Source organism: Diadema antillarum, unplaced genomic scaffold, assembly GCF_040938485.1.
Source record: "Diadema antillarum isolate AM-2024a unplaced genomic scaffold, OU_Dant_1.0 seq00001702_RagTag, whole genome shotgun sequence".
Classification (NCBI taxonomy): Eukaryota; Metazoa; Echinodermata; class Echinoidea; order Diadematoida; family Diadematidae; genus Diadema; species Diadema antillarum.
The window spans coordinates 238,419-340,680 of record NW_027272392.1 but is presented as its reverse complement, the minus strand read 5'-3'; the positions used below and the strand labels follow the sequence as shown (position 1 = coordinate 340,680).

The window sequence follows — 102,262 nt, the reverse complement described above, 5'->3', positions numbered from 1 at the left end:
TCATGTGCCTTGCAGCAGAGCTCGGGACAGGTGGTAGCCAGGTCCATTGTTCAGGGTCATTGTAAGTGCACACTCACATACACATCATTGGTTTCTGTGTAAAGTTCAAGTTTTGTATAGAGAGTGAAAATTCGATCACAATCTGGAACCTAACATTAAAAAAAAAAATAATGGATTCATGAAACTAATATAGGCTTTCATTTTCAAATTACCTCCAACTCAATTGTGCACTATTCAGCTATTACTCATATCAATGACACTTTTATCTGATACATAGTTTTTGAACTCACAGCATTGAGTCAGCAGCCAATGGATACTATACGCAATGCGACACGCCGCGTCTTGCGACAGATTTCGACCAATCACAGACCCGGAATTCCGGTGCGAACGCGAGGATAATCTTTTTAAACTCGACGCTAGACATGTCTCTGAATTTTGCTAGTTCCTGACCCGTATTGAAATGAAGATGAGAAAACTTGCCCTTATTGTGATACTATATACTTTAGCGGACATAGTCTTCACCATATTTTAGAGGGGCATGAAAGATTTCAGGTTAGTTTTTTGGCGTCAAACGTGAAGGAATATTTTTGAATACTATACCGAATTCGAGAGATATTTTGATATTCTATATTCTTCTTTTCCGTTTTATTTTGATCATGAGCATATTTGCTAATGTTTTCTCTTTCAGTCGATATTAAAAATGTCGAAAACTGACAAGAAATACTCGTTCTACACGGATTTATTCATGACCATGTATCTGCTCATTACGTATGCAAGCACCGCTCAGCCGTGCATACGACTTGAATAAATACGTGCGTTTTCGCTCGCGCTGCGGACTGACTGATTATCACAGAAGAACAAGAATAATAAAGGAGTTGTGATAATGATGCCACATTTCATGGAGAAGCTATGCATCCCCTCCCCCCCCCCCAAAAAAAATGAATACTGTAAACGTGGAAATTTTCGCGGTACATTAATTTTCGCGGATTTCGCGCTACGCTCGGCTAGCGCGAATTCAAAAACGCGCGAATATATCTTCACAATTTTCTACGCACATTTTGAACGGGATGAATTGTGTGCGCTTCATCGATGATACTGCTACGTAGTACAATGTACAGGCATGTTTACGCTACTAGTACTGTGCGAAGAGACGATACCCTAGATTGCTGTGTACTGTAGCATGCATGTGTGCACCGCACGCATCGATGCTACAGTCCCCCGTGACTACGGTACTAGAGTCACAGCTGTACTACGTATTTGAGTGCTTGTACTCGCAGTCGAGCCGCTCGCTAAGTCGCTTGCTATGTAGCAGAGGCTTTGGATGAAAGCAGTGAATGTGTACTACAGTAAAATAACCTGCTGCGGAGCGCGAATTTAAGAACCCGCGAATACGTTTTCGAGCCGCTCAGCGCGAAAAATTAATCGCGCGAAAATATTGACGTTTACAGTAAATAAATAAAATGGGGAGGGGTAGGATGGGTGCGAAAAGCACATTCTTGGTCTTTATCATTGACTATCACTTTCTTCTTTTGGTAGCATAGACATGGATAACTATTATCTACCATCTAGTCCATTCAAGACTTTTCTTTTCCCACAAGAAATAATTTCATTCTATCCACGACTAATTTACCCTGAGATCACTCATGCTGCAGTTCACACCAAACAGTGGTGCTTGCCATCATTTGCTGTAAGTTTAGCAATCAACGGAGCAAAGACACAGAAACTTTCACGGAACGGATCACTGCTTCCACTAATCACTTATTACCAAGTCTAATGCTGTTGGATAACATGTACTTTGAAATTCATCTGAGTATTCATTCTGGACCCTGTCACACTCAAACACGAAAATCAAATTTGAAAACTGAACACAACATTCAAATCCGACAGAGCTTATTACCATTTAAAGCACAGCATGTCAAAGACTCATGTACAATTCTTAAAGCTGATCTTTGATCGATACTATTTCAATTAATCAAGACCACAGTCTTTGAAACATGTTGAATAAACACGCAGTGAGATATTTCACTGTTTGATGAACAAGATAGGGGTAAAAAAGTATGTTAAATTTCAGTAATGTGCTCTGCATTAAGTGGTCTACATCAACTGGTCATTAGATCAGAGTGAGGCAAGATATAATTTGTTATCTAAATTGTATTATGGTGAACAAGCTGCTTCACGGCAGATTTGACATGCATTCACTTGTTGCCATATATCAATGCAATAAATATGGCTTTCTCTCACTTTGGTTACGTCTTTTTCTGGTTTGGCAAGTGTGTCCAGAATAACCAGCATAGCATCACATGCAATGATACATCTAGAGCAACTCTGGCTATTCGATTCATCATTAACTTGACAAGCAATAACGAAGAGTTGTAATTCTGCCACAGTTTACATCATGTCTCTGGAATGAAATTGTTAATAACATAAAATATTTTTCTCCATGGAGTGTTCCAAAGGACCTTAGTTGTGCAGCTTTACTATATTCTTATCTTGTAGGAGGACTTGTCTAATTAATTACAATTCTGGGGTTTGGGCTTTGTGTTCTTGTACTGATTTTGTATTTTAAAGACTCATGTTTTCTGCACACCTAGTGAGAAGCAAACAACTGCACATTGTTTACTCTATTAGTCTTCTGTTTCATCTAGGGAATGGGAACCTCATCATCTTATTGCCAAATATTGTGATCGAGTAAATCTTGCTTGGTGGCACAGAAAAAAAAAGAACAAAAAATGAAGGACATTTACATACTAGAAGAATCAATTATCTGACAACCATTCTTCATGACTTTTTACACAAGGATACCAGTACTCACTGGCATGCTTCGAGACTCTTTCCAATGTATTCTACCCTACAGTATTTTGACTTGAAACTCTTGCAACGTTTCATTTAAAGATTGATATTGTGGGGGGAAAAGTTGCATAAATGCTATTTTCTTCCCTCATCATTTAGCCATACCTTTGGGCCGTGTGTAAAGCAGAATCAGTAATGATGATGCAGAGCAGCAGCAGCTCCGATTGGTGCTAAACACCTTTCCCTTATCATCCCTTTGATTTGTCATGGACTTATCCCCTTCTTGCTTTAAGTGGTACGATCAGTATTATACATAATGGCCTGAGTTCACAAAGGTGGTACAATTGAAACCACGGTTTAAACCATGGACAAAGACCGTAGTTTTTTATGGGGCGCCAAGTGTTGCATGGCCTATTTTGTTACAAAATCAGTCATTTCGTCAACATTTCGTCTACGAAATGATCATTCGTTAACGAAACGGTCATTTTGTAATTTCGTTAACGAAATGGTCATTTCGTCTACGAAATGACTGATTTCATAATGAAATAGGTCATGCGTCACTTGGTGCCCTATAAAAAACTACGGTCTTTGTCCATGGTTTAAATGGTTTAAATGGTTTAAATCATGGTTTCAATAGTACCACCTTCGTGAATTCGGGCCACAAAGTTCACATTGTATGTAGTCAGTATACTGTTTTCACTTCATCTGGGTCAAGTCTGTGTACATGTGTTAAATCACAATCATATCCAAGTTTACAGCACAATATAGAAGAAAAAGAATCTAAAATACTTGGCAACAACTTGTGAATGCATATCAATGCACTGAGTAACCAGTTTGACATTCTGACACACTAAATTGGTGTCTGTTAAGCATCTTTACAAATATGATGAAATTCAAAGACGAAGTTCAATCATAACTTTCAGTTCTGTCGTATTTTATGAAGTGATTATAATACAATGCTAAAGTATCTTGTCATTATTTTCTTTACAAGAAAAAATAAAAACCTTTACAAATAAGCATCAAAGAAATATAAATTATCTTGAATGTTTGGTCATGATAAATACATGTACATTCAATACCAAGAACACACGAAAATGAATAGACTTATTGCATCAGTGGAGAGAAGCACAAATGTATTAGGCCTCCTAGACAAACAAAGACAAACGATCAAACAAAACAACAAAAGTTCCAAACACACACGATTCTACATGTATTTGAATAATTGGTCACTCCATAGGTGTTGATTATTAAACATGCTATAAATTGATTCGACCTGGCAGCACGATCCGCCATAACTGCAGTGTCCCACGTGCTTACATAAATGGTTGAATACGTGATAGATCAGTTAACACAGCCGGCTTGCGGAACATCGCAGTAATATCTATCATGCATTCATCATACGCGTGCATAACACGCGTGGGACACCGTCATAATGGGGGATCGTGCTGCCAGGTTGGACAGTGTATACCTGTAAGCAAAGATTCCTGACATTTTTTTTTTTTAATAAAATAATGTGACTTATCGGAAATTTTAAAGTAGAGCACAAATCAACTGATCAGCCAATCATAACCACATATTCTGTTGACCAGTCTCCCCCCCCCCCCCACCTTTTGTGTCCGATTAAAGCACATCACTTCATATCAGATGGTCCCAAATCATTTTGGCACTAGCACTTCTTTAAAACCACAGTCATTTTGAGAAACCAACTCTAAAACCGTTTATTTCCTCATTTATACAATTCCACATACAGACTTGTGGTCCCATACACTAACATCCACCATTAGATATGGGAGCCTTGAGCTGTATGGTGGCCTACAGGCAAATATTGATAAATAAATAAAACATAAATGCCAAAATGCAGCCGATTAATCCCGTTTTACAACGTGTTTACTGGATGAGTTGTGTTTGTTTTGGTGGTTGTTTTTTTTTGTCACAATGAACAAATGACTATCTAAACTCTGAATTTTGCATCATGTGTTGTTGGAAAAAGGAATCAGTAAGAAATCAAATATCTAACAACAAAAAAATAGTAATAATTGAAAAAAAAAAACACCATACAGACCTCCCAACCTTTCTGACTGAAAAATAAGGATGATTTGGCTCAAGAGTTGGAAAGAAAGAGCAGTTTCCACAGGAGTGTGTAGTAAAATTATCAAGAAAAACAGGAAGCTCCTATTGAATCATGAGCTGGGAATGGTCAAAATTCAGATTCTCTCCTCCAAATTCAGAATGGTCGGGAGGTCAGTATCGTATCTTGCAATTACCCACAATGCCTTAGAAATGTGTACTGCCATCTGCAATGATAAGAAAAAACAAACAATGACATGAATAATCTTTGCTGCTTATAATCACCTCAGTACCTGCTAGATAAAGCATCCCTTCTGAGAGAAAAAAAAAATGAAATACTTGAATGCCTTTACTAGGAAAACAGTTTGCATTGGTTTGAATGTTTTGTGCATTGGTGCTACTTCTGGAGAGGGAGTGCTACGTTTTCTCTCTGTTGCAACAGATCATATATATTACCCATCCGGCTTTACTCACATAGGCTCTGACATGTAATAGTAGTTGCAAAAAACACTATTTGATAATTCCAAAAAGTATCAAAAAGTTCATCATTTAAATCATAAGACATGTCATGAAAAAAAAAATGAAATTCTCGTTGACTCTCTTCCCATTTTATAGTTAGATCATATGCACACATGTGTAGAGGCACTTAAGTAATGGAACACACAAAAAAATAGCAAACACAAAAAGCACAACATTTGGTCTGTAATATCCACAATGACTGCTTCCTGTATGCGCTGAATATTTTGCAAGGTTTTCATTTTTGCGAATTTCGTGAGTCAGATGCTATTCGCGAATTTAAAGACACACGAAAATATTGAATCTGATCTTGATATGAATGTGACGTGCACATATACATTTCTCCGCTCAGTACTTTACTCCACGATCGCGAATTTAACCACTCGCCAAATCGTCAGGAAATCCCAATTCGCGAAAATTTAGACTCGCTAAATATATGGCGTATACGGTAATTTGCTGACAAATTTGTCTGTAAAGATGAGAGAAAGAGTGACTGATGCACAGAAAATGAAATCGATGAAAGCAAAATTTAATCAATGCTGCTTGTAGATTTTCTAATACTGCACATATCAATAAGATCAGGCAAAGTCTAGGCACACTACATAATCAAATTCTTTATTTCATGTTGGGGGGGGGGGGGTTGCTTCTAAATGTCATTTCGTTGAATTAGCAGCACATCTGTTGTAGACAGAATGAGTGAGTTTTCCAATGACGTATGGGGATCCAATGAATGCAAAAAAAGATCAGTGAAGCACTCATTGAAAGTTTGAGGGCAATTACATAATTACAGTCAAAAGTGATGATTGTTTGAAATTTCAGTAAAGTGCTATGTGCTCCCCTCTCTGGACCAGAGAACTCTATAGTTTGTGATGTCATAGCACAAGAATGATATAAACAGAGCACTAGAATAATACAAAGAAAATACAAAACGAGTCTCACAGAAAGTCCTATTAAGAGGATGCTGAAAGAGAACATGTCTAAGCTCCTCCAGAATGTACAGATGATCATAATTGCCTTATCATTTTTCAACAGGTTAAAGGAATGTTTGCTTTTCAACAAAAAGAAGATAATTTGTATCAAAGTCTGTTTCTTTTTTTAAAGATATCATTCTTCTACTGTGAAATGACAAACTGTTGTAAAAGTTACAATCTAGAGAGGGGAGTTGGTGGAATTAATCAACGCTTTAAGATTTCATAACTTATGAAAGGACAGTCTAATTTCACTCAAACTTTCACTGAGGTCTTTATTCATCTTCTTGCCTTTACTGAATCTGCATTTTATGAGCAGAAAAACTTCCCCTTTTGAAGTGCAGAGGTTTGCTCAATCTTCTAAAAACTGTGCATAAAGTTGATGACTTACACGTGACAGCAATCGCACTGCCGGGCAACATGACAGTTTTTGCAAACAAGATCGTTTGACGTGTCAATGTCAAACTCCGGCTTTGCTCATCTGAGCATCTAATGTCAGCAAGGTGACAGGCATTGTTCATGCTTACCATAAACATCTAACCACAATTCATCAAATCAACACCACTTTGTATTTACAACTGCAATTGAAACTTTTGGCAAAGCAATGCTATATTTTCAACACCAAGCACAACATCCAATTACACCCAAAAGAGTCGACAACAGAACATCGCAATACATTAGCTTGAATATCGATTCGTCGTACCAACAACTTGCTTGCTGCTTGCGTACTTTTTTGTTTGTTGGTGTTTCAGCTATAAATGACAAAGAGTTCCTGCTTACAGCATTGCATGATCACGTGGTGACATCAAAAGAAAGAAAAAAATCAAGACCACGCAGAGATGCACTGCTATCTCTCATCATCCTGATCCTTCCCTTCACTCGATGCCATGGCAGCCGCTTCCGATGCAGGTGGCTGCTCCAGTTGTCCTGGTTGCGTGGCCGTGGCCACGCCCTCTTCCCTAGACTCTCTGCCAGCAGTTTCGCCCGTGCCCAGCACCTCATCGACGGATGCTGTGGGTTGTTCAGACTGCTCAGGGGGACTGTTGGCTGAGTCTGAGCTGCCTGCCTCGCTACCACTGCTGGATGACCCAGATTCTCTGCGCTCTTGCCCCACTTTGGAAAAAAACAGGACAAAATATTTTGCTATATTTCATTCCATATTTTCATGATTCAAATGTCTTGAGATCTTTATTCCACAAATCATGAAAAAAAAAAGATATCTGTTTGACTATATTTCGTGAAACTTGCAAATGATGAATACTACTTCCTTCAATCCACCAGAATGTTACCATCCTTGTTTATTGTGAGCCCCCAGAATATGGTAGAGGTATGTCGATGACACCTTTGTCATCATAGATCAAGACAAATGAATTTACAACATACATCAATAGCATAGACCAGCATATACAGTTCACTGTACCTGTTTCCTTTACAACAACAGACCTATCCAGAAAATTGTCATCAAAGTTCATTCATTACTTGTTAAAGGAGACCTCCTGATGATTTTCAGATTTTTACATTTGAGCAACTATAAATTAGTTATACTGAGGACAGAGTTTCAGAATTTGTGATATCTGGGATGAAGAATAAGAATATTTTCAAAATGTAGAACAAATTGCAATGAACAAGGATGATGACATGGCAGAGTCACCATAAGAATGCATGAGTTGGGGCTCAAGGAACAGAACAAAAGAAGATGACATGCATAATACACAGGTGAACTCACAAGCAAGCGGTATTGTAATGGAATTACACTGCTACATTTCTGAAATATGTGAACCTCCTATGTCATCATCCTTGTTCAGAGTAATTTGTTTAAGGTTTTTCAAAGTATTGTTTCTCTGCTCAAGAACCACAATAAATTCCACAAATCTATACATGTACTACAAATGTACTACATGATGTGAAATTATGAAAATCGTCTGGAATGTCCCTTTGAGTATTGAGTACTGTCAAGAGACAAACAAACACACAAACAAAAGGTTGCAGAGACATAACTTCCTTGGTAGAGGTGATTAAAAAAAAAATCTATGGGTGTTCTGACCTGTTTTGGGACCCGGGGTGATTGCAGGTACCTCTGGCAGCTTGGGGGCGTTTGGCCGCACCTTCTTGGCTGGATTGAAGGTGCCGCAGTATGCACAGCGGAAGGCTGGATGAGGCAACAAAGACAACACATGATCTCTTGAAATGTTATGTCCCATTATTTGCCTGCTCTCCTTCGCTCAGTACTTTTTTTCTTTGATCTGCTGTGTTTGGCTTTTTGACTTTTACACAAAATTGCAAGAAGAATATCAATATGCCTACAAAGAGATTGTCTTAAACTTCACTGCTAGCAATGCATGCAATTTTGCATCTTATTCAGTGCATTTAAATCATACAGAGATGAAGATTGTCCATCATCTGGAATGAAATGAGGTTAAAAGCAGGTCAATGAGATAGGGGCTTGGGTGTGTGTGTGTGGGGGGGGGGGGGGGGAGGATGGAAACGTACCAAGATATTCAAACTCCTCCTTTAAGGCCATGCCGTTATGTGCGTAGCAGTGGCGGCAGATGAGAGCATAGCGGCTGCTGGGTCCGTCTCCCACCAGGTACCCCACCAGCTTGTCGAAGGTGCCCTGCTCCTGGGTAAGAATGGGTCTCACTGTGCCTGGTGACCCTGTCCATCAGAGTAGGTAGGAAAAGAAAATGGGTTTTAGCCATCACCTATGCAAAACCAATCAATTAGTGATGACTGCATCATCTTTAATCAAGCTTTTCTCTTCAACCAGGTAATATACGAAGATCTGCTTTATCATCTTATAGTATTCCTTAATCTACATGACTTGATACATATATGATCAAACTGACAGACTGTTTTCACACTTGAAGGACAGAACTCACTCAGCATGGCGGCCTGCGGTGTTTGAAGCATCGGCTGATGTCCTCGGCCTGTCATGGGCGTCTGTGGGGTGGCCCGAGGGGAACCCTGTCCGCGGCCACGCCCACGGGCACTCAGAGGTCTCTGGCGCAGAGCTGAGGGCAGCAGAAGAAGATGACAAAAAAGCGTCATAGGATGTATGACACATAACAAATTTTAATCAATAAAATCTGAGAAAGTTATGAAGTGACCAATGAATGTAACTTATGCATAATCATAACTAAATCTTTTTAATCATTCACATTTTTTTTTCAAGAAATGTGAGAAGGAATTCTAGTCTTACCATCTGAAAATGCACTTTACACACACACACACACACACACACATCCACACACACACACACACTCATAAAAACACACATCTAATTACTACAACAAAACAAGGAAAGATAGGTTGTACAATGTCATTACTGAAGAACCTACAAAGATTACGTCATAAACTTCAAGTATGGTTCAATTTTCCATTGTGATGAACATGCATTTTTCATCCACAGGCATGGATGCCAACCTTGAAAACACTATAGTGGGGCAGATATGTGAAAAAGATGCTCACATCTGGCGGAAAGTATGAAATTTTGCATATAGGGGTATTTTGAGGCGCTGATTTCAAAAATTGCCGAATCCAAGAGATCTGGCCACGGGGTCGGCCGCCATTTTGAATGCCAATATGGCCGCCGTCAAAGATCCCTATCTTCAGTTCTGAATGACATTAGCCATTGGAATTTGATATATAAAAGCATGGTGATATGATGACTTCAATAACAGACTTATTTGATTTGTCTGACAAGCTGCACGGCAGCCAATTTGAATTTTGATACATATTTGCCATGTTGGAGTGTTGAAAATCTCTATCTCGGGTTTGTAAATTAGGCTACCTGATTGAGCACGCGTTTGTAACTGATAGAGTGCGCGCTGCTGTATTTAAATTGTGACGTCAGTGTAAGGTGCATTATGCTTCCTTTTTGCTCCACTTTTTGACATGCCCGTGAATGTTAGTCGTGATATTTGTCTTCGTAGCCACATTGGAATTCAAAATAGCAGACATTGCGTTTGTCAGACACATCACATCAGTCAATATTTTAACTCAGTATGTTGAAATACTTGTTTACACCTAATTTCAGGGTCACTCACCACTTAGAAATCGAGATAGGGATTTTGAATATTTCGTCGAGGCGGCCATATTGGAATTCAAAATGGGGGCCATTCAATGTTTGTCAGACACTACAAATCAATCTGTCATCAAATTCAATGTGTCAAAACGCTCATGTGTACCAAATTTTGGTGCCACATGTCATTCAGAACTGAAGATAGGGATCTTTGAATTTGTTTTGTGATGGCGACCATATTGGAATTCAAAATGGCGGCCGACCCCGTGGTAAGATTTCTTGGATCCGGCAATATTTGAAATCACCACCCCAAAATACCCCTATATGCAAAATTTCATAATTTCTGCCGGATGTGAGCATTTCGACCAATTTTTGCTACATATCTGCCCTACTATTACTGCGGAATTCTGAAAGCTGAAAAGTTTTTTTTTTCCTATTTTTGGTAGAAAAACAGCATTTTGCCTTTATTGCAATAGACATGCGTAGTCACAGAATATGGAAAAATGGTATTTTTTCAGGAAACCAGCAGGATTTTTTTTGCTGGGGGTTGGGGGGGAAGGGAGTACTTGATATTGCAAAAAAACAACAACAACAACATTAGTCAGCATCTCTGCATAGTTTATCAAAACAAGAATAAAAACTTGCTCATGAACATGAATGAATATTCCACTGACACAGATATGGATATGAATGTACAGTATGTCATGCTATACTCTGAGTATCTGGCTTTGCTATTTGTCTGACTCAATCAATGCCGTGCACAAATGAGAACAAATGTTGCTGTTTTTACATTGTTATTTTGTATTTCACACCAAAATATGTGCCAGTGGCATGCGGGGATGGCATCACAGTTAACAGGCTAATTTCGCAGATTTCATCTACCATGACTGTATGCAAACACTAAAACACTGATGCCGACTTCAGACACATTTTCTTTCTATGTGGTACACATCAGAATGGCATACGACACATTGACAGATGTACAACATGTTTTCACACTGATTCATTTCTGTTGATAGACTTACAGTCCCAGCTGTGCATATATTTATTGATTACATACCACCTGTTTGTCTCTACTCTTTTGTCATTTCCTTTCTTTCTTTCTATCTCTTTCTCTCTGACACCATTGCACAATCAAAGATGAGAATGTTTTGTAATGATCCCTATTTCATGGCATCATAAGGGATAGAAATCCAACTCGGGTAATGTTTATAGGGTTTTTAATCTATACTTTAATTTTCATATAAACATGCTCATCAATCATACACTGTATGTTTTCAAGACTCAGTGTTGTAAGAGCATTTAAAGTAAAACTGTTTGTCCAATTACAAAGGGGTAATGATTTCATGGAAGGTTATAAGCTGGCTCCAGTATTGCATCATATTGATGTTATTTGCATTCTCAACATTCAGAACAGAAGGAAGTAAATCACTGTTAACAAATCAAATACAAATCTTGACCAATGAGTCCATGAATTGACCGTAAAAGCAATTTCATAATTGGTTAGAAATTGCATGTTGTGATTGATGCAGGTAATCATAGTTTACAGTTATGCTATAAGGGGTGGTCATGTCCCCTTTGTTGCTGGTGTCACATATCAGTCAATATTAGGTGGGTTTGGGATCTCTTACATGGGTGTGAGAGGAGGTATGAATGGTACTTTGAATCAAGTGTTACGGTGTTAATGCTTGTCCCATGAACAAAGTAGGGTGTAATGTGCCTGGTGTATATGATGTCAAACACATCTCTCTTGATGGAGACAGCTGACCTATGTCCAAGCCTAGGACCTGTCAGATTGGTTTATGTTGGGGTGTTAAGGGCACCGGGTGGTCAAAATTATGTTTAAAAGCCTATGACTTATGCAACATAGAGTGTAATGTCCTTGGTGTGTATGATATTACCAAGGAGCTTCTTGATATTACACACCATCCATCTAGTGTAGGCAACTGCCTTATGCCTAGATTTGGAATCTTACAGACAGGTATTTGAGTGGTTTTGGTGTCATCAAAGTTGGTTGCTATGTGTACAGTAAATGTCCATTATTTACACAAAACAGGGTGGTAATATTCCTGGTGTAGATGAAATAACACATTTCTCACCTGGTGTAGGTAACTGCCTCAGAGTAGGGCTAGGTGTACGTTGGATTGGTGTCGGTGGGGGCATGACAGCGCTGGGGTCAAACTTCTCCAGGATCTCTTTTGCCTTCTTGTAGCTCTCGTTTTCTTTGACATCTTCAAGCTGCACCAAGGTAAGAAGAAAGAGAAGTAGGAAATTACAAGATAGCTGACAATCCACCTCTGCTATAGTTCAAATTGAAAACACTCATTCCCTCTCAGTTTTAACAAGTTTTCGAAGTGCGACAAGAACGCTAAGCCTCCCAGGTTGGACAATGGAAACAGAAGACCATTTTTAGCCTAATTAGTGTCGAATTAGCACTACCGTCACATATCTTAAGTTCGCTCTTGTTCGTTGGGAAGGAGATAATAAAGCACTCACAGTAATCAATCTATCTGACAGTATATTATCATAGTTTGAATGATAAAACATAACACATTCTTAAAATCAGATTTCTTGAATCTGCATGTAGGTGAGAATCAATACATACCCATAATCACTAACTACTACAGCAATCAATGTGAGATATATTTGTTGCAGATCTGTAGAAAATTAGGAAGCCAGTGTTTCTTCCTCTCAAAACTTTACATGCTTCTAATGCCATCCATTTTTCTACATTTTTGATTGAAAATGCATTTTGTCCGTATGGCATTAAATGTATTTCTTTTTTTTTGGGGGGGGGGGGGGGCGGCAGCAAATGGATGATGTACAAGTGTTAACTTCAACAATCATAATAATAACGTAATTTAGAATTACTAATGTGCTTTTTTACACATCAATATTCCATTCTATTGCATCGAAATATGATTGATGATTTTATTCTCTAGACAAAGCAAATAGACATCAAAGGTTAATTTCAAGTGCTTTATTCAAGCAGACAGGCACATGAAAAGATAGGGGTATGGGGGCATAGTTGTAATTCCCACAACAAATATGTAATAATGGCATTGCAATACTGATAGGAACAATTTTCTACACTGTGAACGCACACAGCACTTCTCTTGTTTTGTCACTTAGACATGTAGGATGGCCCTTATCACTCATATGCTGAGAAAAATAGCACACTGTTGTGGACTAGTGATTTCATATTTCATCTCAAAGTATATTGTGACTTACATTTATAAATCACTGTCATTAGTCAAAGACATAACATCAAACAAAATACAGGATTTTCAGCACAGTTGCTACGGCATTACCTGTGTACCTTTTCCATGTGTACAAGAGGATATAAAAAGTCAGACATTTCAGAGGCAAGGAAAAGCAACAATTAGCATTTTTTTAAAATTAATGTACTGTTTCATGAGGGAACAGCCATAGAAAGAGGAGGAGCTACTGTCAAATTATAAGGGGGGGGGGGGAAAAGCTTTCAGAAATCAGAATCATCAACTCACCACATTCTTTTTCTGATTTCTTAACTCTTCAAGGGCAAGATCTTGAAAAGAAACAAAAGAACACACATCAAACATACAAACATACATACTTGCATATACATACAATTGTTGTTGCAGCATCTTTTCACTGATCATATCATAGCAGTGTTGTCATGCCTTTCTCTCAGTTCTTGTTTACTTGCCTTGACAATATGGACAATGTGTTACTACACTTATCAATTAATTTCTAGGTTATACATCAACTAGCGCAAAGAGTGTACATAGCTGTTTAGCATTTGTTATTTTCATATCATGCAAGGATACAATGTTAAAATTTTCTCTTTTCATTCAAGGAAGAAATAAGGGGTAAATCAGCCGATATTTGGTCAAACAACTTACTCTACAGACCTATCCAAGACCAAGAAATCTAAGGAGCTCTCAGCAGAGCAATACTGTCATTCACAACTAATTAATGTTTTCCAAAGGTATAACTATTACTATTGTTATAAGAAGAAAGAGTGGAACCAAGAGGTACTTCATGTAATTCATTCATTTCTTGTTAAATAACTTTCTCACCATTTCTGGCAATCCTCTTCACAAAGTACCAGTGTAGTGCTTTCCTCACAAACCAGATTCTGTGTAGGTGAGAAAATTCCATTAAACTCACACATTAATTAAAAAAACAACAACAACAGCAATGGAAGACTAATTTTGAACAGTGTTATGCATAATTCATGCTCTTTGCCACAGGCAAACCAATGGGGAAAATGACAAAAAATGCATTAGCCATGTCAACACAATTGCCTGACACTTCTATCACAATTGCACATGACAGTCTTGCCTTTGAGTACAATAGGGTTAAAAAAGTCTACTTGCATCAAAATAATGTTGTGGAGTAATTTCCTTCCATTACTTGTACATGAGCATAATCTCATCACTATGCATGTAGCACAAAATGATTCATCTTTGCTGATGAGCTGATGTCAAGTGTCAAATGTCACAACACTGCAATTCATGCACAACACCAAACATAAATGTCAGTGTGAATGCTAAATGATGCACAGCTATAGCTATGTTACAAAACACTAGGTTATGCACGTGTCAACCTTGTGAATCTTGCATCACGAATACGATCATGTGCCATTTCAATATCAGTGGAAAAGTGGTTGTCGATGTTTCCTGCTTTGCACTTGTTTGATAATATGTAAACATCCCAAACATCCCAGGTTATATTCAATTCAATTCAGTTCAATTCAATTCAATTCAATTCAATTCAATTCAATTCAATTCAATTCAATTCAATTCAATTCAATTCAATTCAATCCAATTCACTTATTTTTTTTAAATGTATTTCAATAAACTCATACAAGTAATATCCCATAAGTGTCTTTCTCTGTGATCGAAACCTGGAAATTGCAATGAGGATATGCCAAACTGGAGCATCTTTATCATATTCTGATCTATTCAACCAGTCTCGATGCATAACTACTTAGATTTCAATCTGTGTCAGAATTAGATTAGAAAGTCAATCTTTGGTCACTTGTCGACTGACTGCACTGTCTCGCAAACTTACAGGAAAGGAGAAAAAAGGAGTGGCAGAATCTGGACCAGTCTTTGCTGCCATGATGTAGCCTCATAGAGAAAGTAGAAGAAGAGCGCCATCACAAAGTAGCCAATGACCGAGTAGAGCATCAGTCGCCCCATGTAGTGTTTCTCCAGCTCGACATCCCGGCGTTTTAGTCTGACCAACCTCTCAATGTCCTTATCGATTCCCTCAAGGATCTCTACCGTGGTCTTGCGTTTCTGTGAGCAATGGAAAGATGCTTTGAGATTCACTGGTGGAACTAGAGATTGTAATTTGTCATCACTGACAAATTAAGGTGATCCGATTTTTTTTAATCAATGATTCAAGTCCTGATCGCAATAGGCATGACCATGACAGGTTTCATCTGTGTTCAGAGACATTGGCCGTGTGATGTTTGGATTCTCATTTAGAAAAGGTCGTCATATCTGCCATCTTTGGTACCAAATCTGTATACACTATAACGAAGATACAGCAACAAGTACATATGACCTTTGACCCCACTTTGCACAACCTAGATGGCATCTGAGCAAAAAATGGTTATTTTGTGAAATGATTCTTGTAACATGATCTTTGCGTGTGCAAAATATGGGAAAGATAAGACATGTATTCACCAAGATACAGGATGAAACATATGTGACCTTTGACCCTAATTTACATACCCAAGATATTGTCCGATCAAGTAGTTGTTATTTTATGAAATAATGTACAAGACATGAGCTAAACATGTGCAAAATATGGGGGTGATAGGGGCTGTTTTTCTTGAGTTATTGCAAAGAAAGTTGCAGAAACATAGAAATATCTCAATACATCGAAGATAAGCTTAATTTCAACCAAGTATTTTAACATGATCCCGACATCATATGAAAAAATAAAGGGCACGTAACGATAGCGCAAAGTCTAAGTTACAACATATTAAAATCTGAGAAAAATTCACCAAAGGGTAATTGAGCTAGTGCTCGATAAAGACAATCATGTCAATTTTAACATCTAGAAAAATTCCCTCCCATAGAGATAACACGTCATAACGAAGAAACAGAAAGAAGTACATATGACCTTTTGACCCCACTTTGCACAGACAAGATGGCATCTGAGCAAAGAGTGGTTATTTTTTGAAATGATTCTTGTAACATGATCTTTGCGTGTGTAAAATATGGGAGAGATAGGACATGTATTCACTTAAGGGCTTTTTACACTTGTGTTTCTTAACCCTGGACTTTCTCTGACCCAGGACTATCGTTAGTCCCGTACCAATTTTTTCAGCTTTTTACACTGGCCAATTAGTCCCGTACTATCTCTTGTCCGGGGCTAAGGAGAAAACTGACCTTTTTACACTCGTATTTCTTAGCCCCGGACTTTCCAAACCACATGAATATTCATAATTACGCTGTGTACTGTACACGTACACGCACGCACCGGCAGCACTTGATTGCCTCGTTTGTGATTGGTCAGTGAGGGTCGGACTTCGTCTCCGTCGCTTAGCCCAGGATTATTTTTTCGTTCTGTTTACACTCACTTGCTTGGCACCGCAATTGCGGTGCTAGCACCGCAATTGCGGTGCTAACCCCTGCTATTTTGCAGGGCCAGATAGTACCGTACTATCGGTGGGGCTAGCCCACTTTGGCAAAAACGAGTGTAAACAGAAAGTGGGCTAAGGATAGTCCCGTACCAACGGTGGGGCTAAGGCCCCCCCTTAGCCCCACCGATAGTCCGGGGCTAAGCAAAAATTTACAAGTGTAAAAAGCCCTTTAGATACAGGATGAACCATTTATGACCTTTGACCCTAATTTACATACCGAAGATTGTGTCCGATCAAGTAATTGTTATTTTATGAAATGATGTACGTAACATGAACTAAACATGTGCGAAATATTGGGTAGATAGGGCTTGTTTTTCTTGAGTTATTGCAAAGAAAGTTGCAAAAGGAAATTAATATGAAAATACATCGAAGATAAGCTTTAATTTCAACCAAGTTTTTGGACGTGATTCCGACACCGTATGAAAAAATGGAGGGCACATTCACGATAGCCCAAAGTCTCAGCTACAACATATCGAAATCTGGGAGAAATTCACCGAAGCATAAGTGAGCTAGTGCTCGAAAAAGATAGTCATGTCAATTTTCACTTCCAGAAAAACTGCTCTCCCATAGAGATAACACGTAAACTGGTCAAATTTTACAAGGATGCTTTCAATCCATTTTTACGAGGTGATGACGTCATCCAATCAAATTTTTGTAATTATAAATATGAAAGTACATTTAATAAGCTACAACATACTGAAAATTGGGTGAAAATTGGCAAAGGATAAGCGAGATACGCTCGAGTGAACTTGAAATTTGATGACGTCATTTTGAAAATTTACTTTTTTTACTTTATTAAGAAATTTGATATCTTTTAATCATTTTTTCAGTATCGCCAACCCATGAAATGATATGTACAACTCATCAGCTTTCAAAATATGTAAAGAAAATGGGAGGTCACCGTCCATCCTGACGAGTAAAATCGGATTTAAAATTGGCGGTTTTTTGGCATTGTTGCATTGTATATCGCCATTGACGCGCGCGCGGAATTTCAACTTTGACGGGCCCGTATGACGTCATATTGAGTCGGATTGACTCGAAACTTGGAAGAAATATTCCTTGACATTTCAGGCATATGATAAATGTGAAAAAACGGGAAATTTCTATTCCATATGACCTGTGCGTGCGTATATGTGCGCGCGCGTACGCGTCCGTCCAATTTTTTCAATTTTTCAAAAAATGCTTTAAATGGTCTGAAACGTGTGCAAAAAGATTTTGAGCTCGATTGGAGCATACAAATATTTCAACGCGCGTACGCGCACGTTTTAATAATAAATATGAATTTTGATAATATGAGTAAAATGTGCTTGACTTGAAATATATGTGACGTAAATTTCATTTAAAATGTCCATTCCATTAATGAGATATGAATGAAAATGTGTTTTCATATAATGACGTCATAGTGACGTCACGGTCGACTGATCACTATGATTTTACTTGCGCTGTCGTCTTTGCGACATAATACATATATGGTGTAAGTTTGACATTGAGAGGCAATGCACTTTCTGAGCTTACCTCTGCACAACTTTTGAGGAGAAATAAAGAAAGAAACAAAGAAAGAAGAAAGATTCAGTACAGATACAGAAGGTGATCCGAGAGGATACTCGGATCACCTAATAATGCACTCAAAAAGTAGGTACAAACAGCAGAGTTTATTACCTGCTGCAATCATCAAAATAGTCCAAGATTTTCTATATACCATAAAACATGATGTATGCACAGCATGAAATTTTCGTGAATTGGAGCCGATGGCCTCCTTTGTGGCATGAAATTTTCACGAATTACCACTGGCATTCAATGCATATAGTGTAGACAAGAACTTTGGTATGCATTTTGATTTCGTGAATCCTGGCTCTCAGGAAATTCGCAAAATTAAAATGCTCGCAGACATTCCTTTTTTTACAGTACATACCTTCTCTTACTCTCTTTATGTCACTGTCTACCTGTCTGTCTGTCTGTCTGTCTGTCTACCTGTGTGTGTGAGTGTGTCACTCTCTCTCGCTCTCTAGTCAGTTAGAATAGCTATCAGTGTACAGAGTTCTCATGATGAAATCCCATCATCCCTCCCCACACTCACACACACACACACACACACACACACACACACACACACACACCATATTTACCATAGTTGCATCATGAAACATGAGATGTGAATAGTGGGCACTTATTCTGCAATTTATGCATATCAAAATGTTATGATGTTGAGAAGTTGACCAAAGCACAGGACTATGTACATTGTACTGTATGCACAGACAGGAGTTCAACAACTTGGTGAAGTAGGTGTCCAGGTTTAGAAATAAGGAGAAAAAAAAATCAAGAGATTTCAAAGAAAATTGATGAGATACAGTCTGTCCTGACTACCACTACCATGTCATATGAAGTCCACAATTAAAATAACAACAGCCACTACACTGAGAAATGACAGTACCTGTGATAAACTATGCCATGTGTACCATTCCAGCTTGGCATCATCACACATGAACTGCTTTTCAGATTTGAGCAAGCAAGATAATATGAGTTATTCTTGTGCCCATCTGTATCGGGTGAAGTCAAAAGACACTTTGTTTAAAGGCATAAACTCTAGGTCTCTAGTCAAGATTTTTCTTTCTTTGTCTTCTCATTTCTCTTGATTGACCTCCTTTGCAAAGTAAATTGATTAAGTAAATACAATAAGCAACATTATTGTTATATTCAAACGAAGTAACATAGTGTACTGTGATACTAAGGCCAAGTAAAAAAAGAAAGTAGTTTCTTGTCTGGGTTTTTTGAGCAAGGCGATGAGGGAGGTCTTTACTATTTGATATCTTGCTATTTTTTTGAGGATTGTCAAAATGAAAGTAATATGTGTTTCTCGTCCGGTAATTCTGAGAAAGATAACGAGAGAGGGCTTTACTATTTTCTATATCCAATTTAGGAAATGAAATATCACTCTGGTAGCTGTGTTATGAGAGACCAGGTCCCAAGTGTATGTCTTGCCTGCACTCTGTGCATTTTCAAACAAATAGATATATGTACCATACTTGAAATGAAACTTCATGCATGCAGAAATACATTTGCTTTTTCTTTCCACTACAGATGTCGAAGGGAAAATGGCCATCTTAATACTGGTATTTAGTGTTGTAATGGCATTTCTGATACCAGTGTACTTGCAATTCTGATGTATTGTGCTATTAATGGAAACAGGTATAAAACATGTCTTTCAACAAATGTACGACTGAAATAAATTCCATGATATTCAAAACACTGCTTTATTTATCATTTGTGTTAGTGACTTTTTGTGTCCACACAGCTGGTATGTATCTGCATTTCTTCACAGTACAATTGTAGCACGTTCAACTGGAAACTGGCTTGTACAATAATTGCAGATGGATGTCAAAATGATACTAATATGGCATTATAGCATTAAACATTTAAAGATGTGTCTTCATGTTCTATCATCATTTGGATGACGAATGATTGTATACCAAAACTACATATGTTGTAAAACATGTACCTGTGAAGGTAAGTCACATTCTCCCTTCATTTCTTCCATGGCCATCATTACAGTTACAGTTACATTACACTTTTTTTTAACATAAAATATACACATTTATGCATCACTTGTTGAATCCAAACATCATCTCTGGAAATGCATAGCATTATTTTTGCCTTTCAACACAACACAAACTTACTGAGTTAGATCTTTTCTCATATGAAAACTTATTCGCTCAAGGATTTAAAATGCCGCAGACAGTACTGCCAATTGTCAACCCTGTGAAACGACCTCCTGGTTTTCTTTTTACTGAAAGACAGAATACGAACCAGTTGAATACTATATTCACTATTTAAAGTCGTTCGCTGTGCACACGTGCGCTTGAAATCGGTTTTCTCCATCACTCCACGATTTTTTTTTCCAGCTCCACAACGATGCTATATATGCTGGCTGGCTGGTCTCCTCTACTACAGTGAAACCCCGTTATAACGAGTTCAGTTATAACGAGGAACCGCTTATAGCGAGGTGATCGCGTCGGTCCCGTTTTCCTTTGCGTGTAATGGCAGAACGAATCGGTTATAACGTGTTCGGTTATAACAAGATTCCAGTTATAACGAGGACAATTTCGGTAAATCATGATAAAGAAAAACATAAGCAATTTGATCGGATATAACGAGGTTCCATTTCTTGACCAAATTGCCGCTTTCACACACGCGACAAATGAAACATTGGAAACCGCAATCTCGCTATCCACGTCTTTTCCCGTTTTGCAGAGAACCGTTCCTTCCATGTTTTCTTCTTAATCACGCGATAAGACATAGGAACACCTTCCGATGTTCCTACTAAATTATTAAACATAATCATTTCGATTTTCTTTTTCACGAGAAACGCGTGCGTGATATGAGGTCAGACCACAGTGCAACGAGAAAAAAAAATAGATAACGCATTCAAAAACATTTCATGTAGCGACAATAAAATTGTGACCAAAAATGGACAATTGGAATGTGTGTGCAACTCATCATTATATCCTTTCCAATTTTAGTTCTGACTTCCAGTTCTTTTGCTGGTTTTGAGCAAATATGAGTTTGGATGATTAAAGCCGAAATAATAAAATCATCGCCCCGATCCCGCCGGGTGACAGTAGCGTTAAAATAGTTGAGTAACGCATGTTAACCTATACTTAATCGGTGTTCAGAAAAAGAAGCAAACACATCTACTAGTTTGAATAGATCTGGATTTGTTCATTATCATTTAACAAATGATAATTTGAATATGAGTGTGTATGATCAAAGCAGAAATAATTAGTGAAATCATCGCGATCCTGCCAGGTGACAGTAGAGTAAAAATAGTTGAATAATGCATGTTAACCTACTTAATCGGTGCTCGGAAAAAGAAACAAACGCATGTATAGTTTGAGATCTGGATTTGTTCATTATCATTTAATGAATGATAATTTAAATATATATGAGTGTGTATGATTAAAGCCGAAATAATCAATGAAATCACAGCGATCTCGCCGGGTGACAGTAGCATAAAAATTGTTGAATAACGCATGTTAACCTACTTAATCGGTGCTCGGAAATAGAAACAAACGCATTCAACAGTTCAAGAACGGATGTACAAAACGCGAAGAGATTTTCGGAAGAAAATAAAGATCGCATTTTTAATCCCTTCGAGCGCAACGATCATACATTGTATAAAATTACAGCCAAATGATTCATGAAATTATCGAATTCCTGCTGGGCACCAACAGCGTAAAATACCTTGCAAGTTAGCGGTAAACAACGCACGTATGTTTCTCTGAAATCATCGCGATCTCGACAGGTGACAGTAGCGTTAAAAAAAAGTTGAAGGACGCATGTTAAGCTAAACAGAAAAAGAAACAAACCCATTTATTAGTTTGAATAGATCTGGTACAGATTTGCGTAAACAGGATGACAACCTCCCACATTCAATTCTGTCACATATTTTCAAGAACGGTCGTACAAAACGCGAAGAGATTTTCAGAAGAAAATAAAGAACGCATTTTTAATCCATTTGGGCGCAACGATCATACATTGTACCGAAGTGTGTACAAGATTACAGCCGAAATGATTTATGAAATCATCGCATTCCCGCTGGGCACCAACAGCGTAAAAATACCTAGCAAGTTACGGTAAACAAGGCCTGTATGTTACTCTATATATTTGCCCCCATATTTGTGCTGGTGTTTAGAAAAAGCTTAACAAACAAGAATAGCAATAAAGAATTAACTTATCATTTCAGCCTCTATTTCTTCGTCTAACTCACAAATATTCTCCCTTTATTCTCTCAATAATAACGCTCAATTCTTGTGCAATAACAATGCAAAGGAAGTTTCATTGATGGGTATATGACGTCATGCTTATGTTTTTCTTTGTTTTTGATGAGTATGGTTATAACGAGGTACCGGTTATAACGAGGTAATATCGCCGGTCCCACGGACCTCGTTATCACGGGGTTTGTGGTTACATTGTGCAATCAATCTAGCTGCACATGAAGCGGGCAACAGCACGAGAGAAATGTACAGAAGGTGCTCAACGTCCTGTCTGCATCACGACGTACCGAGTGCGCTGTACATCACAGCCCAGGCCCGCCCATCCAACTACAGTTCAACTGCTTTGTTGGTCATTCCTTCTTGCCGAGCTCCCAGTGTGAAATGCATGCGTTATTACATACGCACTACAGATGAAGCTACAGTAACTTACTGCTGTACTACAGCTATAAGTAGAGGACGCAAGGCGTAATTAGAAATAAGACATCACGATTGGTAGGTGAATTGTCGATTTTTTTTTTCGGCGGCCGAAAAAATAGTAAATATCAAAAAAGTCGATGAGGCAACTGAAAATCGATGCGGGCGGGGAGCGGGCTGGGAGGAGAATTATGAATTTCTTGGTATTTTCAGCGCCATTTTGAAAATAGTAAATAGTAAAAGAATCGATGCGGCGGCCAAAATCGATGCGCGCGAGGACGAGAAACTGGTTTCTTTTTTTACTTGGCCTAATAGAGGGAAAATTAGATAAAAATATAAATGTTCAGGATCAAGGGTGAGTGGATGCCCTGTCCTTAGACAGAAAGATCCGTCTGTCCGGAGGACTCTTTTGTATTTTGCCATTAACGCCGTCCTCCGTAGACAGACGGAAGGTTGTAGTACCCATTGCTGTGTGGATGTTCTTAACCACTGTCTCTATGGAAAATTGGGTGAGGTACCTCACCCTTCTCGACTGCGTCTAATTCACGGTCCTAGGTCGGCAAATTTAAGCTTGAATAGTTAAATCAACTATTCAAGAACAGACTACACTCACAAGATTAATGAATAATCCAATATTTCGGTCGAATTTTCAACGCAAAACACACATCAACCAGCCCGTCGCATCGTCACGTTCAAACTGCAGAAACATACAGTATGAATCTATTAGCCAATCACATGCGAGGTAGTTTCTACGTGTTTTTTTTACTTAATAAAGTACCTCGCATGTGATTGGTTTACAGATTCAAAATGGCGACTTACGGCTAGCGAACGGCAATGTTGCGATATGGATAAAATTTCTGCATTATAACCGCGTTACTGTGAGTATTTCGATTGCAAAATGTGAGAAATTAACCCCAAATATTGCTGCATAATGTGTCATATCATGTCAAACTTGTTTGAATGTAAAAAAGCTGCCTGTAATTTGGTTTATCGTAACGTTTTATCTGTGCGCTACTGCCACACAGTAGCTGGCATCATTGACTTCGGTCTGTATACGGAGGGGATCCGTGAAGCCAGACGCAGTCTCCGCGGAACATTCCCCGACGGACAGATACAGACCGATCTTTCGGTCAACCCTGTCCTATGATCTGGTGATGTAGGGCAATATCTGATATTTGTGGCAAGAGGTCAGGATTTCTTTCTCTGGTTTACAAAGGGGATGAAATCACTTTGATATCACCTCATCTACATTTGACTTTTTTGGAGAATTGTACATAATTTTTTTTTGTCAAATCAATGAAATTGTTAGTCATTAATAGACAAATCGATTAAATTTACTACAAGAAATCTTTCCGTTCTAATCTAGACTAGACCTAGAGAGGTTAAATATTACAGCATCTACATCTGCAGCCATCTGCAGCCATTTTTAAAGTTTCTCTTGATTTTCTGAGGTCAGACTCATAGCCAGAGTCATAAATTTGACTCCGAGATTTTTGTTACATTAATTAGATGATCTAAGTAAACGTCAATAAATTTAATTAGAGTCTAAATTACAGATCAAGAAGGAAAACTATGAAGCATGATAAGATTTTTAGAACCTAGTAAAATATGTTAGAGTACTTTAGCACGCCATAGGCCCTATACCTACGCCCATGACGGTATATTAATATTATTTAGTGTCTCTGTAGCCCGATCAGATGCCGTGTTCGTACAGCGACGACAGGGCTGAATGTGTACAGGTGTTAGAGTAGTTTAATAGTGTCTCTGCAGCTACCTGTATCGTAGCACTAGCAGCAGCTTAGCACACAATATTATCAGCATTTAACTAACACGTAAGTGAGTGTATGGGACTTGATACAGACGAAATTGCACCAAATTATTTTCGAACAATGAGCAAAAAATGGAGAAAAATAACTGACACTTAAAGTAAAACTATGCAGCAACTTACGCGAAACTTGTTAAGTATAGCACCCATTGTTGCAAAGCTTGAGTCTCAACTTGTACGACCATCAGAAAATGTGATGTTTACGTGCAGCCTCGACTCAATCTGACAACTTCCTGTACGTGTACAAGGCTCTTTTACAAGCGCAAGATTCGCTTCATCGCATATCGATCATACATGCAAGATTTTTATCCGCGCGGTCTACTAGTATTGATTTGTACTGTACTGTGTGTACCGTACCGCGGCATTTGAAGTTTAACCCAACAATACCATGAACCCGCTGGTACCGAAGTCTATCGTGTGAAAATTAATTTACAAAATGCACATTATAACTTTACTTATGGAATCTACTGTTTTCATGTGAAGCATTTGATTTGATCAGCATCAAGGAGCAAATATTCAAACTTAATTGACGGACCTCTACCAAACTCCAATCTAAGTTGATTTTGATTAACAAATTCCTCAGAAACATAAAAACAGTTGCATCAAAAATCAGACAAACTCGGGCAAAAAAACCTTCTAGAATATATAAGTTTCACACGTTTTCTCGGAACTGCTGATGACGGTCTCACAGTCCTAATTATAAGCAACGTGGATGAGAGGAAGAGGTGATGACATTGAGTCGCCTATTTGCTTCACAAATCTTTATTAATTGCCTTTACTATAACTACGTACATTCAAGAAGAAGAAATCATATTCCCTTAACACTGATTTACACAATATAGAGTTTGTTTGTTTGTTTGTTTGTTTGTTTGTTTGTTTGTTTGTTTGTTCGTTCGTTCGTTCCTGTGTTTATCCATTTATTTTGTTTCTTTTTCCATCTGAGAAGATGGCTGGATAGTCAATATTCAGCTGGACAGAGTTGATCTTCCATGGGACCCAGTTGTAACGATCTTATAGCAATAGTGATTTATGTATAAAGGGGAGGAGGTTTATGATTGGTCAGTTGTTGACAAGAAGAGATATTTTCCTGTCTGTAAGGACCATCGGGAAAATTATAGGTCGGTGGCATCTTTGCCGGTATCAAGGCCCTATGTGTATCCAGGACCAAGCACTGATTCACAAAAAACACATTTTACATGCAAAATTTTAAAATTCCGTAGCTGTTTAGAATGTGTTCTCCAAGTTTGGATGAAACTTTTACTGTTCTGTTTTATTGGACTTTACCTTTCTCTTTCTCTTTCTTCTTTAAAACAACAACAACAACAACAACAACAACAACAACAACAACAACTTTACCTTGACTTATTTTAAAGTCATCATGAAAACAGGGTGGATTCGAGTTTCTTCGATCACAACAATAGGATAAACATGACAATGAAGTAGAAACTTATCAGCTGGTACAAAAGATTGAATACTTCATTGTGTGTATAAAAATTTAGTGATTCTGTATCACAATATTACATCGGTAAATACGTCAATTGCAGGAGTCATATACGTGCAGGTTATACACCAAGGTCATGACAACCATTTCCCTACAGACTTTCACGATCTTATCAGTTGTCAGTTCATTTTTTTTTTTCGTTGCTGACTTCATCAAGGTTTGACTCATTCACTTTCCTGACAAAGCGTAAAATGGATACATTTACTATTTGCGTACTTATAGATAAATATACACTGCGCACTACATAGACGAAAGAGGGCACTGTTCTGTCAGCACTCTGTAATCTATTTAGTTTCAGGGAGCCATTATAAACTCGTTACATCAATAACCTCTTTGAAGGGAGTGTACTGTACGTATATGGAAGATATCGACATTATGAGATGTGCGACATGTGAAGAGTTGAATCACAAAATGACTTAACTGCATTCTTGTTGATGTTAAAAATTTGCGATTAAAGCTGCTAAAAAGACAATGAAAATTATAAGAAAATATTGGACATTCTTAATTATAAGTTTAAGAATATTCTTGTTATATAACGAGTGAGGTATCACAAAGGTTTTATTTTGCTCAGCTGATAATGGACATACTTTTAATGTGTAAATATGGCTCTTAACCTATTTTGCAACCAAATTCTTCATATTGACAATATTCACCCCCTCCCCCTCTCGAATATACTGTTTTTATGGATAATTATATATAATTATGATAATATAATTATAAACTGTATTTGTATAGCGCATATCACAAAAAAAAAAACAGATTAATGTCTCTATGTACATTGAGGGAACTAATAGAAATTGGGAAATTGGACATAAGAGAGAGAGAGAGAGGGGGGGGGGGAGAGGAGACAAAACAATCCGAAATGTGACAGAGCTGCGAAAGCAGTGTTAGGCCTAGTCCACGGATATGTTAAAAAGATGTGTTTTGGAATAACGCTTGAAATCATCTACCCGTTGTCAGTTTGCTTGAGATACATGGGTATTTTGTTCCATATACTCTGCTGCCAGTTGAAAAGATCTTGTACCGTAAAACCATGTTGATATTGTTGGGGTGTTCAACAGAAGTATTTGGACTGAGAGCGAAGATTTCTTGCTGGACGATATTTTGTTATCAGCTGTTGCAGGCAAGTAGGACCTCGTTTTTGCAAACACATAAATGCCATCTTGAAATCAGTCCGTTGCTTTACTGGTAGCCAATGTATAGTTGTCTTAAGATTGGACTTGTATACATGTTCATGGAGTCGAACACGAGTAACCAATCTAGCGGCAGAGTTTTGTATTCTCTGCAACTTTTGTATAGTTATATCTGATATCAATAGGGACTCCTAAATGAAAGTTTCTAAGAAGCTAAATCAAATAGGTGGTCTTGTGCATTTGCAGAATCGAATAGATTAACATGCTACAACCGTGGTACTTTCATACGGCGAATTTTGTACTTTCTTTCAGTGAATATTGGAGAGCAATGCTTGTAATTTTAATCGAGTATAATATTACATCACTTAGGCCTATCTCACGCCTCGGTGAGAGTAATGCACTTGAGAATACTTCACGACGCAAAGGATTTATTTTTTTTTTTTTTTTGCATGCTGTGGAATGATCTTGCAAATACCACTCCAGAAGATGCGCTATATAACAGCGAGAATGTTATTTCACTTTCACTCAGTGGGGAGACCAATGGAACATTCGACTACATAAGGGAACTCGATCTGTATACATCATCATCCGATGGAATACGTTGATGATGAGGAGTGCAACCTTTAAAGGGATGGTATATAAATTATTGGTGGAGATGAGAATTTGGCTTTTAACTTTTTGCGAGATACCAAGAAAACATTTATGATGTAGTACAGAGCATGCCATTTTAAGAGGAATTTGAGTCAAAGCCGATTACATTGTTTCTGATGAAAATAGGGTTTGGAATGACTGAAACATCCAAAAACAAAGTAAAACAAAGCGATCGTATGAATGAAGTGTGGGTCCCACACTTTATTAGAATGGCTCTTTTTTTGGGGGGGGGGGATATCTCAGCCATTTCAATTCCAATTTTCATCAAATAAACGTTGAATTCCCCATAGAATTTCATGCTCTTTCATATTTCGTAAGAGGTTTCTCATTATTTCACCAAAAAATGTTAGAAAACCTGAAATTAGGTCCCATAACCAAAACTGTACGATCCCTTTAACAGAGGCATGTGCCGAAACGTGCAAAAGAGCAAATTTCCCTTTCATCTCATCATGATTTCCCCCTGACACCCCGTCCTTTTTCCCCTCACCCCCGTCTCGTTTATTCTCTTGTCTTCAGGAAGAAAAGTGCTTTGGGGGTTTCGATGCTGTTTGTTTTTGGTTTGTTTGCTTCCATATTCCAGGAGGGACTCTATTTCTGCATTCTCAGTAAAAAATGATAAGTGATGTTTTACAAAATTTTGCAGCATTCAAAGTTTATGAAACAACTTTAATGTACAGGTACAGAAATGACAAACAATAACTCATAACAAATATAGACTTGAACTGATTTTGCATTATGAGAGGAAAATAGATCGATTGGTTGGGTTCACTTTTTTGTTTATTTGTTTGGGCTTTTTTCCCCCCTATAATTGTACATTACAGGGAGCCGATCCCGCATGCATCAAGATCATGCCCAACGAAAAATGACATGATATTGTGAACTATGCTATGCATGCCTTTTGCTACATCATGATAAGATATATTGTACTGTCAATATAGGCCTAAATCTACAATCATTTCAAACATACTACACATACTATTATGATATCATGAAATGCAAAGACTGCTTCGAGGTGCACGGTTAACTAATTCAGTGCTCATTTTCTCAATTGTGCTGTAAATGCTAGACAAAGTCGAGGGGCATGTTAGGCCTAGCTCGTGTTGTATGTTGAGAAATTTATCAAGAAATCTGTTGAGATCTTGGATCTCGTATATATTCCCTCTCCTTTGAATATGAGTCGAATTTTATTGTCTTCTATACCTCGATCGCTGGTATCAGCGCTTGCTTGCAAGCTTCCTTAAAAAGCTGACGTGTAATCTATGCGTGCATATTTTTTTGGCAATTAGTCTGAAAATTATGTCCGTTTATATTTATATATATAATTAGGTTCGTTTATATACCGCAGATAATCGTGACCTGTGTGCCTCGCGCATTGTGCACTCGCTGAATCATGTATTTCTGAGACAAGCATACCCAAGCAAGGAGGAATTTCCTTGGTACTAGGCAAAGCTTTGCCGAGTACCTTCTTGGGTATACCAAGGAGGTACTAGGCTTGCCTAGTACCTCCTTGGGTATACCACGCCATGCCAAGTCGCCGCTATGTGTGATAATGGTTGTTGTGTTCTGCGGTAAAAAGGGAGTCACGCTCATCCAGCCATGAAGGGAGACGTATAATACTGTTTTCAGAGTACTGAATACATAAATGTACTGTAGTCGCAGTCATGCTCATCCAGGTCAGGGATGTGAGCTCACCTGCTGCGCTCATCTAACCCCGTTGTGCTACCAGTGGAAGTAGGTAAACATACCGTACGCATGAGAGGAGTACTAGAGTAGTATCGTATACACTGGAATGTTTCGGAAATGCTGCTGCTGTTCTCATTTCACTGCACTATACTAGCAGGGAAGTGACGTTTTCCAGAACACTCAGAGAATCGGAGATAGACTGGCTGGTGATAATGTCAACGATGTGCATCTCGGAAGAATGAGTCGATGTCACGCTCCGTGGACTCATCTCATGGTTCGAATCTTTGACGAAAGGTAACAAGTATGTGATGCGACTTTTACATGACTTAGAGTAAGACTTTTCTTTGTAGGTTAAAATCGAGCGTGCGAAGATTTGCGACGTTGATGTATTAGGGAGTCAGTCAGGCGGTTAGGCCATTAGGGTATTGGGGGAATCGTCAGGGTTTCATAGCCTCGCTCCCGTCCCGCCGCGGGATCGCGGGAAGCACATCCAGGAGCTGGGAGCGAGCGTTTACTACCATCGCATCGGGTACTACTACCATTGCATTGCATTGCAGTGCTGAAGAGCAGTTTGGGTAATTTTAGGGTGGAAATATCGAAGGTGTTAATATCACTAGATTTAATGTCTCCCTTCTGGAGGCTCTGGCTTATAGGAGCTCTGGCCTGGGCAGGTATAAATAAGATATGATATAGAAGGTCTATTTATGTCAATATGCTATATTGTTATTAATAAAAAGCTTGAATTAATAGTATTGCCAAAAAGAATAACAAACTCCCCATGCATTTTCAGAATTGGAGATTTAACATATGAACACAGATATTGCTATCAACCATATGAAATCTATATTTATTGATTTTTTTTTTTCAATCCGGCTTTCACCAATAGTACTTATGAAGGAAAAGTTTTTCAGGTTTTAGTTTATACTCTCTTCATATAATTCTACTTTATGGGGTTATTTATGTTAGACCAAAAAAAGAGAGAAAAGATTGTCTTTTCATTGTTTTTCTTTTTTAATTTAAAGTGGGAATCCTGTACATGTATGTTAGATTAGAGTTGATAACATGCTGTTTTGTATCACCCATTAGTATTCTCATATACATATACTGTATATTTTTATTGTACTCATATACATATAGTTGCATGTAATGCGTAACGTAAGAGGCTGACTCCCGTTCAATATGGAGCGTTGATGTTTTTAATCTGGGGTTTCGAATGGGTTCCTGTGATTGGCCGTCGGCGGCCCCTTGTTCTTGCTTGTTGGGCGGCTGATTTTTCTGTGTCATACTGGGCCGGTGGGCATGATGGATTCTGTTTATGTAAAAATACATGTAAAATAGTGTACATGGGGGAGTGGTACGGGTGTGTCGTAGATTATGCAGTGTGCTTCTTTATAAATTTCTCACAATGCCTGCACTGCACATTCTCGTATAATACAATTACATGTATAAATGATTATAACAGAATCTGTCTCGGTGGTGGCAGGTGCGGGGCTGATTGGTCGGCCGCCCACCCGACTCGTTCTTGGGGTAGTTGGCGATGGGTTATAGGGTCCTCCCCGATCTCCTCTATTACTCTCTTACCATGTGATCAGGCTGCAGTCCAGTTGTTAGTATTTTATTTATGCTGCATGACAGTATTTGTATCTTCTGTACCTTGATATGCTGTTTTTATTCATTTATTTATCTATTTTTGTTGCTTGTAGTTGTACTACAATTCTGTGAATAAAACATACAAAAAAAGATGATACAGCCATATAGGATAAAGCATTTGTTCCTCAATGACCTCTGAACTTGAGTGACGTCCTGTATTGCCCCATTAGTAGGAGTAGGCCTATATGGGTGTGGGGTGGGACTTTATGCTTGTCTTACATCTGCACTCGTGGTCTAGATGTAGATTGGACCTTTCCATGAAATAAGTTTCCCAAATATAGAGTCATATATATATATATATATATATATATATATATTATATATATATTTATATATATGTGTGTGAATATAGCAATTTTAGTAGAGTACATCAGTGAAAGTTTGAGTAAAATTGGACAATCCATTCAAAAGTTATGAATTTTTAAAGTTTTACTTTCAGTAACTATAGAGAGGAAGCAGATTGTAAATTGTATGTTTTTTTCTTAAATTAAACAATGTCAGTGCACTATTATGTTTTGTGTAAATTTGACAACTTTAATGATAGTACAATTTGTAATGACACCATAAATACCCCCCTTACTTGGGGGAAACCTGTACAGTCAGGGATGATTGTGAATACATGGATGGTTTAACAAGGTTTTTGTGAATGCTCAAGGTTGGAATTAGGCCTACTGGAGGGTAAAGAGACCCTTTAAGTGATGTCCAGAAAGGGACTTTAATCTGCCTTAGAAGTTTGTGTGGTCTATGTTTGTGTTATGCAAACAATTGAGCAATGGTACCCTGTGGTCAGGTGAGTGGTTTTAAGGTTCCAAAGGTCTGACATATGAGAGAAAGCTATTGAATAAGCCTGACTGTATTGATTCCTCCCACACTTCCTGTAGGCCTGTAATGCGGAGGTCGGAATATCTCGTGACGATATTTACAGTGGGGTTGAAATAATGTCATTATTGTTCTACAACCTTATGGGAAATGTTCGCTAACAGCTATTTGGGCATGAATTTGTGAGAGCAGTAGCACTGAAAATTTATGGTGCAGGTGAGTTGCCACTCCAATATCTGTGTAGCTATAATATACATTTAATAGCAAGAGATTCTTTGTGTCATTAATGCATTTTTTAGGAATTTCTTATTCCTCTCGTTGTAGTGGTGGTGCAGAAAATGGTCGATCAATAAGTTCTGTAACTTTTTAGCTGATACTGGCTTGTCATCAACCAATGATTACAGCATCCATACAAGAAGCAAGAGAAATTACATAGGTTAGAAAACCATGATCCTATAGTTGAGTGATTATTTGATAAATGTGAATGAATTCCTTCACTTTTACGATTAGGTTGAACATGGGTGCAGAATACATGCTCTTTTTTTCAATGCCACCATTGAGTTTTGCTCACTTCAGTCTTCCAGATAGTTGCCCGCCCCTTATGCACCTTCTTTTCCACCTGCCTGAGGATCTGCACACAAAATGACGCACCGGAACTCTACGACTGTGTCGTACACGCCGCTCTACGACGAGAACGACAACTCAGAAGATGAGAAATCAGACGTCCCTGTCAGAGGTGAGATACAGAAACTTTTCCTAATTAGGATTATAGACTCCAGACCTCAAAGCCTGAATGAACCAACGTCATGACACCTCTAGGCTGGAATGCATTTTAATGAAATTGTGGGAAAAAATCCACAATTTTACATACATTTGGGTAAATCAGCCATGAATAAACTGATTTAGCAATGTATTCAAATTTCTGTATTATTTTCCTCTGAAGATCTTTAGAACCTGTACAAATTTAATTTACTTTGAACAGTTCATTAAATCCAGCCAGTGCATGTGTGTCACTGTGTATCAGAGCAATTACCCCCCCCCCCCCAAATACTTGTTAGTGATAAGGTCAGAGTAAAAATTTGGGTTAGGGTTAGGTTTAGGGTTAGGGGAAGGGTCTGGGGTAACTGCCCTGGGGGTAATTGCCCCAGACCCGCATCACTGTATATGCCATATATTTAGCAAGTCTATAAATTCTTTGCAAATCAGGACTTTCCCATCAGTTTCACGAGTGGTTATATATAAGTTCGCAATCATGGAATACAGTGATGAATGGAAAAATGTGTACACCTGCACGTTGCATTCACGTTGGGATCAGAGTGGATATGTTTGCACATTAATAGTACCAGACTCTTGAAAATTCGAGAAAATAAAACCTTCACGAAATATATGGCATATGCAGTGGTTGTTGATATGTCAGACTGGTCTCAGGCAAATTTTCTTGTTGTCGGAACAATCTTCATTGTAAAGGTATGCATACAATAGCAGGATACATGTTTGTAAAGTAGCCTATTGAGATGTGTAGAGACTGAAGTCATCTGCAAATTTTCCGACCTCTCATGCACTTATTTTGACAGTTGCTGTACCAGGTTACTATAAGCCATGTCAAAACGTATGGAATGTCGGAAATCTTGTACCGGTACTTGTACATATCATGTGCAGATTGATGACATGGCTGCATACAAAAATAACTGAGGTTGGATTTTATTTGATAGTCTTGTGGGGATGACTCGACAAAATGTAAAAGCCGTCATGCTCGATGGAGCATGAAGGAACTGATGAGACTCAACAGATAAGATGCAAATTAGGTCCCTTGTACTTAAAGGTCGAGACCTCTGGATGATTTTCAGACTTTCGCATTTGAATAAAGTTCTGTAAATTGGCCATACTGGGTACAGAGATTAAGAATTTATAGTGATTGGGATGAGGAATTAGAATGTTTTCAAAATTTATGACCAAGTCATAATGAACAAGGATGGTGATATGGTAGCTTCACCATATAGGCATGCATGAGTGGGGGCTCAAGGAAGCTGAACAAAAGAACAAAGCATGTAATAATTCTTCAAGAGTGAACATGTTAAACAAGCTGTATTGTGATGGCAATACATTTCTGAAATATGTATGTCTTCTTGTTTGTCATCATCCTTGTTCAGTGTAATTTGCAAGGGGTTTTCAGAGTACCGGTATTGAATTCTCATAAACTAGAACCACAATGAATTCCACAAATCTATGCATGGAGCTGTCAATTTATGTCCCACATGATGTGAAATTATGAAAATCATTTGGACTTCACCTATAAAGTCCCCTAGCTGCAGTGATCATCCCCATTGGCAATTAAGGCCCTTCATCCTTATACAAATTGTTCAGAGGGACGAAGATACCATCTGTACATTGTATCTTTCCCATTTTTCTTCGTGTGCTTGCAGGCATTATTTGCTCCCGCAACAGGCTTGTGAAAACATAATTGTTATAAATTATGCCATACAGTGCAATGTACAAGTATTGATGAATTTAGCACAGCTGGAAGGAGGAAATTTTGATTTGACTGGTCCAAAGGTTATCCACATACCAGCATATCTTGCCTTGCAAAAATTGTGCATTTTGAGTAAGACTGACAGTGGGTAGAAGGGTATCATGTTTACCGTTCCATCCTGCATGTTGCTGAGTCATTCTATGTCTGTGTCTAAATCCGTACCACAAATATAATATGCGCTCAACAGGTAATGCAGTTTGGTATGTTGGGCACAATACTATCTCAACCTTAACAAACATTAGCGTGACCCGTTGGATTTTATGGCAGTTGAAGCACTCAAACTCGAGTGTAATGAGATGTATATATCTCTCTGGCATTTGAGAGTCCATAAAAGGAATTATATTTTCTTAGACTCAAACTGATTTGATAATGTTTGTTTATTTGTTTGTGGGAGGGGGGGGGGGGGAGGGGGAGGGGGACAGGGTAAGGAAATTTACTGTTAAGTCATTACAAGAGCTCTGTAATTCAGGCAGGGTTTCATGCTTTTGTATACAGTTAACATACCCTTACAGGGTATAAAATTAGGTCAGTAGCACAGATGATTTTGCATGAGTACCCTTCATGTTACAGTTGATGGTATTGGTAGTATATTAGCCCATCCAGACGCCATGTGAAGTGTGACACTTGAGACAGCAACAGGGCTGTGTGTAGTTAATGGTAGCAATGAGACAGTGGATCATTATACAAATGATGCACAGGATAGAGTGTGTTAGTGTAGGCGTGGTGCACTCGAGGGTATTTACAATTGTGAAACATGCACGAGGCGAAGCCGAGTGCATGTTGCACTACATTGTAAATACCTGAGAGTGAGCTACGCCTCCACTAACGCCACGAAATAATCCTGTGCATCATTTGTTTTATAAAATGGGTCGAAAATTCGAAAACTAACATCATTTTTCAGCGTTTTTCACGTACCTTTGTGGGTCAAGACGTCCGAAGATGTTCGTCCCAAACATTTACGCACGTCGCACTCGCGGAAGTCCCGCACATAAAGTATAATGGGGGGTTGGGTTTCCGGACACTTAAGTTCCCGCATGAAAACTTACTTATTTTACATAGAATATGCACCCTTTACCTTAAAGACTTGATATAGACTCCTCATATAGGCCTACTAGACAACATACTCTGAAAGCGGCGTGAGAATTAACCTGCTAAATCGTTGGATTTGCTCTTCAAAGTGACTCCATGTACGCGTCCGGTCCCATAACGCTTGGTCTACTGTACTGTATAAAGTGTACGTATAGTAGAGTATACGTACATACGCCACACATGTTATGCCCAAGGGAAGACAGGCCGGCCGGCCAGCAGCCTGAACTAGAAGTTGTTTACAGGATTGACAGCGCGTATGCATGCAATTCATCAAAGGAGCCGCCGCGCGCACAGACGATCGGCAATCTACCATAGGATTACAGGCAGTGCAATTGTACTGAAGTAAAGGAAGGAGGTGTGTCTCATTTCAGCGCTTCCTATTGGCTACATTCTTGAACCCATTTTATAACATGAAATAACTAACATTGGTAGACTATGTACCCCAGTCTTTTTGATCAGATAAGCCCAAAATTTCTTTTATATGATTTCATGGTTTTTTTAAGTCAGTAAAAATGATGTTCAGATGATTGTTCAGATGATGTTCATGCTTATTATTCTGTTTTATTAGTGGAAAACCTTTTTCCACTAATAAATATTATTCATTTCTGGTTAGTTGTTCTGTTGGCGTTTGTTTATTAGATACTGTTTTGACATAATCAGCATACAGTTAATGCATACAGTTTACATCAGTTTACATCATACCTCCAAACATACACATGCACTTTCACACTCCATGCTTGCCAACATTTTCATTTGAGAAAGCAGTTGAATGCAGGATGCCTATGCGAGCAGTACTAGCTTGAATGCTAATGAAATCTTTCAAAAGCGGTAGTCTACCGCCAAATGCGGTAGAGTTGGCAAGTATGACACTCACATGAATAAACAATCATATGAGTATTTACTCACAAATGCATGTTGCCTGAACCTGCCAAATCAGTCTGTTAAAATATGAATTCTATTGATTCCATTATTTGTTTTCAAATATTTGTTGACAGTATTGTCTACATGTGTATGATTTCTGTGCAGCTACAGGTTTACTGACTGGAAATAAACAAGATGGCTTGCTCCTTATTTCCATCAAAAGTGGCCCTGGCATGTATCTGTTTTGTTATGTTTTGTTTCGTTTGGGGTTTTCTTCTTTTAACATTACACCTCATTCACACTGATAAGATAAGAGCACTCATCCGGAGATATTTATAAGAATATGGTTTTATCATGGAACTTTATCTATCTTCACCCTTTCTGGTTGTCTTAGCACTCATGTCTTCACACGGTATGAAATGGTGCAGGGTGTTCAGACGCAAACAATTTATACTAGAACGGTATAGCTATACGATGAATGTATGTGTCTGAACGCTGACTAACGAAACAACGTATAACCATTACAAAAAGTGCGGTGACATCCTCCATAGGAAACGAGCGTTTTTTAATGCACCACGCAGAGCGCACAATCAGGTATAGGACATTTACACGGACTCTCGACTTTACGAACTCACACCTCCCAGAAGATGTCTTTTTGCTTAAATGCACCTGGTTATTATGAAAACCTAGATTTCAAGCGTGTGCTCAACATACCTCATTAGTAGAGTTTTGTGAAAATTTTACATCGATACCTTTCGAGTTGAAAATTAGGTGTCATTTCTCACTCAAGCGCAATCAGCTCTACGACAACACGCAATTTTACATTGACGGCGCGGTGTGCGAACTGTGAGCCTGAAGGCCATTTTTGGAGGGTTATTTTACTGCCATACCTGTTGTATTTGTACAATGCACCTGCCAAGTAAGTTGCAGCAAATACTCACGTGTATTCATACTGAGTTTGGAGGAATTTCGTGAAACTTCGCCATCGGTACCTTGTCAATATTCATAAACGGTCAAAGCCATGTCAGTTTAGCCCCGAGTGAATAACCCACCAATATCTTCATACACTAAAGCAATTGCATGCTTCTCACTTGAATACGCTACGCTGATTGGCTAAATGTCATTGGCTTTACGAGGTCGCATCGGGTCAACGCTAGATCGTGACTTAGCGCGTATGCAAATTCATGATGTGACAATAGGTGCGTGTGTCTTTATTACTATTTAGATTTCATTAATACATTAGCTCAACGTAGCATTTGCGGCGCATGATTGCATCATGAATATGTATTATTCTTTAACGCTCAACGCACCGTGATTGGTGGTATGCAAATGACGGATCTACGTCATAGCTCATTATCTGTTTGTCGCCGTTCGCATGTAGACTTTTTGTAAAACGACGTATGATGAAATGACGGTCAGAGCATCGTTTCGAACTAGAGCTCAATAACAAATCAGCATTCCATCGTGTCCATTGTGCGTCTGATGGTATGGCGACCATAGAACGATATTACTGGGCAGGGCTTAATGAGAGTGTGTACGAAAGGTGGCCCCATAGCTGTCACTCATGACCATAACAGCATGCGCAGTGGAAAACTGCACATCTATACAACGTTTTTCAGAACGGTCGAGATAAGCGTTTTGAACGGTCTGTCGGTTATGTGATGATTCTTTATACGGTGTTTCTTTATCGAGTTTTATCCGAGCAGGGGGTAAGCGTCATCACAGAAATGCACCTCATGCACCCAGAGGCCCATTTCAGAAAGAAAGTTGCCATCGTTGTAAAGTTGGGATTAGTTGCAGTAACTGTGAGCACCAGCCAGGAAACAACCAATCAGCATTGAGCATTCAGGTTGTTGCTGTGGTAACTGCAATGAATTGCAACTCATGCCGATTAATAGTAAATGGCTTGATAAATAGGCTTCTGGTGACCTTCTCCAAGGGGTACAAAGGTGCACTTTGGGTGGAATACTCTATTATGGACCCAGTCATCTTTGCACCCTTGGCTTTGCAAAGGGCAAGTATGGCTCTTAATTGCTTTTAACTCTTGTGTGTGAATGGGTTCCCGAATTGATGGAATGGGTACACATTAAAGCTACCATTTATTGGGAGCAGTGATTAAATCAAAAAAAAAAAATGTTTGAATTATCATGTGTGATGCATATTTACTGTAAAACATATGATATATTCTCAGCATGACGTTTTCCCAAATTTCTACTGGCATTCAATGCATGTAGTGTAGACAAGAACTTTTGTGTGCATTTTAAGTTTGCGAATCTTGGCTCTTGCAAAATTAAAATGCTCGCGAACATTCCTCGTTTTACCGTACAGTAGTTCAGTTGTATCACAAAACACCCTACTGTACAAAATTTTGCAATAGAGCCACAAATATGGGGAGATATCACTAATTTTCTCAATGAACCGTCATGGTGACGGTGTATTCTAGAAACAATTTCTAATAGAACTGTCAAACTATAGCAATTATTCCTACAATTAATTTTTTAACTGCACCTCGCTGTAAATATGTGCACCGAGAGCCCATCTGTGCTCATCACAGTTTGATAGATGAGCGCGCACCACTCTGCAGTGTGATTAATCTTCAGACCCTGAAGGATATACCACATATGGAAGAAGAAGAGGAAGAAGAAGAAGAAGAATAAAAGTATTATTTGCATTTTGTGTATTTAACAACACTGAACATTGATAATACTGATTAACATTTTCTTGTTGGTTATTTTCTATCCCTAACTCACATTTTAGAACTATTTTGAGGCACTATCAAAGCTGTTTTTTTTTTTAAATCTTCAGATGTTAGCAGGATCCTTTAATCCTTTGCAGTTTTAACCAGATTTCAGAGTATACAAATCACATTGCACTCTAAATTACGTTGATCACACCCTTTCCATGGAGCCCTACAAGGAATCTAAACTTTTTGCTTTCTCACCATTGTGGATTTTAGTCTTTTCATAGTCTTATTGTATTAAGGGCTCATCAAATTGCTTTGATAAATTTAGGTCTGACAATAAGGTAGTCAAAAGAATGCCTCTTCCCCCCCCCCCCCACCGCCTTTTCAGTGTTGGTTGTTTCGCATTAATAGACACAGACGGCTTATCTTGAGATTGTTTTTTGTGATGTTGATTGAAAATCCTCGTAGCTGAAAGACGTGAGGTCTTATAATTATCTGTGGTCATTCTGCGTGCGTGTATTATTCACATGAGAGCAACAGCGTACCGTCCCTGGGATGACAAAAGTTTGCATCTCAAATTTTGGTGAAAATTATACCACTTTTTGTGATTAATTGTCAGATAATCTGTTAAGTAATGTCTTATCCAAATCTGTGCTGTCTTACCCCAAAAATGAAGCCACCATGGCACGTCATAGGAACTTTGCCTTTAGGCATTCCCACTTAAATCGTGATTTGGCTGCCATATTTTGCCCTCTCCGGAGTACCGTATTTGACATTTTTAGATACAAGGTTTTGTCTCTCCAACAGCACAATGAGGCCAACACACAAAAATATAGTCTTTTTGTGTGGGAACAATCAGCCTATATCTATAGTAAGTTGTGAAGAGAGATTTTTCTTCTCTACTTGTAAATGTAATTATATGTGCTTTATACAAAACTTACATAAAAAAACCTCTCTATACAGGCGCATTCAAACCTACCTGAAAAAAAGAAGAAGAATTGAACAGGTTGTTGTTGTTCTTGTTTTTGGTGTTTTTTTTTTTTTGCATGGAAATCTAGGAAACAGATTAATTTCAGTTTGTTAGTAAAGGGTCTTGTATCTCCACTTCTAGGCCATGGGGTGAAGCTGAAAAAGAGGCTTAGAAAATGGGTTTCGTTCCAGCAACACTGGCACTACTTTCTGAATGCGGAAATGTGATGTTTTGTACATCCTAAATATACTGTAAAAAGTTCTCCTCGAAATATCCTGTAGTTTTTGCGAAAATCCATATTTTATAAACTGCGACCAGCAGCCCAATACACATATCGTAATGGGGCTGTGAACTGTAGCATACAGGATCATGACGGAAGTTTTATTGCGGACAAATATCAACTTAAAATCGGGAAAAAATCTTCAATTTGAAGACTTATTGATAAATCTGAAGTATTGATAACAGAGTTCGTGCAAGGTTTGCTTCTGCAAATAGTTCCTTTCTGTTCAAATTGATGACTAAATGTGACTCGGTCGAGAGGAAACTGGGAGAACTACGCTGAATTGACGGTCAGCGCAGGCGCACACATCACTGCGCACAAATTTCGAATCCATTGACAGGATATTAAGCTGTCTGTGTGTGCATGCGCTGGCCGTCAATTCAGTGTAGTTCTCCCAGTTTCCTCTCGACCGAGTCACATTTAGTCATCAATTTGAACAGAAAGGAACTATTTGCAGAAGCAACCCTTGCACGAACTCTGTTATCAATACTTCAAATTTATTAATAAGTCTTCAAATTGAAGATTTTTTCCCGATTTTAAGTTGATATTTGTCCGCGATAAAACTTCCGTCATGATCCTGTATGCTACAGTTCACAGCCCCATGACGCTATGCGTATGGGGCTGCTGGCCGCAGTTATGCGTATGGGGCTGCTAGCCGCAGTATAGTTCCCATGGTGTTTCTAAGCTGAAATACATATACACATTTGTAAAGCACTGCTTTTAGCCATATACCTAGAAAAAAGTGAAGTTTTGGTTTAATAGTTGCATTATATCTCATGTTTCAGCTTTTCCTGATGCTGGCTATGCAAAGGAAGACAAGAGCAAAGTGGTTCGAGACCATAAGAGAGAGAGCACTGACTGACCGTCAGAGGTCAAGGCAAATGCCTTATATTCTGTTCAAAGACATGTTATTAATCAAATGACTAATCATTCAAGGCAAAAAAAAAGGAAAAAATTCAGTGCGTTTGTTTGTGTGTGTGTCCGCGTGCATGTGGGAGAATCTTCTTGTACACACACACACACACACACACACACACCCTCACATGCACACACACATACGCACACACATAGTTATGAAGATTCAATATACCCAAGTGTATTAAAATATTATTCTACATGCCTTGGCCATTTATCACATCAGCATCATAAAAAAGATGATCATAAACATGAACACACACAATGATATAATACATGTATTGATCAGTGCATTACACATACACAGGTGCATAAAAACGCTGACATATTATATACACTCACACGCACACATACAAACTCATTTACACACATGAGACATTACTATTAAACAGATCATATTGTTTATCAGTAAACATGTTTTTCTTTTCTTCTTCTTCTTCTTCTTAAGAAGCTTTAATATACTTAGATCACATAGCAATCACGTTGTTCATGAAATATCATACAGTACTTTAGAAAATTTAATCTTCATAAAATTTCTTGAAGTTTTCATTGCTATCATTAGGTTACAGCATGGTGGGACACTACCTCCTTTCATGTAAGATAGCTCAAAATGATAATCAGTCAAATTTTCTAGTTTTAATAAATTTCCTGGAACATTCCATGGTCCAAATATCCTTGAAAGGGTGTAAAAGTTTTGAAAAATGCCAATATATAAAATAAAGGCAAAATTATAGTTTACCCATTCATGAGTGAAAACTGTTGGATTCTGTATTGGAGGCAATGTGTACCTGAAAATCTTGGAGAGAATAAAACAGGTTTGACATTAAAAATTATGATAACATTGCAATTAACTTCCAATATCAGAGGATCTGTGCAAACCTGACTAAACTTATGCACAATTTTCATTTGGCTGGTGTGTATTAGTTTTAGCAAACTGATTTTGTACTCACACCTACATTGTACTGACCTTTCTACATGAACATTCTGTTTCAGTATTAATAATATTTACATATTCTTTTTCCCAGAGTGGGAGAAACAAATTTTAATTGTAGTCATTCAGTTTTATGAAAAAAACCACACTTAGGAAAACATCTTTGTTCTTAGAATTCAACCCTAATCAAATCATCATAGTGGGCAGAAATGTTTGCTGAAGGGCGAACAATCACATACTGAGGCAAGGAGTCAAAACATGTTGCATAAACATTGGCATTCAAAATACAGGAAGCAATCTGTATTACAAAGACATTTTATCATGCACAACTTTGGTAAGATGTCAATTCTTGAATATCAATCACATTGACCAAAGCACTGGTGCATATACAGTACATTCTGTTGTTTCTGAACTTTGCACTGAAGTTCTTTGTGTATGTGTGTGAATGTTTCAGTGGTGTATATATATTGCTCCATTATATCAAGGACAACTTATAGTAACATGACAATGTTTTCATGCTTCAATATCAATCATAATAACCTATTTCCCTTGGCAAGTAATGAGCAGGTTGACTCTGTTGCAAATGATGCATTTTACAGGCAACACAGCAGAACCTGAAGAGCTTCCAGAAGAAAATCTTGATCTTGATGTGAGCGTCTTAGGGGAGGAAACAGATGCTCCTGCTGAGGGACCAGGCTCCTCCTTCAGCTTTCGTTTCCTAGCGAGATTCAGGCGTTTGCTATCTATAAACCTCTTGTAGCACGTTTCATGGAATCCTATTCAATAAAATGGAGAAATGAACAGCAATGATTAGCCGTTGGATTTTGTTAGGGGGAAAAAAAGGCTAAACGCTAGAGGGAGGGGTTGAACATTACACTCAATATATCATTAAATGTACGGTAGACTATTGACTGCCAATATTTGAATCTTGTAATTACCAATAGGCCCTAGTACTATGCCAGGTAATCATTAACACCTCATGATCATTGTCATCATCAACTACTTCAACTTGTACTTGCAGTCCAATTACTGATTTTAAATTACATCTACAGCTTTCAGCACCTGATCACATGCAATATCAATTATCATAATTATGAATACAACTGCCTTATCATCATTAATACTAGTAATCCTTGGCCTTTCACTATCGCCACCACCCACTGCTTTATAGTTTGGCACAACATAATGGTAATCATATGTTTTAGGGAGTTTAATTGTTGAAATTATGTTCTTGTCATTGTTGGTTTTTTAGACCTATTTATATCAAATATTAATAAGTTACTGTAATGAGATGCTAAATGTGTGTTTTGAGGGGGGATTCGCCAATTTCGGGGTGAGAGAAACAGGATGGATTTTTAATATTAATACTCCATGGCCATGATTATGAAAATATAAATTTACATGCAGTTTAGACCTTTTTCAATCCAGTCCTGTGTGTCAAGATTTTTACAAAACAATATCACCGATCAGCCACATCAACCTAACCTGGGCTGTACATAGAACAACATGTAAAATTACATCTAGGCTACATTATAACGGCGCTATGCCATGCCAAGGTGAAATTCAAGATAATTTATCTAAAATGTAACAGACATGCTAATGGCTAAGCTACTGCATTAGCGCCCATTATAACATACACAAGCAACGTTCATAACATAGCTAACGTTGTACTTGTAGTCATCATGGTCATTAACATTACGCATATAACATGAGAGAGACTGCACTGCAGTGTCGACTGCTACGACTGTACGCACGTAAACTAACCTGTAAATTATCCTACGTAGGTTGCAGTCATCAGTCCCCCGAGCAGCTGAATCACTTCGTTCTGGTCTGCGATTTCACGGTCTCCCCCACTCAATTTGATCCACTCTTTGGCACACAAAATAGGTTTCGTCTATCTTAGGTTTGTCATGGCCGTGAAATTTTCAAACTTCATCGATGTTACATGCATAATAACGCATCTTAAAAGTTTCGGCAGAGCAGACGACGTAGACGCGTCGACAGGCTCACAGGGGGCGGCCATTTTGACTCGTAAACGATAATTCTCGATTCGGATTGGATAACATACATCACATGATCGTTCGCGAATGAATATCGTACACGGCAAAGTGTACATATTCAGCTCCTCAGTGACAAAAAAGTTCACTGTTTCCCCCTAAATTACCAAAATACTACAGGAGGGTTTGTGTCGAACTTTTTCCTGTAGCCTTTTTGGTTATTTGTTTACACGTAGCTGTGGAGAAATTTTAGTGCCGCAGTTGTCGGAACGAAACAAGCGAAAAAACCAGCTCACCCCATGGCCTATTCAGTATATTTCCAAAAATGCTTAAATTAACCATGAATGCTGTTTTGGGTCATATATGATGTGTGTGTCGTCATATACAGACTGAGAATTACACCATTGTCCAGTTGATTTACATTTTATTTCCCCAAATCAGCCAGTTAAGAAGAGTTTCTATGAATACCTGTTGATTGACAATAGTTACAGTCATGTACCTAGCACATTCTCAACCAGCAGGAAAGACACAAGCTAGGTGAGGTATTAATAGCTGTGGTCTGTTTTGGATGGCAGGATGCTTGGTCCTTGGGTGAACTTTGGAACTGAGTGTGTGTTTTTTTTTTCAAAACCAAGGGAGCACGACAGATACTTGACAAAGATAGTCACTGATATTGAAGGGTTTCAGACTTACAAAAGAACTTGTTGGTTGCTGAATGCATGTTTAGAAACAGGTCATCTGAGATGCTAATCGTGTTATTTTCAAATGTTAAGGTCTGGTGGAGAGGTGTTTGTAATCCAAAGGGTTTGACAATTAATTAGAGCTTAGCGTTACAATCTATTCACTTCCATCCCTATGCATGTATAGGATATTTGTGCTCAGGCTCTTACTTTTAAAGGGACTGTACAGGACTGGTTGAGGTAGGGATTCATGTTTTGAACATTCCTGAGTGAGATAATGAGAAACCTCGTATGAAATATGAAAGAGCATGTAATTTTGAGAAGGATTCAACGTTTATTTGATGAAAATTGGTTTTCAAATGGCTGAGATATCAAGAAAAGTGATAATAATAAAAAGCGACAGGCCACGCCTTTTATTAGGATCTCTTTGTTTTACCTTGTTTTTGGATATCTCAGCCATTTCAAAACCGATTTTCATCAAATAAACTTTTGATACCCCTTAGAATTGCATGCTCTTTGATATCTCATAGAGTGGTTTCTGAATATCTCGCAAAACGTTAAAAGCTAAATCCTCACCTCGACCAGAACTGTACACACCCTTTAAAAGCCTGGAAAGTACAGTTGTATCTCATTTGATAGACAGGCCGTTGAGATTGTGACTCAAGTGTCATATCGTCACTGGGGTGACAAGACCTTGTATCTCAAATTTTGGCGAAAATGATGTTTTTTTAATCAATTATCAAATAATCAATAAGTGATGTCCTGTCCAAATCCTCGCTGTCTTACCTAAAAAAATGAAGCCACCACGGCATGTCAAAGGAAAGGCTATCCCATTTGATATAATCCTTTGGCTGCCATGCTTTTTTACTCACATGAACATTTGACATTTTGTAGATACAAGGTCTTGTCGCCCCAGCGACGATATTGATTTTTGATTTGATTTATTTATTTCAACACGATAAAAAGCCTGCTCTCAGCTTTGAAGCTGCTTTTTAGCAAGGCCGTGCATAAGGATTTACAAAACTGAATAAAAAACAGAGGAACAGGAACAAGAATAGTAATTAAAAAAAAACTGGAAAAAAAAATATAACATAGATAGCATACAGTGAACAGAACTAAAATTGGAACAAATATGAATACAAGTATAAAATGACTTAGAGCGTGTTTCTACTGAGCGACGAAAATTCGAGGTGATGCCAGCCGATGTGTGGTGATACCGGCCGATGCCGGCCGATACCGGCCGATGCGTGGTGACACCTCGAATTTTTCCTCAGTAGAAACAGATCGGGTAGTGGCCGATGCCGGCTGATGCGAGGTGCTCCGTCGTCCATCTATTGAGGTGGTCGATGCGTGGTGATGCGAAGGACGATTCTCAGTAGAAAGACACTGGGTACCGAAATTTCTCCCCGCGCTTTTCAATCGGTTCATCGCACACACTCCTTCGACACATGTGTACAAAATATGTGTGTACACGCAGCGACCGTGTTCGCATCATGCTTTGTTTGTACCAACTCGCTTGTGTATGTGTTATCTTAGGCCCTATACGTTACGTAACATGTGAATTGTGGCATTCATCGTCTCTTGTTCGTGTGATTAACAGCCTAACTTATTGCATTACTAAGCCCTCATCACTTACTTGATTTTACACCGCGTTATTTCATTTTATATTGTCTCGAATCGCGAGAGTACCACATTAGTAAGTCGCAGCCTTGAGAAAATCTCAACTGGACCCTTGATCTCCAAAGATTTCTCATCAGTCAGTGGCAGTAGTTCGGGGTATATTGGATGGAAAGACGAAGAGAAATGGCTTATCAAAAAATAGCCGACACAGTTGTAGCAAAGCAGGCAGGGTTCGGATCGTATTAACAGGCAGTGCGCGCGGGACCCAAATCTGTGACTTAAAAATACCTGACTTCCGGAATCGCTGCATTTGCACATCACCTTTGCGTCACCTCGTATTTTATCGCTCAGTAGAAACAGCTCGAGTGGTCGTAAAATACGAGGTGCTGCGTTGGACAAAATTCGTGGCGATGCCAGGGATGTGAGGTGCTCTCAGTAGAAACACGCTCTTAGAGTACATTTCGATAACAACAAAATCAAACTGTGACGAAAATGATAATGCGTAATTAAAACAAACAAAAATAACACAAGGATTTGTTACAAATGAGTGGCAAGAAAAAATTAATGTAATATCTGGAAATTTACTTTCTGAATTGCTTGTGTAAAAATATGTAATGTTGTTCACAGTTCAGTGATCCAGGAGGGGACTCATTTCTGTTTAATGGCTGGTATGACTAGACATGATGGAAACTCAGTGGCGCCCCCTCTTTATTTCTTGTTAAAACAAGAAAAAGAATAAGAAAAAAATGGGGGCGCGTGCGCCTCCCCTTTATGGAATTTCTGGATACACCCCTGAAACTGGATTACAACTGAACATTTTTTTTTTAGTTTGAAATCCCTTTTGATCATATTATGTGTCATGTGAGCTGCTGCGTTTGATTCCTGCATTCATACAGATATGATTTTCACTTTCATGTGAATTCAAATGCTAGTAACCGCAAAATTCAAAGTGAAGTACCCCTCTGTGTTAAGTAAACTTTAAGATCAAAGTAATTGACTGATTGTGGTTTCATTAGTGCAGAAAGTCAAATAAGAAAGGAATATTGGAATATAGAAGTTACATAGTGTTTTCATTAAGCAGCAATGTTAATAAACATGAGCAGTTCTTCAATGTATTCATGTTTTCATTATAGTAGAGTTGGAGCTCATCTCTGTTGGAAATTCATCTGAAATTGGTGTTAGACTTTTCGATCTCAATACAAAATATTTACCTCCAAAATTGTCAGACGTCAATGCTACAGATATTCTATAGTACACATGTATTGACCCTCACATGATCAAGGAGATGATACACGCAGGTCATTCCGCTGATCAAGGCTGTAGGGTTGACAGCTGAAAAATTTGGAGGTTGATATCTTGTATTGAGATCAAAAGTTTTACACCAGTTGCAAATGGTTTCATAATGTTTTATCAATTACGTATCTCAAACTAATGTGTCATATTATGCTCCATGTTAAGTTTGTCTATTAACCCATTGAGGATGGGCTGATTTTGCTACATAACACACATTTCCCATAGACACCTGCCAGAGTATACTTGGGACTAGTCTTCAACAGGTTAAAACTTTCATAGAAATACTTGTATGATGATGACACTTCATGGAGAGACTTTTCTGATATCATTTTGTCACTTTAATTTTTTTGTGCCTTGAATTACACTGTAATTATGACTTTCCTCAGTGCAAAATGAGTGCAAGTCAGTTCAGTCACCTGACACCACTATCATATTACATATTATTATAGCTACTAACAGCTGTGACGACTGCTTTTACTACAATATCTTGTTATCACTACTGGTGCTACTACTGCTGCTTTGCCAGTAATCATTCTCAGAGATCTCACTCACATAATGGAAATAGCTCTGCCAACTTTCATTGGAAGTGTCAAAACTATCCTCTTTTTTTCATAATCTCGGACGAATGTCTAAAAATAATTTGTCCGCTATCTGCACATGCACAACAGTTGATGGTTTTTCTGTGTCTCTGTGTATTGCTGTGTGTGTATACAGCCTTTTGACAAGACCTTTGAATTACTGTAGTTTATATTCCATGCCACGCAAACCAGCATACTGGAAACTCCGCTTCAGTTGAAGCGTCAAAACTATCCTCCTTTTTTTATCTCGGGTGAATGTCTAAAAATCACTTGTCCACTAACTGCACATGTACTACAGGTGATTGGTTTTTCTGTGTGTCTGCGTATTGCTCTGTGTGTAGTCTCTTAACAAGACCTTCTGATTTATACTGTATATGGTTTATTTTACTTGCCATGCAAACCAGCATACTGGAAACTCAGCTTGAAGTGGGAAGGAAATATGAGGCAGTGGTGAATGCTCAACATTTAGTAAAAACTGGTGTTAAGTGGTCTGGGCTAAGCCTTGTGGTATCGCTTGATGTCATTAGTGGTGGCCTGACCTTGGGCCACTATAAATTGGTGTTGGGCCACCAATATCTTTTGGTGGCCTAATTGGGCAAATAAGATTCAAAATGGATACCAGGTAATTTGCTTTTATTTTGAGCCACTACATATCTTTTTCGGACCACCAAAATTTCAAGTCTAAAGATTTTAGTGGCCCAGTATCGAGACCTGTATTTATATATGCACAGACATAAAGGCCTTGTCAAAAAGGCTGCATAAATCCAAGCACACTCAATGGAAACTGCCTTTCATTCTAGCCAAATGATGCCTGCTGAGAAATTATCCAAAATATGGTCCTGTATTCCTGAAACATTGCAATTGATTGGGAGTCTGTGACAAAGGATACCCTTAATAGCATTTTAAATATGATTTTAGCCTTACAATTGACTACAAAGTCTGTTATAAAATGCAAATTGCAAGGGTCAGTAAGATATATTGAAGGTATCATGCAAGTGTTGATACAGTGCTAAGTAAATGCAACCCTCCCCTGTAAACTTTTGTGATGTTCTTTAATTTCTTCTATGCGACTGCATAAATGGTACCAAAATAGCACGCTCCTCTGAATAAAAGGGATGGTAGAAGTTTCCTTGTGGTGGGGATTCAGATTTTGACTTTTTCGCAAGATAATTAGAAACCATTTATATGAAATATTAAAGAACATACAATTTTAAGAGGAATTCAAAGTTAATTTGATGAAAATCGGTTTTTAAGTGACTGAGATATCCAAAATCAAAGTAAAACTAAGTGGTCCTAATAAAAGATAGGACTTCCCTTTTATCAGAGCATCTGTCTTTTACTTAGTTGTTGTGAGATGATTAGGAACCACTGATATGAAATACAATACCATTAAAGAGAAATTAAATTTTTTTAATGAAAATTGCTTTTAACATTTCATGTAAGTGGTTTCTAATTACGGTCAAAACATGAATCCTCATCTCAACTAAAATTACACCATCCCTTTAAAGCTGCCAGGGTGCACATGTTCACTGTTTTGCCCTAGTGCTCATTCTGGATCAGATGTAGATGATATTTCAGGTTTGTTGGGTTTCTTTGCTTTCTTTTTTGGTCTTCATTTTTGTTTTAAATGAAACCTTGAGGTTAATTTCTAAATTCCTCATGCTTAGTTGAGCATGAAAACACAAATCATCTTGAACATACCTGGTAATATTTCCTTAAATAGTAGTCAAAGGTTATCAGCATGACCATACCGTCAGGTGCCCGTGCATTGGCCGCTAACGCAATACAATTTGTATTGCGTTAGCGGCCAATGCACGGGCACCCGACGATACCGTAAATTGTTTTCGTTCATTGTTTTGAGTGCTTGACATGATTTCTTTGTTTCTTTTCTTTATCTCCCTTCACAGGAAGTACAAACACAAAAGAGCACTCCTACAGTGAAGCTGTGAATGCACTTGGTATGTAGCATCTTACAGTATTAAGGACAGATACGTTTATCTACTACCATTTTCTAAGTGTTACTCCTGATTGGCAATGGCTAATTTCCTCATATCATTACCATACAAGATATGATTAGTTGTATTAAGTTCTTAATCTTAAAGGGATGGTATAGTTTTGATTGAAATGGGGGATTCAAATATTAGCTTTTTGTGAGATAATTAGAAACCACTTATGAAATATTAAAGAGCATACAATATTCTAGGAGGTATTCAAAGTTTATTTGAGGAAAATTGGATTTGAAATGGTTGAGATGTCAAAAAACACACTAAAACATAGTGCTCCTAACAAAAGGTGGGTCCCACCTTTGATGAGGACCACTTCTTTTCTGGATATCTCAGCCATTTCAAGACCAATTTTCATCAAATAAAAACTTTGAATTCCTCTTAGAATTGTATGCTCTGCACTATTACATGAGAGGTTTCTCATTATCTCACACACACACACACACACACACACACACACACACACACACACAAATGGAAACCTGAAGCCCCATCTCAACCAAAACTGTACCATCCCTTTAAGCTTGACTTACTAGTAATATGTCAAGGGAAAAACACAATCATGTGTCATTTGAGATCTTAAAACATTTGATGACAAGACTGAGATTTGTGGGACGTAATATTATCAAAGTATATTTATTGTTGTGCCACGGACTCAAATTGCAGGCTACCCACAGTTTCATACTCATCTGTTACCTCTGACAGCTTTATGTTTGAAATTTGCCCCAAGTGGTAAATTTGGATGTGGAGGTTGATGAATAAGATTGTGCAGCATGGTGTTTGCACAGTGGTTTGTGTGGAATTTCTTTCTGAACTGTTTTAACCCTAACCAGGCCGGGGGGGGGGGGGGGGTCCTCCGAGGGCCCCCCCCCCCTCGACGTTCCGCGTGATGCATCGCTAACGCGAAAAGCTATTGCTGCGACGTTTCATGACTTTTTTCTTTCGAGTCTCCCGCATCTTTTGACACCAAATTTGCAATGCCCATGACGGCCCCCCCCCCCCCCAACACAAAATCATCGTTTGTATTTGTTTCAGTTTAAAAACGATAGTCATCAAACGAAATTCTAATTAAAAAAAATCATTAAAAAAGTGTGTGTGTTTGTGTGTGTGTGTGTGTGTGTGTGTGTGTGTGAGTGTGTGAGATGAGTTTTGCACAGACACTATCTCATGAATTGCCCATTATTTTGTTCTCTAGGTAGTGGACGTTTTCATGCAGTACTGCTCATCGTGTGTGGCTGGGCCAACATCAGTGACAGCGCAGAAATCCTCAGCGTATCCTTCCTTCTCCCACAGGCCTCCAAGACCATGGGCATCACCTCCTTTGAGAAAGGCCTCCTAACATCAGTGGTCTTCGTTGGTAAGGACAGGAGGAAGAGAGATGGGGGAGGAAGGGAAGAGGAACATGGAGTTGGGGAAGGGGGAGGGGAGGGGAGAGAGAGGGAATGGAGGCATGATAAAAAGGGAAAAGAGGGAGAAGGGGGTAGCACAGATGCTAACTGTTGTCTTTTTTTAGCAGTATTTTGTTTGTTTGTTTGTGGGGTGTTTTTTTTTTTTTTTGTGCCAAGAATAGTGCAGGTTTCATGGAAGATACTGTTTTCCCCAAATTGTATTACTACACATGGTCTATTGCAGGAGTGGTAAAAATACTGTTTTTTAACAAAAATACAGTCACCTTTTCAGCCCTCAAAATGCTGCAATGCTGAATGGGAAGATGGGGGTGGGGGGGGGAGGAGGAGAGAACAGAAAGATGATGGAGGGTGGTGAAGGGAGGAAGGATGGATGAGGAGAAAGAGGGAGGATTGGGGAGGGATGAGTTAAAGAAAGACTAAAAAGAAGAAAAATGAGAGGAGGGAGGGAATGGGGAGAGGAAGGGGAGGAGAAGGAGAAGAAGGAGAGAAGGGGAGGCGAGGTTGGCGGGAGAGAAGGGGGTAGCGGAATTAGGGAAGGGGGAATGATGGAGGAGGAGGAGGATTTAAGGATTAAAGTGATAACCAAGTTCTGGTAAGGGCTTGAGAACCTGTCTGGCACCATTTCATATTTGCAATATATCGAAAGAGTCTACAGAGAAACTTACCTGGCTGACGCGGTTTGCCGGAATGATGAGTCGTTCTGGAGTATTTTGAGAAAAATAATAAAAGTTGGAAAACCGACTTTTATTCCAGAAGGCTCCAGACTAACTCGGTCTCAGGGAAAACTCGACCCTATTTCAGACAATTTACACGCAGTTCGTGATCGCCGTATACTGTATGATACCAAACGAGGCCTAACTGAACAGACAGGAAAGTGCGTGCTAATCCTGTACAAAACAAATGGACAGCGCGCGGCCTCAAGCCTATATGCACATCACCTCAGTTGCTGAGACGCGCGGTCTTTGAAGTTTTTGTTGTTGTTTATCAAGCGTGTTTGATTGTTTTTAGAGGTGCTTGATAGGCGTACACTAAGTTTGCATGCGCGCCTAAGAGGTTTTTGATGCGCGCGTTGTTACAACTCGGACCATTACTGCGAGTAAGCAGCCAGAACGCGAAGCGCTACAATGTAGTTTATACAGGCCGCTCCCATAGTACAACACTGTACAATCCAGAGGGACAACCAAGACAACTCAGCCCGCCGTCAAAGCGAGGCCGAGTTATCCCCGAGTCCGAGTTTAGCCTGACCCTGTTCGGGTAAGTTCTGAGACTGAAATTTTTTGCTTAATATTTCGCATTTTCGTCGTTACCCATCGAATATCTTGTTATTACAGCGTTATTCCGCACATTTCCTAGGCATACGTTCACATTTGGGAGCAAAATTTGACAACTTTTACAGGCGTACGAGAACTATGTTTTGGCTTTAACCCTTTATGTGCCAAGGAGTCAAATGTGCACAAATCTCACATACAAACCTATGGACAGGAAAGTGATGTGGTATGCAGAGGGTTAAAGGGGCTGGAAAAAGGAAACTAGCAACCCACTGTATGTGAATCTGCCATCAGATACAAAAATACTATATTTATGAGAGAACGTGTGGAGATGGTGAATCAAATTAATACAGAGAAAAACTTATATCTGCATTGTTTGTTAAAGAGATAAACTGGTAAATATATGAAATGGTTAAAAATATGTAGATATAATATATGCTTGTATTGAACATTTTGGACTTGTATCCCAGGCATTTGACTTGATTTTATCTTCTCCTTTGTGCAGGAATGCTGGTGGGAGGGTTTGTCTGGGGTTCGCTGGCCGACGTCCAGGGGAGGCGACAGACCCTGGTGGTTTCCCTGGGATGCAATGCCATCTTTGGCCTCCTCTCAAGTCTCTGCCAAAATTTCTGGCTCTTCCTGGCCATGCGATTCATGAGTGGACTTGGGTGAGGATCATTAAGAAAATCAGCTTTAAAGGAAACCAATATCCAGAGAGAAATGTGGATTGAGTGAAAAGCAGGTGATATTAGTAGAACACATCAGTGAAAGTTTTAGGAAAATCGGACAATCGATGAAAAGTTATGAATTTTTAAAGTTTTGGTGTTGGAACCGCTGGATGAGGAGACTACTAGAGGTTATGACGTATGCGTGAACAACAATATAAAGAAAATATAAAGGGAATTTTTTAAAACTTCATTTTTTAATGAAAATTGCACATCCCATCAACGTGATACTGACGTATGTTAAGGGTAGCAATTATTCCTCCTGCTTTCTTAAAGCGGTTTGTCAAGTGCTCGTTCATTATGCTAGAAAAGTGAATTTTTGTGGAATTCCCTTTATATTTTCTTTGGTGTGTTTGTTTTTAGCTTAGCAAATGGAAATTTGTAGTAAACTTGATATACCGGTATGTGTGAGAAACAGCACTCTGTAGATTAAACATTTAGCTCCTCAATTCCTTATGTCATCACTTACATTTTCCCTTGAAAGGTTGTGCATATGTTGACAGCATTATATGAATATGTATTTATTTCTTTTCCTGATTTATATCATCTTATACTTCACAATTTTATCTCCATAGATACACCGTCAATATTTCTGAACCCATAGCAAATGTATTGTGAAATATACTAAGGTACTTCCTTGAGCGATTAGATGTTGACATTGCAAGAATGTTAAAGGAGGTCAAGGATTATCACAAAGATGTCATCATGTTGAATTGTCGAAAGAAAACTAGATGGATGATAATGATAGAAATGACAAGTAACTACCACTCCTACTACTTATGTGATGATAAGAATGATTGCAAAAATACCCAGTAATGTGGATATGAATATACATTACCGTCTTATGAAATTTTATCTTTTCGCTTTTGCTGTATTCTTTATTACCATTATCAGTATCATTATCCTCAACATCATCTTCATCATCATCACCACTACCAAAATCATCATCAACATCGTCAACAACATTAATATCTGATCATCATCAACAACAAGATTAATATCATTATCATCATTATCACCATTAACATCAACATCATCATCACTATCAACATCATTATCATCATCTACCTCATCATAATTTAATGAAAGTAATCATCCATTGTATCACTATACCCTTACAAAAATTGGAACTTGAGCAAGCGTGCACTAGCTTGTAACAAGCTTGCGGTCATGTTGATAAACTTATGAGCACAAGTTTTAGATTGCAATACTATTATGTGTCATGATGTTTATATAATTCACTTAACCTTGGTCTGTAACTTTCCCAGCGTCGGAGGTTCCATGCCCGTTATCTTCACCTACTTCAGCGAGTTTCAGATGGACAAGAACCGGGGCGCTATGGTGAGCGCTCTCTCCACCTTCTGGATGCTGGGCAACATCCTGACTGCTGCCCTCGCCTGGGCCGTCATACCCAGGGAGCACCTGGGCTACCATAACCCTCACGGCTTCAGCTACGAGAGCTGGCGGATCTTTGTGGCTCTCTGTTGCATCCCTGCCGCGACCTCAATGGTGACCTTCCTGTTTTTACCAAAGAGTCCAATGTACCTACTCGAGGTAATTAATTGGCTTTTATTTCTGTGAGCTTCATATAGGGACCCTACTTTCCTTCACTGTATTGCTTTCCTAATAAAGATGTGCTTGTTGATGAAGTTTATTGCTGTAAGTTGCAAAATCTATACCATAATATTAGATTCAATTCATTGTAAAAGAGGTTCAGGAATCAACAGATGCTGCCTAAAAGTTACTTCTTGTGATTTAGGCAAGTATTGCATAGATTAGAACAAAAAACCTAAACTGACATTGCTCTGTATCCTGACTCAATCTTCACGGGACTTCTTCCTCACTGGATATAAAGAATACAACTAGTTAAGTCCCAAATCATTCTAGTGTTATTAAACAATGAGATAATGTGACTGAGCCTTGAATGATATATGCACCACATTCCAGGAGACACCTAGCAATCAACTTCTTTTATGAATCTGTGATATCACTCTATGAAAGAAACCCTAACATACATACACCATATATTTTATGGGGTTTCTACAAGGTGTTACAAAAACATTTTCCACTTTTGATCCTTAACCCTAATCAGGCTGGGCTTTTTTGGCTATGCTATATCTGGGGGGGGGGATTCCGCCCCCCCTTCAGATCTCGCCGATGGAACGCGTGATCGCGCCGAAAATTGGCACACGCGACGCCCGCGACGTATACTATCAAAATGTATGGTTGCTTTCTCCGAAAAATTTTTCTTATATTTTATATTAATTAATTACTGTAATTTACGCATAAAATCAGTTTTGGGCTCTAGATCACTTATTAATCCTCTAATTAAGCTAATTTCTTTTTAAAAATGTTTCTTGTATCATTCTCCTGAGACATAGGATAAAAAAAAATCTGTATCGAAATTAATTTCTTATGTATTTGATTGTTTTTTAATTTCTTATGTATTTCCTTGTTTTTCTACCTTTTGTTTTTGTTTGTTTTTTGGCCAAAATTTGTCACAGACATTTTTCCAAGCTTTATTATGCTAAAATAAATTAATTTCGTCCATTCTAAGTCAAGATATGAATTTTTATGTGAATTAATTGAAAAAACACAATTTGCATTGGATTTGTACACAAAATCACGTTTTGGAGCAATTTTGGGGTTGACAAATTTTTTTTGAACGGGCGTCCCGTCAAAACGGTACGCGCGGGCGCAACAATTTTGGTCTCAAAAGTTGCGCGATACTTGAAAGAAAAAAGTCATGAAACATTGCAGCAGGAGCTTATCGCGCTGCGACGATATTGCGCGAAACGTCGAGGGGGGGGCGGATTCCGCCCCCCCCCCCCCCCCCAGCCTGATTAGGGTTAATAGTTCAAAAACTATGTATCGGATAACACTGACATTGATATGAGCAATAGCTGAATAGTGTACAATTTTGTCGGACGTAATTTAAAAATGAAAGTAGCGATCAGTTTCATAGAATTCAAGATTTATTTTTAAGTTAGGTTTCAGATTTTGCTCTATTTTCAGACCTCTGTACAAAACTTTAATTTTGCACAGGAGTCAATTGGTGTGTATAGGAGTGGGTGGTTAACATTCAGACAGTGGTCCTGAACAATGGCCAGGGTTTGATGCCCTATTTCATATTCGTGAGAAATTCCGCTATCACGGCTAGTCTTTATCAATCCTGAAATGTAGTGTGTGTGAGCACATGAAAACAGGTGCTTACTTTTTTCATGTGCATGCATTTTACCCTTTGCCATGAATTAAGACTAGCAGTGCCCAGGGCGATCCATCATGAATTATTGGTAAAAGCATTCATGTGCCTTGGAGCAAGAGACCAGAAACCTAGTCAGCAGAGCTCTGAAAAGGTGGTATTCGTGGTATTTATGTCTTTTGTTCAGGGTCATTGTAAGCACACACTCACATACATATCATTGGTTCCTATGTAAAGTTCAATTTTGTACAGCGGGTTAAAATTTGACCAAAATCTGGAACTTAACATTAAAACTAATCAACGAAAAGATTTGATGAAACAGATTCATGTTCTCGTATTTGAATCACCCCTAACTAAATTGTACACTATTCAGCTATTACTCATATCAATGGCAGCATCTGATGTATAATTTTTTAACTGTTAAGGATCAAAAGTGGGAAATGTTTTTTGTAACACCCAGTATATTTGTGAATTTTGCAAGTTGGTTGCTATTCACAAATTTAAGAACATGTGAAAAATATTAGCTCTGATCTTGATGTGAATGTGATGTGCACGTTAACATGTACAACTGTACTATTTTGAATACATTGTATATGAGTAATGTGTGTGATAATAATGTACTAGTACTACGCCATATTAATTGCGAATTAATTTATCACTTGCAAACTTGTTGGAAATTCCCGATTCGTGAAAAATTCAGAGACTCCAACTCTCCCGTTTTTGACGGGAGATCTCCCGCCGAAAATCCATTTTTGCAAAATCTCCCGTTCTCCCACTTGAGATTTAATTTCTCCCGCCCTGGCTCGTTGTCTCCCGTTGGTGAGGATTTCTCACTTATTTCTATCGTATGTTGAAAAAATAAGCCTTAGATAGCACCAGAGAACATCTAGAACCCTAGGAACTTCGCAGACATCAAGTTGGAGTCTCCCGTTTGCTAGGGGTTTCAGGCGGGAGAATCTCCAGATCAGAAGGTGCTTTGGGTTGGAGTCTCTGAAAATTATAGACTCACTATGGTGTGTACAGTATTTGCTAAGATGCACGCTTGATTTTCAAAGTGTACTTTACTTTATTGGTTTGCTTGACAGAAAGGGGAGAATAAGAAGGTGCTGGAGGTTTTGAGGAAGATTTACTGCTGGAATAACAGGGGAGTGTCACCGGAGGACTATCCAGTGAGTATGATTTCGAGATGAGATGCTCGATGTGTAGAAAAGAGGACTCTTGTTATCATTGAGGGAAGCACCAGGGTTGCTAGCGAAGAACTATCAAAGTCTCCCTGAACCCAAATATATATTTTCACTGAGAAATGCAGAAATATTAGTAGAACACATCGGTGAAGTCTGAGAAAAATCAGACAATATGTTCAAAGATGATAGATTTTCAAAGTTTCAGTATTGCTTTTTGCTGAATAAGAAGACTACAACAGTTTGTGATGTTAAAGGTGGACAATGATTTGAAGAAAATTTAAAGAGAATTCCACATACATTCATTTTTTTCTTTAATGAAAAGTACACATTCTGTCTACTTGTTACTGACATATGTTGAGAAGTGTTATTCCAAATGCCTTCTGAAAGAGGTAAGTCAAGTGCTCTTCCCTTATACTCTGAAAATAAAGATATGTTGAATTCCCTGTATATTTAGTTTTTATCATCTAATTGTGATATCATGAATTGCTATGGTCACTTTATTCAGCGATGGCAGTATCACAACTAAAAGAAGTTCATAACTTTTGAACGGATTGTCCGATTTCCTCCAAATTTCACTGATGTGTTCTACCAACATTTCTACATTCACTCAATCCACTTATGTATTTGTGTTTCATATTCCTTAAACTATTTTCTTCATGTCCGGGCAAGAGAATGTTTATATAACTTTATCTGATTTTGGGGTCTTTTTTGCCTACTTAGATGCATGTAAGGCACAATTATTTTCCTAATTACTGGTTGGAATCTCCTTGATTTTGAAGTGTAAATGTGGGCAGCTGTGCTAGGAAAGAGTCATTGACTTTGCATTATTACCTCTGCCAAGGAAGGAGGTTAGGTTTTCATCGACGATGGTTTGTTTGTCTGTTAGTTAGTGAGTTAGTTTGTTTGTTTGTTTGTTTTTCTGTGTGCAAAATAACTCAAAAAGTTGAGGACAGATTTGGATGAAACTCACAGGAAAAGTTGATAATGACACAATGAACAGATGATTAAATTTTGGTAATGATCCTTGAATTTATGGATTTTTGAAGGATTTTTATGTTTTTGCAGATAGGGTCCATGAACTTTGGAGTTCAAGCTAGCATATTTGAGGTTTGCATATGCACTCTAGAGCATGTGCTCTGCTGAGGGGAGGCGCTGTGCGGCTGGAAGCAGATGACATAAACAAAAGGCTTCTATATTGGGAAATTGGTCGATATTTAGCATGTGTGTATGGGTGGAAATTAGCTGCTTGGTGCAGGTCTGTGCTCTCAGAGTGCTTTTCTGGTTATTTTTTTGTTTTTTGTTATTTTGTCTTTGTTGGTTTGTTTGGGTTTTTTTTTTTGTCCTTGGCCAATTTCAGTAAACTTCAACCTTTTTGTAGACTTTTATTGTAGACTTTGCAGTTATCTTTTGACAAACTTTACAATCTCCAAAGACATTTACTTGTTCTAAGTTTGCCTTAGTTATATTGTCACGGGGTCTCTCTCCGGAACATAGTCGTATGTGGCGTAGTTATTAGGAGATTGTGAGTGTGATGTACTGGGTCGGAGAAGTGTGAGAAGACATGTATTGTTCCTTTGAGATTCCGTGATAGATGAGGTTGGTAGCGGGCCTCACGGACTGTGGAGTGGATGTTGAAGCATGACAGACTGCACTAAGACTCGAGATTCCGGTTCACAATGACTTTATTAAGGCGACATGACACTCGCCTGCTCCACATGACGTTCAATACATGTACACGGTATAACATTGCCATTCTTGTGATGTGCCGAAGTCTGACACTTATCCCAGAGTAATCTTATCCCAATCTCAATGTAATCTGCCTAACGGAGAGAAACCCTGCTCTATTTATAGTGGACATGACAGTGACCGTCAGTGTGGCTAGCTGTCAATCACGTTTACAAAGCAGACAGTCAAATTAAGCACACCAGACCCAGCGTAAACAAGAAACAAAGAACAAGAAGGGAGAGGAGGAGAGAGAGAGAGAGACTAGACGGGGAACAAAGAACAACATAGGAGAGGGGAAGAGAGAGAGGCTTGACGAGAACAAAGGACAACATAAGCGAGGGAGAGAGGGAGACGAGGCGAGAGACAAAGAACAACATAAGAGACAATAGACGAGCAAATTAAGACGAAGAGAAGAGAAGAAACAGAGAAGACGCTGAGCTGGCAGTGTACCTAGCTTACACAACAGAAACACACAGAGCATAATAATTACCTAGCTTACATAACAAAAACACAACATAGTACTGAACGCCATACTTAATCATATATCCTATATTATAATCGCGTAAGGATCGCCCCCATGCCTTCCCGTGCTTTATTTTGTGCGGCTATCTCCTCCGAAGCCGCCGGCTCCGGGCCCCCGAGACCGGTGCCGTCGGCAGCAAGAGGGTGTCTTCTATTTCCCGTTCGGGTTTCGTCCGTGCTCCTCCTCCGTGTCGACGTCGAGAGCGGTACAAAAAAACAAAGAAAAACAAAAGACAAACAACAACATCAGCGTGTGCGCGCTGAACTCCCGCTTCAGTGGCGAAAGCTCTATCATCGTTCTTGGACACACACACACGCACACGATGTATAACGGGTTATATACAGCTCGCGCCAGCTCGCAGGCTCAGGTCGCACACACAGAACTCTATACAATCTGTGGTAGCACAGTGGGCATTCTCTCGCTCGCCCAGCTGATCGTTCGCGGAGACATGATACACGCACTATACGGGCAATATATCGCCATGGAGGTAGGTTCTACCTCCATGATATCGCAGAGAGATATGTGTTATAATGTGTATGCATTGAGCCTGTCGCTGTGTTGCATTGCATATCATGATGCGTTCTCGGTACACAGGAAGCTACGAATGCCGTATTTTATTTCCAAAACTGCAGGATCCTCTGCAGTTCAGCTACGTCATTCAGTTTACTCTCAAGTCGGGTATCATTGTACTCAGACCGTTTACTGCAGTGATGTCGACGGCTGAATATCCACTTCAATTTTGTCCTTGCCGATCGTGCCTTTCCATATCAGATTACAGGCCTGCGCCTGTGTATGTATTGACGATGGTTATACGAAACACACTATCTGCGTGCACGTGATATGGGCTCTCATGGTAATACACGGCTCGGTCATACAAGGGCATTTTTTTGAAAACAGCGAATGCTGTTATTCTATTTTGCACAACTACAGGATACTATGCAGCTCAGGTACGTCATTTAGTTTGCTCTCACGTCGGGTATCATTGTAGTCAGAGTGTTTAGGACGACTAAATATCCATTTAAATGTCTATCCTTGCCGATCGTGCCCTTCCAGTTCAGATTACACGCGCCGCTGTCCATTCGTTTATTGCTGCTGTAAATATGAATATTTATAAGACACGTGCGGACGTAGAGGAAAACCTCGCTTTGCCGACCGCCTATTTTTTGAAGTTACAAGTGGAAATTAAATGGGTGGTTCTATAGTCCGTCAAACCAAGTTTTGGTGATAAAAAAAAAAAAGAGGGAGCAAATGAAGACAAAAATATTCTTCTTTTTCCCATAACGTGGGAAAAAGAAATATTAAAGAAAAAATACGAGGCTCTGAGACCCATGGATACCCACGGATGCCTACTTATCAAACCTATAATGACTATATCATCTCCCCTCCCAAAATAATATTTATTAAATGATGATACAATAATAGTGTTCATATAATAATGATAATAATGATAATGTACAGTCTGAAGCAGATAAACGGGCGAGGATATGTAAACATATTGTCGTTGTGTGGGTTTTTTTTTTTAAATGACGTGGTAAAATGAATATTATTCATGACACACGCCACTTTTCAGCTTTTTCATGAAGAGAAAAGATGTGTGTGCGTTGGGGCCAGATAGGGCTCATGTATTTCTTTTTTTTTTCCAACGGGCGTCGAGACTGAGGGCGAATGGCATTGGGAAGGGGAGATATGCAGGGCAAAATGTCAATGGCACCCCCCCCCCCCCCCCCCCCCCCCCCCGTGCTTCGATGATCTGTGATAACAACAAGCGGGGCGATTTTAAAGTCCCATTCCATGGACCGGCTCCTCAGCTCGGGTGTTAGGAGGGGATGGCCATGGGTAGAGGGGGTGCAAAAGAAGAAAGGAGAAAATAGTAAAGTTCTTTCTTTTTGACTACTAAAAACGCGGCGAAAATAATATGAATAAATTCAAAACAATACGAGGCCCTAAGACCCGTGGATTTTCACGGGTGCTGCTAGTGTACAAATATAAAACCGTTACAATATCATGAAACTTGCAAAAATTACCACATCATTCTGCATTTACAGTGTGCCATGTTGAGATTAGTTCAGGACTACCAATACGTACATGAGAGTAATGCATTCCAAATTTGGTTCTCAGCAATGAAATCAGTCATTAGTACAGTTGCTCTCAATGCGACCATCTCCAGTATGCTCCTGTAGACAACAGAACGAGGGGGGAGGGGGGAGGGGGGCAGATTAGGAGGACAGATGATACAGATGACAGCATTCTAACTATGGAAAATTCCATCGGGGCAGTTCCGGTCACTATTTTTGTGATATGACTCTTTATGGCATGACTGCTGCCATTTTGGTTGTGTACTGCTTTCCCAATACTCTTTGTGAATTGTATGTGAGAAGATGGTATACAAGAAAATTGTTTGCAGATAATAGTACGCAAGAAGAGGAGGGTTTGCTTGAAAGGACACTTACCCTGCCCCCAAATCCTCGCCCATTGTTGATGGAGCAAACAGTTTATTGGATTTGTCCTGGACACGTACTAGTATTCCCCACCCCTACATCAATAGGGTCGTATTCAGGATAAAAAAATGTCCACCAAATTGTCTAGTTTGTGGCCATTGTTTACTTGTCTGACACTCATTCTGATGTGGAGAACAAATGAGAAAGAGTATTTCCAACTTCAAAATGAATATTATATTTTAGATAGTTCAATTATCCCAGTGGGCAGAGGTATAAGCAGATATGGAGCAAAACATTTCACATCACCAGTGTTAACGTGGGGAATAGGGTCCCTCCATTTTATTGGAGGATGTGATATACTTCTGATAGACTGTGCTGAGATACCACGTGAAAATCAGTTTATATTGTTCACACTTTATCAAATCTCCCAACCATTCTGAATTTTGAGGAAAGAATCTGAAGTTTGACCATCCCCAGGTCTTGTTTCAATAGGAGTTTCCTCTTTTTCTTGATAATCTTATTACACACTACTATGGGAAGTCCTCTTTAATCTCATAATCCTGCCTTTGAGCCAAATTATCCCTATTTTTCAGTCAGAAAGGTTGTAATGTCTGCTTTGTAGTCAGCATAATATTGTATTCATACACCTTGTGTTTATTTTCTATATTCATTTATGTTCCGCAAAAAAAAAAAAAAAAAAAATGAATAATTTCACCGTGAAAAGTGCATTTCCTCTGATGTCTTTCTTACATCTCAGGTCCAACATGTGGTTCCAAACAATGCAGAGAGAAAGGGGCTCATCAGAGATGACATCGAGAGAGGCGGAGTCTTGGCAAAGGTGAAGTCCATCGCCCAGACCACCATAAAGCTCTTCAAGAGTCCACTGACCAGAGTGACCCTAGCCCTGCTTGCCATTTACCTCTGTCTTTCCTATGGGTAGGTGTAAAGAATTGTGCAAGTGCCAGCCTGACTTTTGGTCAATCAATCAGATCCTTAGTATTTTATTTACTTCGTATAAATTGTCATCTGATCTTTATTATTAAATTGGCACTTCTGTCTCCTGCCTGCATGATTATCTGATATCTGGAGAAAGGTTAGATGGAATTTCATCAAATCTGCCCAAGATGAGAAAGATATTGCAAAGAGTTTCCAATTTGAGAAAAATATGACGAGCTTCAATTTTCTATATTGTGTTGCCAATTTGAGTATCAGCTAAATGTTTAGCAGTTAGGAGGCTTTTCAATACTCTGCAACTGAAACAATGAAGGGCTCAAAAGAGAATTTTGTAGCACTGGAAATACACAGTAATATTTACCATCAATAGATATGGCACCAACAACAGAAATGAGGTTTATGAAATGTGATAAATTAAATATCATTCATTTTTGGTTGAATTTGGTGAATAGAGTAAACTCAAACAAATACTGGGAAGTATAGTAGAATATCTCCATCAAAATCATACAAAAAATAGGAACATTATGGGATTTCAGACTGGAAAATGATTTCACAAATTTGCGATATTAGTTACAATCTCATGCAAATATGTGATTTGTGAGATGATGACATTGTCACCTCACATATGAAATCATACATTTTCATAACTTTTGAATAAATATTAGAATTGATTTTGATAAAACCTCCATCTTCCTGTTCATTTGATTTTACTCTGATTGTAATTCTTATTAAAACCAACGTGAATATGGCACAAAATTGCACTTTAAGTCAATATAAATGTATTTTAGTATTGTATCATCAATACCTCCTTGATTTGTCTCTTGTTACAGAATGTGCTGGACACTAGTCATTTCCACATTTGATATTCTGCATGTGATGGTTGAATGTATTTTACCTTTTTTGTTTTACGGCTCCATCTACAAGCACATAATTGCTTCGTAAGAGTCCTGGAATGAATTTGTTTCTTTGTACTGACTTGTACATTGTTTATATTTTGCCATATAAATGAAATGAAATGAAATGAAATGAAAAAGCAAGATTTTAACCCTCCTCCCCCCCCCCAAAAAAAAGAAGAAAATTAACACTGTGATTATTCAGGATTTTTCTAATCAGTGCTCATCATGTACATGATCTTTACTAAGTGTCTGTAGTCTGCAGTATATGTTCATATTTTCAAATTCAACATATGTAGAAGAAAAGTTTATTTCACAGAGAAATATTGTATTCATGTTTAAACGATAGGCCTACCTATATGCTTGAAATTCAGAGATAGACATGCCTCTACAGCCTTCCAAACTTGCAAACTCCACACTACACATCGGTTAATGTCGTTTCTGCTTGTAAGTGATAAAAGGAATGATTTGTTTTCCTCCTTACTGTCACATTCTAGATACTACGGTCTGTGGATGTGGTTTCCAGAGCTATTCACGAGGGTCGAGAACGGTGGATCGGCGTGCGGCGATGTCAACGTGACACTGTCGAACGACACTGACAATCCTCATATATACGAGGACGGCTTCTACACCGCGCTGTCAAACCTTCCAGGAAACCTCCTGGCCATCATATTTATCGACCGACTCGGCCGGAAATTTATGCTAAGTAAGTTTGCGCCTGTGTGTATTTGGTTGTATGTGTTGGTTGGGATGTATGCCAAACATTCACTTTCAGATGTGAATGATGAGGTGCTACTTCTAGCATACCTTGTACCATTTTTCATGAACTAAATTTATTTCCCACATCGCCCTACATGTGCTAGTCTTTATATTTGCCAGCACTGTCTTCTATAAAGGTATTTTTTTTAAATCATGTGTTTACAAAATTGGTTTAATTAACAGCTCTTTCAAGTTCATTTTATTTCATCTCCATCAAATTAGGGAAACAATGAAATGTTCGCGTATACAAATAATGTCACGAAATCAATACAGCAATGTGATGAACATAATAACATGTAATAAAGACACAGGTGAATTAACACAGATTCAAATAAATGCTATATCATTATGGTAAACTCAGAAACAAAATTGTTGGTAGGGGAGGGGACTGCTAAAAAGCAGAGCTTGAAGTATGCAGTGCCCTCTTTGACATGATCTCTTCCCCAATTCTGTATTTTTTAATGTTTTCTCCCCGCTCACAGCTGCAGGTACCCACATTATTTTCTATTTAATGCTGTCTTTATAATGGTCTCACCTGTGCTCCTCCCTCTCATTTATTTCTCTCTGTTGTGTGTTGGTGTGTGCTGGCATGCTTGTCTAGGGACCTTCATTTTATCAGAAGATATAATCGATTTTACATTTCCTTAACACACAGACTGCAATGGACTTATGATTGAAATCGAATGGAGAGAACATTAAAAAATACAGAATTGGGGAAGAGATTGTGTCAAAGAGGGGACTTCATACTTCAAGCTCTGCTTTTTAGCAGTCCCCTCCCCTACCAACAATTTTGTTTCTGAGTTTACCATAATGATATAGCATTTATTTGAATCTGTGTTAATAATTTACCTTTTATTTACTCTTTATTACATGTTATTATGTTCATCACATTGCTGTATTGATTTCTTGACATTATTTGTATACTGGAACATTTCATTGTTTCCCTAATGTGAATAATTGTAATTGTATTTTTTTGTTTTTGTTAATAGTAAAGGTTGATTTTATTGTGCAATAGTTCATATTTGTAATGTATGTTTGTATATTTGAATGTATTCATGATGATTTTTGTAAAATGTCCACAATTCAGCCTCCTGGCTGCAAGAGATGTTATGTAATAAATACCTTTCAATAAAATAATGGATAATCAATTATAACTCTTCATAAAACAGGGCCCAGATTTACTTGCCTATGTGGAATGTGTCTGTGATTTTCTTCTTTGGGGACCTACCCCAACAACCATCTGCTTTTTACTAGGTTCCCCAACACATTTTCTTAATTTTCAAGTATAAAAAGGGCATACCCTTGCTGATTTAAGTGTATTCTGCAACTTCAATTATCATGTAAACTTAACCTCTTTAGGCAACGTTTTCACATCTATGTTATATTATCGTGTATTACATTTATGTCTGATGTGTAAATGTATGTTAAAAATGTTGTATTTTGTGTCAGTGCAGATATAGCTGTTTTTCCGTGGGGTCATGAGAGTATTGAAGTAACGAAAAATTTTCATCTGAGGAAAACTTGTTGAATGGAATTAAATGAAATGAAATGATAAAGAATATGGAGAGATGTGTCTCGTCAAACATTTGTGACAAAACATAGCCAATTTATGTTAAATAAATTGAAGTTTTCACTGAAGAAGAAGATATCGACACTTGAAACAAATGAATCGGTCTCTCCTTCGGCACACAGCTACCAGTCTCATTCTGTCCGGCGTCAGCGTCTTCTTCATCTGGTTTCTCCACACGAGAATCCAGGTGCTCGTCATGTCTATCGTGTTTGGCGCCATCTCTGTCGTAGCGTGGGACACCCTCAATGTGCTCGGAGTAGAGCTCTATCCGACAACATGCAGGTGAGTCATATGTGAAGCGTCTTTGTGTCAGTCACTCTTATTTGTCACTTTGGAGCTGTATAATGATATCAATTTTTTGTTATTTGATAGTATTACTATATATTTATTTCATTGTCGTGATTATTCATGGTTGAGACTTCTAAAAGTTTGGATACCACAGGAATGGTTTGATACATTGGATTTTTATTATATTTTTTTAACGAAGTGGCGCCGGAGGCATTATGTTTTCGGGTTGTCCGTCCGTACGTCCGTATGCCCGTCCGATTTCATTTACGCGATAACTTGAGTAATATTTACTGGAATTTTACCAAACTTGGTCCAAGTATAAAGTGTGATGGGGCAATAACTTGATTAGATTTTGGGTAAAATCGGCCAAAGGCCAAAGGTCAAGGTTAAATCATGAAATTTATCTGTTTACGCAATAACTCAAGACTGGATCAAGCAAATTTCACCAAACTCTGTCCGAGGATGATGTATGGTGGGACAATTACTTGATTAATATTTGAGTGAATTCGGACAGAGGTCAAAGGTCAAAGATTAAGGTCAAATCCTGAAATTTATCTGTTTACGTGATAACTCAAAACTGGATGAAGCAGCTTTCACCAAACTTGGTCCAAGGATGATGTATGATGGGGCAATTAGTTGAGTAGATATTAGTGACATTGGCAAGAGGTCAAAGGTCAAAAGGTCAAGGTCAAATGCTAAAAATGTTGCTATTTCCCCCATATCCATGCAATGCCCGAAGATATTTTCTTGAAACTTAGTGTAGACATGTACTACTGCATAAAGATTCTCCAGAGAGAGTTTCATGTCATAAGGTCAAAGGTCAAAAGGTCAAAGGTTAGGCAAAAATGTTACAATTTCACTTTTCTCGCAAATGGTTCAACGTATCTTCAGGGAACTTGGTAAATACGCATGTACTGACTGGCAGGGATTATCTAGGGAATGTAGGGGTCATGGGTCAATAGTCAAGGGTCAAACATCAAGGTCAACTCTTCAAAATTCTACTATTTCCCTCATTTACTAGTATATGTAATGCTTGCATTATTAATTTTTAAAACTTTATATACATGTATTACCTATTGGAGATTCTCTTGGAAATTTCCTGCCAGAAGGTCAAAGGTCAAAGGTTAAGGGTCAAGGCCAGGTTTAAATGCAAAAAAAAGAATCTATTTTATACTGTAATTACACTTTTTCTTCATACCTTGAAAATTACTCAATGCATAAGCTTATAAAAGGGTCTGTCAGAAGTCAAGTAAAAATCCTCAATTCCCCAAATACATGTACCTGCACTCTTAGACAATTATAGCAGACCTAGTTAAAGGAAAGTGAACATTCAAGATATTTCTGACAAATGTGTCATTTCAGTGCTTTGCCAGTTATGTGAAACTGTCATCACACATTGTGAAGACATTGCACTATACACCTATTGGGCGAATCATGCATTATGGCGGAGGCATCAGTCGCCATAGCGACATTTCTAGTTGGATTTGGATTTTTTGTGTGTGAATATTATCCCTACAGCAAGGAAAAATTTGTGTTACTGAATGTTCACTGTGCATGAATTTTTGTGCAAGGGCTTTGTTAACCTCCAATAAACCTTCAAGCACAAAAGAATGTGTAAAGATGTGTCACACAATTTGATTTAAAAGTACAAAATAATCTTTGTGCATTTTCATTTTGTTTCATTTTCATTTTTATTTTGTGTTTCATTTCCTGCAGGAGCACTGCCATGGGTGTACAGGCAGGAATGAATCGAATCGGGGCCATCCTGGGCAATCTTATATTCGGCCTCTTCATCGACGCCCACTGCGCCGTGCCCATGATCGTCATCGCTGTCATGCTGGCCATAGGGGGCTTCACCACGTTGACCCTGCCCAACACCACCAAGATAGCCCTGAAATGACCACCAGAACCTTCACTTCATGTGTCTCTTTATGATTGTAGCTGGCAAAAATTCTGCCTATCACATATACATGTAAACATTTCGTCGCCAGCTATTGGATCTGTATGCTTTGCTGTGCGCTACATGCAAGTGAATGAGTTGATCTTACGCACCCCTGCGCAACGGGCAGAGGTCAAGCGGAGTCACACTTTCAGTGTGCGCTCATGCACTTCCATTGATGCGGAGTTACCGTGCGTCAGGCAAAAGCAGAGCATGTATGCCATAATTCCATCCATTTTTTTTCTCCTTTTTATAATGACCAAACTATTGGCTCTACCAATAGCATTATCAGAGCCTATGACATGATATTTCTTTAACCAACATGTAACATTGCTGTGAAAATCTACAAAAATGTGATAGTTTGGAGAAAAAGATTGTGCTCCTTGTTTTTTGTGTGTAAAATCATGTGAGCTCGCTGCCTTTTGACTTTTTACTGTTATAAGTAATGGGGAGAACACTATGGCAGCAGCAGCAACAGTGGGCCAGGCAACAAACAAGCATCTTTCAGCTTTAAATGGTTGCCATGGTTACCGCAATTATTGTAACTATATGATAATGTCGCACCTCTTTACCAAACAGGGCCTAGGTGTAAATTTTAGATGCACAAACTACAAACATTCCTTCTGACAAAGGGATCCCAACAAGGTCAAATTTGTAAATATTTCAGTGCTGGGCCAGGTTTTCTTTTTTCATCTTTTGAAGGAGAAATCATTTTTTTTTACTTGTACAAGGTATTCTTTCAAATTATTATTATTTTTTTCACTGGTATTGCTTCATCATCGTCCACAGGACTCTTTTCTGATCCTAGGGGATATCTATTATGTATATAGTTTTGCAGATTTTTAACCTGAAAAAGAGATGCTGCATTTTTTAACCAGTATATGTAGGAGAAACTGAGAGTGATGCTTGGTACTGAAGCAGCTAGGAAGCCTGAAGAAGTTAACAATTTCTGGAGGGAGTAACAGAGATTTTGTTTGTGTGAGGGTTGCTTTGTTTGTATCAGAGAAGAGAGAGAGAGAGAATTTAGTGAATAGATTATGTGTGAGACATGGGGTTAATTTCTTGCCATTCTTTAAAACCAAATTCAGTGGAAAAAATTATTGTGAGACTCAACTTAGCACAGATGTGTCTTTGTTTTGTGTGTGTGTGTTTTTTTTGTATGTATGTTTGTGTTCAAATGATTGGTGATTGCGCTTGAATTTTAATGTGCAAGATTTATGTATGCATTCAAGTGAATGCTTATGATTGATGCAATAATTATGAAATGAATGAAATAAAAATAATGAAGATTACTGAAAAAGGAGATATAATATGTGTAAAGCAGAAACAGATGTGAGAAGGGAAGACCAAGGCAACAGAAGGCCACTCTCTTGTTTGACAATATACTGTAAAAGTGGTAAATTTTCACACATTTCGCACAACCAGAAATTGGTGTAAAAAGAAAAGCATGCAAATACCTTTGCTTGTCATATGATATACATTTTGATGTCTTGATTCAGCGGAATTAAAACATGTGAAACTTATCTTACTCGGGTGAGCGCGAAAAATCACTCACTCAAAAATATACATTTACTGTATACGTTGGTATTTAGAGCATGCACATTATGCCCAATCCTGCATTTTATCCATACTGAAAAGTGATACTGTTGCATCTTTGCTTATCATGAAAGAGTTGATATCAAGTGGGATTGCAGCAGCTGCTAAGAAGTTCCCTCAGAAAGTGGAGAGGGTGCACATTATGATGGATGTTCAAACAGGATTTATCTTCAGTTACCAGGGTTACGGTGGAAAACCTTGCTGAGCATTGATTGGGATATTGCCATTCTATGAGCAACATCATTGCATCACATTCAGGGTAGTTAGAATGGATTGACTTTGCTTCAGGGTACCTTTTATTCAAAGTCAAATGCACGATGCATCTTGATTATTAAGAATTTTTAATCCAGAAGCATGTTTATCCCAAAAAGAAAAGAAAAAAGGATGACCCATGTAAAGTGACATCAGAGGTCTGAGGCTTGGTAGATTGCATGGAATAATCTTTTGAATGCAACTAAGCTGAGACAACTTCAGATGATTTAATACATAATCATTTCTGATGGATTTTTTTTTTGTTTGATTTCTTGTGCATTTTCCAGTTATTTCAATACCCTGGGGGTAAGAGCTGTCAGCATCTAAACACACACACACACACACACATCAAAAACAACAATGCACACACAGATGATACAAACAAACAAACAATCTGGAGAATGTTCTCAATACAGATATCATTTTGTCAAATTATTCATGAAATACGCATTCCCCTGTGCTGTTTTCCTAGATATACACAATGCTTCGTGACAGATGTACTGATAAAACAGATGTGCTAGGGCTTATCAGTCTTTGGCCACCAAAATGAAGAACTATATCAACATACTGTCTTCTGCTCAGGATGTTTCCTGTGCCATTAATAGATTATTGGGTGTGTTTTTTTTTTCATTTTCACATAATATTTTCATGTTTTTCCTTTTCCTCATATTGAGGATGAAGTATAATTATGGAGCTTTTAGTTTACCGCTTTTGAAGATTTATAGAAATCGCATTTGTGTGAGAAATATTGCAAATGGTAATACATGTATTCTTTAGATTTTATATAGTACTTGATGTTATGAAATCAAAGGAGTCTCTATGACAAAGAATATTTCTGTGTATTTGATCAAACCACGAAAGAACAAATGTATACAGGACATAACTTGCCCGAATCTTGTGAGGGCATTTACACGATATGAAAGTAATTATATACCATACTCATTTTTTTTTAGCTTATTGTAAAAACTGCTGTGGTGCAATATATTAGTATCTACTTTAGATAACTATAAATGTGTTAGCAATTGAGTACTATTTGTTCCTCTTTTGCTGCCTCAATTTGGGAAATTTACACGGAAAAAAATGTAAGTGGGAGGTGAATGCCAAGTTTGTATCGTCTATTGTCTGTGAATTTGTACTATGGATACAAACACTTTCATTTTTTGATCTTTCAAAACATAAATACTTTTTAAAACTTAAAACCATGTGCGCCCATATGTTGTATTTGACTTCCACGATGTTAGCTGACAAACGACGCTCGCCCGTCCTTGAAGTTGCCTTCATTATATCAATTTGTCATTTTATGTATACCTTGGTACTTGATATGTTGTATGAGATATGTCATGCTAGAATTTAGTCTGGCTTTCAGACCCTCTGCTCATACTATTTCACTATTCAGGATTTTGACGCCTTCAGCGTCGAAAACTGGTATAGTTTAAGGTGGTTTTCTTTTTTTTTTTGGTGAAGTTGGCGACTTCATCGCGGGCGGTGACTTCATCGCCATGGAGTCCAGTTGGCAAAGGGTCTGGAAACCAGACTAGCTAGAATTGTGCATGGAGCCATTTGGTGATTGTTATTCAGAGCTGCAATTACATTGTAAGTCAGCAGTAATGTAAAGCAGTTTATAGAAATTATTAGTCAGAGACTGAAAGAGCGCAAAGACGGTTTAGTGAACCCCTTTAAAAATGAGCTGCTTCGGATTACTGAAATTTCCTCATATCGAATATTTCGTTATAATTATCAAGTAAACAAATAACAGAATATTAAAAGGAATGGGACCTGCAAGATGACCTTGTTATATCAGATATCTCATTATATCCGACCTCCTCATAAAGAGGTTCCACTGTTCTAAGACTGCCATGCCAATGTCCAATGTCTCTTTAACTGACAATTATGTGCTTGATCAACCAGATATAGAATGTATTTGTGTTGTTGGTAACATAATTGGGGCATTTAGGAGTGGAATTTCAGAAAACGGTTTGCATATCTAAATACGTCAGAGTTCATTGTACAATGTGGCGGTGAAAAAATCATTGTCGGTATTTAATGCCCTAAGGGCCCTTTTCTCGCGTCACTGCCCAATTTTGTCTTCTTCATTCCTTTCTTCATCTTTCTCCTTTCCTTCTTGTCTCTCTCCTCCTCTCTCATCTCTCCCTCATCTCTCTCTCATCTCTCTCTCATCTCTCTCATCTCTCTCTCATCTCTCTCTCATCTCTCTCTCATCTCTCTCTCTCATCTCTCTCTCTCTCTCTCCCTCTCTCTCTCTCCCTCTCTCTCTCTCAATCTCTCTCTCCCTCTCTCTCACCTCTCTCTCATCTCTCTCCCTCACTCTCATCTCTCTCCCCCTCTCTCATCTCCCTCTCTCTCTCTCTCTTTTCTTCCTCTCTATTTGTCAGTCTGTCTCTTCCCATTATCTCACCTGCTCTTTCTATTGTATCACATAATGTTGAGACACATGTCCGTGTCTTTCTATGTAAACATTGATCATGTGAGGATTAATTTTGCTATACCATTAAGTGGATAGGTCAGTTTGTGTAAACGCGCAATATGTCGACAGAGGTACTCAAATATTTGTTGCAGAGAATGAAATTATTTTCATGCATATTTTATATTCCGAGAATTTGTATATTTGAAAATATATTATGTGACAATAATAAATCATTGTTAGTAAAATTGTTGATGTGCTTTGCCAAAGTGCGCATGGATGATTGCTCTTGATTCCTTTCATAGAGATTTCGTGTTGGTCAAACATAGTCAACTATTGATCAGTTGGTGTTTTAGTCGCTCATTCAGGGTTAGTTCATGCATTTTTGCCTTTCCTCACCACGCTTTTCATGATTCAGACAGGAATTTTTACTTTGAGTTGCTTTTACTGATTTTTTATCGTAGAAAAAAACCGTAAAAACAAGGAATGAATTACTTTGAAGACAAATACAATTTTGAATGACTAATATCATAAGCGCATCTTTGATCGAAAGATCAAGTTGACCCATTGATATGTCCAGTAATTTTGACTTCACCAAATGTCATGTTAGTATACATTATATCCAGCAAGCTTTGAAACACGAGTACTTTGAAACTTATTTTATCGTGACTGACGCATTTCAACATTTTCAGAAGAGCTAGGTTAGCTAAATTTCTTTGGTACCCTTATGGGGCTAGCCAAAGCCACTATAAAAACCCTGTTCTAGCTTTAATTTTATTACAGGATCTAAAAATAATGTCTTCTTTGTACTACAGTATGTAGTAATTCTCATAATATTTCAGGTGGGGAAAGCATAAAAGATGTGTGCATGTGTTGTAACTTGTGAGTGTATATGTGTGTGTGTGTGTGTTCGTGCATGTGTGTGTGTGTGTGTGTGTGTGTGTGTGTGTGTGTGTGTGTGTGTGTGTGTGTGTGTGTGTGTGTGTGTGTGTGTGTGTGTGTGTGTGTGTGTGCTTCCCTGGCAGTATCAGCTCTGTAACTTTGTGATTTAAGTATTTGAGTGAGTGAGAATGTGAGCTGGTTCTCTGGACACGGGATTATGTTTGAAGTGTTTGCCTTTTCTTTATTCCCCTTTCTTTATACAAAATTCTTTCTTTTTCATTCGTAATATTGTCAATGTGGAATTTATTTTGTCATAATGAAATTTGTATTATTTTGCAATTAACTAATTTGGATATTATTGTTCATTATGAAAAAGAAAGAAACTAAAGATTAGTAAGTGTGTGTGTGTGTGTGTGTGTGTGTGTGTGTGTGTGTGTGTGTGTGTGTGTGTTTATGCGTGTACACGGCATGTCAAAGTGTGCGTGAAATCGTCTGTTAGTTTGGTCAGGTGGTATGTAGAAACACAAAGGTCAGTCATAAGTGCGTTAAAATATGAACAGTTTATATGCCTCTATGGCCTTGAACCGACACGTCTCTTTTGCCAAAATAGGAGCGACAAAAGATTACAAACATCTGATTTAGGACAGCGACCCGACCCCATGTACTGTTTAAGTTACTGGTTACACTAAAGATAAAACGCTACATGAAGTGTATATATGTATACATATATATTGCTCGTTATTTTCTACGTTGAACGTTCATACCAAAGCGCAGTACACGTCTCACACATGTGAAACATTGATTTCAAATTAAAGAGAGACTAGGGGTTGAACAGTGCGTGTCAACATACCATCGCAACGACATTCCTTTAATTTGGCAGGTAAAATTTTTGCTTGTTTGCTCGTTGAGTTGGACGGGCTCATGGCTCTCTGTTAAGCAAAAATAATCTACAAAATCTGCCATTCTGAAATGGAAACAAAGGCTTTGGTTAATTTTGAAATAGAAGGCAACAGAACTGTCTCCTATCTCCTCACGTTACTGAAAACTAAGGATACAAACCACGTTGCAAACAATAACTTTGAATAGAATACCAATAGGTGCACATCAGCTTCATAAAGAGATTGTCAATGAAAGACTTGAGCGTCGCTCGAGGCACCCCACCTGGATGATCGAGATGTGACCACAGAACTCGAAAAGACGATATTTGCGAGTTCTGTGGATGTGACTCTATTGGTTACAGTTCGTTATTCCGAAGATTCGTTATTCCGAAGGTTCGTTAATCCGAAAATGTGATAAGGTTTTTTTATTCCGAAGGTTCATTAATCCGAAAATGAAATAAGGTTCGTTATTCCGAAGGTTCGTTAATCCGAAAATGAAACAAAGCCCGATATTCCGAAGGTTCGTTACGGACCCTATTTCATTTCGGATCAACGAACCTTCGGAATAACGAACCCTTTTTCATTTTCGGATTAACGAACCTTCGGACTAACGAACCGTATTTCATTTTCGGATAAACGAGCCTTCGGAATAGCGAACCCTATTTCATTTTCGGGTTAACGAACCTTCGGAATAACGTACCTTCGGAATAACGCCACAAATGTTCGGATTAAGGAACCCTTTTTCATTTTCGGATTAACGAACCTCTAGGTATAGGGAATTTGTGTATTTCTGATTAACGAACCCTCGGAATAACGAACTTTCGGAATAACGAACCTTCGGAATAACGAACAGCACCCGACCCTACCTGCGGTGCCCATCATCATACCGCTTCTCAATATCAATGGCATGTAGTATCGGAACAGTCAGCAGCCAAGAGCGAAGCCATGGGGGCTTGGAATACTATGGTCAGGGTCAAGGGTTGTCACTCAGGTACTCGGAGTATCCGCCAAAAATTTGAGACGCAAATAATCCTGCTTCTTAGGGCCTATAATACTCGTAATTCTCCCCTTTACTGCTGTTACTATAAAATACTACCAGCACGTTATTTCTTCTTCTACTGTTTCTTCTATTACCATTGCTATATATCACAACTATTACTTACAGCGCCCCTACAAATCTTTGCACTATACTGCTGATAAAGATATTATCGCAAACACTATATATCACCACCTTTTCTACCTTTACTGCTGTTGCAGCTACTCTTACTGCTACTACTTATACTTGCCACCATAACTATCACAACAACAACAACTACTACTACTACTACTACTGCTGCTGCTGCTGCTGCTGCTGCTGCTGCTACTGCTGCCGCTACTACTACTACTACTACTACCACCACCACTACTACTACTACTACTACTACTACTACTACTACTCCTATACTACATATACAATACTATACATTATACTACCATTATTACGACTACTCCAAATACTATCATCGCTATACTTTTACTACCACACAATATCTCACTACTACTTCTACTACTGTTACTAATACTTCTCCTCCTCCTGCTACTAATGTTATCACTGTTATTTCTGCTCGAATCACTGGTACTTTGTATTTGAATCTCTTTTCCTTAGGGAATCAACGTAACAAGAATGGACAAACGACAATCAACAGTAATAATGGAACTTCAAATTCATGACAAAGATACGCAGTAGGCCCTACACTCTGCTCTAAAGAGACAGGGAGGTGAGACAAAATAAGAACCCGTACAGCAAAACTGGCTGCCGGATGGAAACGACGTCTATCTATAGTAATCTGGGATCGTTGGGTTGAGTCGACCAACCTGAGTATTATACGCCCATGATTTTTTTTTTTTATTATGACTACTACTAGTATACAAAAACACTGATAAATCGGTGCTTATCTAAGTTGATGAAAGGCAATTTATCAATCAGTTGCAAGAAAGATGAATAGTTTGTGTAGACACACCAACTCATGTCAATGCCACAACAAAAATGTTTTTAAATATGCACGCCTTGGCGGGGTTCTCTTTTGCTATGCAAAGTGGATTGTCGCATACACACATCTTTGTATACTATAGCAGTGTCTAATGTCATCGTATCTGATAAAGTACACTACAAGATTGATTAGTTTATGGATTATTATCCATTATAGGTCAAGATCAAAGTTCAAAGTGCAAATTTACAATACATACATGCGTTTGGGCATATCTCTTTAATATAAAACTGTTGTATACTCGTAGTTTACCTGCGCCTGAAATCAAATTAATCCGATTAATACTGCTATGTCCGTAAATGGTGGAATTTTAAACACAACAAAATACCTCGCAGATGTTTACCATGTTACACTTTGATAATCCAATAGAGCAGCAAGAAAGAAAAGTTATTTTAACGTATGATAATAATAATGATCACGTACTGCACATCGCAAAATGAGGCTTTACTCTGTACTTAATCATGCAGAGCAGTTGAACTGTCATGACATAAATGTATCAGAGAGTTATACAGATTTAAACTGAACACCTGCACTTACAGGGTGTGTTGCATCCCATAGCCTGATATTCGAAATGCCAAAGTGATCTTATTACTGGACCATGTCGTACTGTATAGAAAAAATTAGAGAGCAAGTGAAATATTGAGAGTACTGTGGTTTTTATACAGTTAAACGTCAGAGTTTGAAATGCATACAGTAAAAAAAAAAAAAGATCAGACAACCCCCCCCCCCAAAAAAAAATGGAATATGTATAGTTGGACACGCTGCTAAAGGTTCACTAGAAAGATAAATTGTCTCTTTTATTCGCTGTAAAAAGCAACAACAACAGATGAGACAAAAAGAAGAAAGTAAATGAACCGAGTCTAAATGAACGAATATACAGAAAAGAAGTCAACCACAGAGTTTACTTGAAGTAGATGCTGAATTCGACAACTGTGTCATTTTCGCACGTACACCCACTTTGTTGTCCCTATCATGTTTGCCGTGGTGTTGAATCATGCAATGTATAATCCTCGCTATAGAAACAAGAGAAACCTGTATGACATCTTGATCATACAATAATGTATACAAGAAGAAATGATGAGATACTTAGAGACAAGTGAAAATGTTCTGCAGGTAACTCATTTCATTGCATTCCTCTGCTTATGACCTCACAACTACAAAAAAAAAAAAAAAAAAGAGAGAGAGAGAGAGAAAATTAACCTAGTCCCGATATCAAAGGGAAATGCGCCACATCATTCTGAGCGTGTGCGATATTACTGTCATATCAGACGCGAGCGTTATCCATTGTCATCTGAAACGTATCTATCATGATGATGTCAAAATCTAGTACATAATTTAATACACATTTCAATATCGCTGCGCCCAGTGACATGTAGTCGTGAATGATTTCCAGCCCTGCCTCATTTCACTGGACTACTCAACTTGTGTAACTTCGTCGAAGCGAGAGAGCTTTGAGAGAGAGAGACACGTGTGCCTCATCCGTGTCTTCACGCAACTATTTCATAAACACAGGATCAAACTTTTGACTATAACGATTGTTGGAGTTGACTCAGATCATGTCTAAGGAACTACTTTTTAACATGCTTCTGCTGATGCACCTGCTAAAGCACGCAGGTAGGCTGCTATTTTTATCATTCTTTTCCATGTCTTGCTGTCAAAGTGATATATATATTTCATCCGTTTGCTTTTGGTTGCTTTTGTGTCCAACTTCTGATCTTCGATTTCGCTTGTGTTTGTGTGTGTGTTTGTGTGTTGCATTTTGTGTGATGAGGAGTTACCGCAACGGTGAGGTGTCACACTCGATCCCTTTGAGGTCTTACAATAATTGTATTATCTTGTGACTTCTTGTCATCAGAGGATATGATAATATTTGGTAATAATGTCTTGCGGTGCCAAGATCTTCCATACACACACAAAAAAAATGGCACCATGTAACATCGCACTTCTGCCATATCAGCTACTGTGTGTCGACTTAATGCACGAAAAATAAGCTGATTGGTTTTCAACTCATATAGCTAAAGATAAACAGATAAGTTTTGAGTAGTATTTTGAAGCTAAAGTGTCTACATTTCCATGAAAGATGTTTCCTTGAATTTTACATGAGCATGGGAGACTTTTAATCAAACAGGTAATTAGTTTTGAATTTAAAAAAATGTGCAACCAGGTTCCTATGCCTTTATTTTTAGAAAATCATCCCATGTTTTTCTTTATTTCTGTCGGATGATTGATTTCATCATTTCTTATTGATCTTTACGCACAGTAAGTTTTGCTGGTGCTGAACATGTTGTTGGTTAAATATGATTTCGATCATCCCTATTCGATCAATGACATGCAAAGCTAAATATGAAGTTATAGCTATATCTCAATTAAAATGATGCTAGGTTTTTAAGTATCCATCTTTGAAATTTTGACCATATCAATGAAGTTCATTTTGGATTCGAACAATATTTGATCACTGCTTACATACTCATGTCTTATACCGTTGGACAAGTTTATACGAAACGTTGCGCTTGCCTGTGATACGACCGATATATCTGTGATTTTTGTTCATCTATTTCGAAACACAGAAAATTACGTAAGACTTGTTGATAAGTCAGAGATGACGAGCTCGCTTAAGAAAACATTGGACTTCAGTTCGTAACACATAGCAATGTCCGTAAGCGTTTCTTTGAAATGAAAGAATGAACTTTTTTCAGTACTTATCTCTCGCGACATTTTAGCAAAATTTGTCTGTTTTCTCAAGACTTTTTGAAGGTAATGAAATGCCTTTGTTTTACATAACCAAATACTGTATGCAGTGCCCATCGTGTTACCTTTGTTTTGCTCTCGAAATGTTGACGTAGGCCTGGGTAGTAGACCAGTCAAACCTAAAAAAAGGCTTTAGAAAAAAGATTCGACGGCATTTTTTCTTTTTTCTTTGTAATGCTCGACTCTCATGCTGAAAGTCTCGCAAAAATACTGTCCTGGGGGCAGGTCGGCTATCAGTGATGATCCCGAAGCGTGTGCTAATGAGTTCCTGGTAGTCCGAGCAGTCCGACGCGCTCAGGCCTCGCGTCGCCCTTTTATTTTCTGCGTTTGGAGTGCCCATGAAACGATTCTGCTTTCTTAGTTTGTTTTGTTTTGTTTTGATTTGATTTGTTTTGAGTTTGTTTGATTTTGTTAGTGAATTTGTTTGTTTGTCTGTGTTTTTCTTTGTTCGTTTTTATTATACTTTTAGTCGCAATCAATCAATATGAATATGTATGTTTTACGTTTCTTAGAATCCCTGTTTTCCAAATATGCCCCACTGCATCTTCCGCGGAGTGCTATACCACCACCACCCCCCTCGAAAAAAAATAATCAAGAGCAGACCCAACCCCCAACCCCCCCCCCAAAAAAAAAAAGAGATATGGACTATTAAAGACAAACACAGTTTTTCATCGTTTGTGGTCCTTATGCAGCAAAGAATATACATATCTCCAGCATACACGCCCCTTCTCTTGAATTCTCTTCTACAGTGCGTATTAAAAAAGTAATCCAACTTTGGAGGGCTACTATTTCATAATTGTCAGTGGCATGGAGAGCTCAATGTTGGTTATGAGGAAAGAAGAACTCTTCGTCGTTCCATTGGTATCTAATTATGCTGACAAATGTCATGCATGACTGGGCACATGAACTCTAAAGACAACAATGACAAATTGCACTTTTTCCAAGTTTGCTTATTATTGTGAAGGAACAATGAATGTCTCACTGCATGGATGAGATCTGTCATTGAAAGTGGCCAAATAGGACAGCCTGCCTATAGAATGCATAGATAATGAATGGTATAATTAGAATTCATAAGGAGAGAGGAAGAGTTCCCCTTTCCTTTCAACCAATATTGCTCTCTCCATAGCTGACAAATATAAAATAGTAGCCATCCAAAGTTGACGCACTGTGTTATATCGTTATTTTTTTCTGTAAAAATGATAGAAGAATAGAAGAGGATAGTGCAATAAACATGCAATGAATGCTATATAGAAAATTAAACAAGATGATTGTATTGGGCGGAAAACTATTCTGTGCAGGAAGTGAGTTGCAGGCTGTAGTGCAGGCTGGTAATTCTAATTAATTCCAAATTTTCTTTGAATGTTAGTACTAGTATGTTCACTCTTTAGGTTTCCCGTATCTCCTCCGAGGACTCGCATGTCGAGTTGTTCTCTTTTCACCATTATTCAAATCATACTACTACACTATTGTCAACATTGTTAAATCAACTGTTCTTACATCTGCAGAATGTGGTTGTCTGTATATCACTATTAATGTATTGAGAAGATTCTGTTAGTGCACCAGGTATTTTTGCCTTTCATTTTTGTTTCTCTTTATTTTGGTCCTACGTTGCATCCGTGCTTCTCATCTTTACACTCTGTTCAGAATTTGGGACCTACGCTTAACAAGCTCGCTTTTAAGTAGGTTCCGTCATATTTCTTTAGCGTTATACATAGAACCAAACGTACGATGATTGACTACTATATGTTTTATATTCTTACATTAATTTACTGTACATCCAAGCCGGATATTATGATTCACTATGTTTTTATTATATTTGATGTACATTCCTTCATTGAGAAGTATGAAAATAAATTGAAATTGAAATTGAAATTGAAATAATCATAAATCGTCATGTAAGGTCATGTTACCAGTTAAAGGCATAATTTACCATTTGCAGATGAAACAAAAAAAAAACAGCATTAGTGCTCTAAACTAGTTCTAATAAGAGAGTTAGGGATAGAAACAGCCACTGTGAAAATTTGAAAATGTATAATCCATGTTAAGTATTGTTAAATGCACAAAATGTGAACAATAGGTCAATAAAAAAAATTCAGACTAATCCGTCTACAGTCATGGTTTATTGAGAAAAATACTAATATCTCCTTATATCTTAGGCTTTATTGCAAAAAGTTTACATGGTCACATGATGGTAGGATGTTTTGTGATGCAACAGACCATATGCATCAAATGTGATATCTTGAATTTTTTTTTTTAAATCACTACTCCCAAAGATAAACATTAATGAAATTAATCGCTGCCCTCAAAGCCGGCGCCTCGATCGACCGTCCTAACAGTTGTTCAGTCCAAAGACGAAATATTCTAGGGTCTGTTCTTTTCTTCATTTGTTGTTTGTTTGTTTGTTTGCTTGGTTTTTTTTTTTTTTCGTGTATGGGTTGATATAGAGTCTGATACTTTCTCTGTAATGTTAGACGTGCATATTTCAATTAGCCGCAGTGGATTGTTTTATAGTGTTTGAGAAGCATGGTACCACATTGCTGGTATATCCACATGAGCAGTTCCTCCTGAGTAACTGGTGACATTATTTTCAATTTTGTCTTATTTTATAGACGCAGGTGGTGCGTGTCCCGATGGATGGGTAAAGATAGGCACGGGATGCTACAGGTATGGTTCCAGCTCCTACGTGGAGGACTATGACGCAGCCGTGACAGCCTGTAATGACACAGGGGGTTACCCGTGGGTGTTCAACAATGATGATGAGAGAGAGGCAGTACTATGGTCAGATTACGTTAGAGCCGGTACTAGTAAGCAGCAGTGGGAGGAATTCATCTGGATTGGCTGTACAGACAGAGAGGTCGAAGGAACCTTCAAGTGTGAGGACGGATCGCAATATCAAGGTGCTGACGGTAAGAAATAAAAAGAGTATCTGTAGGATTTGGGTAGTACTTCGTTGTATAAGCATGTGACATTTCTATATTTGAAAAAAAAGAAGAAGAAGAATGTTATACAGTTTCATTCTAGTGTGTGTTTATCACCAGACCTGATCGACAGTAATTGCAATAACAATTAATAAGTGTATGGAAGATTTAATTTTGAAGCCTGTATTGCATATTATGTGTCAATATATCTGCGAAGTGACGTCAAGCAAGCTTAAAGTGAAATCAAATTTTGAATTAACATTTGCGAGCTTATAGTATCATCATAAACTGAGTAAATTTATGTGTAATTTTAGGGGAAAGGTTTGATATGATCGTTGTGAGTATGTATTGACACAAACAATGTGTATTTTCTTTTACTGTCTTCTTACAGCGGAAAATCAATAGCATTTTGTATATGAAAAGCCTGTACTGTTATATAACAGCGGAAATAATGAGTTTTCAATCGACTGCGAATATACATATAAATAGTTTAAGTGAACTTTAAAATGTTCTGTTTGGCTTTTGTAGGCTAAACGTACCTTATTGTCAACGTTTTATCATTGATGGAAATGTTTGAACGTACACAGCAGTCAGACCGTTTTTGGCTATACTTTGGGCATCAGACGTTGTGAGCGCTTATTTGATTTGATTTGATTTGATTTTATGGTTCCACATTTCAAAACATCAAACATGATACGATCGATTGAACATAAGATTGAACATAGCGTCGTAATTACAAAGAATACAAGAGAAGACAATTTAACAAACATGAAATGTGGGGACCTACTAAAAAGCAAAGCTTGTAATGTATAGGTCCCTGTATATATGAAAGTGTTGGTCTTCTTAAACAACCTAGTAAAGAAAACTATGAAAGGAAGAAAAGGGACGTAAAAGAAAAGAGAGCAAAAAGAGCAAAAGAAAGGAATAAAATATACAAAAGCATAGCGAAATACAAAGTAGCCACCTGTAACGCGCTTACAAGACTCCTTGTCACCCGAGCAACACAGATACGTAACTGTAAGATTGCGCAAAAATGCACATGATACATAATGATTCATTAATTCAGGAATAGCCTTGACATAAATGACTCAGTAAAAAGAACGAAAAGCAAACATGGAATACATATGATAAACAACGAATTTGATAAAGAAGAGGGAGTTCAAATAAAATTGCATGTTGTATTATTAGATGTAAGCCTGCACAAGGGATTTTTTTAGTTTACGTTTAAAACAATTCAATGACAACGATTCAGTAATGTCGGAGTCAAGGCTATTCCAGAATGTCGGACCTGTATGTACTATTGTTTTAAGAGCAAATGCAGTTCTCATGGGAGAAAAGTGAAATAAATTTTTCTGTCTTGTAGGGTAGGAATGTATAACTTTATTTTTTACAAACATGGGAATGAAAGCATAAGGTAATTCGTCTTTAGTTAACTGGTACATAAATATCCCAAGGGAGTAGGAATATATATCAAAAATCTTTAAGAGGTTATTACTTTTGAACAGAGGGCTTGTCGGTGCTAAATAATTGGTACAATTCATAATCCTTATAGCTCGCTTTTGTATTCTATAAAGATAGACTCCAGGCGTATTTTGGAACAATTCCCCCAGGCCAGTATGCTATAATGAAGATACGGCAATAACAAAGTCGAATATAAGGTACGTAATATATATATGGGGAAAACATGCTTAAGCTTCTGTATAACACCCAAATTTCTTGATAATAATTTACATAAATGATTTGTTTGTTCCTGCCAAAATAATTTACTATCAATTAAAAGGCCAAGAAATTTAACTGAATTTGTCTGTTGTAAGTTTACTCCTGTGATTGAAATTGAGCCAGGTAAACAAGTGATTGTATAACTAAACACCATAAAATCAGTTTTGTTTAGATTTAGGGATAATTTGTTACTTTGAATCCAATCATTGACGTGATTCAACTCAGAGTTAAGCATATCAAGTAACTCAGTAGGATTTTTGTGCGTCAAAAAAAGACTTGAATCGTCCGCAAACAAGAGGAAAGAAAGGAGTGCTGACGACCTGGGCAAATCATTTATGTACACTATAAAAAGAAGTGGTCCCAAAAGGGAGCCTTGTGGAACACCACACGTTATATTTGCTGTGCTTGAATCAGAATTACTAATGTGTACAAATTGTGATCGATTTGTGAGGTAATCTCTGAACCACTCCAAGGCGCTGCCACGAATCCCGTAATGAGACAATTTGTACAGTAATATTTCATGATCAATTGTGTCGAACGCCTTGGAGTGGTCCAGAAAAACTCCAACAATGTGAGATTTAGCTTCGATGGCTTGGACAAATTTATCTATTAACAACAAAACAGCGTGAGTAGTCGAATGTTTTTTGCGAAAACCAAATTGAGTGTCTACTAAGATATCATGATCATTTAAAAACTTGATAGTTCGGGAGTAGACAACTTTTTCGAGTACTTTGGAGAATGATGATAAAAGAGATATAGGTCTATAATTGCCCAGGTCGTCCTGTCTGCCTTTCTTAAAAACAGGAATAATCTTGGCAACTTTCATTTTACGAGGAAAAACACCAGTCATTAAAGACAAATTGAATACATGGGTCAAAGGTGCGGCTACTTCATAAATGATTTGTTTAAGAAGAAACATTGAAATACCATCATAGCCTGAGCTTTGTTTAGCTCTAAAATTATTTACAATATCAATAACATCCATTGTGGCAGACTTCTGCATAACTTACCAGTCAATGTTTCTAGAGATGTCTCTTCTCGTGCATTTTTGACGAGCTCCTGACCCGAGCTAAATTAGCCCGCGCCCAGCAGTAAAAAAGAAAAAAAAAAGAAAAAAATGCGTTCAGTAACTAGGCTATGGCAGAGCCGTGCTACTTATACGATGACCCATTCAGGATAATGCGATACCTTGTTAAAAATTGAATTCTTTTTGCAACGCTTTTCTATAGGATAAAAAAGGGTGAACTATCGAGTCATTACAGTACCTCCTGTTTCCCTATAAGATGTTCTTTTCGGGCAATAGTTTCGTCATCAGCCTCAAATCAAATGACTTATCACTATCATTGGTAGTTTAGCCTACATTGTTCACCAATGCAAACTTCAGCCGATGTTCATTCAAATGGCGTCGACCCGCTTTCACGATGGGGGGGGGGGGGTGCAAATCTTGGAGTGGAAGATCTGTGCGTGGGAGCGGGGGGAATTGCAGGTTTGATGAAATACCTGGCAATTTTTATCAGACATGATATTGTCAGAAAGTGTAGTAAGTCTTTCATCAATGAAGGGAGACCAAAAGGGGGAACGATATGGGAGGAGGCATCCCCCTATACCCCTCCCAAACGAGAGAGCTAGCTTATACTTCTTAATGGATGCAATTCAACGATCTGGTACACGTGGCATTTGCGATGCAGTGTAGCCATAATCAATGCATATTTGGAAAGGCTTATTATAGCATGGGGGTGTGGAGGGGACGTCCCCAACCCCTTCCATACGAGGGAGCTTTTGCATTTTAAGGACGGAATTGAATGTTCTTCGCATACATATGAAGGATTGGATATTTGTTACATTGTCAACTGAAAGAAGTGTACCATACATCTATGGATCTGGAAAAGAAAATATCCCCTCCCGCACGAGAAGATCTGGTGCGCACTTTTCAATGAAATATTCGGATATTTGTCAATTACCAAAGATAAAAGGACAAGTTCACCTTGTACACGAAGATTGAAATTGCGGCAATGTCAGTAAAACACACATGAGTGAAAGTTTGAGGAAAAAAGGACGATCTTTTCATAAGCTATGAATTTTTAAAGTTTCGGTACCGGCATCGCTGCATGAGAAGACTACTACAGCTTGTGATGTCACATGTTTAGAATGATATAGAGAAAATACACAGAAAATTCAAGATATTTTCACTTTGCTCATCGTATTCAAGACTTGGCCTTTTCAGAAGCAGAGGAAATGATATCAACCTTAACATGCGTCCGTTAACAAGTCGAGGAAATATGCACTTAAAAAAAATAGAATTCTCTGTATATTTTCATTATATTGTTCTTCGCATGTGACAGCATAAACTGCAGTAGTCTTCTGATCCAGCAGTGACTGTACAGAAACTTTGAAAATTCATACCTTTTGAACGGATTGTCCGATTTTACTCAAATTTTCACCAATGTGTTCTACTGATATTGCTGCATTCATTCCATCCACATGTCCTATAATAAGTATATGGAAGGGGACATTACGGAAGGTGTACGGAAGGGGACATTATGAGAGCTAGTATCCCCTCCCATGCCAAGGACATTTCGCAGTTTTAAAATGGAAATTCTCGGACGCTCTCTGCGCGTAAAATATTTGGACAGTTTTTTATCAAAAAACAAAAATGCAAGAAAATTTTCCTCATATCAGGAATTTTTAAAGTTGAAATGAAAAAATCTCGTAAACACATTGTTAATGGAATTTGGGTAATTGTCAATCCCAAAAGTGTATAAAATCTATAAATGGAAGGGAACCAAGCAAGAATATGGTTAACTGAAAGGGTACGTCCCCTCCAACGTGAGGGAAAATTTGCATTTTTAGAAATGAAGTGACAGAGCCGTTTCACTCTTTGGGTGATAATGATAATGATGATAAACATTTCTAATTGAAATTCATGAAATTCTTCCGTCGAGACGTTTTCATTGCAACTTTACGTCGATATAGGGCAATTTGTCAATCAGTTGCAATATTTCTAATGCGCACTTTCTGACAATTTATCACCCAAGGCGCTACGATGATTGCTCAACGACATTAGATAAAAACATAATAAAAAAGTAAGTTAGATAAACTACGAAAAGTAGCAGAACCACACATGTAGGCTATACAATGTAAATTAGGGTGTCCCGTACTCCTTTGTAAACATCAGGTTGACTAAAATGTCTTGAGGTTATGTATATTCCTACCCGATGTTCCTCATACTACCAGGCAGTCTGTTCCGCATGTTTGGTGGTATATAGGTAAAAGTAAAGCATGTCCTCCAAGATGGGTTGTTCGGCTTCGAGGGGGCAAACACAGCGAGTTGATGACGATGATCTTGGTGGATAGTTGTTCTGCCTCATCATAAGAAAGTCCCTGATATACGTAGGTGCTGCATTATGGAGAGCTTCACGGACCAGTGTCAGAATCTTGTATTCGATTCTTCTTGACACAAGGAGCAAGTGGAATTCCTTTAAAATAGACGCGATATGATCATAATAATATTCCTACACCTTTCAGGACTCGTGCAGCATTATTCACGTATCCTCTGACGTCGTGTGATCGCAAGCTGTTATACTGTAGTAGATGAAATATTTGCACAGTATTCTGTAAAAAAAGGGGGGAATTTCCACATCTAGGTAATTGTTGGGGGGGGGGGGTAAGAGGGAGCAAAATGGCCCTCCCTTGCTGCATTCTGTATATAGGCCTACTACAAAAAAAGTGTGAAATGTATACACGCGTAGTACAACAGACTGCACAAGGTGATGCTTCCGCTAAAAAAAAGACACACACACACACACACACACACACACACACAGACATATATATACACACACACAGACACACACACACACACACATACACTTTTTATTTGTCTCAATAACGCAGTTATGTGATAACTACTTAATTATGTCCTCACGCGTATATACCTTTAACATTTCATAATATTGATTTGACTTGTTATTTTTTTCAGTTCTCTTTATTTTTTTTTGACACAAAATGTTCCGTTGTTTAAGAAACCTCTGCCTTATACATCTGTATAATGACATTATATGTTGTTACAATAATTGAGCCATTATGGTAGGATATTGGCCAAACACGTGATTGACCCTCGCACCCAACCCCGAAGTTTACAGGAGGGACGTACGGATCACGGAGCGCACATTTTTAATCGGACATTTTTTGCCGTGTTCTTTTGTGTGTGTGTCTGTGTGTGTGTGTGTGTGTGTGGGTGTGTGTGCGTGTGTGTGTGTGTGTGTGTGTGTGTGTGTGTGCGTGTGTGTGTGTGTGTGTGTGTGTGTGTGTGTGTGTGTGTGTCTATTCCTGTGCTGTCTATACCAGTGGTGATTTTAGTATGATAATCCATGTTTAATCTTAATTCTCTCATTGACAGTTGCCTCGAATGAAGGATGGAGCAACGACACAAGTCGAAACTGCGTTATAGTGCTTCCTTTTTCCCTTTTGCAAGCTCCATATAACATTCCGTGTACGACTGACCCAGTCGCCTACGCTCTCTGTGAAAGTAAGTGCAGAACTGATCGATGACCTTCATTAGTCAGTGTACGACAAAAAAAAAGACCTTGCAAATAAAATCACACCTTTCTCATGAATCCTAACACTACAACACATTCTTTATACAAAATGCATTGATGTTAGAGGGGGGGGGGGGTCCTGTCACACAAGTCATGTATGTATTTATGACTCATTTGTGTTTATAATACTTCCATCGTATTATGTATTATGTATGTTTTTTTGACACACTGGAAGTGTGTATCAAAAGGACATTGTAGGGTTTTTAGATAATATTTGTCTTCAATTTCCGATGTGTTATTGTCACTTTATACCGTACGTGCATGTATATCTGCCCGTACATGGTATCATTTTTTTTGTACCTTAGTGATAATATGGTTTTAGGGGAATGCATATCTCAAGCTGGAAATGGTCCAGAAAAGAGCTGCGAGATTCACTTTGAATAGCTATCAACATAACACCTCAAGTGTCATCAAAATGCTGCAAGAACTTGATTGGACCACACTGGAACAGCGCAGAGAAAATGACAGACTAATCATTATGTACAAAATACACAATAATCTTACTCCTCTTTCATCACAGGTCGAGAGTATCAAATTCAAATTCAATTCAAATTCAAATTCAAATTTATTCCGTTTTTCGACAATAAAAAAAAATAACATGACATACATCACTCTTTCTTCAGTGATAGGAATCATATAAAAGAACATACAAAGTGAGTTTAACAAAGTAAAGCAGTCCTTATTATACTTACAGTAAAGATACATTTCAATGCCTGAAGTAAATTGAAATAAAGTGGAATATCAACGTACACAAGGCGAAAAACGGAGGGACCTACTGAAAAGACGGAGCGTGTAGAGTGTGGGCCCCTCGGGAGAGAAAGAATCGGTGGATAATATTGGTAGCAATCGGCATCAGAACAGAACAAGGATGACTGAAGCAACATCAGCAGAAAATAATTGTAACAGCAGAAAAAGAAAAAGTAAAAAAAGAAGAAAAGAGAAAAAAAGAAATGTTTAAAACAATTGACAAAGTAAAAATAGAAATACACAAAATGAAAATAGAAATGGAAGCCCACACAGTCAGATAGAAAAGGAAAAAAACATATAATGACAGCACTAACATATAAACAGACATGAAGCGACAAAGGGACATCGACGAGGCTAGTTAAGCGCAAAAGACAGGCTACGACAGGAAGCAAGACTAGCACAACGGAGATAACGATACATGGGGTTGGACGATGGCAAACAAAATTTAGACAAAAACGGGACAAGACGGAAAGAACTCCCTCATTTATAAGCGTATAGAGAGCAGATCTCAAACAAGTAACTCAGACGAGTGCCCCGCTACCACATTCCTACCAGGTACCATACTCGAAAACTGAATCGCATCGCCATATAATTCGTTCTTTCCAAGAACTGTAAGGAACTGGAATTCCCTGTCGTCAGAAATTGTTTCAGCGCCATCTGTGGGATTATTCCGTAACCTACCAGTGGTTGATCACAGTGGCTAGTTATTTTCTTCAAATTTGTTATGTGCTTGTAAATATTTGTCAATAAATTGTATTATATTGTAAATAACACAGTCTACAAGAATCTTCAGCCTATTGAAGGAGGCAGACTTAACCAGAAGAAGAAGAGGAAGAAGAAGAAGAAGAAGAAGAAGAAGAAGAAGAAGAAGAAGCTCTGCTTTCTAGCTCCCCCTCCCCATTCCAACATTTTTAATGTCATGTGTTAAATATCTGATATCTAGACATCTGAATTTACTATGTTAATATCTTATGTACCGATGTGTTGGCTCAGTGAGTAGAGCGGCTGCCCTCACAATCGGGAGGTCGTGGGTTCAAACCCCGGCCGCGTCATACCAAAAGACGTTAAAAGATGGGAGTTGCTGCTACCTTTGCCGTTCAACAGTTGAAAAGGTTAGAGCAACGTCGATCTGGCGCTGCTCAGTGGCTGCCGGGCCCACGATCAATTGGGCAAAATGAATTTCCATTCTTGGACAATAAAATTTGGAGTTTATATAAAATTTCGATATGTAGAATATTTATATTGCCTTTTTGAATACATGTAATATGATTTGTAGGGCCTACACTTATATTCTGTGTTAAAATGAAGAGATAAATGATGAAATGAAGTTGATTCATACATGGTAAAGCACAGATTGATTGTCATAATTTTGTGGCCAAGTGTTCTTTGTTGGAAGTTCTTAGAAATGAGGTCGTGCAAATAGACATTTCAAACAATACATTTTGTATAAGGGCGGTGAGTTGGCTCAGTCGGTATAGCGCGTCTGCCTCACGATCCTAAGGACCCGGTTCGAACCCGAGTACAGCTTATGGACTGGACAATTTTGTGTGTAATCATACCGTCGCCTCTAGCAAGAGGCAAAATTAATACTCTGTCCCTCGGATAGGACATAAAATGGAGATCCCGTGTATGAGAGAGTCACAACTGATGCACGTGAAAGATCCCGCTTCATTCATTCATGGCAAAGAGTAGGGTGTTTAACCCGGTGAAGTGGTACTACCTCACATCCAACTGGACCCCACAGCGTAGTTGAATATGTGCTATCCAGCCATCTTCTCAGATGGAAATGAACAAACAAATAAACAAACAAACAAACAAACAAACAAACAAAAAACAAACAAATAGACAATAAGTCAGGGTGTGTGGAAGGTTCTGGAATCTGGAGGTTAGAGATCCTTACAGAATGTTCAAGAGTGGATGTAAAAAAAAAACAACAAACGTATATAAGCCACAAACATTACCGTGATCACGTAAAAGGAAGTGTGCATGTCAGTCCTCCAACACCTTTGCTCTGACAGTAACGTCACATCCGGCTCTGAAGCGACTTTTCATAGTTAGCCCCATATAAGCCAGTTCGCAGTTTCATTTTTGCGCATGAGCAGAAAAAAAAAGTCATTTGCATCAACAGACATGTTGGTTTTTAAATTTACTGGGACGAGAATCGATGATCTAGTGATTATAATTGTAATCCCTGTGATTGCTGCTTGCCAGCACATATTAATCCACCTGACAGCAAAAATGGTATTTGCAATATCAATAGAAAGCAATGCAAAATAATGAAATGGATGCTTTCCCAAGTGTTAATTGACGGATCATTCTGGTCATCTGGTCTACGCAAATCCATTCTTTGTTTGAACAGAATTGATGAATCCCATTTGTTACGTACAGCTTATGCATAATTATGTCGCTCTGAAAACGAGTGAAGTGCCCCTAACCGACTGAGAAAAACGTCTGCATCGGTCTTGTAATAAAAAGGAAAATAAATCATGTTATTTAAAGCGAGGTGACTCTGAAACTTCATTTGAAAATTCCATCATGTATCATTGATTGCACACCTTGTCATAGATGCTCTTGTGGAAAACATACTGTAGGGTACAAAAAGGCGGAAAATTGCTTGTAAAAGAAAAGATAATAATCACTTGACTTCCTGTGATTAAAGTGAAATAAACATGGTCTAAATGTCTAATTTTGATACGCAAAATTGAATCAAACAAAATATTTCTTTGCCTCATTTTTATAGCTACCCAAGTTGAACCGATAGATATGCCTCCAGCCCGGATGAGATCCAGTCTATATTCGTTGGTGAAAGACGAGTCTGGTGTACCAATAAAGGATAAATGCTTACGAGGAAGTGTGGTCGCGACCATTACTGTGAGGAGCAGGATTCAGTGCGCCGGAGAATGCTTAAAGAATTCCGAATGTTCATCTTTCAACTATAAAGCGGATGTATGCGAGCTGAACAGCGGTACGAAAGACAATGACCCTGGAAATTTCGAGGTTGACCCAGGATGTAGCTATTACGAGTCTGTGTATCAAAATGACGAATTGTAGCTGCTACTTATCATTAATATAGCTGCTCGAATCTATTGCTGACATTGACGTCTGTTCATTGAGGTGAAAGGGTGGATCTAATGATAGAAAATTTTCAGACACGTTCTGACTTTGCTTTCTTTTTTCTTTCGAGAGATAATCTGCAAAGAAATTTCTCAGACATGACAGGATGCAAACCTGCGAGACTGCGATTTTATCTCCAATTTACCTATTTGCCATTTCTATGCCGTTTTCCTGGGTTTTCTGCGTGTGATACCCCGGGTGATGCCTCCTTGTTTTTACGGAACATTTTCGATACATATATACCACCAAGAGGTTCCAAGAGCTGGAGTTAAAAGTGGCTGTAATTACTCAAATAGTTGTTAAGGGATGTACAAAACGATTCCACATCGGGTGCATTTGAGCCTTTGATGATCGGGGTTTCATGTCGCCACCTCTCTGAGCAATTGGGAGAAAGAACATAAAGGCGGGTATATTTTGCTTGTTCATTCATTAAATGACATAAAATATTCCTTGATGATAAGAAAAAAAAAATTAGAGCAAAACGCAATCCCGTCCAGAAATATGTGCAAAAGTGTAAATCAGAGCTGTGTTTTGTGAAAGCTGATGATATCACTTTTCCCATTGATTTCGTCGAATATAACATGATTTAAAAAATCTTCAAGTATAGTTCTTCATAAAATGATATGTCAGATTAGTGTCTGAAGATGTCCAGTCGAGTGATTTTGATCGTTACTTTGTCAATCTTTGTGCAATTTCTATTCGCGCATCACCGTGACATTACTATTTAGTACAGCTAAACTATTTTTTTTTAACATTAAAAAACGATTGCGATAAGTAATTACCATCACAAATATGATTGTGTTTTCTTTACCATGTTTACAGAGATCTGCTGGTCACAATGCAATAAGACGTGAATTAACTACATGTATTTACCTATTAATGAGGCAGAGCATGGGCAGATTCAGCTTGACACATACCGAAGATATTTTTGAATGGCGGCATCAAATATGGATTCAAAGGAAATAAGATTGTTGTGACGCCATCTCTTGAGCCTCTTTGGTGGGACACTTTTCGTGAATTCCATGGCTCAGAGGTGAAGCACCACTTTGAGAGCAGGGTAAAAATTATTCTGCCCTAAGAGATAAGCCCTTTCAATATTTCAGAGGAAGAGAAGGAAGCCTTCAAAGAAGAGACACTGAGATAAATCACATAGGTGGTTAAAAAGATTTGACCACAGAAATGAGAGAAAATCCCCGAAGACTCCCGATTGTTTATCCGTCATGTTTAAGGATTTTGCATCCAAGTTGAACACCGACATGTTAGACAGTGCGTCTGGAAATTTGCTGTTGACCCAAAAGTTTGGAGCCTCATGACCAAAATGGCGAATTGTACATTAAAATACAGCAGTCGCGAAATATGTGACAGCAAACAGAAGAAGGCCTTCATGTTTTAAAGCATATAAAGTGTCATTTGAATATATTTTCGTCTATATCGGTACTTCTCTGCTTGTGACTGTGTAATGTAGTACTACTCTGAGCAAAGTTATAGCTCCCAGTGTAAGCACGCTTCTGCATAAAACAGTCGGTTTCGCTTAAAAATATCATTGCTATTTTATACGTATCCTGATTTTTTTTTGCTATATGTGTATAACCATGACACGTTTGCATAGTAAAAGTGTAAATTTGATATCATTCCCATTCTCTCTGTAGTTCAAATTTCTTCCATAGATCAATTTTAATTGTTCCATAACTTCAGTAAGAACACTATGCTTCTCTCAAAAAGTGATACCTCTATCAGACATGAACTTGAAGTCTGTACGCAGATGATATGGGGTCATGGAGGATAAAGAATAAACATACACTTGATGACGACCAAAAAAAAAAAGTGAAATTACGATAATTGCCTCAAACCACTTGGCAGCTAGGGTCAGTAATCAATCATTGGGTATAGTCGTGTTAATGAAAACTTTATCAATATTATCAAGCTGTAGGAAACTCAAATGTCAATTGCAACTCATCTTGACAACTCCATGTTTATCAGCGTATTATGTGACAGAAAGTCATCAATACGCTTGCCGCCTTTGCTATCCATTTACTTTATGTCTCGCATATTGATTATAAAAATGCATTACTGTTCAAGGTTTCATCTTACCAGTTTTCCAAACTACGAATTTTGCTGTATATGTCTTCATTGAAACGTCTCGCTACTGCCATGTTACCCCATGCAGTTATCAAAGTTTTCATCTGACTCCACAAAACAAGAATAGGTTCCTGGGTGTTTGAAATCCTCGCTTTCGTGCTAAACCTATAAACGATTAACAGTCCAAAGAACTATCTCAACTCTTGGACCAAAAACTTTTGTTTCTACAGCCCCGTCTCTCTGGAAAGCTCTTCCGATGGCATGACTGGGGATCCAGTCTTGCAAAATCCATTGAAACATTCAAAAAGAATCTAAAGTCATGCATGTTTTTAATTAGAAGACTTGTTCATATTGTATACATATCTATACATAATTATTATATACAATGTATACATTGTACATGCATATTCAGCTCTCCCTTCTCGTTTTCATTTGTATATTTATCAACGTTCATGATGATATCTCACTCACATGTCATAATATGAAATTGCTCTAGTTATGTCCTACTGTGCTTCGGAATAAGTCACAAAATCAAATGCTGTATCTGATATATCATTAGGAATAATTATAATCATAACCAATTTCACCCTTCCCTGCTATCATGTCCATGCACAAACTTGTTAGTTATTTCTTTCACCCTGTCCACTAACTTGTGTCACTACAGTAGTATGACACTTCGCCATATTTGTCTTTTTGTCTTTCTCTCTGGTTAGATACGAAGCGTGGATACATACTGTGTTGATGATTGTGCGTTCAAAAAAAAAAAAAAGATCTGTCATGATATTGATGATACCGGTACATTTCATTTTCTGTATTCAGAGTGATACTGGTCATCGTACCATCAGTGCACGCATTCGCATAATACTGTAATTAGCCGATGGTTAAGCAAGTTTCTTGATTGTTAGAGATATTGATAAGAATTACATAAAATATTGTCAAAGTGATGAATGAAAACGTTTCGAGTACATAATTATGATGAATACGAGTATTTGAAACGATGAGGACTGACACACACGCAAACAAACTCACACATACAACTAATATGACTACTAGTATATACAATGTATATCTAAGTAGATAATGAGGTATAATTATGTTATTGTTTATTGCATTTGCTTATTGCATTTGTCATTAGAGGTGTTCATAATCTATCATGTATAATTCATTTGAACAAAATCGAAAACATGATTGGATTTTCATTGCCTAAAGGGGAGTTCGGCTCAAACATACAATTATAATGAGGATTCAAATGCAGAAATATTACTAATACGAATCAATTAATCTTATAGAAAATCGGAGAATCCATCGCAAAGTTCTGAATTTATGAATGAGCTGCTGTCAAACTGTTCGAATGATCATGCTTATTTCCGACGTCTGTGTGCATACATTTGGACAGTTGAGAATCGCTCATGATTAAATCGTTGAGCCCGAGGCAGGCAATTAATGGTGATCGAATTCAGATCTAGAAACATAATATGGCACAGAAACTTCTGTATAAAAGGCAGAGTTAATTCATTTGATCTCTGTAAGTGCACCTCTTCATTAATTGATTTGGATGCCTTGGCAACGAATGAGAATTCGGAAAGTGTGCAGTTCTTTTTCTTTTTTTTAAATGTATTTCCATGAAACTTGCTAGTATTCACGTATAAGAGAAGATTACTGATTCTTTTGTCGTATGGTAATAAATTATTCATGAAATTCATTTATTGTATATCTAGTAACGTTGACAGCTAATTTTCGTATACAGTCCCGAGGTCAAAAGAGAAAATCGTGATTGTGACGCTTATGTGTGTGTGTGTGTGTGTGCGTGTGTGTTGTGTGCTAGTGTGTGTGTGTGTGTGCGTGTGTGTTGTGTGCTAGTGTGTGTGTGTGTGTGTGCGTGTGTGTTTGCGTTTGTGTGGGTGTGTGTGTGCGTGTGTGTGCGTTTGTGTGTGCGTGTGTGTGTGTGTGTGAGCGCACGCGCGTTGGGTAGGAGTGACTATTTTTTCATTAAAAAAGTACTATGTGCGTGTACGTGTAATTCGGAAAATTAACAGGAAGGGAAGGAATGATCAGATCACGAAGATAACGCACGCATCAGACGTACCGACTCTATTTGCGGCGAGTGGATTTATTGCACGTTATCACTCGGTACAATTCACATAAATATTTCAACATTCACCATCACTTAAACTGTACAGGTACTTTTTTGCACTATAAAAATACTCATATTTTTGCACATCACCGTTTAATGCCACAAAAACGTACATGCCTGAACACGCAAGGACAAAAACTAACACGTAATGGACGTTGGACAGAGGTAAGAAGGACTTCAGAACTCCAGGAAAATTTTCTGTAATTGTTTGAGCCAATGTGCCCGAACTATGCACATGTCTTCAAAGGGCAAAGTTAAAGTCGTTTCAAGTTGACTTAAATCAGCAAAGTGGAATAATAAGCAGTGATGTTTGATGAAACCAAACACGACTAAGCACATGTTACAAACTTGTCATGTTTCGCAAAGTTTTACGTAACATCCACAGAAATTCCTTGGGATGTACGTAAATCAGCAGGTTCATGATATTGATCGCAACTTGCGGCTCAATCTTAACTTGAATATGGACGACAAAGATATATTCTTACAACAAACTTTTATACAATAGATCTGGGTTAAGAGTCCTGTGGATATGGAGAAAGAAGAATGATTCAAACTTCTTGTGACATACAAATGAGAGATTTTTTTTACCAAACTGCCAATAAAACACTGTGATAAACAACACACTGACTTAAAGGGATGCTTGGTTGAGATGACTATTCAGCTTCTAACTTTTTTGTGAGATGCTTAGAAGCCACCTATGAAACGTTAAAGATCACTCAATTCTAAAAGGAATTAAAAGTTTAATTCATGAAAATTGGTTTTTAAATGGTTGAGTAAAACAAATCGATCCTAATAAAAGGTGGGTCCCACATTTTATTAGGATTACTTTGTTTTGGATATATCAGCCATTTCAAAACCAATTTTTATCAACAAAAAAAAAAATATGAATTTCTCTCAGAATTCTATGCTCTGTCAAATTCCATAAGAGATTTCTCATTATCTCACAAAAAGAGTTGGAAACCTGAAGCACCATCTCAACCAAAACTATACCATCCCATTGAGATGGTATACGGTATAAACTAATTTGCATACAACCCATTTAATTCGTAACGTTGTTTCATTAGATTTTAACTTTAACTCAATTTCGTATCACCTTTATTGATGTATGAATCAGCAGGATAATGGCTTAGACAATACCTAAAGGTTGTTCATTCAAGTATTATTGAACCGTGTGTCTTGGAACGAGTGTCAAAACTCGTGTCCCACTAAAATTGCTGACACTAAAACAGTCCGACGAATGACCGAAATGATGTGATGAAATGACACTTTCTCCACTAGCTTCGAAGTCCTGGGTCGCATCAAACTGTATACATATATCTCGACAGACCCAGAAATATCTGGTTTTGATGATCAAAATCGGCGGATTTTTACGGAAATATTACGACCCGTTGTGCGCTCTGTACGATAGGTGCACCTCCCTGGTGGGTGCGCTTCCCGCTATGGTGTCGTTTTTGTTTTTGTTGCTTGTTTCCCCCCCCCCCCCCTTCGCGACTTTGGCGAGTGGGACGTCCCAATCCTGCGGACGCTGCTTATGATGATCAATAATTGAGCAAAAAAGTCAATACCATTTTTTGTTTCACTGATCTCATCTCGCTCTCATTCTCTCTGCAAACTTGAAATGAATATAAAAAAAAAATAAACACTTATGTATATATGGAATAATCTTTTATTACGTTAAGCAGATAATTTGTTTCATTCTCTTCAATTTAACTTTAATTGATGTGTTGTAATAGTAGGGATGGGGTTGAAGAAAGCTTACGATGAGGTGATATCCGGGAAAGCTGATAGTATCAATCAGTTATACGCTTATTGTCTAAACTCTCTTATGAGATGTTCTGTATTTGTTTTTTGTTTTTCTTTGTTCTTCTCTGATTTCTTTTCCATTTTTCTCCTTCATGACATTCCCAGCGAACAAATATTCAGAATTGATTTGTACATCGTAGTTTGTCTATCATGACTTGTGAAGATATGACACTTATTGTTTTATTATGGCCAATAGACACTTACTGTTAATATCACAAACTACAGTGTAGGTGCATACAGTAAACATCAAAGTTCTATTCGTGTCTCCCTTCGTCTCTCTCCTTCTCTCCTGATCCCCAAATAACCTATAAAAATTCATATTGATAGTTTGAATTATGCACGTGAATATATCTCGTATGAAAATGATATTTTTTGAATATCAAGGGAGCCCCCTCACTCAAATGCAGTCTGTTGTTAAATCCATGCTGATATTATTGCTTATGCCTCGTTTTGTATTGGCAGAGCAGACACAGGCCACGGACGTGTGTGCCCAATTTGATATCATCGGCTATGTCTTGTCTGCGTCCTTGTTGTTTCTCGTGTCTTGTCTGTGTCTCATGTCTATGCTTCATGTGTGTGTTTCTTGTATGTGTTTCATGTTTGTGTATATGCGTTTCTCTTTCTCTTCTTCCAGGTCTGTACATTCCTACATAACTACAATCTCCAGGTCTAGGTCTAAGTGGAACTTTTGTCGATTCCGGTGTGATTTTCTTTATACTTATGGCTAATCCAACATTTGTTTTCAACTCTGTGAACGATGATGAATTTTATGATACAGTTGGGCGCTCTTTTACGTCCGCGCAGGAAAACAAAACTTCCACCTTATATGAAGCATACATATCGAACAAACTTAATGCTTCAGCACAAGAATTTGAATATAATTTTGATCCTGAAGATCCTGTGCAAAGTTCATCATGTGTTTATCTGACTGTAAATCAGTATGAACAATATGTTATGAATAGTGATGATGACAATCTTTTGTTAGCTCATTTGAATATACGAAGCATAAGTAGAAATTTTGATAAGTTGCGATTATTTTTAGAAAACTCTGGTAATAACTGTTCTGTTATAGGTCTGACCGAAACATGGTTGACTCCCAATATAAGTCATTTATTTTCTATATCCGGCTTTGATTTCGTGTACAGAAATAGAAAAGAAAGAATGGGTGGTGGCGTGGGTTTATACATCCCCAACAAATTTAAATATTCTATCCACGAAGAATTGAATGTCATGACTGATGTAGTTGAATCTCTTTTTGTTGAAATGGTAAACCCGAATGGGAAAAACATACTGATTGGAGTTGTTTACAGACCCCCTGGATCGAATCCGAATGATTTTTTGTTGTATGTACAAAATTTAATGCAGAACTCTATCTTTACAAATAAACATGTATATTTAATGGGTGATTTCAATATTGATCTTATGAAATGTAACTCCCAACATATTGCGCAAGAATTTGTAGAAACCTTAATGTCTGTTTCTTTATTACCGTTAATTTCTAAGCCGACCCGTGTTACTGACCGATCTGCCACTTTGATTGATAATATTTTTTGTAATATTCTCCCAATTCCCGAGTCTGGTATTGTTTTATCTGACATCTCTGATCATTATCCAATCTTTACACAAGTGCCAATTAAGTTATCTCCTAGGCAAAATAATTATCAGAGACGTCGTAAGATTACGGCCAATAATCTTATTAATTTGCAAAATAGTTTAAAAGATATTGATTGGTTTTTTGTATACAACAATACCGATCTTGATTTGTGTTATGATTATTTTATGAAAACTATCACTTCTAAAATTGATGAACATATTCCGTTTTGCACAAGGAAAAGTTCTTATAAAAGAACTCCAAGACTCACGTGGATAACCCAATCACTTTTAAGATCGATTAATAAAAAAAATAATTTGTTTTATAAATACAGGAGTAACCCTACGGATAAAAACAGACAAAAATATGTGACTTACAAAAACACGCTTACTAATTTATTGCGTTTACAAAAGAGAAAATTTTATGTCAACCAGATAATGAAATATAAAAATGATATAAAGAATACTTGGAAAACAATAAAAGATGTTATGAATACATCTAATGATGCATCTAGTATTTCAGAAGTACGATGGGGTAATACCTCAAGCAATGTACCTGCTGGTATGGCCGAAATTTTTAATGATTTTTTTGCATCGATTGGGAAAAATTTATCACAAAGTATCCCTTCATCTAATAAAGTGTTTTTTGATTTTTTAGATATACCTAATCCTAAAACTATATTCTTGGACCCTACGTATAACGAAGAAGTTATTGATATTATTAATAATTTGAAAGAAGGGAAAAGCCCAGGTTGTGATGGAATCGATAATTATTTGTTGAAAAATATAATTCTTCAAATAATAGATCCTTTAGTATATATTATTAATCTATCACTTAGTACTGGGCTTGTACCAAGTCAAATGAAGACTGCCAAAGTTATACCTATATATAAGAAAGGGGAGAAAAATGATGTCAATAATTACAGACCAATATCGTTATTAACTTCAATTTCTAAAATTTTGGAAAGAATAGTATATATCCGAACTGTAAAA

At 38.0% G+C, this 102,262-nt stretch overlaps 3 protein-coding genes across 3 annotated transcripts; 2 read left to right on the top strand and 1 right to left on the bottom strand.

Moving 5' to 3' along the window:
* Positions 1-7,188: 7,188 nt before the first annotated feature.
* On the bottom strand, positions 7,189-24,847 carry LOC139711773 (endoplasmic reticulum junction formation protein lunapark-B-like). Its single transcript, XM_071623626.1, has 9 exons — positions 24,842-24,847; positions 15,421-15,650; positions 14,424-14,482; positions 13,869-13,909; positions 12,462-12,600; positions 9,221-9,352; positions 8,832-8,996; positions 8,386-8,490; positions 7,189-7,454 (listed from the first exon to the last, which is right to left on the bottom strand). The coding sequence occupies exons 1-9, from the start codon at positions 24,845-24,847 to the stop codon at positions 7,189-7,191; spliced, it is 1,143 nt and encodes a 380-aa protein (XP_071479727.1).
* A 5,238-nt stretch (positions 24,848-30,085) lies between these two features.
* LOC139711770 (synaptic vesicle glycoprotein 2C-like) lies at positions 30,086-69,723 on the top strand. The gene is made up of 11 exons (XM_071623623.1): positions 30,086-30,280; positions 33,032-33,191; positions 50,790-50,840; positions 52,081-52,242; positions 54,068-54,230; positions 55,556-55,841; positions 58,575-58,658; positions 64,117-64,295; positions 65,704-65,912; positions 67,658-67,817; positions 69,540-69,723. Exons 2-11 carry the CDS (start codon positions 33,098-33,100, stop codon positions 69,721-69,723), a joined length of 1,572 nt encoding a protein of 523 aa, XP_071479724.1. The 5' UTR covers positions 30,086-30,280; positions 33,032-33,097.
* A 9,652-nt stretch (positions 69,724-79,375) lies between these two features.
* Positions 79,376-84,018, top strand: LOC139711772 (uncharacterized). The gene is made up of 3 exons (XM_071623625.1): positions 79,376-79,433; positions 83,177-83,473; positions 84,014-84,018. The coding sequence occupies exons 1-3, from the start codon at positions 79,376-79,378 to the stop codon at positions 84,016-84,018; spliced, it is 360 nt and encodes a 119-aa protein (XP_071479726.1).
* The last annotated feature ends 18,244 nt before the right edge of the window (positions 84,019-102,262 follow it).

Excerpts from the sequence above, each read along its gene's own strand:
- LOC139711773 (XM_071623626.1), bottom strand. Across the intron at positions 12,601-13,868 it reads GAAATCAGAAAAAGAATGTG|CTTGAAGATGTCAAAGAAAA; the intron begins GTGAGTTGATGA and ends ACCTTGGTGCAG. Across the intron at positions 8,997-9,220 it reads ACCGCAGGCCGCCATGCTGA|GGTCACCAGGCACAGTGAGA; the intron begins GTGAGTTCTGTC and ends TCTGATGGACAG.
- LOC139711770 (XM_071623623.1), top strand. The coding sequence starts at position 33,098 with ATGACGCACCGGAACTCTACGACTGTGTCGTACACGCCGCTCTACGAC. Across the intron at positions 50,841-52,080 it reads TGAAGCTGTGAATGCACTTG|GTAGTGGACGTTTTCATGCA; the intron begins GTATGTAGCATC and ends TTTGTTCTCTAG. Across the intron at positions 58,659-64,116 it reads TGTCACCGGAGGACTATCCA|GTCCAACATGTGGTTCCAAA; the intron begins GTGAGTATGATT and ends CTTACATCTCAG.
- LOC139711772 (XM_071623625.1), top strand. The coding sequence starts at position 79,376 with ATGTCTAAGGAACTACTTTTTAACATGCTTCTGCTGATGCACCTGCTA. Across the intron at positions 79,434-83,176 it reads GCACCTGCTAAAGCACGCAG|ACGCAGGTGGTGCGTGTCCC; the intron begins GTAGGCTGCTAT and ends CTTATTTTATAG.